The sequence below is a fragment of the Pleuronectes platessa genome, chromosome 1 (genome assembly GCF_947347685.1).
Source record: "Pleuronectes platessa chromosome 1, fPlePla1.1, whole genome shotgun sequence".
Taxonomy (NCBI): domain Eukaryota; kingdom Metazoa; phylum Chordata; class Actinopteri; order Pleuronectiformes; family Pleuronectidae; genus Pleuronectes; species Pleuronectes platessa.
Window position 1 is genome coordinate 6865751 of NC_070626.1, and position 144179 is coordinate 7009929.

Consider the following 144179-nt stretch of genomic DNA (forward strand, 5'->3'; position numbering starts at 1 on the left):
GCTGTCAGCAATGTTAGATTTGTAATATGAGTGAACCCTGGAAAGAGGTTGAATTCATACATACAGAGTATATTTTGTTCATATGTAACTTATGAAGACCACATTTGCTAAACCCAACTTAAAAACATCTTAAATTTTGTTTCTTCAATGATGCAGTTTGTATTTGTTCTATATCCCCCGCATATATGTTGTTGGCGTTATTCACATGCTTTGTTGTTTTCTATTTGTCCTTGCGTCTGGCACAATGTGAGGAGAACATAATGTTATTTGTACCCCGACGATATAACATTTTGCCGACAGTTCCACAGCTGCAGATGAAACAGTGCCTAAAATGATTCAAAGTACTTCAGGGACTCCTGCAAATGATCATGACATAGTGGAATAGTTAAATAATGAGCCTTAAGCAGTATTCAGGAAATTTGCAGCCTCTCTTCTTTGTGCATCTTAGCTGCCAGGTGTTTATGTGCAGCCCGCCCACAACAAATACAAAAGTCCAAAAAATAAAATGCCCTGAGAATGAAAACTTGTGGAGATTGAGGCCAATTTGTAGGACATTAGAAACAAGTGTTGTCATTTCAAATAGACTGACCAAATGTGTGCATGTGACAGCCTGACAAAGACTTGTTTTGAAAAGCCAACACATTGGTTTCAGAATTCAGTAAAGACCTTTGTTTTTATTCATGGTTTTGCAGTGTCCCTGATTCTTCTGTCTTTCACTTCTGATGATGTTTTTCACTGATCAGCCTCTAAACAGCCCTTCAGTTTTATAAGACTTTTATTACTACTGTGAAAACGTGCAGACCCGTTTACGCTAGTTCACTGATGCAGAGAGGGAGGAACAACCATGAGATCTGTAATATCAATTGTCTCATCAAAATATCACTAAAATAAAATCTGTTCATTTGTAAAAATGCATCTCACTAAATACTTAAATTGATTCCTTCCTAACTTTCTGTGCTTGTGCTGCAGGTTTCTGGAAATCTTGCATGAGCAGTTTTTTAATTGTAAGTGTAGAACTTCCGAAAAATCTTTACTGATTTGAATGAGGTCTGAAACGACAGCCACTTTGGTGTCAATCTTCTCATCCCTAATCATCGTCCTTTACACTTCATACAGAATATGAGGGTGGGAAAACAGTGTGTGATGGGATCATTAGGCTATGTGCACATGCGTTAGTGCTGTGGAATGTAAGCATCGCTGAGCTCCTGCTTCTTGTCTTCTGGTCCCAAACTCTGCATTTCTTGTTATGGCACCATCATCTGTTCAAGCAGTATATATTTTTACAAACTGAAATAGTTGGGGAAATTCTAGTACCTTTTTTTTTTTTTAAGTTTTACTTTAAGTCAAACTGAACATCTTTGTTGCATTTTTGAAGGAACCATTACAACTATATTCCTAAGCAAACAGCGTTAATATAAAATTCTACATTACAAATAAAATGCTTTAAGAAACAAAAAGTTTACCACATGTTTCTTTAGTTATACAATCTTAACTCAGACTTCTATTGAAACTGTCAAATTTAGTGGAGTGAAAAGTTTATAAAAACAAAAAATGGAAATTCTTGTGTAAAAATGCAGTAACTGTGATGTAAGTATATTTATCATCACTGCTCAACTTGTACATAAGCAAAGTGACAGAAAATGTAAATATTTTGTGTAAAAGATAGAAACTTTATTGATCCAAGGGGACGTTCAGGGCTCCAGGAGATTAAAACACACGTACAGGACAATAGATGCATTTAAGAATTATGGAGATAAAGTGAAAGTAAATAATGTTCAAATGGTTGGCAATAAACATCAGTGATATCTATAAGAAAATACTTAACTTAAGAGAGTTGTAAGTGCACATGTAAAATAATGTTTTAATTCTGTATTTGTATTATGTATTTTCCGTGCATATTTTATCCTATTACTATTTTAAGGCTAAAATATAGAAGTGTAGAGGTAACTTGCGTGATGTTTGCAATTTCTGTTCTTTTTCCCGTCACTTAAAACTCACAGAACCATTTTTACACGAGTGAAGTCACAGGTTTGCTGACGGAACTTTTTAAGAAAGAAATGTACGAGCGGCACGTGAAGGCAGCATCGGTCCCGCTGCTGCCAGAAGGAGAATCTCTTTTATCTGCGCGTGGTGAATGATGCTGCGCGCTGATTGGCTGCTGGACGCTGACTTGTGCTCCATCCTGCAAGCCGACCCTCACAGAGCCGGGGCCGGGTGCTCAGTCAGCTGCTCCCGGTCACCGACACCGCTGCCTGCCGCTGCTCCGCACACACACACACTCGCACACGCACACGTACACGCACACATACACACACACACTCATGAGTGCGCTCCGTGTCTGCGCGTACCACCGGCTGCTGCAACCTGCAGACTTCACCTGAACCAGCAGAGCAAGCAATGCGCGCACACGGCATCATGTGTTACCGCAGGTTGTTAGTACTGGTGCGCTCTTCCAGGAGGTAACGGGGGTGGAGGTGTCAGCGTGCATGTCATCATCATGGATTGCCTTTTTCTTCTGATGTGGACGTTACCCAGCCCGCTGGTCGGCTGCACCTCAGTCAGGCTCCTTTCCACCCTCCTGTCCTGGAATATCATCAAGGCATGTGGCATTTAATTATACATGCACACACTGTTACATCCAACACATGCAACTCTGGAGCGTTGGTTTGTGTAGCGCGTGATTTACAGCAAGCCGGTGCTTGTGGTGAAAAGTGAGACAGATGACTGTCATCCTAAATTAAACTCATGTTTCAACAGACGGGCTCCTTTTATCACTTTTATTTTGGCCTCCACTTCTCCCAGTGCTTGCAACCTGTTGCTACCTGTCCACTTATATGTTGTTTCCTCTTCCAGACGCTGCACGTTTACTGCTCACACACCTCCCACACCGTTACGGCCAGCTATTCTTCCAGCGACCGCCACGGATTAAATCATGGTGAGTGCTTGCCTTTTGACATGTGTGGATGTTTCTTCCAGCTGGCTCAGCTCCAGGGTTTGTAGAGAGAATGCGAACGACACCAGATAGAGGGCACTTGTTGATTCCGTTTAAAGGACCAGGGAGCGCAGACCGTCCTGAATATAGCAATTAGGAATAGTGCAGTGTCAAATGAGGTGACAGGTCTGAAGCTGGTGTGTTAAAAGTGTGATGGACCCTTGCAGAAGTTTTTTAAAACACGCTGACTCTGCTGCAGTGGCTATTGAGACAAGACCGGTGAGCGCAGGGATTCCCTCTTGGCTGCTTTGTCCTGCAGAAACCAAGGAAACAAGCTGAAGTGATTTACATACTTTGATTTGCTGAGGAAAATAGGGAGATGGACTTTTTCCTCTGGCTAAGCAGAAAGCATCTCGCCTCTCTCGCCAGCACACCAGAGAATGGTTATTGTACAGGAAGTCATATCTTTTGCCAAATTAACACAGAAAAGAGATGGGAAAGAAAACTCTAACGCTCACTGCTCTCCTGTACTGAAACATCGCAGTAATTGTAGCATTTTATTCGACTTGAACACCATGACAACTGCATGAAATCGGGACATTCTAACTTTACAACCTCAGGTTTTGAAGTGTTGACCCATATCTGCCATGCATGGAAGTATGATGTTGGCACAAACGCTTCTGTTAAAATCCATCTGTGATCCATATGACTGGCTGCACTCTGGATTACAATTGAGCAGAACATAGACAAAGGTTTTGTTCCCTACTGATAGTTCTTTAAGTAACAATTAAAGATGATGTATCCATCAGATTTTCTTCATCCATCTAAAATATCAACAGAAATATTCATGCAGCAAATGTTAGGAGTTTTTTTCATTTAAAAAGATAAGTCAGTAAATCAGTGCCAATTTTTTTTTATTAATATAAGAGTCTAAAGCACACAGGAGTGTTTAGAATTGAGGCTCCCACTAACTTTATTGTCAGACTGTATAGGGTTTAGTGGCATCTAGTGGTGAGGTTGCAGATGGCAACCAACTGATTCTAAGATGAAGAAAACCCAACAAATCTTACTTTCAGTTTATTATACACGAACAAAAACACATTTCGTCATACTATAAATCAATTATACAAATCTCACACTGGACCTTTAATATGGTGTGAATGTTACTCTCCACTTGCGATCTGTCCAGGGTGAACCCTTCCACTCGCTCGATGCTAGTTAGGATTAGTCCTATCAATTCCCATCACCATCATCTCGTATCAAGTATTTGTTCTTGGTCTTTCTTAATGTGATGTCCTTTCCATCCCTCTGCCTTTCAGACTACGTGTTTGTAACCCCTGTGGAGGTGGACTCTGAAGGGGGATACATGACGCATGATGTGACCAGGCAAGGGCATCGCAACAAGAGGTCACTCTCCTCTTCTCTGCATTACCGGCTCTCTGCCTTCGGGCACAATATGCACCTGGACCTGTATCCGTCCTCTGTGGTCGGCCCGGGCTTCACCGTGCAGACGCTCGGCTCAAACGGCATCGCCACGGTGATGGGGGATGAAGGCTTTCACAACTGCCTGTATCAGGGATTTATTCGTAACCTGACAGCCTCCTCGGCAGCCATATCAACGTGCAGTGGATTGGTGAGTGTCTGCCATTAACTTTGTGGATTTTTTGTCTGAAAATCTCGACAGTCATTGTATAATTGACTGTACGTGATTTGGTGGTTTCCAGATTGTTTGGAAAAGTGTTCCATCCCTAAGGTTGTTGAAACACCAGATCATTTTACCTCCAAACTACTTAGGACTCATTTAGTCTTAACGTTAGATATGTCCAAATATATACGAAGGGAGCCGTCGGTCCATATAATTGATACTGACTAAACAGAGCACTACCACAGGAACGTCAGGTGACAGTGTAGCCAATAATAGTGTATAAAGCTGTGGATGACTGTAGACGTTAGACACATAGAGGCTTTTGAGGCGTACATAGAGGCATGTATGTGAGCAGTGATGGTTACATCTTTTGCAATGGACATATCTATCTTTGTGCGTAATGACCCGTAACAGGAATGTTGTGTTTTCAGTTTCATAAAAGTTTATAGAATATTTTTTAACACTTGACACCTGCCTCAAGCTCCATGTCTTAATTTCCAAAAATGTTATGATCCATATGTTTTGATGTAACATGGTATGCCCAATTCATACCTAAATCCCGGGTAACATGACACCATTACCCATGAGAGTAATCATCAGTCCTGCACTTCTTTGAACATTGAGAGGAGTGAAAAGGGAGAATGTAATTACGAAAGGAGGAGGAGGAGAGAAATTCTTCAGAACAACTGTTTATTGACACACACAACTTATTGATCAGACAGGTCAATCACAGAAAGATCTGATTTACTGTGTACTTCCTTTACAGTCAACCTCGTGATGTAATATCTGTTTGAAATTACATTAGTTTCACTTTGGTTTTGGAAGCGCCATGGTTAACGCACTAGCAGGCTCACAAGACCATCTTTCACAACAGTACTAATTAAACAAGAGTCTACTAGTGCAGGACTGGTTGTGTTGCCTTGTGGAAACCTGCATTCATCACATTTTCCATGTCAATGCCTTTGTTAACACATCTATGCTAATTTTGCTCAGTGTTAACTCCGTTAACAGTTCACTGTTGAGTAGTTCAACAGTGAAAAATAGTGTGATAAAGAAACATTATCCGCAACCTCTTTGTGATTTGGGACAGAGCTGGTGTTAGGACCGGTTTAGCCTATTGGCCGAGTAGAACTTTACTTCATGATTTCCCTTACATAGCACTCCCTTCAAAAAACCCTAGCAGGAAAATTCGTAACATCTTTTTTACTGTTATCCTGAAGTGGGTTGCATCGTCAAGCTGTGATCTCAGAGATCTGCTTTCAGCCTGGAGCATTAAGCATTTCCCAGGAACAAAACTTAAGTTCCAATCCAATATTTCCGCAGACTGCGACAATAGCCAGTGCTGTCTGTAAATATTTCCTCAAGAAAACATTTAATCTTTCCAGGGAGACAGATAGACATCTGTGGATGCCTTGATACTGATATGGATTATAAAACCTGCTGCTGGAACAAGTAAAAAAAATATATTTAGACTTCTCCCCTAAGGTGTGCGTATAGGAAATGCTATGTAATGTAACACCAGCTTAGCTCAAAGGCAGAAAGCTGGGCCAATTGGATGGCTTTTTTTGTTGTTGCTAAAAAAGCTTAAAAAAAGGTTACCAGAACCTCTAAAGCAGACAAATGTATGCATGTATATGTATTATCATGTAAAATGGCAATTCAAAAATTAAAATTAAGCTGCTTTCAGACATGCACTGATGTCTTAAAACATTTTCCTGAAATTTTCTTCTGGGTTTGTATGTGACAACTCAAATGTCCAAGACAGTTTCCGGATCTTTTCCCGCCAGCTCCTAAATAAAATGTTGGGAAAGTACAGTGGACAGTTGAGTCCATGTGAAAATACAGTGGGAAAGTGCAGGGAAATTGAACTGAGGCTTCTTTTAAAGAAATTCTATCAGAGAGCTTTTGGCGATAAGAGCAAACAGGAAAAACGAATACACTGATCTCTCCACAACAGAATATATGTCATATCCTGCCTTCTGCATGCTCTACCCAGACCTGGCCCAATTATGGGAATGAAATCTCCTCCAACATTATTAAGTGAAAAGTCAGAGTTCATGTCTGAAAAAGGGCTTCAGCATTTTGCTTACAGGTTGGTGGTAAAAAGCTGTCCATACTAACCCTAGCTGGACATATTGAGTAGTTTATTTACTGTTTGTAATACATAGCATGTTATTTGTCTTACTTTTTCTATTAGCACAGGTCAGCTATTGTTTAACTCTGCCTTCAGTCTTTGCTCACCAAGCTACTGACTCTGTTAGCTTGATTAACTTCCTAATTCATGCTGACTTGACTTTACTCTGGAGCACATCACAGGATTCATGATGCTCACATCAGACCCAAGTCATGCTGTGATTGGGCTTTAAGTACAGTGGATATGTGTGAACTCTTCACATTCGAGATACAGTTATGTTTCCTTTTAGGACAAAGACTCTGTAATTACAAGATCATCTGTTTTCATGGCGGTTTATGAGCTGCCTGGTCCCATTCCCCATTCACACCAGCCTGGACCAGAAGGACACACTGCACTCCATAAAAGCCATACCTCCATTCATCATCCAGTCTTCATACGTCCTCTTACCTCCTCCTTCCCTTCTTGCCCTGCTCTTTTGTCCTCTGTTTGCCCTGTTTCTTCGTCTCCTCTTGTTCTCAGCAATTAACGCCAGGGTGAAGTTTGAGCTGCCTGGCTGGCACTGCTAATCTTCACATTGTCCCTTTCATTAGGCTAGCTCCCACCCACAATAAAACACCACTGACCCGTTCTCTTAAAAGCGCTGCGAGGACACAATGTGATTGGGTCGTGATCGCATTTGAATGGGCCTCGATGAGCGCTTTGATCTATTTTTTACTCCTCTCCTTTTGAGCTTTTGCTTAGTTTTTTATTCCTTCTTCCTTTCCCAAGTGGGACTCCAGGGCCATTGCTGGTTGGATGTTCACTCAGCCAGTTCAAATGGACTCATGTCTTTTTATATTTCTGGCAGATGAGCAACAGAAATGAAAGGTGAATGAAAAAAGTGCATCAAAAGTGAATTCTCTGACTTTCCCTCCTCTGCCTGTCTCTTTCTCTTAGTGCATCTCACTGTGTGTGCTGTTAGACTGCTGCAAGGCTTACAACAACGAAAGCAGTTAACCCCTGCTTTGCATCTGGCCCTCTGCCCAGAATATTTGAATTAAGTACAAATGAGAATGGAGCCATTCAAGACTGCTGGATGCAGTGATGAGCTCGAGGAAGAGATTAAGGTGGGATTATAAACAATGCTGAAGACGAAGAAGTCAGAACAAAAACACAAGGAAATCCAGGAAAACAAGAGAGGAAAGCAAAGGGGGTGAAATAATGAGCGAGAAGTGAGCGAGGCTGGGCTGGAAGGGCTTAGACAAACTGCTGCTCAAGATTAATGTGAATTCATTGTCTTGGGTGGAAGCTCCCAGGGAGGCTGAATGGTCTCTTTATGGAGAGTTGAAGAGATGGATTGAGTTTATGTCAAAGAGCTTTGGAGGAGAAATGGGGTGAGGTCAGGAAAGAAAGATTGCTCTGTCGTTCCTCACGTCATTGTCTCCTTTCAACAGAGACAAGGGAAGAAGAGAAAAGGGAAAAGCGAGTGTCTGAAATAGGGGTTTTGGTCTTGACCCTGCTTGTTAATAGCGCTGAGGTGTCAGCACCAGCTTCTGGGCCAAACCGAGACCTGCCTGTTTTAAACATTCACCCTGGCCTGGGCCAAGCAGATGGATGTGGGATTCAGCAGTTTAAATGAAGACAAGGCCAAGATGGTATTAAGAGCAGGGCCGGATGGATAGATGGCGATGAGGGATTTTCCACGGGAAATCCTCATTAATTGAACATGGTGTTATTTGCGGGCTTTTAATTACTCTCTCCGTGTCCTTGCAAAGCACTGCATTTCATGCTTTTGAGTGAAATGAAGTGGTCTGCTTGGCTTTTGCATGAGAGATGAAAGGATGTCGTTTCAGATGTAATGCTCTCTGATTTGTAAAAGGAGGGGAGGGCAGGGGGGCAGAGGAGGGGGCTGGTGCTCTTTACTTTCTTCTTTTGAGGGTTTCTCATCTGAGGTCGCCTCGCTGGTTGACCCCAATCCTCTCTGGGCTATGGGGGGTGGGTGCATGGGAAGGTGGTTGGAGGGGGTCTCAACCTGGACCCTCGCAGGCTCTTACCACTGCATATAGAGCAAGTTCAGAGCTGCTCTCCACTCTGGTGAATGCTGAGGAGAGGGGTGATTTACTGCTCCCCTCTGTCCTCCTAGCCCCTTCCCAGGATAGGATTCTTCCCCAGGGGTGATGAGGGCAGATTTGAGTCCTGCGCTGCCACTGTACTGGTTCCTTTGAGAAAAAAAGTTACACCCAAATAAGATTAATAATTTTCTTTGCTGATTCTCAATGAATGAAAACAAAGAAGTTATATAAATAATCAAACAATCAAATATATTATACGTAACATTGTCCAAAATGTTTTCAACAATGTTCAAACCTAGAGAAATCCTCATTAAGATAACAGGAGTTTTGAGTTTGGTCGCCTTTAAATAATATCTGCTTTACCCGTCTCCGCTATGTCCATATGTCTGATGACGTTTAGCGAATGAAAAACCCTGCTAGCCAGTTAGCACGTTAGCCAGTTAGTAATTTTTTCCGTCCACTGCTTTTATTGTCACACATAGTGGATCACTATTATTCAGTGCCGTTCGCTGAGTAACTTGAATAAACCTAAATACGTTGCCTCATCTGTGAAGGTGATTTGCACCTGAGTCTCATCTTGTGGATTTTCATCAGCAATGGTGGGGGAGACCACAACTCCCATGATCCCACACTGTTTCACATCGCCACCAAACTGAGGGTTTTGTCACTGCTTTAGTTGAGAGACCCTTAGCAACCAAAGTTACATATTTTATGTTTAATATTTAAATTGTGGAAATATCATTGGGTCCCAACAGTTTATTTTATTATTTTGTCTATGTAATGATAATCATTTGGCAACAAAATGTCAGACCAGAAGAAGAACATACATGCAATATAAAACAAAAAAACAAGTACAAAAAGACAAAAGAAGTAGGGGCGGAACTAGCAGGTATTTGATGAATCCCTCTTAATCAATTTTAAAATAAATCAAATAAATCTATCAGTTAACTTACAAATAATGTTAACCCATAAAACTACATAATTCTATATAGTTTAGAATGTGGGGAGTGCCTTATGATGCAATGCCTTTTGGGGAATCTAAAGAGTATAAATATTCTTGCTTTTATGTTCCTGCAGAAGTCAACATCTAAAGTTTGGATTGTTAATTTGTTGTCAGTTAACTTGGATTTATGGATAATGTTAGTGTTGATATATATCATATAGTTGATGACTTGGCAATCCTCATCATGACTTCTTTACTGACACATTTGAGAGGTGTATGCAACACACGTCAGGCTGGCTGTTTTAGGTTGTGGCAGAGCTGACCATGACCTCTGCTTTGACCTTTCCCAGGCCCCGTCAGGCCAGGTCAGAGACAGGTTGGGCTCTGTGGAAACTGAGCCCTCAGGTTCAGAGTAACCAATAGGTGCAAGTCAAAGGATCAGTTTTCCTCCACTGTAGCACTGTCCTTATGTTGCTCCACCGTGAGCTGTGTCATTTAATGACTTTTCAGTGTGTGGCGTCCAGTTGTGAGGAAAAGCTGAGGAGATAAGGTTTTTATATAAATTGAACTGAAAAGGAGCCAATGTCCTCAGTCAGAGCTGTGCGTGTCAGTGTCCGACAATTCCTGTAACTTTCCCGAAACCAACAATCCCACATTCAATGCACTCGGTTTGAACTTTTGTAGTTCTCCCTCTCCCTTTGTTACACAACCAAGTGCCTTTCTGAAGAGACTGTCTGAAAACTACACCATTATCTTTGAATCACATCTCGACCTTCTCTATGACAGCAGGCTTGTCAGATCAGATCATTGGGATTTTGGACTTCTTTGGATAACATGTTGTACAAATCCCTTGTTTGCTACTATAACTTAATTTGATGCATTTAAATCCACAACTCCTTTATAATGAATTAGCCGATTTTTCTTCCTCTAGTGACTAAAAGTGATGGCACAGGATCCTCATAATAGAGCTGAGCCGTATCTTTGGCTGTTTCTGCAGACAAACAGACAGAGAGACAACAAATAAAAGAGAAATCAATGTACAATTTTTCTTTAGCTTCTACAAATTTCCCAGACTTGCCATTTAGATTAAGACATTTTTTGCCCACAAACCACCGGTGCCTGTTTTTCTTCCCTACACTTTGTTTACATTTCTGAAGTAACATATCTTAAATCCTTATTAGTTTCTAATAATCTTAATGTTTTTAACCATGGTTTAGTTTTGGATAAGCCCAAGGCAAAACTTGGATGTGTGTTGGTAGTATTACAGTTTATAGCCTAAAGGGTGTTTGCACATCCACGTGTGAGAGAACGAACACTAAAGAAAGTGTCAATACACACCTCCTTTATTCTCTCCCCCAGCTCCCTTCATCTTGTCAGGCATCTCAGATCAAACCTGCCGTTTGATGGCTGTCGTTGACACGGTGCCGCATGTTGTGGCAGGCCCCAGTGACTGTCGTACGACAGGAGCTCAACCTACGACCTCTGTCTGTCTCCAGCCGGCACAAGGTTACATGTGGTGTGAAGAAAGCCTTTTCTCTTTTCCCGGACCCTTGTTATTGATGCTGGTTGTACTGGAGCCTCTGGAGGGCTTTATGGTTGAAGGACACATCTCAATGTGATTAGAATACAGGAGAGGTTGAGCCCCATTAATTCTTTAAGAAATGTGACATCCTCTAGCAAAATCCTTTCCGGTATCAAAGAACCGAAGTCTGTTTTGTTTTTTTACTTTTTGAAAGTTCAAATGTATTTCAGGAATAATAAAGTCAGTTCTATTCAAAAACTGCTGTAAAGGATATTGAACATGACGTTCAAATATCAGAAACATTTTCTGTACCTCTGTCAAATTAAACCATTTGGCTTAAAAGACATACATTTAAAAACTCACTAGCTCTGTTTCAATATTTAACATATGCAGATGTGATCCCATTAGACTCCTCATGAAGCTGAGACAGTATATTATTACTCATCCGTCGGGCTGGGAACAGAGACAGCACATGAGGTGTGAATGTTTGCCAGTGTGCTCCAAATCCCTTAGGTTTTTGCAGAGTAAAAAATGACACTTGAATGACCGATTACCAAGCACCACTCAGGCTATTTGTACCTGTCCGCTTTCTGTAAAGGCCAACAAATTGGACCGTCTTCCCACTACAATGTGCCTCTCTGGCTTGGCCATAATTCAGCGACTGGGCTGGGCCACAGAGGAGCTCAGAGCTTGGCACTACAAGAGGAGAGTGGCCCAGAGCAGTTCCCTGGTGGTCTAGACACTGACAGTGATGTAGTGCCCACCGTTAGATGCCAGCAGGAGAAGGGGGTCAGGTTCTCAGCATGGGTGTGAGATGTTGTGTGTGTGTGACAGAGAAAGGAAGAGAAAAAAATAGAAAGTACGTGCGTGTCTGTGTGTGTGTGTGTGTTTGCGTGCATCCTTTATAGTCTGTGCAAGGTCGTTCTCACACAAGACTAATGGATGGTGTTCAATTCTTCAAGTGGATGCTGCAACTTCTACAAACAGAGCCCATACATCAAATGTGCCCTACTATTGTCACCAGCACATTACATTCACTGATGCTGTGGGGAAACAGTCCAGGCTCACCAGTAAACTTGGCACGGTTGATAAAGAGTAATGAGCGGTCTAGTAGTTTTAGATTGTTTTGAGATTGTATGTATGTTTCAACATATCAGGCCCCATAGTAAGGGACACGTGATCTCAACTCCAGGTTCTGGGAAGGTACAATCTGTGATTAATGGTTTTGTCTGGTTTTGACCTGCTTTTTTTTAAGAGTGTCAGACTGTTGTCAAGGTGCGGATGTTTTTTCTCATGGTAGAGTGTAGAATTAGTTTTAGGGCTTTTCACTTTTACTGGATACTCTACCTTTAGTTCTGTAGTAAATAAGTCACCACCTGGACAATCTGCCAAGGGTATATCTAATTATTGTTTCAGTGGGACAAATCATTTTGTAATTGTACTTAAAGGGAGGATTGGGAAAAGTCAATCGCATGTATGGTCTCTCAGAAAAAAAGTCAGACAAAGTTGTGTGCTCTTCTGTCTCAAAAGGCAAGTTGTAGTGGAGAGCGGGGTAATGTGGGACACCCCCTGTATCTAGGCAACGGAACACATTTGTGGTCATGTGACTATTATGTTTAAAAGCCCCTCCCATTCCCCCCTTGCAATGAAGGATAAGTTGGTGCTGGTGCTGTGGAAAGTATGTTTTTTCACAAAAATATGTTTTTTGCATGTAAAAGTAATTTTTCTTGCTTTGAACTTAATCAACTGTTGTTTCAAAACAAATTGATTCAGGTAGAAAAACTTATATCAAACATGTTGGTGAACTTCCAACATATAAAACCATGTGATTGATGCTAGCTGATGATTAGCCTGAATTGCTAAAAGATGTTGTTTTTCTACAACGGTGGCTGTGGGGTAAAGTGGGACAAATGCTCCATGAAGCACAAGTTAAGTTTAGTCTTAAACATATTTTAATGTTATATTACATTATATATGTTTTATTTTTAATGTCATAAACATTTTTGAAAAGCCATCATGCCAAGAAACTACACCAGGAAGACAACCTGGGGCCAAACACCCCTCACAGAGATGGAGAGTGCAGCCGCTGAGGTCATGCAAGGAAAGAAGTCCTTAAGAAAAGCTGGAAGGGATAGAAACACTGATAAGACTACCCTCAAAAGATTCATAAAGAAAAAAGAGAAAGGGAAAGTAAAATCAGTAGCCTGGGGTGCAGTAGCTGAGGCAAAGAGAATATTCACAGATGAGATGGAGGAGGAGCTGGCCAAACACTTGAAACCAGTAGCTGACCAGTTCCATGGCCTTGCTCCAGTTAAGTGCCGTGAACTGGCATTTGAATCCGCAGAGAAAAACAATATCCCTGTCCCTGCCAATTGGACAGAGAAACAATCTGCAGGTAAGCTAGGGTGTGCAAGAGATCACATGAATCATAATAATCATAAATGTGCTTAATTGACCAATCCCCATGATTCTGTACTAGTCCGATATTAGTGGTTGTCAATCCAGCTGTCGGGATTTTAACTATTACAACATGTGTTGTTATGGTAGTTTTAAAGTGGAAAAAGTAAGTGGACCACTTTACCCCGGCACAAGACCACTTTTTTTAAAACAATCATATTTTCACTGCCCTTTCTCCTGAAGACATTCTGATCATTTTCATTTCTAGAAAACATCCTGAATTAATGGGAAATGTATTAATTTTACTGATATATCATTTTAGCTCACCTAGAGGGGAGCAAATGTAAAAAATGTCCCACATTACCCCGCTCTCCCCTACAAACAGTATAACTTATTTATAGCAGCTATCAGCGTCATCAAAGTGAGTCAATAACATATGTGGAAATATTTTCTGATCGGAAATGTATCTGCTAGATATGTATTAGACCTTCTATGGTTGAAGATTTGCCCTGTGCAACACTGAGCTAGAATGGTGCAATTCAGCAATGACTACAGACACTAACCGAATTAGGAGCCTGGTGAAATCTGGACAAATAGCATAATTTGTCAAGAGATTTGTAGCCCATCATCGGACTGGTATTCCTGTTGGTGTCCCAGTCCGATGATAGGCTACCGTAAAAACTGACCATTCTTTTTTTTAAACATGGGACTTTTGGCTTCCTTTACAACTCACAGTTCATTCATCTCCTCTGTGTGATAGGATGTGACCTCCCTTCTCTATCATCTCCACCTTTCCAGCCCCAGGTGGTATTACCGACCTGGTTGAACTTTGCTGGGAACACATACATCTCTAGCTCATTAATATGCATTTTTTCTTGCACACATTTAAAGTTGATTTAATTGCACTAATTTGCAACAGAGCAGCAGTGCATTTTAAAGTCAATAAAAGTGTTACAGCTGTGCTATAACCCAGTTAGAGTGCAGTTAACAACACTTGGAAGGAGGACATTTCCATGTATATGAACTGGTGTGGGAGTTGTCCTCCTGTTTCCTGCTGTGTCTCCACTGGTTAACGAGTGGGACCGTGCCCAGAGGCTCCAAATGACAAAAGACTCATCCAGTGCCATCCGTTTCTCTCTTTTTGTGCGTGGCCACCTCTGCTGTTTTCCCAAGACACATTCAGACGCTGTGAGTAGGTTGTTCAAAGACAATTAGCGTGGCCAAACGAGGACTACAGAGCCCTGGGCTATTGACACATCGTGATCCTAATCAGTCGTTCATGAGGAGGGTTATCTAGACATGCCATCAGCAACGGAGTGATTTAAATGGCTTTGCTGCAGTTCACCAATCCAGCCGTCTCTCTCTCTGAATGCTGCAGTGCTGTGATGTACAGTCATTAGACGCTAAAGGAGGAGAAAATCCGACCATAGTCGTGCCCTGTCATTGCTGTTTGACTCCTGTCTTCTTTTTATCCGAGATCCCAAATTACCATCCCTTCTCTAACCGGTTCTTACCTCGTTTTAAAGACACATCATTTCTCTTGAGCAAACTGTAATTACTCAGATTATGATTCCGTTGAATAAGTTTGATGCTTGAAGGGCCCGCTCTGCTCCTGAATGACTTTTTCCCCCCCAAACACCACACACTGTGTTCACATGAGTTTCTGCTGAGCTGGAGTGCAGATGTGCTTTAGAGCGCAGTAATCACCGGCTTGGGGCTTCTCACCACTTGGCCCTCGTCTTTAACAGCATGTAAGCACTTACTCATTTGCCTTATAATATCATGGTGGGAAACCTTAAAGGGAGCTGCAGTTTATACAGAGACATGCTAAAGATGCCGTCTCCCTTGACATGAATCAGTATGCTGCCAAAGAGACAGAACTTTTTGTTGGAGTTTCCTCTATTGACTTTATTCAAGGAAATCGGAAAAATCACGAGTTTTATTCTCATGTTGAAAATACCACAACTGCTGGACTGGAGGTGACCTGGTTCAGCCTGTTGTCTGTCTCTGGGGATTGTGAGGGAGAGTCAGAGAAATGTTAGAGTCTTGCTTGTAAATGTAGGTGGAAATTAAAGTGGTGTTTAGCAGAGAGCGTTCATCCCTTTAATCTAGTCAAGTCTTACAAGTGTTAATGTACAGACGTAACTTTAGGTCTGCTGTATCATCACTAACTGGCCCCCTGTAGTCTGCAGACGCCCTGAGAAACCCTGTGAAACTCTATACAGCTCATCTATCTTTAATACATCTTTAAATGTATAACCCCGTTTCTGATTCTCACCAAATGAGAAAAAAAATGTCGGCACAAGGAATAATGTTCTAAATCGATAATCTGCAAAAGACTATATATTTTGAAAAATTTATGGTAAAAATCTAAATCTTTGGGGTGATAAAATAATTGTTGGTTTTAGCAGTGAAACTAGTAGATTCGGACATCTTTAACTTGACCTGTCTGCATTGACTAATTGTCAAGTAGAAACACATTTTTGGAAGACTATTGAATTACTCATTTTACAATTGTTTCTCGAGGCTGAGTATTACATCCCATTGTGAATAAATGGACTTTTATGTGTAAAGTAGTTGGATTGAGCCTGGAACTAATGAAGTAATAAAATGCAGCATAAGTAAAGGATTATGTTGAGCTCCCATTCAGACAATTATTTTAATTACAAGCAGAGAGCAGTTCTTATTTTAGATATAAATAAAAGTGAATGGGGATCACTGAGGTTCAGCATTGCAACGAAAGACTACTGCCACTTGAACCTGGTAGCAGGGGCGGATCCAGGGGGGCACTTGCCCGAGAAAGAATCTCAGAGGCCCACTAGTTTTCTCTACACACGCACACACACACGCACACACACTCACACACACACCATCATTGCCATCCCTGCAGATGGAATTAATTTCATGTCATTTTCATCAGTCACCTCCATCTGCTAACTGCTGGATAACAAAGTGGAGAGCTGGCAGATGATAGAGGGATAGAGAGAGAGAAAGAAGTTCATGTAATGTTAGTAACTTCAGTCTGTTGGACCTTCAGTTTTAGTTTTATTGTTAGATTGTTTGGGCTGGGGGTTACATAACTCCATATTTCTCCAATGGCAAATTATTTTTTGCATAATCTCACCTTTAAAAAGCCGTTTTCATGATAAATTAATGGGGCCAGTGTGAGGGTTTCAAGGTGTTGGTAAGGGGAGGGAATTTGTGAAATTATCTCCCAGTGTTGCGAGTTGAATACACAGATCACTCGACTGAAGGAGCAGCCACAAAGAAAAGATTAAAAGGGTTTCATCTTTAAAGGAGGAATATTTGATGAGGTGTGTGTTTTTACAGGTCAGGGCTGTTGTGAGTGGCAGACAGAGAGACAGATGAAAAGATGAGTAAACGAGAGTCGACAGCAGTGTGTGCTGACGGGAGACACCTCCTTTGACCTCTTCCAGCTCTGTTTTGAATTCCAATCTATTTTTGCGAAGCTGCAGTCACTTTTTTGGCCAAGGACCTTTTCTCTCCCTTTTGATTTGATATATTTCATTCATGGCCTGGGGGAGAATTGTTCTTTCCACCCTGTGCGCACAGGTTCAGCCTTTCTGAGCGATGATGCTGTAGCTGGTAGCTGTAAAGTGTCTTGCTTAAGGTTGTTTTGGCAGTTTTCGATGTGCTGGAGTTCAAAACATTGACGCTGCAGAACAGAACTCCCAACTGCTGGCCCATGTGGATGTTGCATGTAGTCAAAATAATGAAGTCTGACGGTTGACTTCCTGCAAAACTTCAAACTGCGCCACGGAGCACTGATTGAAGGAGGATATGATTTATGGACAGATGAAAGATGTGCTGGCAGCTGGATGGATGGATGGATGGATGGATGGATGGATGGATGGATGGATGGATGGATGGATGGATGAATGGATGGACGGATGGATGGGGCTGATGATGGCAGCTTGCCATGTATCCAGGCACTGTTTTGACAACAAGAGCCTCGCCATGGCTTCCCTTTTGTCCTGCCTCTGTTTATTTTGCCACCTGCTAGTCTGGGGGGAATGGGGTCAGTGCAACAAGAGCAGGGCCTTGTAACTCTGGCTCTCTCTCACACACACACACGCATGCAGGCACACGTGCACACATGCATGGACACACACACTAAAGGCAGAGGTCACTGGGTCACAGGGTGTATGTTTTTGATCAAATATTTGTGTGTGTGTGTGATTGCACAGCTATTTTGTGTACGTTCAGTGGCTTGTGGAGTGAATTAGGTAGAACTCCTTGGTCAGACGGAATGTTTAAGGTTCAGTAACTCAGTCCCTCAGTTCAGAGGGCAGCTAAGGCCACTCCATTAAAACATAGAGCCAACGCACTGAGATGACCTGTGACCTTGACATTATAGTGGTAAGCTGGCCAAGCTGATTCTCTACGTAATGTGTCTGGGCACAAAAACAAAAAAACATAGGTTCAATATCCACAAATGTAGCCTTCCTCTGCAGAAGTCAAAATAGATTAGATCAGTATGATTACTGTAGTGAGGCCATGTTCTGTATGCATGTCCATATGTTTATATCGTTTTCCAGTAAGACATTAGACGAAACATTAGTTCACTGTGTCAACCCAGTAAATAGGATTAGAAAGGGTTAGGGAATAGAATAAAGAAGTGGATTAAAGGTTTCAAAACTGAATGAAATATTGAAAAAAGAACATTTACCCGTAAACTTTATTTAGAGAAACTGGACCATAAGCTGGGCAGATTTGTGTTTAAATGAATATGTCAACAACAAACACCACAGTATTTTGCAGCTTTGCGTAAATTTTGTTTTGAAGTAAAACCCCTAAACTGGATTGAGCTCATTCAGGTTGTGCTCATGATTTAGATTTTCGCTATAATCAGCTAAAAACATAACTTGGCTCTCCATGAAAACTGCAATTTTACACTTTTCTGTCTTCCAGCTAAATAAGACATCTCCTCCTCCCAACAGCTGTATGCACTTTGCACATCTGCCTAATATTAGGATGGAGTGGAGGTTCTGAGTTTAGGTGGGGCTCATGTGGGTGGAACTGGGGGTGAAGTGTGTTTTATACCTGTGGTTATAGAGCAGGAAGAGATTGCTGTCTTAGCCAGAGGCTGCTTCAGTCCTGTGAAGGCCAGGTAGTGGAGACTGTGCTGTTTAAAGATTTACTAAATATACTAAATATTTAACAGCAAGTGAAGCATGAAATATTTATCTGGAAGGTTTCTGTGAGAAACCTGTACTTTTTACTCATTGTCTATTCTCTGTGTGTGTGTTTTTCAGTCAGGTTTGATCCGCTTGTCTCAGGAGGAGTATTTGATCGCCCCGTTACCGCAACATTTGGCCACCCAGCACAACTACAGCGCCCCCAGTGGTCACCACCCACATGTCGTCTACAAACGCTCGGCGGAACACGAGGTCCACAGAAGTTCTGGCCGTTCCTCCAGCACCAGTTCACCCACACCTGACAATCCGTACCTTCACCATCATGAACATCACGAGCAGCAGTACCAACACCATGACTACGAGCATGGGAAGCTGCAGAGGCAACACTTCTGCGGACGCCGCAAGCAATGTATGTAAGGGAACCTTATATTCCTCTTCTTAACCTTCTGATAATTGTGTATTAATGATGAGGAAGTGAAGTCGCTTTATTGCAAGCACCTTCATACAGACTTTGTGATGTGTGATATAAATCAGGCCGACTGCTGTTTCTAGCCTTTACATGAATTTGCTATTTAATCTTGTGCTTCATGATTGATTCGGGGTTGTAGGGAAATGACACGTCTCTCCTCTGAAGTGCACAGCGTTAATCAACATTTTTGCACAGTGTTCTATGCATCACTGGCTTTCATCTGAAAACAGTAAATGTGGTTAACCTGCTGATTTGAATACATCAATTTGTCAGTATTAAGTTTAACAATGCAAATTCATTATTCAGTCATTGTTTTAATAATAAATTACATTTCAGGATGAATGAAAAATGTGAGAATACATTGTTAGTTTTCAGCCTCCGGTGTGACTGGCACAAAGCCGTGCAGCGATCTACTGGATCAACGGGTGATATTATTAGCGCTGCCCGGCGGTTCAGCGTCGCTTCAGTGTCCGTTGTGAACAGCCAAGCGCCGGGGCGATAGGGATTAGCGCGGTGCTCTGGCGTCGCCTCCACGTTCTGTGTTCCTCTTTCAAAATGAATGCGCTGTCGATGTCTTCTAAAACAGACTCAATGGCAGCATCTACACATCTCAGCTCGCCAGCGGCAGGCATGTTTGTTGAAAACGAATTCAACCCGAGGGCACTTTGATGACGTGGTTGATTACGTTACCGTTGATCATCTGTCAATCATCGTATAAAGCCCGCCCTGACAATCTGATTGGCCCGGTCGGGCCATAATTTTTTCCCAATGGAGCGACTCCAGACCGAACTGCCCGACCAAATTGTTGTGGGCGGGGCTAAGTTCGTCTGGCATCCAGGCTAGCATTGTGTTTTATTTGTCTGTGCATTTGAGTGCACAAATGTATCTGAGGCCTTTGTAAAAGGGCGCCATCAGCTGCTCAACCCTCTGCCATGCTTGCAGTCTTATCTTTCCTTTTAGTGATGAGTGCTAGGAAGCAGCGTGGGGAGTGAATTTCCTGTCTTTTCAACAGCCGAGCCTTTACTCTTATCACCCGGCACGAGCCAGGAAAAGTTCATTCATTTGACCCTCACTGCTGAGCTGTCTCTCTCTCCCTTTGTCTTTGTGCTTTATACTCTCTTTTTCTCTCCTCCCTTCCGTCCATCCCTTTTTGCCCATCATAGACGCTCCCAAGCCTCCCGCTGAGGACAGTTTCATCATGCCTGACGAGTTTGCGACACCCGAGGTGGAACGGCCAGGAAGGGCAAAGCGATCGCCTATAAATTCCAACAGGGTGGGTGGCCTGAATGTGGAGACCCTGGTGGTGGCAGACAGGAAGATGCTGGAGAAGCACGGCCGGGACAACGTCACCACCTACGTCCTCACCGTCATGAACATGGTGAGTCCGGGAGAGGAGAGGGGAGGAGGTGGAAACGAGAAGGTGGCGTGTAAAACACCTGATGAAAGGGGGGCCATTTCTCTGTTTATCCCACAGCGTGGTCTCATTATTCATGTAGTATCTACCAATTTGGTGGCCTGCTATCTGTTACGTGACAGATACATGATTGACATACATTGTCCAGCTAGCACAAACCAGAGTGTGCTAGATAGCATGTTGACTATTTTTCCCGGAAGAAATTCAAAAGGCATATTTTTCAGCTCTTTTTAGAAAGCCATTGATATTGAATGAATTATTATAGTTTGTTCATAATGTTACAAATGAAAGGAAAAAGAAACGTTGAAATCGACCCTTTCTATGTAGTAAGGCCAACAGCTTTTGGTGGCGTTCACAATAACAGGAAAATGTCTGGAACCTTCAGGAGAGGTGTTGCGTCTGGGTAGAGAACGCGGGAGGCAGCACATGAAAAATGTATCCTGCTGCGAAAAGGACTGTGTTTTTCACTGTGAATTCTCCCTTTTCCTGCTCTATTCTCATATCAGCTCCCATTTTTACTATAGGGGGCTGGCAGTTGTAGTACTGGACAATATTGGAAGCAACTGCTGGGGACATATGCATTCTCCCATACGGCCCCTCAGGAACATTTCAGTAGAATGTCCAGAGATCAGTGCACGTCTGAAAGCAGCATGAGTCCGTTTGCTCCCTGGAAGGTTCCGCTGCAAAGCTTTATGTGTGGTTTTCAAAATGTTTTGGCACAATATTAACTAAGACTGTTTCCTACGCTTCTTTAGGTTTCTAGCCTTTTCAAAGATGGCACCATTGGGAGCGACATCAACATTGTGGTAGTCAGCTTGTTGCTGCTGGAACAAGACCCAGTGAGTAGATTTTATTTTTTTTAACTGGACACTGGTGATTTTTTAATTCACTCAGTCCCTAATCCTCTTTATCTTTGTTTCCCTCCCTTCATTTCCAGCTGGGCCTGACCATAAATCACCATGCTGACCAGTCCCTCAACAGCTTCTGTCAGTGGCAGTCAGGTCTGGTGGGTAAAGGCGGTAAGCGGCATGATCATGCTGTTCTCCTCACCGGACTGGACATCTGTTCCTGGAAGAACGAGCCCTGTGACACCCTGGGTAAGACCGTGATCATCGTCGTATGACCTGCAACAGAAGTCCAAAGCTAGAAATCTCCTTGATCAGTTGTCACTCTCGGGGGAAAAGACCTCATTAAAAAGTATCCTGCCATGGTTGTCTGTCCAAGCAGCATGAGAAACAACAAATGTAAAACACACCTGGGTCTGGATGAAAAAAATATGTCATATCTGCAACAAAAGCTGTTTCCAGACATGCACTGAAGTCCTGAGATTTTCCGATGGGACTGTATATGAGAACGTAAATGTCAGAGTCAGTTTTCCAGGCATTTTCTGGAACTTTTCCTGCTGGCCCGCTATTATATTGTTACAAACAAGTCACAGTGAGTTAATTTGAGAATACACCAGAAATAGTACGAATATCTCTTGCCGATAGAATGTCCGCTTGGAAAACAACATTTGAGAGTTTTTGATGACAAGGCCTAAATAAACAAAAACATTGGATTTCTTCCTCCTTCGTGCTCTATCCTGGTGCCCCCCCTCACCTGAATGTTGCAGACATTGTCCTGTTGTTATGAATGCATCTGTCCTGCTTTGTTCTCCATATGTGAAAGGCAAACTCCGGAAAATGTCCGGACCCTAAGTGGATGTCTGAAAACAGCTGAAGTGATAGATTTTAAACAAGACCCGTGGTCCACCATGTGTGAAGTGACCGGTGTACTCATGCATTTACTTGTTCATGCTTTACATTAAAGTCAAAGTAGTGCTTTTACACGACTAAATGTTAGTGATCTTTGCAGAACACAATTTCAATAGCTGGTGTGGGTAAAAAAAAGATCCAACATTACTTTTAAGGACAGAGATTTATCATCTTTATGTAACTTCTCTACTGTAAGTCTGTTAGAAATAGGCCACTGACAAAGACAACATAACATTTTTGTGAAACAGAGGTCAGGAGGAATTGGCTTTGAGAGTAACAACAGTAATGTAGTGCCAGTGTTGTTTAAATTGAACATCTGGTTCTTTAAGTCACAGGCACATTCACCAACCACATATTGAAGTTCCAACTGTACATGTTCTCAGTTTTGGTTCCATCAGGAGAAACCTGCTGCCAGAAAATAGTTAAAAAACAAACAGAGGCCACAATTGAATACTTTCATCAGCTTGTCAGTTACAGTAACATCACGTCTGTTTCTCCTGGCGTTATCAGGTCCAACATCAGTCGTCTTAACCTGATCATCTATCAAAGTCTTTTAATCAGTCTTAAAAGAAATAAGGGTAATAGACCAGACTCGTGAGGTAGCACGTTCCAGCTGGTGTGAAATTCCCCTCCATGCATGTGAGTACGTGAGTGCGTTTGTGACAGACATCTGTCGCCTGCCAAGTCTTCAGGTTTCAGCAGAAAGAATTTGCTCAGTTACAGCAAAGAAAAGGAGACAAAAGGATTTTCAGATACAGATTTTCAGGTCTGGTTTTGTTAACCTTTCCATTTCATGCAGTCAGTGTGTTGTTAATACAATACATAATAACCAAGTATCCCAAGTACTCCTCATAGCTTTATCTCTCTCCTTTCTTCCTTTGTCTGTGCAGGGTTTGCCCCCATCAGCGGCATGTGCAGTAAGTACAGGAGTTGTACCATCAATGAGGACACGGGGCTGGGCTTGGCTTTCACCATCGCTCACGAGTCTGGACACAAGTATGTTTATTGAGTCAATCTTAATTATTCCATAAATGTTGGATACAAAATCACTCTCTGATGCCATAGTTGAGAAGCTGCTTTCACTAAGCTGATGAAAACACTGAGGGAAATCCTACCAGTCCCTTGAAACAGATGAAACTGTGTCAGATGTCTGTGACGTTTTCGAGCCGTGCACTGTACCAGCCTCTGCTCTGGCTCTGGTTGTAATGAACCTACATTAAATGAAATGAGCATGGTCTGATTTAAAGAAACAAATACTCTCTGAAATAAGAGCATTACGTTAGAGCACTACTTCATCCACTCTATGACACTCAGTGAGAGAATTATGGAAACTGCCCGAGGCACCACTGCTCTGTGTTTATGTTTTTACGTTTCCAATGAGATGGAAGTCAGTTTAATTTTGATATTTGCCGATTTCATGTCGCGGTAAAAGTCTTTTGTTTTCCTGGCATGCTGGCCACACAAGCTTGGCACATGTTTTTTCTATTTTATAATTCGGCTAGGTGATGATATGTCTGAGTGTCTATAAGCTGCAGGATCCAAATGGAATTAGCCAAATTAATCCAGCGCAGACCCAGAAACATGTCGACTCAAGATCCAAAACTGACAAATCAACAAAGAAGTAATTGTTAACCTTGTGACAGTGAAGTGATGATGCAATACAACTCGCTATATTTTCATTTAATTACATAGTGTAAAAGAAAAAAAGTGTGGGTAAACAATGACATCAGCTTGATCATCACCATCAATCAAAAGAATCAATCAATAAAAACTGTCACTTTTACTGGAGACCTCACACTGTGTTTATATGTTTTGCTTTGTGTGAGTCACCTGCTTCTCTCCATCTTTCTCCAGTTTTGGGATGATCCACGATGGCGAGGGCAACCCTTGTCGCAAGACAGAGGGCAACATCATGTCTCCCACTCTGGCTGGAAACAACGGGGTCTTCTCCTGGTCCACCTGCAGTCGACAGTACCTCAGCCGCTTCCTTGGGTATAGGCCTAACACACGCACAGGGTCGAATTTGCAACCGTTGTTTGTTCGCGCTTTCTGTCTGACTGACGCGGGTGGTGTGCTGTGTTCACCAGAACAGCCCAGGCATCCTGTCTGGTGGACGAGCCCAAGCAGATTGGTCAGTACAAGTACCCCGAACAGCTTCCTGGGCAGCTGTACGACGCAGACACACAGTGCAAGTGGCAGTTTGGCTCCAAGGCCAAATTGTGCAGCTTGGATTTCGTCAAGGTGAGATACGTCTTCACTTCATTTAAAGCTGTTCTATTTTAGCTGGTGCAGGGTACCTGGAGAGGCAAACAGTGATATTGGTGAGGGATATCTTTCACCTGAATCAGCAATAATCAAATTAAGACATATCGAGGATCTTAGTCACATTATGTAGACAAACACACCTCTTTATCACATTATAACATAACCTTTAACCTATAACATTTTACCCCTAGTGTGATGTCATTATTTTAAATTCTACACTGAAGAGAGAAGAGCAAAGGAAAGAGCAGGCTTTCAATAGATCATTAAATTATCCCTGGCTGGTGCATTTGCTCAACTATAGTAGTTGAGCAGATCTGGTTTTACATGGACGCCAACGAATGTTAATACGTTCTTATTCATGTGTCACACAGTGCACCAGATGAGGCTCCAGTAATGAGGCTGAGCACTTGGATGGTATAGGGGCTGGTATTGTGTGCTTTAAGGCTCTAACCATGCAGTACTAAACTGGCTCTTTATTAATTAGCATGATCTTTGTACAACAACAACGTCAACCCCCCTCACATTTGACCCCCCCATTAAAATGTATTGAATCATTTGAATGGCAACCCCCCCATGTAGCCCCCACTGAATCCTTATGGTCTTGGTATAAGCCTTTATGTTCAGTGCATTCAGTGACGCTGATTCACATGTAAATGCTGTTTAAAATACCACAGGCTTTCTTCTAGCAGGGCTGTAATTGCTGGGAAATCAACTTTGCCAAATCGTATATATATGAGGGATTAGCACCCATGACAGGCTACGTTTCGCGAACAGAAGATCAAGCACTACATCTGCATTTCTCTCATTTCTCTTTTTCAACCCGCGTGCTAGTCAGTGGGTGGTAAATTAATCTACACACTGATTAATAGTGGATTTGGGGCTGCCTTTCACACACGCCTCGTTTTTTTCCTCCCTGATGGGCTCATGTAGAAAGATTTGTATTTTATGGTGGTGTGGCTGTCAACCACCTGCTTGGTGTCAGAGAAGTGAAGACAAAGACTCAACACACATACACACACGCACACACCAGGGCCATCTCTCCTGCTCTTACCCTCCCTCCATCCTGGTTTCTCTCCCGTTGCCAGTTGCAGTCGGGCGCGCTGCCAGACTCTGCCGCCTGTCTCTCGACCTCGGCTCTCCCTCTGTGCTCACTCGCTCGCTCTGTCTCCATATTGTTGGGTCAGATGACACATGCAATTATAGCTTGTTTCATTAAAGAAGTACAGTGATTAGATTGGACATCGAGGCTTTGTGCAGAAGCTTATTCCTGGTTATCGCAGCAGTGGGGGTTTATCAACCAGTGCAATGGTGGTCCTTCCAAGAAGCAGGTGCTGTCAGGTCAGGAGGGAGGACAGAGGGGAGGAACACTGTGCCAAAAGGTGCCAAACTAATGATCACAGAAAACCCAAGTTTTGACGATTGTCTTATCGTGTATGTTTGTGCTTGTCTTGTTTGTCAGGACATCTGTAAGTCACTGTGGTGCCACCGCACAGGACACCGCTGTGAGACCAAGTTCATGCCGGCTGCAGAAGGAACCAGCTGTGGTCCGGACATGGTGAGGAAAGACCAGCTTGTTCACAGTGGCCAAAAATATTGACCGAATAGTCTCAGTATTCGGATACATAGTATCTACATGGCCCCGTTCAGACCTGGTACGAAGATCCATCATGAATAAGTTTGTCCAGTAACCACTTCTAATCTGATCTGACTTCCCTGAGAGAGAGAGAGAGAGAGAGAGAGAGAGAGAGAGAGAGAGAGAGAGAGAGAGAGAGAGAGAGAGAGAGAGAGAGAGAGAGAGAGAGAGAGCATGTGTAGTCAGGAGGGAAAGAAAACTATCATTATGTGTTGGTCAGTGTTCATATTGTGGTGGTGACATAGACAAATCAACATTGGACACTAAGAATCGTAAAAATACGTTTGATTCATTCGAAGGTGAGAAGAATCCAATGATTACACTTTGATTTTAATTACGGTACAGGGCTGCCAGCTTATCTAAGCTGAGTAAAGTTCCGTGCTGTAGTCTCTGCTGTCATCGCTTCCAGCCAAGAAGTCGTCTTAGCATCGTAAAACATCATAAAACCACAACTTAATGTCTGTATACTTTAGTTTTTGTACGACTTGTAAATTGCATCTTATATGTAACTCCAGCTTTTGTGCTAAACTGAGCTAACTAGCATCTACTGCAAGCATCATATTTACTGCACTGGAAAGAAAGTCGTATTGATCATTTCATCTAAGTTACTGTAAGAAAGAAAGTTAGGGCTTTTTTCAAAGCCAGTCCTTTAAACAAATCATCAGTCAGGCTGATGAAGGGCAAACCTTACCCAGATGGTCCATCAACATCTATCACAGTTTACAGAGCAAACCTGTCTAAACTGCTGCCATGTTTACAACTTGTCTGAACATCTGACTGCTCATTTCCTGTCACTTCCTCCTTTGTTATAGTGACGTCAGGAAGTTTATTGTCACTAAGCGGTTTCAATAACTGATAGGGACTATAAATCTGCAAGAATGAGCAATTATTCTTCAGTCTAATCTAAGTTGTCTGACTGTTACGTTGATTGTACCGGCTGTTGTGATCAGATCTTGAAATGGTTTACATCAGTGGAATCAGAAGAATCTTAGCTTTCTAACGATATGTTGCATTAGTACCTAGCTTTACGATGCAGTTCTGTAAATAAAAATGTTTGATGCTGATAGGTAAAAAAGCACACCTGGATGGCGCCGGCGGGGGGATGGTACTTTAACTGGTTAAGAAAGGAGCAAGGGCAAATCTTTGAAACCTGAAAAGGCAGAGACCGCTCATACTGAATCTATCATGCTTGTACAGTCTGCACTTGCAGAAGCATTTATGCACTGTAAGTTCTCTCAGCTGGACACGTATCAACTCCACTCCTTCACATATTGACATTTGATATTTAGAAAGAGGGAGAGGTGACATTGTGGTTGTGCAGAGTTTGGCTTGGCTCGGTACGGGTGTGGTTCACAGTTTGTGTGTGTTTGTGTGCGCGCGTGTTTGTGAGTTTTGGCTATAGAGTTTTGATGTCCAGGTGTGGTGTTGGGCATTTATCCAAACCAGGAAACTCAGGGAGATACCTGGGCCAATGCTCAAGTCCTGATAAGAAAGCTATCTATGTGGGTCTTGTTCTCATCTTTCATTATCTTGTCTCTCCTCTCTGCAGTGGTGTCGGCGGGGGCAGTGTGTTAAATACGGGGAGCATGGCCCCCGGGCGGTACATGGCCAGTGGTCTGCCTGGTCCCAGTGGTCCGACTGCTCCAGAACCTGTGGAGGAGGGGTCATGTACAGGGAGCGCTCCTGCACCAGCCCAAGGTATATACATTTGCACATACTCGCATAGTCTTATCGGATGTATCACCTCCCTTTTAATCCCTTTGGATGGATATACGAGCCACGCAGATGACAAAGTGATTCATGAGGTCATGTGGCTGCTTCCACTATGTAAATCTGAGTTGCCGGTCGGGCCAGAAAGTAATTCTTGAAGGCCGTGTGTCCCAAAGTCCTTCCCTTCTGAACACCTGAAAGTGCTGCCTGCCAGGTTGCTGTCAGCATAGACATGCACACACAAACTGTGTGCGAACACACACACATGTGGCTCTCATCAGTCAGGCTGACAGTCCAGACAGACAGACAGACTATCTCTGCCTATGCTCCAGACGAGGAAAGCCTCCTAATAGCTTGCTCTTTTCTCTGAAAGCTGCCAATACAGCCAGCGAACGTCCCCTATTGCTGCTCATTCACACAAACCTAATTCTACATAATTCCACAGACCCAGATCCCACAGTGCATAGCTCTTTGTTAGCAGGGGGCTCTGTGCTCGTCATTACGCAGACGTGAAAGATTCACTGTCTTATAGTTGTCTTTCATGACAGATGTACAGCCACTTGTTGGTATTCCCCAAACCACTTGGGAGGTGTATAAAATGCCTCTATGACTTTTACTGTCATACAATACAGGACAGATTTATTGTTGTTCTGTTGCTATGGTGAGATCCAATAATTGATAGCCGTAGCCTGCAGTTTGCTGGCCAGCCCCTACAACACTCATCCCTTTAAATCCAATACAGCGAGCTCTCTGCCATGTGATATCTAGAGATATGATTAATCTGCTGTTGTCCATTCATTCATTCAGTCATTTCCTATCCTTTACTGTGCAGTACGATGTGTGTAAGCCACAGGCCACAGTCACTCTGACAGAGATCTTGTTATAGACTCACATTAAGTTGCACTTATATGCAATGTTTGTTTTTTTGAGAGGGGCTTAAAATATTTTAAAACACAGACACATGATGGGGATGGTGGAGGCAATTAACTATGTTTTTGTTATCTCCCCCAGTGGGAGCAATCAAGAGGAAAATTTAGCTAACACAAGGCCTCAGCTTATACAGCCACTCTGATGTTTCTCCTTGTCGTGTTTGTTGCCTGCTGTCAAGTGAATCTTACTCATATTTATATCTAGAAATATCTGGCTGTGGAACATATATCTCAACATCCCTTCATCTTATCGGCTTCACACGTCACACACAAGGAAGTGTCGTGTCAGATTTGGGCAGTTTTGTAAAAAATAAACAAAAAAGAGGAAGAAGTAATTGATTGAATATTTTGTGAATCTCAAACAATTAAAGGAAACAGCATTGCCGAATAGGACTTATACTCCTGCATGAGCGCACACACCCACAGGCACAGGATAACAAGACACACATTTCACAGGAAGTTTCCAGTATGATCATGACTAATGGCTAACATCCAAGGATCCACCTTGATTTGTGGACAGATCTCAAACTTAATCACGAAGAATCTGCTGATTGGTTAGTGCAGTTAATGATTGCCATCATATAGGAATTAGTCATAGCGTGTTAGATCATGGGGGCATGTCACATCCAATCCTACATGCATGGCCACATGCTGTGTCTCTGTGTGTTAAAGTACAGGTGAGAGGATTTCGTCATGTTAAAGATAGAAGGGACACAGTCGCTCTCTTAATTTCTGTTGTCCCTACACACCGACTTTCAGCCAGGTCTGTGCATGTGACTTGAATATCAAAATGACTTTTGTCGCACACAGTCGTTCACAAAACTCGTGCACCTTGACAATATCATGCTGTTTATAAGACAGCCTCAAGAAATATTAGTACAAATGAAGTAACTGTTATTTCAACTGCTTATTGTTAATAATTCTTAATCACAGTTCTTCTGCTTTCTATGATAAATCTTTCTAATTAAACTAAAATGAACTTACAATAACCTCAAATTCTTACAAACCACACATCGTCACATTTGAATTATAAACCCTAACCCTAACCCCAGCTTCTTCAGTTCTGACAACTTCAAAAATTTACACAAAATACTCAAACTACTTTCAGTGTTTACACATCAGCACAGATTTCAGATCTCGATCTTTAATTAAATCTTTAACTTGTTTCAGCCCTTTAACCTCAAATATGAATCCATTCACTTTCATTCAGGGCTTGAATTTCATTAAATGACCTCCAAAAAGAAGGTGATGTTCTTGTCTGCATTTGTGTGTTTGTTTAGCGGGATAACTCAAAAACTAGTTGACCGATTTACATGAAATTTTGGGAGGGTTGGGTCGTGGAAGAACATATTACATTTGTGTTGATCTCTATCAAGGATTTTATTTCCCACTTTGTGTATTTTGCAAATTTTTTCAATATTTTCACTGATTTCTCAGACAATAAATCACGTTAATCTTGATGAGAAGAATAGGGCATGTTAAGGCAGGTCTAGTGAAGTTAAATATGGTTTCATAAGGGTACTGTTGTGCCCTGGTACAGGTATGAACTCTACTATTCAAGTTTATACCTCAGGTCAAATCAGTTCTTACATTTATGCTGACTTGTTTCAACTGTATTCCAACTGCGACTTCTGCTATGACTTCAACAGTTTCAGTGACTTCAAACTTATGGCTTCAAGTTAATAACATCTTTTTTAGAAAACCTGAATTTATTTCTTGATTAAAATGATATCCGCTTCATGTAGGAGTCCATTCCTATATTCACAAACTGCTCTGTCCTCTTTACTCCACCAGCTTCATCACTGCTTGCTTAGTCACTCGGCAGATACTGATGTGGCTGCTCTGTCCGTCACAGCCGACTTGTCTCTTAATCCCCTTGACGGATCAAAGGCGTTTTCAGAGGCAGACCGGCCCTCATATGATACACATTATACACCATGACTGGCAGACCAAAAAGGGCCACAGAGCCCTCTAAACCAGGTTAGCTGTCAGGTTCATTTATCATTCCTGTGGCACTCAAGAGCATTTTGTAGTAGCTACCGCTAAACACGTGAGTTTGGGGTTCAGTGGGGCAGAGGGGGGATGCAAAGATGGTAAGGGGGGAATATTAAATCCAATAATGCCATGTCATGATATCATGATCAAATGCATACAATGGGCCAACTAGTTGTCAGATCCCCCAAGAACTTTAATGTGAAAATTTAGGCTCTTTTTTTTCTAAATAGGTTATCACAACCCTGCCCCCCCAACACACACCCTCCACTGAAAGAACTCCGCAAACACACTCATTCTAACTGCACTGAGTCATTTTTTTGTCCCTGACTCATGACATCCAGAATTTGTTTGCCCCCATTAAATCTCTGCAATTATTTTGGAACAGCCCCTCGGCTCCTAATCTGTGCAGAGCAGGAAGGATTACCCTCAATCTGACAGCTTGTCTCTAATATCATCTTCACCCTAACATTGAACTGTCTGGAATGACTGGGGCATCCCTGGCATATCTCTGGAAAGATCGTTATCATTTGAACACATTTAGATTATTGTCAAACTTGCAGTATTTGTACTTAATGTATATGCATAAATTATATTTATATGTACCCATATAAAGTTTGAGTTGAGATGACAGACTCTTGTACATATTCCCCCTCCGCCCTACCACTAAATATTTGCTAGGCAGGAGCAATCTTCAAGCTAGATCATTGGATTCTGCATAAACCGTTTTATGGGGGAAGCGTTTATCTTTGCTCAGTCTTGTAAAGAAGTGCATGTTATCATCCAATTAAAGCCCTCCAGTTAGGGAGTTGCTCCAAGACGGAAAATGAATCCTCTCCACTCCTCTCACTCCCTCCAACTCTCCTCCATTACCCTGTAGACCACCTGCCAGATCAAACACAGTCACCCTAATCCTCACCAACAAGCCTGGGAGATTAGGTTCACGATCTTGACCTGGTTTTGTAGGGAGCATATTTTGTCACACACTCGATTTAAAGAGAGCGGGGGGTGCGGCGAGGGAGCCGAGGTGCTCAGATAGACCCCTGTTTGGCGGAGTCTCCCGGTCGTCTTGTAAAGGTGTTTTACAGGGGGTAGGCCTGCAGCACAGTAGCAGAATATGAATCTGTGTGTGAAGTTGAAAGAGGGGCCGGGATGGAGCAGGTGACTCAAGGAGACAAGACTGGACACGATGACCTCTGACCTACAGGAGTTCAGTCTCAGCTTCTGTCGCCAGGCTGATTTAACAGGCTCACGGAACATTAAATCATGCTCAAGGGTCCTGTATTGGAGCTGGGTGTTGAGACTGAAAGAAGAATAACAGATACACAACACGAAAACCTGTCGTATCTGGTTTCTGTCTTGTTGCTGGAAGTCGATTTACAGTTGCACAGAGAATGTATGATCTAGGGAGATGAGGCCAAAGGGTGCAGAGGACCGGGAGTATTGTGAAACTCAGGGCCAGATGTACATAATCCATGAATTGCATTCAACTCCTTTCTAAAGTAAACTCCATCTTCTATGCTCCTCTGATCAGAATGCCTTGACTGACGGAATATACAGGGTAGTCCCCCACTGGTCTGCCGTAAGCACATAACCATATGGACTACGTTTGTCTGCCGCTAAGTCTTAATAGGATCAGGGCTATGAAAACCTGGGCCAAATCTCTTCCTCACCAAGGGAAGCAAGAGCAGCGCAGAGCAGACGTACACACACACACACACACACACACACACACACACACACACACACACACACACACACACACACACACACACACACACCTTCAGTGGAGCTCCATCATTCTTGGCAGCTAAGTCACTCTGTGATTGAGTCCAGGTCCGAACGCAGGGGATGAACAGTTGGAGTCAAACGCAGGGAGGCAACAAAATGCATTTTTGCTTCTGATTGTTGCTCGCATTCGTTTCACACAGACATATTCAATAGTGTCACAGGACATTCAAAAGAACCACGTGTCTGCATGATTTGTCGTCCTTGTGTTTACAATTAGGCCCTTTTTTTTCTCCAATTCCTCCATTACACTGTAAAACTTTCTGAGTTGTTTTTATTAGACATGTTTGATCAGCATGGTTCCACAGTCTGCGTGTGTGTGTGTGTGTGTGTGTGTGTTGTGTGTGTGGGTGTGTGTGTGGGTGTGTCTTTGTCTGTGGCAGCCACATTGCTAAATAGCTAAACAAAATTGTCTCTGTTGGTGGCTGTGATGGAAGGCATGAGTCTAGAAAGCATCTGAAATCTGACATGGGATCCTAATGTTTACCTGTAAACTTAATGATAATTTCTTGGATACCACTGTCCAGTATGGTGAACCAACACAATTATTTTGGGGGTATTGTTTGGCAAAGTGTGTGATAAAGCTAAAAGGAAGATTGACATTTTTTAAATAGATGCTTTTTTTAAGATTAAAATGAGAGGATGGAAATCCATATAATGTCTGTCTGTTAATTATGAAGCAACAGCTGATTAGCTTATTTTATATTACTGACTGGAAACATAGAAACAAGCATTTTTCGGTCCAAAGGTAACAACAACATATTCAACAGTTTAAAGTTATTTGTGGAGGCTGACAAGACCTGAAAATTTGACTCTTTCTTTGCCGGGTGCAGGGAAATTGTAAGGTTACCAAAGCAATCAGTGAAGACACCAAGTGGAAACTGCACCTTCATTCGGTCCGAGCTAGGCCACAATTTAAAACAGTGGCTCAAATGTCCATCCCTCCGTTATCTATACCGCTTTAGCTGAGAGGGTCTAGGAGGGAGCTGGAGCCTATCCTCGCTGATATTTGGCAAGAGGTGGGATATATCCAAGACAGCTCCCCAACATATAGAGACAAACAACCACTCTCTCTTACATTTACACCTATGGTCAATTTACAGTTTCCAATGGATCAAATCCCAATCTGTAATCCCAATCTTTTGTTTCTTCTCTTCTTCCCTGTCGTTTCTTCTGATCAGGCCACAGAACAATGGTAAATTTTGTTCGGGCTCCAGTCGACTCAACCAGCTGTGTAACACTCGGCCATGCCCCCCCAACGCCGTGGACTTCAGGGCCCAACAGTGTGCCGAGTACAACAGCAAGCCCTTCAGGGGCTGGTACTACAAATGGAAGCCCTACACCAAAGTGGACGGTAAGATGATCGGTTGATCAGACCCAAAAAGAAGAAGAGAAAGAGCTTGTCTAGTCCTTTTGTGCATTTATATTAAATGTATGATTTGCTACAAGGATGTAGTGAATGTATTCTTCTTTAAGAGCTGCAGAATATTTACAGCATATATTATTTTGTGAATTAAATGTCATTACTTCTCAGGGATTATGAAGACATCCCTTGATCTACTGTATTCCTGGCACATAATGCAAAAGAAAATAAATCTCATTGTTTAAAGTACAAAGCCCCACTACATAAACACAGAATTGCAGTTCCTCGGGGCAAGCGTCTTCATGTCTAAGTTCTCTAGAACTTTTATATTCTGCATCCTGCTTTACTGTGCTCGTCCAAATCTCCCTTATAAAGTTGTAATGCCAACCTCTATTTACTGCTGCAGTGATTAGGGCCAAAAAGCTCGAGGAAACTATCATTCTGTGTAATGTGCATAGGAGACATGTAGCCACCTGCACCCTCTGACACAGTGGGGATAGATTTAAAAAGGAAGCCTGCGGGCCAGCTTTGTTATACAGAGCGAGGGAGAGAGGGAGTGAAATGAAGGAGAGCTGTGTGTTTGGCTGTCGTCCCAGGCCTGTTTAAGCTGTTGATGAATGGGAGGTGATGTAGAGAGGAACAGAGTCTGAACTGCCTTCTGGGACCTTGGGCCAAGTCACCTTCACCGTCATTTATTTTAATCAAAGATGGCTGCAGAGACTTGTCTGTGATAACTGATCTGAACTACAGAATAAACCTGTTGCCCCACGTGAGTACCCCTGGGTGCAGTCATAGTCAGTTCCTGTCTTTTCCAATTCAGCCTCAGCAGGAGCTGCATATACTCTATGTAATAGGTTGCAGACCAGTAGCCACTAGAACTACACAAGTAGCCGGCCATTGTAGAACTTGACTGAATTGTGACTTCTAATGATTCTAACTTCCTGTATGTACTGTTCTGTATATTTTGTGTGCAGATGAAGACATCTGTATGCTGTACTGCATCGCAGAGGACTTTGACTTCTTCTTTGCCATGTCCAGCAAGGTCAAAGATGGAACCACCTGCTCTGATTACAATGGAGATGTCTGCATTGATGGAGTCTGTGAGGTACATATACTGTGTGTGTGTGTGTGTGTGTGTGTGTGATATAGCTTTGCTGAAAGAAAATGTGTTCCTTGACCTTTTTTTCAGTGACTGAGATACAGTCAATTCAGAGTCATTATTTAGAGCCCTTTATTTTCTCCAAACGCCATTGTCCAAAAGAAATTATTTTAAATTGATGAAATTGCTATTTCTGTCCACCAATCTACTCTCAGCAGACCATAATGAAGATGTTGGCTTGAGGCCTGTGACGATAATTACTATATCTATTTATTGTACAATATATTAACTTCAGGTCATGACCTCGAAAAATTGCCCATTGTGTTTACATGCGTGTTTGTTTTTATGAGAATGTCACCAACAGCGAGTTGTGCCGCTTCTCTCCTCTGTGCCTGGGAGCGAGGCAGAGTTTACACACACACAGGCCCAGGGTCAAGCCCCGCCCCTACTCACTCACACAGAGCAAAACAGACAGTGAAGCAGAGATGAAGTGAAAACATTTTGGGTTTAAGCTGGATGACAAAGGAGAACCCATTAACGTGAACAAGGCAGTATGTCCTATTTGTTTAGGAACAGTGGCAACAATAAAGGGTTTCCACTACTTTCATTATTTCTGCTGCTGATTCAGGATTAGAGCTGTCGGGTTATCCTTCCACCTCACTCCCTCGCTAGCCTGCCTACCCTTACACCCACTCCAATAAACACCAACACAGAAGTTATTAGGACCTGAACAGGACTCAAGTTTACTTTCTGTTTGTTTGATTTGCTCGAGAGTTTATGGGGTACGCATTGAATCAGATTGAAAAAGTCCAACATTTAGTGGCTCTCAGTTCACCTGCTACACACAACTGCTGATGGTCAGTCTGTGAAAGACAGTTTAAAGGGGACGGCAGAATAGATGAGACCCAAGACTGGGGCGACGGTCCAACTTTCAGCACATTGGTGACCTGAAGCAAACAGCCAAGATAAAGCTGGAGTGGTTTTGGGACAAGTCTGTGACTGTCCTTGAGTGTCCCAGCCAAAGCCCAGACTTAAACCCCATAGAACATCTGTGTACAGGCGTGACAATGGCAGTTCACAGATGCTTCCAATCTAAGGGAGCTAGAGAGTATCTGCCAGGAAGAATGAGATAAACGGCTCAAATCCAGGTGTGCAAAGCTTGAGGAAAAGCTGTAATTGCTGCACAATGTGCTTCCACAAAGTACTGAATCCAGGGTCATTTTTTGTTATTGAGTCAACTTCGATTTTGCTGTTAATTTTGATTTGATTCATGACACTCGCATCTGTTATATCTCTAAACCTCATTTAAGCAGATAAACAAAGGCAAGTGTTAAGATGCAAGACCAAATCCCTTGTTCCTCTTTGACCTACTGTATTTATTTTACAGCAGTGCAAAATATGATTACAGTGGACATTTGGAGTATGTAATCCCAATTAACTACCATCTGGAAAAAGTAAATAATTGGGCTAAAGTGGGCATTTGTTGAAATCCTGTCAAGTTGTCAAAAGCAGTCATGTTGTTGGTCATACACTCTGTCCTTTAAGGAGTCATTCTTGCCAAGATGTCATCTAATTGCTTGTAGAATGCACAAGGGCCCAAGGAACAAGTCATTTTGTGAACAGAGACGTGAATTCACGTCAGCATTTTAACTGCTGCAGTGGATCGCATGTGACACACCAGATGTCAACAGAGAGGGAACACATTAGTTAATTCCACTGACTACTGGCTACATAATGTGTTCTTACCTGTATATTGGAGCACTGCTGGCATTGATGGTATTTGTCTGTTTTGTATGTGTTTTTGTGTGTGTAGGCAGTGGGCTGTGACCAGACTCTGGGCTCCAAGGCCTCTCTAGATGCCTGCGGAGTCTGTAAGGGAGACAACTCCACTTGCAAGTTCTTCAAGGGACAATACACCCTACAACACAGGGCTAACGGTAATCTTGGTCTTTATCTGTACTGAGTCTGTACATTTCTTCAAACCAAAGGGAGATTTTAAGCAGAAAACAGAATCAAACACTTCTTATGGTCTGATTCACTTCATGCATTTGGGGTAACATACATATACCAGGGGTAAAGCAAGGACAGCGTGTGTGTGTGTGTGATGATCTGTTCCATAAGGTTTGAAGAAATGTCAAGGACAACAGTGATGAGCAAATATCTAAGCAGGATTCAGCCTTGACTTTCCTCCCTTCTTTTTCCCCATCAGAGTATTACTCTATGGTAACCGTTCCAGCTGGAGCACGAAGCATTCACGTTCAGGAAATGGAGGTCTCCACCAGCTACTTGGCCGTGCGCTCCCTCAAAAGGAAGTACTACCTGACCGGGGACTGGACCGTGGACTGGCCAGGAAAGTTCCACTTGGGCGGAACTGTGTTCGACTACCAGCGCTCTTTTAACAAGCCGGAGAGCCTGTATGCTGCTGGACCTACTAATGAGACGCTAGTGTTTGAAGTAAGCCGCCGCTCTCTGGTGACGTCCGTTTGTGGCAATTGACAATGACAGGGTCCCTTTTTTTTTAATGTCTGAACATGACGAGGCTTAGATGAAAAAAGAGGCTTGGGTGGTAGGGCGAACAGGGGTGTTTGTAGCTGTCTGCAATGCTTCTGTGAGGGATTAATTGTGTTGGGTGCTTGGTTACGTCAGGCATGATGTGTGGATGAGTGGGTGGTGTGGGAGGGCATTAGAAACAAACTAAAGGTTTCAAAGATTCAAACAGCCTCTCCTGTGCAGGGCTGTCATCTTTGTTAGGGACCAGGTGAAAAGATTCACATCATATCACAGTCTTAACCGTTTACATTGTTGGTTCACACAGGGGAAACAGTCAGTAGTTTTCAGGGTGTAATATTTCAGAAGAGAGTGAAATCGGTGGATTATCGAGAATTAACTGTGACTATATTTCTAAATCCACAGTAAATATATATTTTTATAATTCAGCATTTATTTGCCAAACCTACTCTACAGACATTGGTTGGAGCTTGCTGTAAACCTTTGTATTGTAAGTCTGTGTTCACACCATCAATCACTTTTGATAGGGCACAATTCTTTTTTCCTAGAAAGTAGTTAATACTTGACCACAACAAAATCTGTAGAGTATTTGATTCTAACGTGATGGACGAAAAACTGAGAAAAAACTAAAAGGAGACAAATAGCCCAGGAGGAAGAAGCGATGCCACACATGTAGAATGCAGAGACCAGGATGTCAAGAGAGCTTTTGGTGATAAGGGCCAACGCCGGTGTCAATGTGCTTTAAAAAAAACAAGTGATTTCCGCAACAGACTTCATACATTATGTCCTGCCTCCGCCTGTGGTGTCAACCCTCACCTGACCCTCACCAGATTTCTGTGTTGTTGTGAATATGTTTCAGTGGAGAATCTCCTGCTGCGTTGTTCATATGTGAAAGGAAAACTCCGCAGAAGGTCCAGAGCCAATTGTGTGAAAATCCTCAGGGGGTCCTGTCTGAAAATGGTTTATGTGACGGCTCAAACTCAAACTGATCTAATAACTAAACAGGACCTCCCTTCGGTCTGTTCCCTCTCTCCTCCTTTATGAAAGAATTGATCATAAAGCTTAATGGCTGGAAAACAGAAACAATTTGTATTAATTCATTTTTTCAATGAAAACACAAGATCTTTGATTATTCAGCTTAATTGGCTCAGTGTTTCTGTAAAGTAAAAGGCAACATCAGCAGAAAACAGTCAGGGTAAGGTAAGTCAAGGCAAGTGGGGAAATACAGTATTTCCATTGTAGTTTGCTTGAACTGACCCTTTAAGAATAACTAGGATTTTGGTGAGAATACTCACACATTAGAGAGAGGGAGATGTGGCACAATTAGACCAAATCAGCCTTTGTGCCACTTTCACTATTCAGATCAGTCTCACATGGCAGAAGCTTGCCCTTTCTTGGTACTGCCAGCCCCAGTGTAAACACAGTCACGTGTTTGTCCATGTACACATATTCAAAGGCATGGCTGTGGCCCCCCTGGCCACTGACCTCAAAAGCGCTTTGTTCCAGCCATGTGATTTGAAGCTAAGAGAGCAAGTAAAATCTCTAAGTCAGCTGGCCTTGAGAGGCACGCATGGAAAGTATATAATCAGATGGCTGCTCAGAGAGAGATGTATTCATATTATAGGTGGAGATTGATGAGCTGATTGTAGTTAGTTTTTTTGCCCCATGTATGTAATCAGTTGCTTCTCAGAAACCAGAAAAGGTTGGAGGTTTGGACAAGTCTTAAAAACAGCAGAATTGGATCCTGGGCAGGTGTATCCTCCTGACAGCAGAACTACTAATCGACAAATAGCTGTGTCAGCGAAAGTATTTATTTTCTCCTGAACTCTGACCTGTAGCCATGGCAACAGAAGTGGAAACCAGGTGACATTTGTTTCATCTCCCTCCATGATGGAGCAAAGTGATAGTCATGTAAAAGCAAGTCCTCCCTCAGTCCCTCGTGCTGCTGAAGTCCTGCGGTCAGAGGAGGAATGATCGGCCCGTAGATCCAGGAGGACTGATATTTCCGACGTTCTTGGCTGGTCACTTTTTTGACCATCAGGAAGTGTTTTTGTAGCTATTTTAGTAAAGAGGCTTTTGTTTGTGGGCAGTTTAGCAACATGTCTTGACTGTAGTTGTCAATTGAACAGTCCATTCTTACGGTGTGTCCTTATGTGCGATGCAGAGATGGAGACTTAACTATCATTTAATATTGTCATGCCCTGAAGAGGTTGTGTGATGTCATTCTTATTCTTTTTAAGCCACTTTTCAAACATTCATCAGATCTTCCCTCAAGGATATGGGGTTGCCAGCCAGTGAAAATTTACACAATGTGTCCAGTGGCAACCTTTTATATCTATTGTAGAAAAATATACATACTTAATCTTATACTACATATTACAGAAGGAAATTCCATTACACCAGGTTTCTTTTTAAAACATGTTTTTAAACATCTGGTGTAGTTTCCATGATTAGTCAATGGCTGATAGTTGAAAAGCATTGATGGGCTGTTGAACTGTAAAATAACACTGAAGCCAGCTCAACCTGCAGGACACAATGTCACAGCCGAGCACATGCACATTATATCGAGCATGTGGCACCATTATTGAAAAGACAATTCCTGAGATATAGGACCATGGCCGTGTCACTGAAAAGAAGTCAGACAAGGAAAGAAACACAAGCTGTGGTTTTCAAGTGCAATGAGGGGATTATAAGTGACAATTTGGGAGCAGGCACTTTAAGTTTTACCTCCAAATGCGGTGGCTCAATCTGTTGATAATCTAAACTATTGGCTTGTATAAAACACGTCTATTTTTTATCCCACTCTTTTTTTTTACCCCATTCCTGTTGTAGCGATGCCACTGTGTTCCAAGATCCAATCACAGTGTTTTCATAACCAGTAGAAACATTGACCCAAACCACACACATCAATCCTAAATTCTAATAGGGATGAATTATCCTTTAAAGAGAGGATTGTGCTTAACCTCACAGGGTTCCTCGTGCTCGTCTGGGTGTCCAAGTCATACATCTGTCCGGCAGAGGACTCAGCTGTGGCATGCTGCTGATCTGCAGATGACACGGCCTATAATCTCTATAAGTATGTCCTGTAATTACAAAAAGGAGAACGAGGTTGATAGAAAGACGGGGAGAGAGAGACAGAGGGGGGGGGGGAGAGAGAGAGAGGGAGAGAGAGAGAGAGAGAAGGGGGAGGAGAGCAAGATTAAAAGATTAAGAATTCTGCAATTGAACTCTTTGGATGTGAGAAGTTAAGGCCAGGCCAGTGGGATTTCAACTAAATGAAAAGAGGCAAATGGAGCTTTTTTTCCCTTCCTTTACTTAACTGCTGATCTTCATCTGTTTCACACATTCTACTTAACTGGCGCTGTCACAGAGGGGAAGAGAGAGAGAGAGAGAGAGAGAGAGAGAGAGAGAGAGAGAGAGAGAGAGAGAGAGAGAGAGAGAGAGAGAGAGAGAGAGAGAGAGAGAGAGAGAGAGAGAGAGAGAGAGAGAGCACAGAAGGGGAGGGTACACGCACTGATCACTCCCAGACCCTTACTCAGCTTGAAACACTCAAACAAAAACAAATGTTGAGGAGTGTGAGCGTAAACTGTGACAAGGTGTTCACATCTGCACAGCTGCTCTGCTGGTTGGGGTGGGGGGGAGCAGTTCACAGGAGCAGGAGGTCAGAGCAGACACACTGCTGTCTCTGGAGGTCTCAGCCGACACCAAGGAGGATTATTCCCACTGGATTGGCCTCCTTGTGAGGCAGTGTCTTGCTAGTCAAGGGCAAAGCATTATGGGTCAACATGAGTAGTTGGTGTCTGCAACATTGTAAATCCATCATTATCTCAACTGACCCGATGAGTGGTGTGTCGACTGAGTTGTGAAAACTAAGATACTCTGTGGTCTGAAGTGTATTTTAGGCGATTGAGTGGTGCAGCTGTCTTTCTTACCACACTCCTGTTTTTTTTTTTTTTTTTCATAAATACACAAATATAAAAAATCTGACTAGTGCGACTTTTTGGTCAAAAGACAGCGTAAAAGTCTGTTTCATCTGCTCCTGAAGGTCGTCAGAAGCTAACCATTATTAAATATTCACAAAATATTCTAATCAGCAGCCTGACTTGAAATGTAATCTACTCAGTCACATTTCTATGGGGCTGGGCAATATAAACCAAAAGAATGTAAAATATGTAGATTTTCACAACAGTCGATATCGGTAAGTATCACAATAAATATAATATTATGATTTCTTTTGAAGTTTAAAGACTGATTTTAGCTCCGGATTGAAGGTTGTGGTTGTAAACTCGTCTTTATGAGCGGGGAAGGACAAACACTTGATAAACTCCATAACATTTTACAATCCTGAGGTCAATCAATTATGTGCATACTATTCACTGTGCATATGCATTATAATGACATATATACTGTGCGTTTATATATATTGAACTTTTACAAATATATCCATTGATTTCACAATGATGGATTATTCCCAGCTGCATAATATCTAATCACATTCAATCCGCTGTTCATTGCTTACATTATATTCTGATGCTCCAGCCTGTTGCTGTTGATTCATCGAGAGCAGAGCTTCGACTGCCAAATCTAAGTGTAACCATTTGCTATCAAAGGTCACTCCTTTGACGTTGAGTGTGTCTGACTGAACCTTTGGCCGACTACGATTGTAACTCTATCCAAAAGAGTTTCTACGTGACTAACATTGAGGAACTATTGAACTATTGCACAATGGACAAAAACACTTCAGCACCCTCGGCCCTCTGTCCTTTTGCCACTCAAGCTCTGGCCAAGTGATATGGATTCTCAGACCATGATCGAGCTATGAAAAAAATGCTTCAGCAATAAATCCTAACTTGCACAAGAAAAAAAAGCCAAATGTGTGTTTTCATGTCCAGATCAGATGTGAAGTATGATCTAATATTAAACTGCATTGACATTTACTTTCAGAGGTCACTGTTGCACTCATTCTCCACTAACTGTTTCCACTGACAGTAGTTTGTGTCGTCTTCTCAGATGAGGCTAATTTCTTTTCTAGCTGTGGAGCGTAGGTTGATTTTTATGTGGTGTGAGCCCGACTAATATCAAGGAAGTTTGTTGGTGCTGTTGCTGGTTTTATCTGACTACAGGGGAATGATAAGGCCAGTGCAAGCTCCATAAAGTCACTGTTGATATTTAAGTGATTGCAGGAGGATGTGGGATTTTGGTTTGCAACATGCATAGGTAGGTTATTCTTTCCCGCTCTTAATAGTTTTTGTGCGTCTGCTGCACTTGTACCAGACTATAGAAGTGGAGAGGGGACAGGGTTGTACACGTACAAAATTATTGTTTGAAAGTCTCTGTCTGTCCTGGCAGATGGTGTTCAGGCTGTGGTTGCTTGGGTTTAGGGTTCCATTGTGGATGGCTTAGGTAAGGGAGCTCAGTTATTTAAAAGCTTCAAGGCTTCAAGGTTGTGTGGGTCCTCTATTCAACAGAAAAAAGAGGCTGAATGTTGTTTTTAAAACTGCTGGTGTGCACACCACTGGATGTTTTTTGGCAAAGGAGAAGGAACTTTGAGAGTAAGAGTTGGTTTCCTTGGATAAACATAAAGTCCTGGGGTGGTTAGTGGTGGCAGTTGTTTCGTGGCAGTGGGATTGGGTTTGGCTGATGTGGGTGGGTGGGTGGCAGCAAAAAAAGGAAGCGTGGGTGTAAAAGTGTTGTTGGACCCTGCAGTTTGGTAGAGACCACAGTTTTGTCATTGTTGGCAAGACATATAGCTCGAAGGGGACATTGTCTGAGACACTGAAGACAAAACCATGATTTTACTTTTGGCTTAGTGCCAAGAGCACGTTGGCAATGTGGCGGAGATGGAGAGAAGTGGCCTGGTGCCGCTAAAATGGACAGCATGGATGTTTGAGTTGGATGTTTTATGAGTGAGCCCTTGTTTTGTTAGCATCATCGACATGGACGCACACACGAGCAAAATTGTGTTCCACCGACACAATTGGTGGCAGTAATGTGACAAGAAATGTTGCACTATCTTAACAAAAGCACTTAAGAAGAGTGCGAGCTAGCACTCATGGATATAAACATTTGGAATCTCAAGCATTTGCTGGATTTTGTATGTCAATCCTGCAGGTTAGAGAATAAACAAGCATTTCTACCACACTGGCATGCACCTGTCCTTCTTTACCTCTATAATCCTCCCTCATACCTCTCACTCAGGGGAGTCATGTCTTGCACTTTGAAGCCCCCATTTTACCCTCTCCTGCTAAGCATCTCTCACTTCACCTCGACTGACCATACACATGAAACAGTTAACAAGCAGTGCAAAGTGACTGGTCCAGTCATTAGAGGTACCCCGGGCCTGTTGTATGTGGATTGAGCCCAGAGGTTGCTTGGCTTCCCAAAGACGGAGGGTTGATGGCAGAATCCTTGGTACTGAAGGATAAACCCAAAGAAAATACACTTGTCAAAGCTCATTAGTTCAGATGCTGATAGACTGGTATGCTTGTCAGGTGTTGGAATGGATGTTGACTGTTGGACTAAATATAATTTACCTAATGGATTGAGGATTTATAACCACCTAAACTGAATTAAATTTAGGTAGGATGTGAAAGAGACAGTTACTGAAGACAACATCAGTGCAAGGTTTTGAAATGTTTTATACTGACACACCATGAGCCGACTATGTAAATGAGCCTTCCTCCCCGAATTCTCACAGGGTTGTTTTAATGAAAGCCTGATGCTTCTCTTGTAATGGGCATGTCTGCTGTCATTCATCCATTTGTCTGTGCTTGACTTGGATATCCAAATAAATCTCCTGCACTGAAAACGTTACTCAGAATCACCAGCCAGTATAAAGGATGTGGTGTCAAGGAGCCAGTTTGGAAGATAAATTGGAACAAAGCGCTGCTGAAAGTCTTCTGGTTAGTAGGCTCAATGGCTCAGTGGGAGCCTGATGGTTGAATGAGGCCGCCACACTGTGAATGGTCTTACCTTTCTTCTGCTCTTTTTACTCACTTCTGCCTTGTACATTTTTGTTGATACATTGTGGACCTACTGTGTAGATTCATGGAGTCCATCCAATGACTGAATGGCTCAGAGAGGGTATACATCCAACTGTATGTGGTCCCGACAGTGTGGCAGACTTTTTACTATCCAGGATTAGGGACACACGAGACTAGAGCTGAAAAGGTTCCTCAGACTGCCCTCTAGAATATTGCACAAGGAATGTGTCATTGTTTCCTGTAAATAATGACAACACTAGTAAGAGTAAATTGTCAAACAAATGCAGATTTATCAATGCTGATATCTTTTGCAGATAGCTGGGACAATAAGAGAGAATAAGTTCACGGACAACCACCAGTTAGTTGCTCTCTAGCAAAAGCCTTGTTAAGTGTTATTGTTGACCATTGATAAGTCCTAGAGAATCTATTGATTGATGTTTGAACATGCAATTCTCTTGTATCTTTCTTCTGGGGACTTTGGGGGAGGAATATGTGACTCATGTGACTTGCTTGGGCAGCCAAGTAAAAAGTGATGACTGGACTCCCAGTTTATGGTGAACATTTGAATATGTGATGCTTTACATTACATTACATGTCATTTAGCTGACGCTTTTGTCCAAAGCGACTTACATTTTTAGTACACTCAACATTTATGAGGGGCCATTTAGGGGTTCAGTATCTTGCCAAGGGCACTTAGGCATGCAGATGGGAAAGAGTGGGATTCAAACCGGCAACCTTCTTGTTGCAGAACACCCACTCTATCACCTAGGCCACGCTCTCCCCTGCATTAATTAAGCTTAAAATAAGAAATACGAATGTGACACCTTTCTGACTGACTGTGTCCTTGCCTGACAGATCCTCCTGCAGGGGAAGAACCCAGGTGTGGTGTGGGAGTACACTCTGCCTCGCACCGAGAGGAAACCTGACTACAGCTGGGGTGTGGTGCGCTCGGACTGCTCTGCTCCGTGCGCTGGAGGTGAGACTTTGTTTGAATGTCGGCCAATACAAGTTTGTTCGATTGTCTGTACGTTTTTCGTATATCAACTGAACTTTTGCTTGAAATTAAGTGGAGATTGCTAATTTCAATATAGTATTTACAGTAGATATAAATTTAAGGTATGAGGCAAACTAGCGACATTAGGCATAATGGGGCATAACCTTAATTTAAAAAAATGTCCAGTCTATGGTATGTGGATTGATGCTGCTTTTGATTGAATTGAATAACAACAAATGTTTCTGTACAGTAATTGCTGTTCCATCATCACAGTATTTAAAATACAGCTTAATACCTCAAAATAACTTTGCTGCACAAAAGTGTAAGGAACAGAAACGGTGTGGTTATCTCTTTCAACTTAAGCAAGTGTGGCTAATTCAAATATCAGACAACTCAACTGTAGAAGTCATAAGATCACAGTGCAGTTCAAACTGCTTAACTTGCCATTGTGTGATCAGTAGTCTTGCAGTCGTCCATACTACACGACTGACTAGTAACCCCCCGACCAGTGTGGCTGGGCTCCAAACTACTATTTGATCCCAAAAGCATCACAATTAACTTCTTACACTCATCGGCCACTAAAAATCGTGTAGTGTAAACAGTCTTAACAAGTTTACTACCTACAGCATAAATATAAGTTGATCTGTTGGGCTTTAATTGGAATTTTATAATCAAGCAACTCCAGTCGGTGTTGCTAATAAGAAATAAGATAGTAAATATAGTCCGATTTACCATCACAACACATCTGGTCTTCAAACAGGTTGACATTGGAATATCATCAGTGCATGTGTACAAGCCTGAATGTCTTCCTGGAGAGACAGTCTTAGAATGTACTGTTCATCACAACACCCAAATGTAATTTGGTTAACTATTCTCTTTGACAGCAGGGTTTTCACTCCAGCTTCATTTAGACATTTAGATCAGGTATAAACACTAGATGACCAACATGGCCTTCTACCATTTCATCAAGTTAAATTCACAGTCTTTCAATCTGTCTCCGTCCGAAAAATAGAACCCATTGTTTCAAAAACTACAAAGTGGTTGATCCACCACAGTAGTAAACTGTGTGCGTGACAGACAGTAGAACAGTAACAGTGAGTGGTCAGATAAACTATAAGACCGATAGAAGCGTGCATGTTCATGTCAGTGGATGTGATTCAATCTGTTTCTTTGTGTGTGTGTGTGTGTTTTGTATTGTATTGTACATGTCCCTCTGCTACTGTGTGTTCAGGAAGTGTGTGTTGAGGCTAATGAAAAGCACCTTTGTCACCTGAGAACTTCAGACTGTGTTCATCCCAAAAGACTCTCAGCAGCCCCGTCTGTGTGTCTGTTCCTTTTCAACAATGTCTTCATTGAGTTTTCATTATACAGACGTCAGCATTATCATGTTGCAAGTTTACACACTCTCATACTCATTCTCTCTTTAAATCTCCCTTATGTTTAGAGCCAAATTTTAACATAAAACACATGACAAGATCAATCAATGGTACCTCTAACAAAGTAAAGATAAACATAAACAAAAGCTGACATCATTGCAACGACTTTACAAATCATGCCTCCACCCCCTCTGGGCTTTACCACCACTTTGGTTCTTTAAGTGGGTTTGTCCTCAGTTGTCCTCCTGGTGAAGATCTCCCTGCACAATTTATTCAATTATTAAATGTTTTCCAGATTCACTTGTAAACATCCCATTTGTTTGTGTTGTTAGTTTCTCTATTGACATGCCCTACACCATATTTCTGATCCAAGCACAGTTATGTTTGGTTACAGTTTAAAGCTGTCATTTGTTATGTCTGTTATTTACCAAAATGAAAACATTTGTGATTCATTGTTTCTTTGCAATATCATCTTGGAGTTTGGTTAAACAACTGAATGTCCTCATTTTGTGTCACCCCTTTATATAATGCATTAAAGTTCCTTGGGGTTCACAACATTGAAAACATAATAACAGAAATAGTAGTTATATTAATTCAGTTTAACAGATTACATACTCTCAGGCCACATCGACCAATTATATTGAAGTAGTTTTAAATTAGTGCTGGCTGTTTGTGTCTGAGCCTCCTCACAGGCTATGTTCCAATTCTTATTTAATATGTCCCCTTTAAATATACCCTCCATGTTTCCAGTGTAGATACTGAGGATTCATTTAAACCTAATGTTAGCCAATGGCATTATAAATTATACAATCATCCCCTTAGTACTGCAATCCTTGATAATAATTTCTTCCACAGGTTTAATTGCAGGAATTAGCAGAGACTAGTTATGCAAAGAATAAATAAAACTCCTCCATTGAAGACATTATAAGACATTTACATTTTGGGATGTTATACAGTATATGTACAGAGAGAGAGAGATGTCCTCAAAAGTCATTTGAACCTCTTCTTTATAAAGACATACTTTAGTGAGACCATTATTTGTTCATAGCTGGAATTCAGCATCCATTTTCCTGCTTTAAATGAAATTAATATAAATTAAATAAATTTGACCAAATTGCTAAAATGAGTTAGAACTAGACACTTCTTATTCCATTTATGTGTTTGTGTTCTGACAAGTCACCAAATTCCACCCAAGCTTGTTTCATGACAGACAAACGGACTGAGCACAGCGATTTTGAGCCCTGACATTTACTAAATGTAACTGAATATTAAAATAGACTGAATCAACTAAATCAACTCTGTCTCTCTCTGTCTCTTTGTCATCCATTCTTCAATCAGGTCGTATCTCCACTAAGGCGATCTGTCTGCAGGACCAGAAAGTTCAGGTCAACTCCACCATGTGTAATCCACTCTCCAGACCAACACTGGGCTCCCACCTCTGCAACACACAGCCCTGCCCTTCATAGTAAGTGCTGCTGGAGTGTGTGTGTGTGTGTGTGTTTGTATGTGTGTGTGTGTGTGTGTGGGTCAGGACATCTGTGGCGTGTATGTTTATGTTGCCAAATTTCCAGGCACTGTTTATATTATAGGCATTCGCACGTGCGAACACAGACACACGCACACACACACACACACACACACACACACACACACACACACACACACACACACACACACACACACACACACACACACACACACACAACGTGGTTTAGCAGTCTGGAGACTGCCTGTGGTCCATTTGCTGTGGCCAGCCACCACTCAGCTCTGCCTGTGTTCTACTTGCTCCTCTCTTCTTTGCTCGCTCTCTAATTTCTCATCTTTCTTTCCTTTTTCCTTTTTGAGAAAACACAAGAAAATGACCCATGTTAATAACAGTGCATAGAACGACATTTTTTATTATTTGTAACTTTAGTTAGGTACACCTATTTTAAACACCATTCACTTTTTCAAAGGACTATCAGCCTTATGCTCTCAGCTCTAGATTAAGCGGAGGTCAGAAAGCAATGCTCACTGCCGTTATTAGCATAAGTAGTATTTAATTTAGAATGACATGTAAATGGCATTATAAGTTTACAGTGCACATGTGAGGGATGTGTGTTGGCAACCCTACACCCTTTAGACAGGGGTGTAGGAAGCAAAGCAGCAAAAATGTGTATAGTTGTGATTAATTCTTTAATGCAATGAAAATGGGGTGAAACGTCTTCATCGACAGCTGAGTGGTAGGGAGTGACAAAAGGAGAGTGTGTAACGGTAAGACCTCGATATTGCACTTTAATCCCCAAAACACTATTCTCAATCTTTATATGGACGTCTGTTATTGTCACAGTGAGCGTGTAAGCATGCTGATGTTAGCATTTGGCAAAAAATGTAGTTCTCTACTTTGGTTGGAGGTTATGGTCAAAACATTTCTTAGATGGGTGGAGTTCTGTTTTTGGAATATGGACTTTCGACCTCTATTTCTAAAATCTGTGTCTCTGTGTCTCATGTCTGAGCCAAGATGATCTCTAAAGGCCTACGCCCATTACTGTACATCACATTTTTGACTTTTGCATGATGGACCAAATCGTTTTTTTTACATTATAGGTAGGGAAAGTGAAATTGTATTCGACAACTATGTCATGGACAATTATGGAAGATAGAAATGTAATTTGATGTGCCTCACAAATACATTATACATTTTTTTTCATAACTACATATTTTGACAAATTTATTTGAAGTAGATATAGGCCCTCTCTTGACCCAGGGCCCAGGAAAGGTTGCCCTCGCCTGGAATCCCAGACGTAAAGTTCGACAAACTGGTTGACTGTTTTGTCCTGAAGTAAATACAGGAGGATGTTTCCAGGTCTGCAGTGGATCTTTCACTCAAGCGAACACTTGAGAATAAGCAAGGAGAGAGAAAAACAAAGAAAGACAAGGCCGAAGGGAATGAGGGAGACATCAGAGCCAACTCAGCGTGATTGTTGCTTTCTGTGAATATCATCCCTCTCGTATATTTTCAGCCAAACGCTGCAGGACTTGCAGCAAAAAACGTGTTTTAACTCGGTTGTCTAGAAATGCCATTAAGTACAACGTCTAAAGGAGACTTGAGCATTCAGGCCATTGCAGAAAGCGAAGGAGGAAACCAGGCTGAAGTGCAGCAGAGTCACAAGTTGCAATGACACTGAATAAATGGCCCCTCTCCTATATAGGCCTTTGGCTGAGGGAACTGGAGCCAACTGGATTTACAGCGCTGCTCCAAAGAACAGGCAGGGAACTGTGTGGGGTTCAGTCAGAGTGTACACACACACACATACATGGCAGCATGCACATTTACAGCTCATATCCACACAAGTTTTTTTTATGTATGATGGTGTTATACTCAAACCTTGAGGTAAAAATATAAACACAAGAAGCTTATATCTGATGTTAATGAATTTGTCATTCTCGTCCAGCATCAGCCAAGCTGCAACAAGTCCAGACCAAACTTTGTCCGGTGTTGGACAAGCCAGACAACTATCGGTTACGCCTCCAACGTAAAGCCTCTGTTTCTCACCAAGTTTCCCACCACCCGAGAGGGCATTTCCTGCCCCTACTCTCGGGCATACCATTTCTCTTATCTCGCCGAAAGGTATTAAACAGCCTCGTTGCATGTCCTGAAATCCCCCCTCCTTTTCTGAGTGAAGGAAGTGGTATAGTCCAGATAAATAGCATCAGGTTGTTCATCCAGGGAAATAAAGCTGTGTGTTTATTACTCAATAGCTGACACCGTTTCTCAGCTTCTTATGTGTACAAGCCAATTCATGGGCTCTGCACAGGAAGACAGTTGAGTCGGTTGAGCGGCATTGAAAGCTTTAATGACAGCATTAAGACCTCCGGGATGTATGGGCACGCATTCATTCAAGAGCCCAGCAGAGAAGAGAAAAATCGACAATGAGGCGGGAGTGTGTGCGTGCGTGTGTGTGTGTGTGTGCGTGTGTGTGTGCGTGCGTGTGTGTGTGTGTGTGTGTGAGGGGGGAATGTGAAAATGCCTGCTTATCTCTGCAGCGTGTATCTCGGGTGCTGACAGGCCTGTCCATGTTTTATTGCGCAGAGACGGCGAGATTCCCACAGGGCCCGGCCAGTCTAGCCATGCAGAGGCAGTCAAACCCCCCCTCCTTCACTCCCATCTACCCCCTCATGCTTTAGACCCGTTTTAAACTGTCACTCAACACATTGGTGTCTGTCTGTAGCGTTGAAGCACTTCCTGAGCATAAAACAGGGATGCAAGGAGAATTTGAAGGCGTCAGCTCAATCCTCCAGCTCAGCTTGCAGTCAGAAGTCATATTTCATAGAAGTTTGTGTCCTGTCTTGCTTTGTCCACTTCCCAGCCCCCATCACCAGTTTCTACAACCTCTCTATCTACCTCCTCTGGAGATCCATCTCTGCTGTTTGAAGTTACTTAGCTGTTTCTCGTGGCAGCGGCCATCTGTAGACTCGCTTACCACAGGCTGGTGATTTCTCTGTGTGTCAACACGCAGCAGCATAGACGGACACTAGCGAGGCACATTGTACCTCTGCCAGAGAAGATGAGCAGAAAAAGAGAGTCAAAGGAAGTGTGCAGACGATGCTGACCAGAGCCTGTATTTATTAGAGAGTCAAACTGAAGAATGCTCTAAAGAGCCAACTTGCAAGTCAAATATTTCTTTGCTAAAAGTGAAGAATGAGATGTATTTATAATGTGACTTCTACTCACAGCAAAGTTAAACAGCAGCTCTTGAATGACCACATGAAGAAAACGATGTGGTAACGACATGGTAAATACATATGTAACTTTTGTCACATTCATTTTATATTTATATTAAATATGTATATTCCCAACATAACAATTTATACTTGTGGTAAAATATACTCAGGTGGAAACAAAGCAAAGGAAAGTGATTCTGCTGCTGGTAGATGGGATCAGAGAAATGCTTGAGTACCACATTGGCAACAGCACAGCAGGAACTAAAGTTTGCAAATCAAACCATCGTTTGCACTGTTGGCACAAAGTCAAACGAAATCAATATTTTTTTTAAAAGAGAGCTAATGGCATTGTAGACAGCAACAGCTTCAACACTTTAACGACACAATTCTGAATTACACATATTTGGAGGACACATTGCTGAGTAGCATGTTTCAGACAGTGTTTGCTCGCCTCTGTTTCTGTTCTGCAAACTACTGGAACCGACTGAGCAGAGCCGACGAGGCCTCTCATGTATGTTAAAAAGAAGATCTTAAGTTTGGTTTTACAAGTATCTGTCTCAGAAATCTAACATTTCACTTGCAGCAGTTTAATAAATACCGGCCCAGGTTTACATTTGAACTATTAACAGGCCTTTTCAGAGCAGATGTCTTGAATTGTCACAGTAAGACATCATGGAATACCAACAATGTAAAGAAGGAAGGAATATAACTTTATTGGAAAAGAAAAAAGAGAGAAGGGCTGAGTACAGATGGTAAAGTTCACCAAACTCCACCAATTTTAAAAAGGATTTGTAAAAATAATCATTTTGGGTTCTGTAAAATTACTCCAGAAAAACCTACAATCACTAAGGAATATTAGTTTAAGATTAGATGGAGCTTTCCAGAGCCTCTCCTGCAGAATTGCAACCTTCCACCTCAAAATATTTCAGTTATTGAAACCTTTAAGAGATACAAATTACAGCTGGGTCAGTGGTGGTTTGCAGCAAAGCAGAGTGGCACTTCAGCCACTTTCCCCTAATGATATATTGTTATTTATAAGCCTGGGCAAAAAAAAAGAAGCAAACAGTCCCAGAGCCAAAAATCCCAAACCGAGGCTTTCAGGTCCCGATGGTTCACATCTTTCCCTCTTCCCAAATTGCAGTTTTGTCTGCGGCATTTGAAGGAGAATGAAAGCATTTTTCTTCCCCTGCAGCAGGTCGGGCAGGCGTGGAGGAATGGTCTTTGCGGTGGCATGTCGTCCCAGAATTGGACTGAGCCATCTGCCCATCTCTCCACGTCCCTCTTCTAAGCCTGTGGTTGTCAAACCACTCATTTGCTGTAATCTCCCCCCAGTCAGAGACGATGCCAAGACAGAAGCTATTTTCGAAAGCAGCAGTAGGCTTTCATCAGTGGCAAAGCAGGATTTCAGAGACACGTAGGGAGAGGAGAGGTAAAAGTACGATGAACTAAAAGGATCCACAGGAGAAATAAAAGCATGAACAGGTGAAAAACGTAAAAAAAGAGGAATGAAGTGGACAGAAGAGAAAACTGAAAGATTGTGTACCACATCTGTCTGTGGCCTTATTTCATGTTGTATATTGCGGTTGGCTCTGTAGCCCTGGGACCACTGTAATGGAGAGCTGTTTATACAACATGGTTTCCGTGTTTACTTTCAGATACGAATAGTACTGAGAGAGATGGATGGATATGGGTATATATATTTCAGCGTGTGTATTTTCTTTGTATGGCGTTAAATACCACTTTGACCAATGACTAAGATCAATATGTGAAAATATTGTGCGTATTTTAAAAGTTACAGGTCCAGGTTTTAATAAAGCAGAAAGGGCAGAGCCCAGAGCGCTCACTATTTGGAGCTTTAAATGACACTCAAGTGATGTTGATGGCACTCACTGGTAATTTAGGGTGAAATTGTGTTTTTGTGTGCGTGAGATTGTTTGGACCTAAAAGAAGTGCAGCAGATTAGAGTTGGGACCCGGGGTTGGCTCGTCTGATCAGGAGCTCCGTCATGAGGCTGGTTTCCCGATGACAGAGCTCCACATGGTGCATGAATAATACCAATTCAGCATTTTATTCAACCACTCACCCCTACCATTTTTTATATTGATACTATCTGATGCAAGCACTCCAGGTTTCTTTTAGTCTCCTCACTCAACATCTCTCTCTCTTTCTCTCTCTTTCTCTGCACAGCTGGGCGACCGGCGACTGGGGCTCCTGCAGTCGCTCGTGCGGAGGAGGCCAGCAGACCAGGACCCTGCGCTGCCTGAGGAAGGTCACCTACCAGAGGGAGGAGGTGGTGGCTCACTCCCTCTGCCCCGTCATTTCCCCGGCCCAAGTCCAGCCCTGCCACACCCAGGCCTGTCCGCCCGAGTGGAGCACGGGATCTTGGTCACAGGTGGGTTTGCAGAAGAGTTTGAAATACGGAAAATGTGAGCATGGTAAAAAACATTATCTAAAAACACCAGCATTTTGACATTGTTATTCAGAGCATGATACCGGGCTGATGTAGAGCCTCACAGTGCCTGTACAGCACTGAGGCTGCGAATCCCAGTCTTGCTATATTTTTCAAACTTTCAGCTTTAACTTTCAGAGATAAATCTGTCTGCAGGCTGGCAGAGTTTAGAAGAGTGTGAGAACACAGTGTAAATCCACAGGAGGGATAAAATGTAAATGTGCAGACTCTGAACAGAAAATACTTTCAGGCTTAAGTCAGTCATGACAATTCAGCTACATACACTATCAAAGTGTGATACTGCACTGATGCAATGTGATTGACCTGTTGTTATTAATAGTCATTTTAAGATCTCACCTGACTTAATAAATAAAATATTATGTGACTCAGAATTGTAGGAAAAACATAAGAAAATCGGTTTTAATCAGTCTGTGTCAACACACACACACACACACACACACACACACACACACACACACACACACACACACACACACACACACACACACACACACACACGCTGAGTTTCTTTTGCACGCTATGCAAAACGTTTCACTCAAGCTAAAATAAACGCTCTGCTGCCCTCTGTTGGACACATGGGGAAAATAATGACTTGCCATCAAGTACTCTGTGCCTTCTGCTGGTTGCTGAAAAACTCTTTGTCGCCATTCCAATAACATCCCTTGTCTTTTCCCTTAACTTTCTATTTTAAAGTTATTGCATTTTAATTTGTGCAGTTAAATCAGAATTGATTAAAACTAATCACAAAACAGCCACACAAAAGTGGTCTTGGCTTGGTTCAACTCAACTCTTAATTTGTCAAATGTTAATTTGCAGTTTTTAAAGTGTGTCCTGCATGAAAACATGAAACATAATCATTTTAAGTGTCATGTTTATTTTTAATTGAGTCTGTCTTGAAGTTTCGGACCTTTCCCTATGTGTCCCACAGTGCGCTAGGCTTTTATTTCCTCACTCTCCTGGACACCATATTAACAGCTTGGCAGCAGATTACATCTTTTGTCAAAGTTTGATTAGCTGGTGTGACCTGCCCAGTCCGGACACTCAGCCATCATTTGTTAGGGCGCTCGTGTTGCACCGCCACTCCGAGTTCAGCCGGCGGTCACTCAGAGACGAGGCCAGTCTGCGTGAAAAAGGTCAATCGGACCTTTCAATGACAAAAGGACAATAGGGGATTTGTGTATCTAAATGGATATGCACAGATGTGTATGTGTCGGGTGCCTAATAAATTACTGTAATGTTGTTGCATAAACTGCAGTGGTGGCCGTGGTCGTCAGTCCCAGCGGAGCAGTGGGACTCGGCCGTCCGCCTCTGAACGGTTCACGTGGAGTTTACAGCAGCCATGTCTCCGTTGGTGGAGACTGTGATGGGCCAGGGTCACATTCATCGCCCAGTTATTGGTTTATTGTATTTGATGTTAGACCATAATGGACCGTCGTCAAACCACTGACCTTCTGTTTGCTTGTCCACCATGTGGTGAATTGCAAATGCATTGACAGTGCCAAGGATTTAACCTCTGTTTATATGGCCTGCTGCTTAAACGTGGTGAGAGCTGAAGGTTAAAACAATCATAAGTTTCAGAGTGTGTGTGTGGGAAATTGATGATCATTAAACAGTTGCTTATTGAATCACTAAACTCCTGATGATGCAATCATCTTTGCCTCTGCCCTTTACTCCACGCTGACTTCTTTTACTTCCTCTTCCTCCACTCACAGTGCTCCAAGACCTGTGGCCGTGGACTGAGGAAGCGCAGTGTGTTCTGCAGCAGCACCGACCCCGGGGCCAAAGCGGTGGTGGTGCCCGACAGCATGTGCAGACAGCACCACAGACCCAAATCCCAAGAGACCTGCGTCCTGCGGCGCTGCCCCAAAAACGAAAGGCTGCAGTGGATACCCACTCCCTGGGGAGAGGTAAGGAACAAAGAGACACGAGGCTCAGGGAGAAGCAGCATCACAAGTGAAATGTCTGCTTTCCAGTTGAACAATTTCAAGGCAAGCTCCGCACTAAAGCACTCGCTGTGTGGGGAAAGTAAAAGGTGATGCACTTTATGTTGCATGGAGAGGAAGACATGACATAAAAACTGTCTGGGAAGTGGAGGAGGTCGGTCAGGGGAAAAGGAATAACTGAAAGTGGATGCTTAATAAAGAACAGTATATTTTTCATATAATAATTTGTGGAATAGTGATAATTTAAAATGTTTCATGCTGCATTAGTCAAATCAATTCATGACAATTTTTGTAATTAATTATTAGGCAAACTAATCAAAACTGGATTAGTAGACATACAAGGACTGAGACGGACACGTGGAGACACATACAGCTGAGCTGCAAAGCCAGGGGCCAGCTGGCACTTTAAGTTTAGAGTTTGAGTTTTGTTTTGTATTTATAAAATCAAGCTGAAACCTGATGTTTGTCTCTGGCTAATGTGGTAAGAGCCCCGTGGCATGGTGAACTGACACAAATGTATTGCCTGTTAAATTTCTGTTTATTTCCCTGTTATATATGACAAACTATATGCTCAGTTTTTTCCGTCTAACATTGAAGGTTACTTATGTTAACAAAATAATTTACATTATTATTTAAATATGTAAATTTGTTGTTAATACTAGACATTTCTAGTTTAGTGACAAAACAAACTAAAACTGTTTTAACAACAAGAAAGGTTTATTGTTAAATGGACTAATTTGGAAAATAATAATAATTGAAATATTTCACCTTATATTTAAGCTGCAGGTCAATCTGCTCTCCATTATATTTAATTTAGTTTTGCTTTGTTTGTTTTCTGCTGTGATTCCGAAACATTGTCAGTCATCCCCTTATGCATGGTTGGTCTCAGTACTCAGTTTCCAAGACAATGTTAGAAAGATACAACACAGTCAAGATGGTTCCCAGAATGCTGATGTGATTTGGATGGAGAGAAGACCCCAGACACGATGACACATCAAATATAATTACTGAGAAAATACTCAGTTGAGCACTTTGTGTTTTGGCTCTTTTTCTACAGTGACCTTGTGGTGTCTGCTGCTATGAGCATCCCTCTGCATCTCACACACACACACGCACACACATACACACACACACACACACACACACACACACACACACACACACAAATTCTCAGAGAGTTCATTTTCTAAAACTGTTCCCCCCTGCCTGTGCTGTTTTTCAGTGCTCCAGGTCTTGTGGCTCAGGCATCCAGAAGAGAGAGCTTCGCTGCGGGGAGAGAGACTCCCAGGGAGGGTATGTGCCTTCAGCTGCACACCGAGACATCCCTCACACTTTAATAGATCTGTGCACAAGCTCAGGACCCCACTGGGTCACCTGTGTAGTATATCCCCCCCGAGTCAGAACTTCAGTGTCTTCAAAATTAGCTCTGTCGGCAAAGTCATGTTGAACAGGCACCCTGCTCTCTCCTGCACAGGTATGCAGAGTTCCCCGTACGCAGGTGCAGGAGCATGGCCAAGCCTTTGGTGGATCTCCAGCAGGGCTGCAACCGAGGTCCATGCCCAGAGCTCCCTCGGGTCGTCCCTGGCAGAACAACCTCCAACGCTGTGGTGTTAGGCTGGTACCCTTCTCCCTGGCAGCAGGTACACTTGCTCATGCTTTGATGCAAAAAACAAACTACATGACAGACTTGTGACACACTTATGGATGTAATGGTAGCGTGTGTATATTTTCTTTCTTTTAAATAATCCTTAATCCATTATAACTTTACTAATCCTCTTGCACTCACATACATTTTTCAATCATAGCTTAATAAATTAGTTACGGCAGACGTGAGAGGTGAAGCAACTACAACTAAGGGGGAGGAGCCTTGAGGTTATCCAGGTTTCTGAAATCAGGATGAGCTCTTGCTGGTTACCAGTTTCCTCCAATGATTCATCTGTTGCTAATACAGTATTGTAGATGTAAACCTTGACTGGCGTCGCTGTAGTGAATGAGCCTCAGTTGCCATTGAAAGCTGCGTTCTGTGACGAAGCCTCTTGGGGCCGGTTGTGGTGTAGTTTGTGTGTTACTTCATCTATGGCGTAAAAAGTCTTAGGGGCCACCTCATGTAGCACAGTGTCTCATTCTGCTTGATGTGGAGCCTGTGATCGCTGTATGTTTCCACCAGAGAGAGATATGTCATGACAGCTCACTGGAGGGCAAGAACATGCTGGATGGGATGTTTGTTTTATTCATTTCTTCTTTATCTCTGTATGGACTTTTCCCTCCACCGATTCCGCTCTCTCCTCTGCTCCTTTTATAACTCTTTTCCCTCCCTGCGCTTCAACATTTTGATCTCCTCCTCCTATTTATATCCCCGCGCTCCTTCTCATTTCTCTCTCCGTCTCATCCTGCCTTCCCTTCACATTTCTGACTCTCTGCTGTTTCCTCCTGCCTCTGCCTCAGTGCTCCGTGTCCTGTGGCGGAGGGGTTCAGACTCGATCCATCCAGTGTCTCCGGCAAGGTCGTCCCGCAGCTGGCTGCCTGCCCCACCAGAGGCCTGTCACTTCTAGGGCGTGCAACACACACTTCTGCCCAGCCGCCCCCCCGGCTCCGGCACAGCGCCCCGGCTGGATGACAGCTGCCGAACCGACACTGAAAGGTAAATTCCTCAGAGCGAAGAAACAAATTCATTAAGTTTAATTTACTTGTGACCGAAGAAGAGTAACAAGGAAAACCTTTTCTGGTTCCAGCTTCTCAAATGTTATTTTTAGCTTCTTTTCTTTACTTGCTTTATATCCTAATAAAGTGAACTCCGAGTGGCAACGCTCAGTCATTGGAAAAAACAATCTAGATGTCACTCGGTTGTGGGAAATTGACCCTTTCTCACTACTTCCTGACATTTTTGGCTAAACAATGAACAGCTCTCCGTACTTTAAAGTGCTTTGAGTGGTCATCAAGGTTAGAAACATGCTTTATAAATACAGACATCTACCATTTAACAATCAAATAACAAATCCAAAAATGTAATTAAAGGTCCACAAAATGTAGTTGTTATTAAATTCTTTTCCTGTTTTCTTTCTCTGCAGAGGAACACTGTGTGGATCATTTCAGCTGGTGCCACTTGGTTCCGCAGCACGGCGTCTGTAACCACAGGTTCTACGGACAGCAGTGCTGCAGGTCCTGCTCCAGCAAGAGGCCGTAGAGCTCCGGTGCATCTGAGTCTGTGGCCAACGAGCCTCTGAAGGACACTGTACTCCAGAGGTGGTTCGGGGTGCGAAGACACAGAACTGTGGGTTTTCTTCCTGGAGTACTTGACTAATGGATTTTGGGGGGAAAATAGCAAATAAAACCGAGTCAGTGGACTTTTCTTGAAAGAAGGCAATGTGTCTGCTGATGCTCATCTGCCAAAGCAGTGTCATTGAGTGATTGATCACGTTGAGACTGGAAAGACAAATCACCGAGCATCTGAAGACTTGCTGATGTTGTTGTTATGGAAACCTCTGAATTTACAAGCCATCCAGAGAAGAGGAAAGGACAATAGCGTTCTCAGCTTGCTTGTATACTTTATGTTGTATGTTTTAAAGGCGGTCTCGCGCGCCCTTATTTAAATTATTATGGTTCCTAATATATGATTTACAATTTGTCTGATGTACAGTGGATCTGTGACATGTTATTTCTATGTTTGGATTTACTCTAGGATTGTGTCAGTCACCCTTGAATCCACGTCATGAGGTTTGATGTGAGGTGTCAGTAATCCACGGTCAGAATTTGTCCTCCTCCTTCACGTTGGCTCCCCGCTCGTCTGTTCGCTGCTGCTGAATCAAAGACAGATTCTCTCCTGTGCATTCCATTCATGTAAACACCATGAAAACATGCCTGTGTGTGTGTGTGTGTGTGTACGTTAAACATTATACTCAGTCTCTCTGTAACTGGTCGTTTTTATTTCTCCTGTATCGTTATGTTAATACAACTTGAAGATTCTATTTGTCTTCTCCCTTTATTCCCCGCGCTCTCTCTATCGATTACAGCCGCATTAAGGAGGTGAACAGAAGCTGCCTGCAGGCCTGGGGGAGAGGAGAGGAGGGCTGAGGGGACAGAATATATATTTGAATCACGCTGGATGATAATGAGAAGGGCTCCACCACAGAGAATTGTCGCACATCCTGCAACTCCCTTCACTTTTGAGTGTTTTAGTGTCTCTGAGCAAATTCGTTTGGATTTACTGCCCATGGCCTTACTGTTTTGATTCATTACCACTGTCCTGATCTGGGTTGTCAGTTGAGAAAATACAATTGTCACTGATTTCTAACTGAATGAAAAAAATCGGCATATTAGGGGACTAATATTTATGATCCAAATAAAGGATCTGGATCTTGTGAATTTGAATGTGGTATGATAAGGGGACTGTTGGGCCTTGGCAGAGGATGCACTGTCCTGAGGGACATTCTAGTTGATACTTGAGTTCAAATCAGCACTGACTTCTTTCAACTTCTTTGAGTAAATGTATTCCAACTGCGACTTAAGCTATGACTTCATCTGTTCCAGTATTTCAACTAATTTAAATGTCTCAAATTCAAACTGTGTGCTGCGAACTCATGTTAATCTTTCACTTTTTTTTCCATCTGGATTATATCCACTAATGTTTTTCTGGAGGAAATGCTTTTCCCTTTTCAGTGGTTGGGAATGAAAACTTTTCCTGCCGAAAAACCAAAACGGGGAACTGCAGATTGATGTGGATTATACTCATTGAATAAATTTTGGTAATAATCTTTTTTTTACAGAGCACTTTTGATGTTTTTACGACAGTGTTTTCCTTTATGCTCAACTGTTTCCCCCTCCCCATGAACAAAGGGGACGTTTCAATGTTTGATGGCCTCTGTCTGTCTCACCGCTCAGTGGAGATCGGCATCACCATCGCCCTCTTCGGCAACTTCAGACACTCGATAACTTTTTTGCCCCCTCAAAACTTCCATAACTTGAAGCGTGCTGAGACTTACGCTGCTTAACAGTGTTTTTCTTACGGTGATTATCCCACCCTCTCTCGCACTGCGGGGGCTGCGATTGCTCTTTAATCAAACCGTCTGCATGAATCACGGAGCCTGGAGTCCCCACATCGGCTCGGCTGCATGCTGTTTACTGGCAAGCTGTGAGCCAGACACCACAAGCCGGGGCCCACGCACATTCGCAGGCAAATATGTCGACTCAGCTAACAAACCCATATAACATGTCCATGGGGCACCGGGCTAGGTGTGAAGGTGTGCGTCTGCGGTGTTGGGATCTGTGTAGGCGAGAGGATGCATGTGTAAATTGTGCGCGCATGCATGTTTATCGTGATTTGCGGATGCGTGTCTGTGTTTCCAGGTTGTTTGTCTTAAATGGAGAGGATGCGTGTTCCATACATATGCATGTCCTTAAAGACCTGCTTATGATGTCTTCCTCTCAGTGGGGCAGCAATTTTTACTGTACATTATCTATTTGATCCAAATAGATAATGTACACACAAATACAGTAATATAGTCTATATATTGGTAGAGAGGTAAGATTAATTATTCGCACTGATATGAAAATATTGGCAATGCTGCAGATTTTTGGTCCTCTCTAAATTCCTGATTCATCCCATGTCTTTTCAAGGACCACTGTAACAACCTTTCTCTTGAGACCCCTTGTCCAAAGCGAGCTTACTGCACCCCCCCCCCCCCCCCCTCCAATGAGTCTGCAAAACACGCACACTGAGTCGAAGTAGATGCCCCTCTCTGTCAACTCCAAAATAGGCCCGTCTCTCTTAATACCTCCCCTACCCAGGCTGATCGATGCCGGTATCTCTTTTGTGGTTTCAGTATGCTCTCCAGGTCCATCTTCTCTTTTTTTTTTTTCAGTTGGCAAAGCAACACTCATTGTCGGTCCGGCTGTAAGTCAGGGCTCGCTGTTATTTCCAGCTTCGACATTCCTCCACTAGCCAACTGTCAGGCAGCCCGGCTAAGACGGTCGTTTGTGTGCGCTTGGCGTGCAGTGAACCTTGATAGGACCTCTCACAACTGACAGTCAGCCTAATCACATCTTAACAGAGTTCCATCTCAGTGTGTGTGTGTGTGTGTGTGTGTGTGTGTCGACTGGGCGAACGTGAGAGTGATCTCTCCATTTCTTGCAGGGCTTACTGCGAGGGCAGGCCTCAGAACAAGTGAGAGCTGTCATATTTCAAACGCCACCTCTCTCATCAGTACCTGTGTATCAGGCAGAGTTCACTGAGCGCGTGCCCACACATACAAAAAGATAACACACACACTCTTGCCCCTTCCTATATTTATTTTATTTCCACTCATCTTTCTCTCTCTCACACACACAGACCCACAGACACACATAGGCAAGGAGGCTGCCTGCAGAGGGGAGCACCAGGTATTTGCTGCAGGGCGATCGCAGGTGGCTGCAGGGCTCAAGAGGTGCGCGGCTGTGTGGAAGCCGCAGTGTGGGGCTCGTTTGTTGCTGTCAGGCGTCTCCTCCGACGTTAAGAGATCTACCTCTCGCAGATCTCTGTGATTAACAGCTCCAGAGACGAGTGACAGCTCTGCGTCAAGCCAAGCTTTTGTGCCTCTCTCACGCTGGATGATTTAAGAGTCGGGTAAAAGACCCGTGGATATCTCGCCCGCGCCCCTGCTAAGCCTCCTTGGCTCCCCTGAACCCTCGCCCTGGTCCTTAACCACCACACACTCCCAGTCTGCCTGTCATCAGCCTGCTCCTCCATCCATCTCCATCTGAGTTGTTTTTTTTACACCATCCCAACCACTCCAACCTGATTTCCATTGCTCCTTCATCACATCTCTCTCTCTCTCTCTCTCTCTCTCTCTCTCTCTCTCTCTCTCTCTCTCTCTCTCTCTCTCTCTCTCTCTCTCTCTCTCTCTCATCTCTTTCAGGTTGTACTGTTGGAGCACCCACATCCCTTCACAACCCCACCTGCTGTGTGCTTCATCTGCAGTGGCTGTCACCTGGGAACCAGCTGCCGTGTCTATAAATGTGTCTGTACATGCTTTACAGGAGAAGCCTCTCTCTGTTGGGAGCATGGACCGTATGGTTGGGAGTCATCGGGATGATGAGTTTCTATGTGAAGTAAAGTAAAGAAGAAAATCGACCCTTTGCCCCTGTTTGATAGAGATTCTGTTTTCTTGATGACTGGAACATTTTGCTCCCTGACGTTGGACCCTCTCTCTCTGTGATGCTGCACCACGGCTCTCTGTGGTTACCCGAGCACCACTCTAACACAATCCTCCTTCTCCCTTTTTGAGAACACAAGTACAGAAACATACTAAACATCATTACATTACATTACCGTCCCACCTTGCATGTGTGTTTCAGAACCATGACAGCCAATCATTTCTCTTCTCTTGCTCCTAATCTGATTCTGCCCCTCTCTCTGACTCAAGCAAGGTGGACACAACAGCTTTGTTTCCGAGCATCCCCGCTCAGATCCATCGGGTAAAAAGCTTTTACTTAACGTATTTTCTCCTGGAGGCTATGAATATTATTGATCTGTGTGTTTGCTGCAAGTCTCTCTCCTCTATCTTCCTTTGAGTGGTTGGTTTCTCATCATTTTCCCCCCACTGAGAGCTGATAAGGGTCCCTGGGGCCATGTGGGCACCAGCTGCAGCAGTGCCCACCTGCCTGTTAACCCTTCGACCTTGAGGAAGCAGTGTCCAAGTAGCTCTAGAGAGCTCTTGCTTTATATGTGTGTGTGTGTCTGTCTGTGTGTAACTTGTCTTTTCCCCTTAATGTTGTATTTGTTCAGTGTCAGTATGTATGTGAATTAATCAATGTACAGCAGAAAGCTCATCCATTTCACCTTGCATCCTCTTCCTCCTCCTCCTCCCCTGGGGATCCATTGCTTGGATTGACATCAATGTATTCATATGGAGTCATATACACTACATGTATACACACATGTATAAATACACATGTGCACACAGGCAGTCTTTGAAATGTTGTATTTGACAGTGGAGCAGGCTTCAAGCTGCCGCAGGCACTGGACGAGAACGTGGCAACACTGATCAGTACCTTGTCTGACCACCAGAGGGCAATGTTTACCCAATAATTCCAAAGATGTGTCGCCCTCCTCCATCCACATTTTAAAGCTCATTTTAAATGCAAATTACAAAGAAAATAAACAAAGACTAACAGCAAAAAAGAAGCATAAATCATACTCTCTTACACCTATCAGATACAAGCAAATATATTACCCCCTGATTCCTTATTTCCCCAAACAGAAGCATTGACTCATCTGACCTCTGCTGCCGAGTTAAACTAGAAAACTTCAGTATTCACATTCCCAAACTTGATTTTGACAGGCGTCAGTTCAGTGTTTGTAACAGTCATATTTTATTAATGAACCGTGTACTCACACTGGCCGAAGGGGAATACAATCGCACAACAGATATGCTAATTCAAGACCTATCAATTTTTCAGACTCTTTGGTCCGCCATGCCAGACGAATCTCTGAGGTGATCCTTCACGCTCGCCCCTTGCGGATAAAAAGACGAATAGGCACGACAACAAGCCAGGCTTGATTTTTTAGACCACCGGTGATTTCCTAAGTAAATGAAGTACGCTCCAGGCATGTCGAGGGCAAAGCCGAATTACAAATAATCAGGGGGAAACATCATCAGACAGAAGGAAACGAGGTCAGAACTATTACTGATTAAGTATTACTTTTTTTGTGCAAGGCAAGCAACAAAAGTGTTAGGGCGGAAAGTGAAGTGTTCTCCTTCAATGTGGAAAAACAGCAAGGGAGCGTGTTTGTAGGTAAGTGGCCAAGGTTAGAAACCTCAATAAATCAAAGCCACGCGAGTGTTTCAAACAAGGACACAGCAGTGGTCACACTACGGCAGATGCATTATTTTCAGATACACACTTTAGTCGCCGACATCCTCGTACCTAACGACTGTACTGCCCACATCTGGCTCACAGCGCTCCCTGTGACTTGACCTCCTGCTGCACGTTGACTTGTATCGAGTGGCCCACATGGTGGATGAGGAGCCTGAACATCAGGCCCACCTTCAACCGCACTTTTATCTTATCTAGCCCTTTATGGGGGTGAAGATATTGCGTTTTGAAAGTGAAAGGCCTCATGCTTGAACAAAACGCCTCTGAAGTTACATCCGACAGATATCCGCTGAAACTTATTTCAACTCAATGGGGGGAATTTGGGGATGTTTCGTATCTCCTCCATCTCTGGCAGCTCAGATCAGTTTAATGGATCAGAATGGCTCGATGAAATGTTCATGTCGAGCTAAAGCGGTGTTCCGCAAACCGAGGCGAGCTCCAGTTAAATCGCTGCTGCTGCGTGTCATCCCACCTCAGCCTCACGTTGCTTTAAATACCCCAGTGCTCTGTGGGGGCTGGTGTGACGTTCATATCAAGCAAACCTACAGCATTTACAGGAAGCTTTAGAAAATTGGTGTAAAAAGGCACCGATAGCGTCCATCTGTGTGATGATAATCTTAGATCTTAAAATTCTCCCAAAAAGTCAGTGATGGAGGTGTTTTGTGACGTCTCAGACAGCACGAGCAGAAGCTATTTAGTGCCGTTAACAATGTGTGTGTGTGTGTGTGTGTGTGTGTGTTGCTGCTGTGTGTTCTTGACATGCATGACATTTATGTGTGTGCACACGACAAAGTTGCGCAGGAATAAATCACAACTTTTCTTAAGACAATAGTGACAGTCGCGATTCGATCTCATCCCGCTGAATCGTCTGTGGCTGTCAGCAACTGCTCTGAAATGGAAAGATTTATATATAAATATATGCAGACGGAGGTAGAGAGAGGGGGAGAGAATGAGAGAGACAGACAGAGACGGAGTGAGAGAGAGGAGTCTGACAGATTTCAGTGACAATGTGCCTTACAGCCACTTCCTCTGTGCTTTTTTACCCGGTGCCTCTGGTGAAGTACACACATGAAAGTGAAGGAGGCATCACATGCAGCCAAATCGTCGAACGGCACCATTACAGATACAAAACATCTGTCACCTGAAGCTAGAGTCAGTCGATTTGACGGCTTGGCTCACCTCACTTTCTGCAGCGTGTTTACTGGGAACTTAAACGGTGGGAATACGACAAACACAAAACCAAAAAGGGCTCTCAACACACACACGCACACACACACAGACACACACACAATAAATCGAATTTTTTATAAATGATTCCCTTTATTAGACAGAGCACTTGTAGCAGCCAGGACTACTCTCTAAATATACCCCTTTTGTTCTCTCTGAATTTGTATCAACCTCTGTCGACAGCATTCACAACAGCTATGGATGCAAATCCAAATGAAGCTAATCAATCAAACCGCCTGCTCCTTCGCCTTCCCCCCCCTGTCCTCATCCACCCACTTCCCACCAGCAGAGAAAACAGCTGCCGATAAAGTGGAGCTGAAATGGGGAAGTTTGCCTCCGCTCGGGCCGGGTTTCCTTCGGAGAGCAGCAGGGAGTGAGTAGGGAGAGCGGGGAGAGGTGGGCCGGTGTGTCTGGCTGTGCTGGCGAGGTTCAAGTTTCCCTGTTACCTTTGCTACACCTCGGCTAATCATCTAGCTCAGTGGTCGGTCCACGCAGCGGGAGAAGCCAATATACCCCGTCCCTCCCTCCACCCCTCCCCATGTCGGCCTCAATTAGTGGGGAATTAAAGTCCTGCTCCACGGATGGGATTCATGGGGGACGCTGCTCCTTAATTACAGCAGCTCTCCATGTGCTGCTGGGGACTGATTGCAAGGCAAGACATCCCCCAACCCAGCACCACCCCAGCCCTACTCGGGGGTGTATGGAATAGAGCGTTGTTCAAATCAGCAGGCAGATGCAGATTAGTTATTCAGCTGATACAATGGTGCAGAACTACAAGTGTCACTGTGACTCTCTTCATTTTATTATCCTGCTGCCTACAACACGTCCAGGGAGAGAAGAAGCTCTTGTTTCAATGCAGGAATAGTCAACAGCACTGCTGTGAAAACCTCTCTGTTTTTCAGGCATTTTTCTCAGTTTGAAAGTAAAAATCTGACAAACTTTTGGAAAGCAAAACTTTCCTTCCACCCTCATTCGGGCTAATTGTCTGTGGGTTTTTGCAGTGTGTGTAATGTATTCAATGTTTCAGACCATATGCTACACAATATTTCCTCTTTGAATTAAAGTTATGTGCCTGGTACAGTTTTTATTTTCCTTACAATTATTGTAATTTTTCACAGTTCTTCTCATGACAAAAATCTGCAGAGCTAACGTAAGAGAAATGGATGCCGGGCTCAGTCAGTGTAGTGAGTTGAAGTCAGAATCCTCCTCATGTTCCAAATGTAGAATAGAGACTGAGAAAATGCAAACAGCAGCATGAAGTGTCACAGGATCTCAGTAGGATTTTTAATAAGACTGAAGCTCTTAACCTTTTCTTGGAAAGGTTTTCATAACCTGAGCTATTAGAAATGATGATTATTAGGGCCATGTAAAGGGGATCATCTTAATATTACAAGAATTAAGTGTTAATATGTTAGAATAAAGTAATAATTTTTCTCTATGTTGATAATATCTGAAGATCACCGTGTTCCTGCGTCATGTGGAGCAACTTGTTTTACTTTAAACTAAATTTAAAGACCTTGAGAAAATTGCCTCTTCAAGACTTTATTCTATTTATTCTTAGATTATGATGCTGAAAAACTCCAATTAGTTTTCTTCAGTAATGGTCCTACAACTAAAAACAGTTTAGCCTATAGGCTACTACAAGCACCACCATGCTCCTGAAGAGTCTGAAAGCACAACATGTCGATGCTGGTGGTTATTTGAACTCACTGGGTCCGAAGTTATGGTTGTGCTGCAGCCTTCAGTTGAAAGTTTCCTCTCATCTGTCAAATCTTACTCTACACAAGTAGAGGAGGTCTGGGTGCAAACTGAGCCACGGGTCTAAATTTACAATCACCTTTAGGTAGCAGCCACTTTCTCCAAAGCAAAACTCCTTGTAGTGGCGGATCAGGTGACGGCTCCTTCAGCCGCAGCTGATTTAGCAGTTGAATGTGTCAACCAAGCAGTCCGACCTTTCATGCTAAGTTACTCACTGTGCATCTCTCCTGCTTCTGTCCTTCTGTATGTGCTGAATGTGCTGAATATTAAGAGGAGATCAGAAAATGTGTCATTCTAAAGGGCACAGACATAAAATGTGTTTTGCTTTTTATTCCTGAGGACTTGTTGAAAGGTTGTGTCAACCTGCAGTCTTTAAAGGGGCTGTGAGGTCCAAGGGAAATGTGACATAATAAAAGAAATGTAGATTTAAACAAATTTTCATGTTTTTCTTGTTCAGCTTATCCTCAATTTGTAGCATGTTAATGTGTTGTGACGCCACTGGGAGGTTGCAAAGGTTCAGGCTGAAGACGAAATGTTTTAAATGACAGTACTTTGTGCATAATTGCTTTTTCTCTTTAAATGGATGTAATGGATAAAATAAATATTTGGATAAGTATGTTTGTGTATATTTATGCATGTATGCTGTACTTATAAATATTCTGTTTTACACTTTTCTGTCGCTTTACTTTAAACATTTTACCCCAAAAAAAGGAAACCAGCAAGCAGAAAGACAAAAAAAAGCCGTGCACCATCTTGCCTCTCACAGCTTGGGATGTTCCATGTGCCTAAATAATTTCATACGTCTAAATGATACGTACCATGTGGGCTACATTATAGGGGGTGCTATTGATTAATTATGCCATACCCATGAAAAAGACCCATATAATACATATGGCCTTGCCTTGCACATGCAACATATGTTGCATGTGCAAGGCTTCCTTTGCAAGGCTTCCTTTCTCCTTCAGACTCACAAAATGATCAGTTTCAATAGCAAAGTAAAACTAAAACAATAAGGAGAAGTGAATACTCACAACTATGTCTTTCATCTCATAAATGCAATGGGAAATCAATGCACATAAAAGCGTATAAATGTATATAATCCACTGACTGCTGCCACAAATGCACACTCGATTGTATTGTATCCAGAAATAGGGCTATGAAGGGAGCTACACTTGTGCCCTCAAAGGGCCCGAGCTTGTGATGGTTTGATATGCATTCTTTATTTTGGAGGGCAGGAAATTACACAGCCTGTTTCCACAACCCACATCTCAGAGTGGCTTTCTGTGAAAAGGTTGGAATAATAGCCCTTTGTTTCTGCACCTGTGCGATACCAAAAAAATCCCAGAAAGCCCTCCTTGAATTTCTATGAAAAAGGCCACGATAGCCACTTGTGACTGGGGAGCAGCGGCGGGCTGAAGTGGCTGCAATATTCTGGAATTAGCAATGATAGCCGAATACTCAGGGGAGGCAAGTGGGTACACATCTCCTTATTTTATTTTTACATTTCATTTTGAAAAGTCAGAGGGAGAAGAGAGGCATCCATTAAATGTATCATTTGAATTCTGCTGCCGTTGTGAGCGTCCACCTCACATCTAGTCTGGCGCTACGAAATAAGAAGCCAAGTATGAGTTGACTTTGTTTGTTTTGTCTTTTAAAAGCACATGGCAACGTCCAGATTCACAGTTTTGTATTCAGAGGTAGTATTGTCCTGTCGAAGCCTGTATCCCCTTTGAAAAAACTCTTCTTTGGTGAATTAACTAAACTTTTTTTAAAGAAAGGCTCAGCCATCGCCCGACAAACTACAAACATGGCCTATTTCTCATTTCCTGAGAAACCACATGCAGACTGTATCCACCGCGTGGCTCTGACAAATGTCACCGGGCCACCTTTCACATTGGATTCTGGTATCAATAGTCAGGGAGGTTTCATAAATCAGCCGAGACAAGTTTTTCCCAATCTTCTCAGGGCTTAGTTTTACAGTGGTGTCGATGGCATGACAAATGAGAACCATTGTCACTTTTGAAGAAAAAGGAGAGAGGGAAATCGAAAAATAGATGGATATAGGTTGAAAAGAGAGGAGGAAGAAGGAGGATGAAAAGAGTGCTGTGTCGTGACAATACCAGATCAATCAAGCATTTTTTTTAGCTTCCCTGAACCCACTGACCCCAGTTAAAAACACTTATATTCTTTTTTTGATTCATGTGAGAGAAAAAAGTACAGTTCTCATTTGCGTGTGCATGTAAGGGTGCATAAAATCTTTGAATAACTATCATGGAGGAGTGATGGACAGGAAGGGGGGGGGGGGGGACACCTACAGCAATGCCTCAACAGCAGAAATGAAAGTAATGGTTAAGTCTGTGTGTGTGTGTATCGTTGCAGCATATTCTTAAATCAGGAAGGCATGCAAGAGCAAAAGTGAATGAAACTTAAAATGTGGACTTAAATGAAGATGAGAAAGTTAAATTAAAGTGTGAGGAGATGGAGCCAAAGGTTTTACTCAAAACTAACAACACCATCATTATCAATGGAAACATTACTGCATTATTGTAAGATTTCTTCCATTTACAACAGAGTGAAAACGTTTAACACGAGCATCAGAGATTATGCAAACAAGGACCAATTCATTGAAGCTTATCGGACTGAACAAATGATTGATCCGAAATGTGAAGTGTTCTCATCCTACAGGGAGTGTTTCCACCCAACAGCTGAACTGAGCACCAATCAACAGAAACCCATATTTCATCAATGGAGAGTCCAACAACTTTGAGAGGTCATGGGTCAAGTGATGTCAGGCTAGAGTACTAGTGACACCACAGTGAGGTGTGCTACAGATGGTGATAAATAAACAGTGTAGAGATTGCATTCACACAACATGCTGAAACAAAGCAAGGTCCTGTGTTTTGTAATGCTGGTGGAACAATGAACAATGAAATACAGCCCAGGAAATTCTGTTTCAGCAGCAGATCTGTAAACTTCACAGCATCACACAGCTGTTAGGATGTAAAGGAAGGAAACACAGGACTTTTCTTTTACTGAAACAACTGCTTGCTCTGGCTTGAGAGTCGGTGAATGGTGACAGTGAGCCGTAGACTGTGTGTGACGATGTGTCTTCACTTTCTGCTGTTGTTGAGCTGAGATATTCCAGGTACGGGTGCAGCCATCATTCCCTTGACAACGTCTGCTCAGTAGTCATCATGGTTTTGAGCTGTGGCATCAAAGTCCCGCCGCTACACGTCCTCAGCCGTCAATCATGTTTCGCACCGTTTAGCATCAAATAACCAATTCAAACTAAACCGCAAAAATGAGTACTTGAATACTGCCTACACCAGTGTGGCAAGAGGTACCTCAAATTACAGGAAACAACAATGAAAAAAACTTATTTGATATGTGCTGTCACTCCATAGTTCAGTCCATGTCCCATCCACTAACATGGGGGAGTTTCTGTCCTATACTGCAGCCAGCCACCAGACGGCAATCAAGATGATTTGGCTTCAAGAGAGAGCTTTTGGTGCCAACGGGGGTGTCGATGTGCTGTAAGCAAACTCATGTGATCTCCGCAGCAGAATTTATACGTCACATCTGAGCAGAGACCACCCCCCCCCCCCCCCCCTCAATGGGTTGTGTGAAAGGAAACTCCTGGAGAAAGTCCAGGGCCAGGTCATGTCTGAAAACAGCTTCTGATTTACCCTGATCTTATTAAATGTCTTGACGTCATCCATGATTAATATAAACATTTGGCTTAATGATCCAGCTCTTCTACATTACCAAACGTTATAATATAGTAAAATACACCTTCACTTGAACCTTATATATATGAGGTTTCTGCTGTTATGTACCAAGAGTTTTCACATATTCACTCCTGAAACTTCTTCTGACTGAGGTGAATGAGACTATTTGTGCTTCTCTAGGCTTTGAAAAAAACCAAACCCATTTGATTCAATTTCACCCCTATTTTATAGTGGTGGTGGCAGAGAGCTCGGAGCCTGATATCTCAAAACTTCAGCAGATATAAGCAAACTATCTGCATCGCTATAGGGCTTTGGGTGAAGTGAACCATTACTTCAAATGTCAAAGATAATCCTCAGAGGATAATTGAAGCTGACGCCTTCCTCTTCTATAGAAACTTACCCCAAGAAGCAGGCAAATAAACCACTGTTGCCCCACCATAATTAAATGCATGAGTCATGTTGGAGCGTCAGAAACAACCTGAAGGTGGCCCGTGTCGCCACAGTGTCAAGAGAGCGATGCCACTCTCGAGGGTGCCTGTTTGACACCCTCTGTTTAAATGTGAAAGCAGTGATTTCGAGGGTTTGGCAGTTCACACAAAACGGGGGGGAAGCGAAGCAGCGGGTGTGTTAGCAGCACAAAATTAAAATGTCATTATGTGTCTCTATTCTTAGCCGAGACAGCTGCGGGGATCTCCCACATCTCCGACTTTGCTCCAAGAAGTGACATGTGGTTTCACAAAAGTTCACAATTTCATATGAAATCCAAAATGGGAACCGAGTGACATCGTAACCTAACATCACTTCCAACAGGATTCAAATATTGTGTTCACAGACTGTGGCACACATGAATGCAGAGGCACCTCCCTCTAATAATAGTTAGAGCTGTGAAAAGGATTATCCAGACGAGATAACATCGAGGTTTCGAGGTGTCACTGTCAGGTTTAATAACATAAAAGTCTCCTTTTTTTCTTGAACTCTTGCAATGTTGAGCTGACTGGAGATGGAGAGATTTTAACAGAAAAGTTTTATGATTTTAGTACTTTCAGGTCCATTCATGCATTAATCAGCTATCGAGCACTAGGTTTTGCCCTATGCAGTGCAAATGATTGAGTATGGGTGGTTTGAACACAACAACATGTCTTGAATGGGAACAAGAGGGAAATCATTACAGGGTGTAGAAGCAAACAAACAAATTCTACTGAATATAAAGCCGGTATGTGTTGTTTTCATAACGATATGTGCATTTCTCAGAATCAGTGCTTAGCATAATTACTGATGGCTTTGTAGGTCGAACACTAATGATAGCCTTTCTTTTAAATGTCATACAATCACACTTTGTTTCACTGGTTTGTTCAGGGCAGAAAAAAAACCCTCTCAGGTTCTACTCCATGACAGATTGGGTATGTATCAACACAGAAAAATCGTATTGGGAGTATTTTGTTCATCTTATGAATGCACAAGTTAAGGATTATTTTTTTAAAGAAGTGGAACCTGGGTGATATTTTTTATTATTATTTTATTATGAAGATTTTTCAACCATGCATAATGTTTTTTTTTACAACCACAGCTTATTAAATATTAATTTTGATGCGAACTGTTGCATTTGTATGTGCTAAGCAGGATATTGTTTATCATCCTTATATAGATCAAGTTCTGAATCGAAACTTTCTTTTACCTTTTGATGAAATTAAGTTAAAACAAAGGCCTTTTCCAGAGCTTGTATCTCACACTCTTCCTCAAAGTCATGTGGAGCTCTATGATACCTTCTGACGAAGACTGTGACATGTAATGTTCATTCTGGAAAAGGCCAACGGGTAGAGCTTGTGATCAGATAATTTTGTCCAAGGTCAAGAATGAAGATTTGACCCATGCTAGATGTCTAATGTTTAGTGGGTATAATGTTTGACATGTTCCCCCTGCATTGGATTGCTTACATTTGCTAATTAGCCCTAATCACAAAGTACAGATGAGGCTGAGGCACAACTCACTAATTTTGGAAGAATTGCTCAAAAGTTAAGGAAGTAAAAAAATGACCAGGTTATATCCTCTGGGCACCATGGATACCATATTGAATGACAATCAACCCCTAATAGTTATTGATGTATTTTCCTAAAAAACACGTTAGGAAAGGTTCAGTTGAATCCAACCTCTGGGAGCTTCGGGATGAAGACAGGGTAACGTGTTGCTCTTTTTTTCTTTGCTTAGACGCATCATCATATATCCTGTAATTTTTTCCTTGTCTTAAAGATTCACTCTCCGTGTGGAGCAACAGTTGCCAGCTCTCTACCGGCACTGGTGCTACTGGAAGCGGCTGTGACACTATAAGCCAGCCAATCACATGTCATGCTCTGCTCAGACTGCAGAGAGCTCACACAACCTGCGAGATTTTGTTTTATTTTCTCTCCATTACCATTGAATCAGGCTGTCAGTTTAGGCCTTGTATTTTCAGCTCGACTCAAATCCTCCTCCTCCTCCTCCTCCTCCTCCTCCCTCCATCCCCTAGGCAGTGTCGTGGGCATAAAAGCAGCCTGTTGAGCAGCCATCAGTCTGCTGGCATTTGATCAATGCCCAGGTCCCTTTGTGCTTCTAAGCGACAGATAAAAGAGGCTGTTATCAGCTCCACAACATCAGCCGCGGATAGCTCCGTGGCAGCGGCTGAGGAAGGAGGGGAGAGGGGGCTCACACTTCAGCAAAGTATCGAGGGGGGAGAATTGGAGGGGGAGGAGAAGCGGGTGAGGACGGGGCAGCGCACCGTAGGTCAACGCCTTGATACAAGGTTTTACAGCTGTCACCAGCCCTCTGGAGAGAAACAAGGGGTGGAGGAGATGTGGAGATGAGGGCTTGGACATAAAATAAAAGGCAGTGAAAGATTACGGGGGGGGGGGGGGGGGAAATGTTGTAAGAGCTGACCTGAACCTGCAGGAGAGGGAATTGGACTCTGTTGTCTGGTTGAACTATGCGCTGTTGACTGTGACTGCAAAGAGCACCCTGCCAAAACACAAGGCGGCAAGCAAGCACCTCCACAATCCAACAGAGACACACACTCCATTTGAAACCACACACACATATATGCTCCCGCATTACAGAGTATTCATCTATCTGAATTGTGTCTATCTTACCTCCAGATGAACACAAATCTCCAGTTCTGCCAACGCTCACTGTCTCACGCCCCATAGAAACCCTGCCCTCTCCGCTTTGAAGAGTCAATAAGCCGCAGTGGTTGGTACGTTTGTAACATCCCTTCTCACAAAGACTCTGTTGACAATTTTGTCAACACCTTCCTCTGTTTGAAGGGGACAAATATATTCAATTTATGGCAGCGCTTTGACTAAAGCAAACGGAAAAGTTTATACTTGTAAACAGCCTAATGGATTGAAGTGTCCAATTCTGCAAAGCGACGGATGGTACAAATGAGCGTCGCTGCAGAACAAAACGGATTCTGAAGCAGTGCGTGACAAGCAGAGTAATGACACGATGCTCACAGGGCTTTCTTTTCTGATGTGGATTACTGGGAGCGACAAAGAAAACAATGGAATGACAAAAGGCTGACAAGGCTGCGGATATCAGCTGCTGTTAAAGACCCGGGAGCGCAGACAGAAATAGTCTGTCTCTACCCTAATTTACTCAGGATGGGAGGTGAGGAGAAAGTTTCGAAAATTCTTTCACAGGATGTCGTCTTATTTAAAGCGAACAGGCTCAGGATCGTACCAGAAAATATCCATAGAGAAAATCAGAGTTGAAGGAAGATAGTCTCAAATTAGGGAGAGACAAAGGTGGGACACCGTCTGCAGCCCAGACACATTTTAGAGGCAGTTCCAGATCAGTGGTACACTCAGTGAAAAAGACATTACAGCTGCTTTCAGACATGCACTGAAGTCTGGACATTTTCCTTAAAATACAAGGGGCTGTGTCTGAGAACGCAAAAGCTCAAGACATCTCCTGAAACATTTCCTGCTGGCTGGTTGGTTAAATATCCAGAAAATGTCCTGGTGAGCCCCCGAGAGAAAACAGCAGCCAGACCCTAAACTGAAAAAAGGGGTAAACACTGAAGTATCCCATATACAATAAATTATGTTCCAAATAATTATCCATTAATCATTTCATTTTAAACTACCATGTACTTCCTCTCCCCTTCACTTTACTCAGAAATATTGTACTTTTATATTTTATTGAAAAAGCATTATACAAAGAACTCACTTATGTAGAGTTGAGACATACATGATATAAACATATATATATAGAATAATACATGATATAGAATAACTATAATAATATAATTCGAAAAAAAATGAATGAAACAAAAGTAGGCAGGTGATATAAAAAGCAGGAGAACTTTCCATAAGGAAGATGCCGATCACGAAACAGTGTGGTCCCCTGTGGAATAATCATCAGTACAGAGCAACAGTACTGTGTGTGTGTGTGTGTGTGTGTGTGTGTGTGTGTGTGTGTGTGTGTTTGTGTGTGTCCATCCCGCTGCTCCACCCACTGATCTCAGAGGTGGGTGATCTGCAGACTCTCTGTCATGCTGAACCTCTTCATAAACACTCCATGTGTAAAACGGAGGATGTTCACGTGCATGCCTCCACGTGTAAACACCTGCTGCTGTCGCGCAACACGTGTAGATCTCACCTGTAGAGATGTGAGCGTCAGTGTTTTATTATGAACAACTACTCACATTGATCTCCAGCAGGAAGCAAAGTGTGTGTGATACAGGTGGAATGTGTGTTGGTGTGTGTGTTTGTGTGTGTGTCTGTGTGTGTGGGTGGGCGGGCTGCTTGTTTTTGTTACATATTTCTGACTTTTCCACCATAAACACTGAGCTAAGCCTCATTGGGACTGAAGCTTTGTCCCGATAAGGATCGCTGCACAAACCTGTGTGTGTGTGTGTTTCCTCTACCTTTATTAGTTTTTACTAACTGCAGTTCAGATTTGTCTTTTCAGTCTTTTATTATTATTATGTCGTAGTTTCCTTTAATGCAAAGCTTGAAACGTACTTTCATCCTACTGCATTCCGTGATTTAACCTCATTCTTCTGTTTAACAATTGTATCGTGCTTGAATCTTGTCACACCTATAGTGTTTTAATTTTAATTTATTCTGTTACACTAGTTTTTATTTGTTCGTATATTCCTTTTTATGTATTGTTACTTGTAATTTAGTTTTGAGAAGTACTAGATAACATAGAACTACAATTATTATTATTATAGCATTGTTTCCTTACTGAGGGGTTGTCACCTGGTATTATCCACTCACTGGTTCATTGATAGAGGCAGAGGGGAAATTATTGTATCCATGGCAACCATCAATACAATTAGCCTAATAACTCGTCATGGAGACTTACAAAGTAAGTTAACTTGCTCGATTACTTTTAATCTAACAGTATACCTCTCTTCTATATGAGGGATTCATCTGTGGCCTCCAATGTGAAAGGAAACAGGGTTTTCCTCTGTTTACATTTATTTGTCAATGATGCAGCTGACATCATCAGCTCAACTCAGATTTTTTTAAATACAAAAACAATATGACAAATCTTTGTATTAGCAGTATATTAGGTACTTGGAGTAGATACACAATGTACTGTAAATGTACTGCAGCTTAAGTAAGGAATGCAGGACTTACAATTTAAAGTATTTCCCCCCAACAATATCCCCCAGAAATAATCACATTCCCCCCCATTTGATACCATTATATTCACAGTTGTAATTTTAATCTTGTTTCAGCAGCATCTCCCACCTGATAGTGGGTGTCCAATATGACACTTTGAGAGAATATTTACTCCTTTTTCTAAGACCTGCTGTGATTGACTCTGCACGAGTGGGAGAAGGCCTGAGGGGAGTCGGGGGGGGGGGGGGGGGGGGGGGGGGGGGGGTGAAGAGGTAGGGGGTACGGACAGGAGGGTTTGTGTGTGTGTTGACGGTACGAAGGAGGGTCTCTAAGTAGTGGAGGTCTGTTCGCTCGCCGGAGGGGAGAGGGCTCGGTGTCAGAAGGTGCCCACACAGCCAAATAAGCTTTTCACTCCTTAAAGTCTTCTCAAGCCGCTAGTCGGTGAGAGAAGCAAGAAAACCCACCGTGACGCGTCTACCCTCCCAGAGCTTGTGTTTCTGCTTTTGCCTCCCGCTGGTCTCTGTCTGCCACTTTCATTCTCTTTGTCCCTTACCTCTTATTGTCCTTGTCTGTTTTTCTTTCTCCCTGAATATTAAATGGCCTCGTTTTTGTGTGTCCATGCTTGCGTGGTTCGCGATTCAAGATTGCCTTATTTGTCCCAATTACACAGACAATTAAAGTGCAGTGACCGACATTCACAGTGCGTTCACAGACTTAATGAATTAAGACTAAGTGTAGACATAAACCGCGCTCGCACTTCCCTCCCTCCTTATTCCTGCAGTTGTAAAGACTGGCTGGATGGAGGCAGTTTGTACCTGATGGAGGCAGTTTAAACGCAGGACAGGAGGGGGCTGCAGATAATTTTTACAAGCCTGCTTAGGAAGAACTTTGTGTGTGTGTGTGTGTTTGTGTTCATCTCTTACAGTTGGGTTGCAGATCAGCTGCTAAATCATACACCCATGAAACAAGCAATGAAATGTAGAAAGACGCCGTGAACTGTGTACAGGGAAATGTTTCTGTCTGTACTGCTCCCTGTGAGCACAGACGGAGGAAGGTGTGATAGGGCACGAGCAGAGAGGGGTCAAACACAGGGAAGGAGAAAAGTGAAGGCTCACAGTTTGTTGTCTTTTATTTATGCAGAGAAGGCGGACTGAGAGAACCTGGTCAGTGTTACCGCCCTTTGACTTTACACTCGCACACATCCTGACCCTGGAACCTGCCCACGAGTCGGCTTCTGCTGGCAGCCCCCACTGCCTCATGGCATTTCACTGGAAGATACCATTTCACTTCCCCCATAATCTGAAAACGTTCCCCTTGAAAGGAGATTTCAAACTGAATTTAAGGTCACAGGCTACTACTTTAGTTATTTTAATTACTTTACTACCTTGGTAGAAGAAGTGTTCAACTATTTCACTTAAGCTAAAGTACAAATATACAGGCAAAAGGTTCTCAAGTAAAAGTACCACATTAAGTAATTAGTAACTTTTTGATATACTTTGACCAAGTGTAATGTATTCCCTAATGCGAGTTTCAATAGTAGGGTTGGGTATCGTTTTTTTCAGATACTAGTGCCAAACGAAGGTCAGATGTAAGAGCAGCTTTTTTTCAGAAAGTTGAAATTTAACATATAAACTGTTAACAGCATAAATCACTTAAATACAGAAATATAAATGCAAAACTTCTAACAAACTTACATTAAAAACACAAAATGTATAAAATGTACCATAACTAATGAAACACTACAGAAAATGATAATCACCTGAAGAATAATGGTCTCTAATGAAAAATATAGAGGATACACAAAAGGAAAAGAATATATACTGTATAACTTCAGGCTGTTTCTTTGGATAAATCAGATCCTCATATTTGACACAATAGGGATCAGCAGTGATCATGAATAAATAAATACAGTATACCGTATAGCAATTTTCAGAAATCAGCTCTGGAGAAATGTCCACACAATGGGGTCCGAGCTTTCTCAGGAGTTTCACACATGAACAGCACAGCAGGAGATTCTCTGGGCAGAACCGGTCATAGTAACACAGAGATCTCTGGAGCGTTCAGATGGTGGTGCAGCATGCGGGAGGTAGCACATAATGTATAAATCCGCTGCAGAGATCATGTGTTTGTGTTTCCATCAACACAGTGGTCAATAAGTGCCATACAAATGGAGATAAATGACCAGATTTGTTTGCACGTAAGAAACCTCCATGCTCCAAAATTCCCTGACAAATGCTGCCTCACACAATCACAGCGTATGCAGCATTTTGTTATTCTGCTTTATTTCCTCATTCTGTTTCCTCTCGCCGATACTGTGGGGCTCCCACACTGTAGACTTTGCTGTCCAGAGGGCTTGTTTGTAGCTGGTTGTCAGGTTAGAATGATCATTTAAGTGAAGGAAAAGAGGGTGAGGAAGTACATGCTGCACAGAAAGTGTCAGCTGTGTGTCTTTGGGGAGACAACTCTCTCAGACCTCCGAGTCTTGCACGAGGAGGCCTGCAGGCTAAGAAAAACAAGTTGGGGTGATGCTGGGTTAACGCAGGTTTTGGTGTGTGTGTGTGTGTGTGTGTATGTGTGTGTGTGTGTGTGTGTGTGTGTATGTGTGTGTGTGTGTGTGTCTGCTGCCTTGTTTGCAGGCCACACATCAGGCGGCAGATGGCTAGAAACACTGCAAACCAAGGAGATTGACAGGCTCTATCTTGTGTCTGCGAGCTCCCATCCACCACTTGTCCACCATGTGACACCGCCTGTCACACCACTTTGTCACGGCGGGGGGGGGGGGGGGGGGATGTAACACACGTCCATGCACAAACACACATACACACACCCTCCATTTCAACTTTTCAGATCAGAGTGCGAGAGTGGAAGGTTCAGGGGGAGACGCAGAAAGACAGATAAAGTCAGAAGGGGAGAGAAATGGATTTGGTATTCACTGGGGAGAGAAATGAAGTGTTGTTCAAGGATCTAAGGGGCCATTTAGAAGAAAGAGCCACCTCAAAAATGAGCTGATTTCTATTCATGAACTGAACTACAAACTCCCAATGTGAAGGGCAGAATGGAAAGTGCACAGCTGCTTACTGACTTAAAGGGATTCTTAATTTGGAGGCCTGCTATTATAGGGTCTCTCACACACTCGAGCATCAAAACACACCAGTGCCGCTCCATCTCTGCTTGCTTTTCTGTATTCTTGCCAAAAGTAATGTGTACATCTTAATGTTTCTGACAGCATTGCGTTCTTATCCCAAAACGCAGCCCACCGAAAGGCGAATGTTAACAGCACGGTTGTGCTTGGAAAATATCTCGGTTTTAATGTCAGACAAATGCAGCGCCGCTCGAACCAAAGGCTTATTTCAAAAGACTTGCTTCATAAATTGTGTTGTATGCTACAGGGCAACAAAGTTTTTAAGTCGTCATTTCAGATGGGCAGGGTCGTTTTTTTCTGGCAGCACCGGGAGCTTAGAGTGAAAGCTGCACAGTTCATAAGTAAACAAATGTCAAGCCTAATGATTTTAAATGAGGGGGAAATAGCTTTCTATGGGACAACAGATTGGATGCTTGAGGTCGAATGGTTGCAATAAAGTAAAGCTCAGCCGAAGTTGGAGGGTTTGATGTTAGTAAAAGTTGACTTTCTTCACGAAAAGGCTTCTGATGGGTTTTAAAACGAACTTCACTTGTGGGTTGATGTCATAGTGTTGAATGCAAGTCAAATATTCTTTGTTAAAGTATTGACTTAAATGTTTGACCTTGTTCTCAGTGGAGGTTCTGATCTATCACTAAGTCCAAAAATGTCTGTCTATATGTGGGACACATATCTTGAGAACCATTCATCTTATCAGTTTAACACCTGGCCTGCATATTGTTAATGGTCCAGGAAAGTGTCAAATTTGGTGCAATTTGGACACAAGATGCTTTCAATATTAATAAATCTGTTGAAGTTGGTGGTTGCCTTCAGTGATCGACAACAGTGTAAAGTCCTTGGTCAAAATCAAAGCTGTATCATTTCATATCCGACTAACACACCCATTCGTGTGATTCACAGGTGCTGATCTCTGCCATGGCAACTCCATTCAAAGAATCACTTGCTTTATCAAGATGTATCAGCAAGCTAACATTTAAAAAAGTTGTTTCTTGGGTCTGACGACTGTATTGACCTGCAATGTATGAAAGCCCCCAAAATAAAAGCACATTCAGTATCACTACATGAAAAACATTGACTTTGCAATCTGTATTACAGATAAACCAGGTAGGATGAACACAACGATTTCTAAGCTCACTATGCACCTTAGACCGTTTATAAAGAAAACTCTGCACACAACGTCCAGCACATAAAGAATGAAAAGGGAACTGTTTGAGGAGGACTCACTAATGACAAGGAATAATTTTGAAGTAGCTCTTCAGCATTAACACAGGAGGAGAAAACAGCCCGTTGCAAACCTGCAGGTTTAGAACACTGCACTTGTCTGATTAGAAGTAAACCTTACATTACAGAAGGATATTGCGAACACATTTCAATATAATTTATACAACATTTTGTTTGACAGCTCAGACATTTTTCACTTAAAGGAGAAAGCACAGGTTATTCCTTCAGTCAAGTAGCTTTTTATTGTAGTTGGCACCTTTTTAGTGGTGTAATGATTCACTGATTTAAATCAATATTGTCAGTTTCACTTCCCTGATGCAGTGGCATCGATTTTTAAACTGCTCGAGTCTGGCCAGAGCCAGGAGAGGAGCTGTGTGCGGCCTTGTCTTTAAAAACCCCCACAAAAAACAGGTGGCTCATATCTGCCTGTTACCCAGTGAGTGATGTCATATAGAATAGGCCTCCTGTCTTTCACCTTTTATGAAATCTCAGAGATGATGTGTGAATTCAAAAGATGTTCTGGTTTTGTTCCTTTGCATATTTATGGTAAAACTAGGGATGCATGATATAGATTTCTCTACTGTTCCTGATAACAGCAAATGACCTGCTTCTCATGATGATACCTGCAAATGATAATCTCACATTTTTGTGTTTAAAAAGGAACTTCACATAACCTGATAGCTGTCGATGTATCTGAACTGGAGCACTCCTGTTCGTGCAGTAATGCCTTTCTTATGTTGAAGTCTTCATCCAGCTACTAAGCCATTAAACTAAGCATATACTCACTAATGTCAAGGGTCCGGGGTAATGTCACTGAGGTTGGTATTGATCAGACTGTGTGGCGACCACATCATACAGAGCAGGTAGGGAAGGGAGTGAAAAGTAGACGCGGCTATAATGCGGTTCAAAATGCATAGTCATACGCACTACATGAATCGTTCAAGACCAAAATAATCAAAATAGTCACCCTAACCCTTTTAACACATAGTAGGCAAAACAAAAGATATTCCATTATTTGTAATTCTTTCAAAATTCATGACATACTTTCCATTCACTAAGTTAAGTAATAATTCTTAAAATTTATAATCTGTGTTCTAAGTTTGGTTTTTACCAATGCTGCACAATTCCCACATTAAATTAAACTCCAAGGAAACAAGTTTATTTTATTTTTACTTGCACCCTAATCCATATATGATCTTTTTCCAGTTTACACAAAGACACCAGTCAATTACTGCTCCAAAGTTATTTGGAGTTGCTGGTTAACGGACATTCTAACTGCTCTTTAATACTGTTCTGAACAATATGCAAACAGCAGCAGTCACCTTTTATTTAATATGTTTGGTGATCGTGTCTCAAATACATTTCTAATTAGATTTTACAAGGCATACAGGTCTATCTCTATCTAACAGCCAACTCAGAATGTCATGTGTATTCATTAAATTAGTCATCTAAGAGCACCTTCTTTCATGCTACTTGTAATTAGGGCTGAAACAACTAATTGATTGAATCACTTGTAAACGATTTAAAAAATAAGACTAATTTAGTCAGGCCTGTAACACTGCACGGCACACACTGTGGCAACATCTCCTGGAGTCGGGGCAGTAAACCAGCCAATCCTGGGCCTCGTGTTGCTCAAGTGACGACGCCGTCTCCTCTCAGGAGTAAATGTCTGAAAAATGGTGGAGACGAACGATGCTAATGATGCAGAGGAGACGAGTCGTTAAAAGTGTGAGATCGAGTCTTCAAAGCAGACTGTCAGCTGCTAACTGTGTAAAGCTGCATTCACAATGAAAAGCACCACAACATCACTGGTGGCATGAAACAAAGGAGGCAACATGTTGGAGGCTTCTGCTTCTTCCTCATCTTCTTCTCTCAGTTCACTGGAGGATCGTTAACAACTTAAAGTTCATACCGCAGTGATGTTGTGCTGCTGTTTCATGTGAAATCAGCTTTACACAGGTTTTCTTTCAGGCTTAATGTCAAATGATGACACACTTTTAACGACTGTCGACATTCCAATTCGACTGGAAACGGCGTCATGTACACCATGTTTCAGCCTAAATGGCCGCTCTGATCCTGCTCTTGAGTCTTATTTGACTGTCGGGGCTTCAGTACACTTGGATTGCACAACAGGAGCAGGGTGGAGGCATCTTCAGTTTTTTACATTCGAAGAAGAATTTACCATTTGCTTCAATTATTGGATTCGGCTGCAGCTCTGTTTACCCCTGAAACTCCAGAAGAGTTTTGTGGACTCAAGCACTTCACCCACCGCATATTGGTGGGTAGTCAATGAGTGCATTTTCATGTAGGGAGAACTATCCTTTTAAAAATGTAATTTCCTCTTACACAGAAAACACTTCACTGTTTTGAGGTCAGAATTACTGTATTGTCAAAAAAATGATTGTGTCACAAGGAAACAGAACTGAATCAGGTAACACTCTGACAGTGACTGGTTATCTCAATTACATACATAAATAGACTTCTTATCAATATGTTTATTAAACAAGTGCCAGGAAGACAAATATGCACCACTCACCCTTGAATGAATTCAGTCTGTATTTTTTTCTGAAGCTATTCTGAATATTCACAAATGCTCATTACATTTCATTAAGTCGTATAATGGAGAATTAAACCCTGAATAAACACATTCATCTACAATTTAAGCTATAATGTATTTATTCTGTTAAAACCGTGTGCACATGAAAGTGCTGTTGCTGCATGTGGATGATCAATTATTATGTAAAATTGAATTTACATGTATGGTTAAATTTCAGCAACTTCATAACTACTTTTGTTAATATTCCTCTAAGTGCAAGTGAGTACCAGAGAAAACATGTTGATGTTGTACAACAAATCTTTAAAAGGAGCCACCACAGTCATGGTCCCGCATAAAAATCTTATGATGTGATCATCAGTCATCACAGCGGGCTGTTCATTTTTGACAGGCCATGACAGCTTAACTGTCTCTGGAGCTGGCCAGCATCTTCTGCTGCAGTGTCCAGTCCAGAGCCACAGGGCCTGGAGCGGTGTTATCCTCTAATATGAGCAGCAGTCACACACTTACCATCTCCAGGAGGGGAAACAAGTTGCCAACTGAATTTGAACAAGGAGAACAAGTTGTGTGGAGCACCCATCACAGAGCTTAACAGCTTCCCAAACACTTGCATTACAACAATAAACCTCAGCAGGGAACAATTCAGTCAGTAAAAAAATCGACAGGTCAGAACTCCAGTTTTTAAAATGGGTTGCCTGTGGGCTGACAGTGGACACTCTTAACATTTATATTCCTTATTAAATTATGGTTGTTCAATTGCAATGAACATAAAATATGACGTGCAGATACAGGATAATGACAGATGCAGTGTGAACCTGCCTGTTTGTAATTGGCTGTTTGCTTTGCCTGTGGTGACGCTGCGCAGTTTTCTTTCTAAAAATGTGAAAGTGAACTGAGATTAACTGGATTCAGTTTTTTTGCACAGATTTTAAGGTCAATGTTTTTCATTAGATAAAACTGAATTCACCTTATTACTGTTCACTTGTGTGGCTTATATATACGCTTGAAAATGTACTGTTAATTTTTTTATACATTGTATGTCAGTTATTTCAGAGATCTGTTGGGTAATCAGACTTTTCAAAATAAATCAATCTTTAATTTAGTTAAGTATAAAGCATCGAAGGAGAAAACAACTGGCTTTTACTTTGTAAAGAAATCGCTACAGAATAAATTACACTCTCAATGTTGCTGCTACGACGGAGATCAGCAGCCGTAAATGTCTTTATCAGTCCACTATGGTGGAGTGAAAATAATCAGATTATCAAAAAATCATCTTGCAACAGTTTTCATCCAGTTGCCGACAACTGCTGAAGAAGAAGACACGTTTAACTTCGTCCACAGACGGACTGTTAGGACTGACTGCACTATGCTTTTTGCCTGTTTCAGAAAGACGTTTTGGAATTAGTTGGCAGATGAAACGAGACAGAAGAATTATTCATGTACAGTAGCTCGCTAGGATGCATACGTTGAGAATTTAGGGTTTGCCCCAGGAAAGTTGTTAGGCCCGCTGGCTAGTAACCTTCGATGGGGGCCCATGGCCAAATGTCTTTTTTGACGGGAGCCCAGCGCAGGACAGTGACTTGATAACCCAATTTAAAAAAGCTATAATGCAGATTCCATAGGGCCCTACACAAAATGTCACAACCTCTTCCTTTGATTTCACTTCTACCTAGTGTGCAGTCTTTCTCTCTCCCTCCTTAAGAGTGTTTGTGTGTGTGTAATTGCACGAATGACAAACAGAGCATGAGTCAGGTTGCCAGCTGCCACTCAATGATTAGGCCTGCCATTAAAACCCTGTTCAGACTCGCCACATTCAGCTTGACTCCGGCCTCTGTCTCTGGACCACATGCCAGCTATACCACACTTCCCTCCTCCACCTCTAAAGCCAGGCACCCTGCTCATTCACATCCACTCCAACCATCTCTCCCTCTTTCCTTGTTCTCCCTCGCTCCGCTTGTCACTGGACTTTCCTGGTCCAGGTCACTGTTACCTGCCTAACCAAGAAGTCTGGGGTTGACTAGTGTAGAATAAACAAAAGGTAAACTGGGCCTTTGGAAATATAACTACAATGTGTTGCTTTACTAAAGTCACTTATTCAAGACAAACCGAATACTCCAGAATCTTAAAAAATATGATTTGGCATTGTCTTGAAATGGTGTGTTTTCAACATTAACAAAAACAAAAAAGCTGAATCCTACCAGCCATGTAAGGGGATGCAGACTAACTCCACATTTTAAAGTCATACTAATAATTAATTATTTTCGGACCTAAATATTCGGATGTGGTCTGGTCTGCCACTCGAACACAAAGCCTTGCAGAGCCCTTGATATTGCACTGCAGTAGAAGTTAATATTAGCCAGTAGCTACTGCGATAACCTACAGTATGTCTCACTGTTACATTCAGAAGCTAGACTGTAATCAACATGATGTATGGATGAGATATATATATATATAGATATATATATATATATCTATATATATATAAAAATAAAGAAATTGTTGTGTTGTGAACTTGTCACAGAATCTCCCGCTTTCATGTGTTAAAGACAAACTACTGAGAAAGTCAACGGAGCCAATTGTGCAGATATTCTTTGGAGGTCTTGTCTGAAAATGAATGAATGGACAATGGCTATGTCCGAAATCACTCACCTATCACTATATAGGAAATGTTCCCAGTCTTTTCACCTAAAAGTTTTAGTACTAAGTGTTGAATAAACATTTATTTTCCATCGACTGACGTTGTTGTTCGTCACAATTCTACGAGAATGAAGTCCATTACAGGTGCTGACAAAATGCAGTAGTGTCCGGGATTTTTTTATTTATTTAAGTCCTCTTACAGAATACTGGACTTACTTACACCTCTGATTACTGATCAGCAATGTACATGTATTGTATGATCCCATGTTGGGGTATCTAATGAGGGACTGAAAAAAGCAGAACTCTAAAGTAATCTTTGACAAGGATGTGAGCAGCTGGGGGCAATTTTAATTTCCCCAAAAAGCTTATTTTAACTTAATTTCATGTCAGGCAGTGGAGGTAAAACTTAATATCCCCATTCCATAACTTCTTTTGGATCTCCATGCTCATCCTTTAAGTCTCTTTCACTTTGTGTTTAAGTTTCCCATAAATAAAGAGTAAAGACTAACCTCTTTAAAACTGATAGTGTTTGCAAAACTAAATCCCAGATCCTCTGCATTAAAAGTAAAAGGCCTTCTAGCGACTTTTCCTCCATCTCCAAAGGATGGGAGAGATGAAATCAAATCTCTCGGCTGTGATGTATCAAAGACTAATACCTACAATTGAACGTGTTAGACGGCGCTAATCCTCAAAGTGAAGTGAATCTCCAGGTACTGAATTATTTCTGTGGTTTGGGGTTTTTGATATTTTCTGACAGTTTTCTCTTGCGCACACACACACACACACACACACACTGGGCAATGACACACAAAGTAAAGTCCTCCTCTTTCTCTTCCCTCACACTTAAAAGACCTCTGTGGTTCGTTGCTGCAGAATGACCTTTCCCCTGATGTCCACATGTCTGCAGCCGTCACACCTGAGACGAGAGGTAATCCATGTCCCCTCTTCCCTCCCTTTGATAGCACACAGACACTCCTACAAACGGCCTGTGTCTATATACAGGTAGTGGTTAAATACACAGTCTGCTCTTTCCTTATGGGTGAGTCTTTGTGAGACCAAATTTATTTTCATGAAAGCTATTACGTTGTAGCAGATTGGAGAAAAACTAAAAGGACAGAATGGCCCTTTAGGCCTCAACAGGAAAAGGAGGGGCGAGGAAGATAATAAAGGTGACACGCCTGTGAGGAAAAAAGAGAGGGAAACTCAAACAAAGGAGTATGGAGTGTAAACAGGTGAAGGAGAGTGACTGTAGGAAGGAGAAAAAAAACAGCTAAACAAGTTAAAGAAAGTTGACCAAGAACTGGATGGAGTGATGGCACCAACGTCCTGGACCCTGAGGAACAGAAGCTAATCCCTGGAGCCGGAAGTGGATTTTAAACCCATTTAACCTGCTCGGATCAGAACGTGATTCCCTCAGTCCTGGATGGAACAAACCAGATAAGTCCACTCTTGACACTCTCCTGGCTTCACCGAGCTCTATTGGCTCTGGAAAATTCCCCCCCTCATCTTCCCTCTACCTGGAGATAAAGGCCCTCCAAAACAAAGAACAAACATTTCCCTTACTGCACCTTTTAATTGGACCCTAGCTCCCCTCTCCAACAAACCCCCCCCCCCCCCAGACACACCAACTAATCCTTGAACATGAACTCTTAATGAAAGTTTCTTCCACGTTTTTACTGAAGGGACGGTTAATTGTTCTTATTGTGAAAAGAATTTGATTTCATGGAGTACTGAATATTTTGGTTTAAAAGGGTTCTTTTTCTGTTTATCTATCGTACGTATTTGATTTGATGTTACCTTGAGTAAATAATATAATTGAAGATATACTGATTAACCTAATTTATGGTTTGTGATTTATTTTCCTTGGATGTTTTGTGTAGTTAGGTAAATAAGCTATCCGGTTATCCGGTGTTGTTCCGGGATATATTATAAATGTTGGCAGGTGAATAATCCCTGTCTGGAGCCCAACTCTTATATTGTTTCAATTTAGAAAACCTACGCTACAACGTCTTAAGGCATTTTGGGAGGCAGTCGAGTCTTACTAAAATAATAATCTTCCTGAAATAATAATCTTCCTGAAATAATAATCTTACTGAAATAATAATCATACTGAAATAATAATCATACTGAAGTGTAAGACAAATATTTTAACAGTGATGATTATTTTTCTGTTTTAATCACTTCAGAAAATGTTATTTATGTAGTTTTACAAGTCAGGGCTCATTTAACTGCCATTTGTATTTCATCTTCCAACAACATCACCCAAGACTTTATTCTGTGATTTCTGTTATCATTTCATCATTATTGTAACAGCTTTTGAGTTTGCCTAATTACACTGATAACTCAAAAGACCAAAGGCGATGGGACCAATCAATTTTTTTCTTCTTCTCTGATATCCTTCTAGACATATATTACTTCATTTAAATTCCCTCATGATAACTGGGCAGGTTCTGGGCTCTGATTGGGCTCCTTTTTGTCAGTGCAATTTGGCAACACTGTGTCTCGCAGTTATCACAAGACATTCTGAAAAATGGAAGAAATCCCTTCCAGACAGGCCCAGGGAAAGTCGGTACATCATTAAATTGAATTACGTTTCACATCACCACAGCTAAATAAGCTCTACTGATGATTCAGTGATGATGAGTCTCCCCTGAAGGTGTTTCAGAAATATCTGCCCTGGAAAAAGACTAACTATAACCTCTCAGTTGAGTGTAAGAGAAGTAAGTTTCAGTTCAAAACAATGTATTACAGTATGTGGCAGTTTTGTGGATTTATTATTTAAAGGGGGTTAAAATTGTTTTCATACATTAATCTATTACATATTACTAGCACAGCGAGAGGTTGTGCAGGTCCGAAACAACAGGAAAACGCGTCCAGGCCAGCTGGGTCGCCTGGGTTTGATCATGAGGGAAGCAGGACATGATGTACGAATTATATGTTTTTTGTATACAGCAATTTTACACAAAAGCTCAAATTTCATTGACTTTCAAGGTTCACATTAACGTTGTCTATGTGTTTGGCTACCCTTTTTTATCCTGATATATTTTACACTCTCACTGGCTTGCTGTGAATATTCTGATCACATGGGCAGGCTCGTACATTGCCCAGCCATTTTACATGGGGGCTGGCAGGAGGTGTGTGTCACATACAGCCCCTCCATAAGATTTTATGAAGATGTCCACATTGCAGTGCATGTCTGAATGCAGCTTGTTTCTACTTTTGTTATTTCTTATATGGTCATCTGCTCCCAGCACAGCTCGTTCTTCCTAAACAGGCTACATAACTTTTATTATGGGTGTTTAATGTATTTAATGTACTCTAGCAAATTAACCAAAGGTGCAGGTTTACTTGAGGACTGCCGAAGAACATTTGAAGAGGAACATTAGCTCTTTTATTTTCTGACAGAAGACATTATTCACTTAATGTGTCTTGTTATCACATTTCCCCTACATACATTATCACGGCCATATGGAATTTTTATCTACAGTTTGTGATTGACAAACTAATCACCCATATGTCACGCTTTAAGCAGGTAATGGGTGTTTTTTTACTGAACTGAGACATCCTGTTTTAATCTTTGCTGCTATTGAGGTTCGTGCTGTCTCCAACAGGTTTACATTTCAAATCACTTATGAGCTGGTGTTCACAGGCGCTGGGCACGCGGCCCCTTGGCAGGTTAATTCTGACAGAACATTGGATTATGTGGCAAATGTCACACTGTGCTAGGTTGAGTTTATGCGCAGCCATTAATTGTATTATAGTGACATATCATGGTTATCAATATTATTGTAGTTAAAATGTACTGAAAAAGTACTGATACACAAACTGGAAGTAATTTAAATCATAACTTATCTAAATAATATATGTATTATCATGGAAAATGATATTCCACCAACACCATATCAAATTTGAAACATGAACATTGAAGAAACCAGACATGAACTTGTTGAGTTAACTTTTAGTTTTATGATGAAAACCCTTAACGCAGTGGTTCTCAAACTTTTTTTGTCATGCCCCACTTTGGGTCTAGAATATTTTTCATTCCCCACCCTCTCCCCAGCCACAACAAAATGGGCCAAGTTTAACATGTGTATTTACATAACATACACATGAACATTAAATCCACATTACTTTCAGGAATTTTGATGTGCAAATAAAAACAACAACTTTTTGTGACCTTTGTCGCTTTTTTCAAAGAATAGTGCAAAAACTTTACTTAAATTTAACTTAATTGAAGTTCTTTTGGGGACATTTATCACTACATTCCTCCATCAGTCTGTACTTTTTCAATAATAGAGAAAACATTTATTCAATTATAATCACTTTGTCACAAAGATGATAAAGCTCAACCAGAAAGAACACATGCATGTGATTGTGGTGTAATGTTTCTAAGTGTCATCTTAATTTGTTGGGTCTAATAGAGTTTTCAGACATAAAATCCCCACTGGTCTCTCCTCATGTCCTACCCCAGGGGTAGGCAACCTTTACTATCCAAAGAGCCATTTTGCCCCCTCTTCCCCCATATTAAATCTGTCTGGAGTCGCCCTGATAACACAGGTTATGAAGTTATATAGTTATATAATATATATAAAAACTATAGTTTGTTGCATTCATTAAATTATAGAACGACAATAAAAAAAAATGCTATTTTTACCCATTACAAAAAAGGAAAACATCAAACTCTTATGAAGAGGAGAATACAATACATGTGTAGGCCTACTTTGAAATAAATGAAGCACAGAACTATGCTTTTTTTGCTCATATCCAGCTTGGTACTTTTCAGCAGATGTTTTTTGCTTGCTCTGGAAATGTCTTTAAGCATCACATTTTTTTTTGTTTGCTAATTCCTCGCCACATATCAAGCATACAGGTAAACCTGCATAGTTGGCAGTGATAGCAAATTAATCTGTCCACGCAGAATTAAACTTTCTATTTTCCTCCCTGTGTGTGTGTCCGCTATCTGGACACACACACACACACACACACACACACACACACACACACACACACACACACACACACACACACACACACACACACCCGCTCCTGTTAGTTCATGACGGCCTAATACGATGATGACTTAAAAAAATGAACGTGAACGGCACTCACGTTCATCATATGAAAACTGATTCGTTAAGTTCACGTTTCGCGAAAAATGTGCGCAACATCCACAGCACTGTACAGGGAGCCATTGCAGAGGGGCTGAAGAGCTGCAGGTTGCCAACCCCTGTCCTACCCCATTGACTGTGAACCCAAGAGCAAGACAGGCTTCTTCGTACTTTCTTTTCAACTTGGTTTTTGACCACCGTCTCTTGTTTGTCCCTGACGGGCTGCTTCACGTGAACGAGCTCTGATCTCCTGTGTGTGTCTCTGAGAGAGTGAGAGGGGTGGGGGGCGGAGCCCCGGGGCCTGAGAGTGTGCGCTGTACAGGGAGCCACTCCAGAGGGGCTTCAGAGCCGCCCGCGGCTTCAGAGCCCTGGCTACGGCGAAAGAACAATTTGTTTACTGCTCCGGCGGTAAAGTGATGCGGACGTTTAAACATTGGTTCGGCTATAATATAAGTTCCGCCTCACATTTCCCCCTCCCGGTCGCGCGCCCCACCTGTTATGCCTCCACGCCCCACCAGTGGGGCGCGCCACACAGTTTGAGAATCACTGCCTTAACGCATGTTTAAAATACACCACAAAACTACGACATGGACCTTTTCATTTTTGTTGATTTTGGCACAAAAGTGGTAGTTTTCCACCATGTCCTGTCATGAACCTCGGCATGTGCATTAGAGCTTTTTTTTTTTCTGTGTGTATTTGTTGTTTATGTCGAACCACATCTCGCAAATCAAAAATATAATCAACATAAGGCATGTCTGTTTAGGAGGGAGAAAGGCAATTCAGGATTGGTTTTGAATCCTTTCTGATCACGTAATTCTCTCCATCTGCTGAATGCCCCGACCAAGGTTGACTCGCCGTTTACCTTGTGCTTTATCACCAGCCCTTTAGGCTTTTCTTTGTTCTTCAGTCCTTTCTCTTCTTTTTTCCTTTGCTGATCCTGCCCGAGCAACAGCCATGACTTCAAAATCCAACTTGACAAATAATAATCTCAATAACCAGACTGCTCCAGTTTCCCTTTAACCAGCCAGCGTGCTACTTATTGTGAAAGTTTGGCTTTAAATCCATCAGTAAATGGTTTCTTTTGACCTTGCTGGGGATCTGACCCAAGAATAGTTTATAGAAAAAGCCAAAAAAAATTCTCCCTTTCATTTTACCATTGTTGATCATAAAGAGACTGCAACATTAATATGAGACCGTTTCATAACCTGTTAAAAAATCCTTGTAGTACATTTAAATAAGTAAAACAAGTGTGCATATATGTACAACAACACAACCATTATGAACAAAGTATGTGCGATTAAGAACAATTTGTATTTACATTAAATGTAAATGTTGACCCATAATGTCTGTTATGACAAAATATCAACGGTTGTTAAACACTCAATTTAACAGATCTGTCAGGAATATTACCACAGCATACCGTGAAACCAGTAGGTGTTTCATCCCTTACGTGCACAGAGTGGAGAGGTTGAGAGGAGGGGGGGGGGGGGGGGGGGTAATGATATGGGGATATCATGGATAATGATAAAAATAGTGTGACAACCTGGATTTCGCAAATTCCATTTACAGCATATATTTTAGTTTGCTCAATTAAATAATTATTTGCTTGCATATAACTTCTCTTCAAAACAAAATTCATGTTTTTGCAAAAACATATTTGTCTGTGCTCCAATTCTCAAAATTGCTTGCTCAGGATTGAGGCACAAACATACCACCATCGTTTTACACAGGGCCCAGCAAGCTGAACAAAGGTGAATCACAGCCAGTGCTGAAAAGAGCTACCTTGGTGATATTGCTCACGTGTACTAACTCAATCCAACCTGTTAATAATGAATAATGATCAGGCAGAGGAAATCACCGGCGGGGAGATGCAAGTAATTCAGCTGAGTAAATTCTTAAATCAATATTCTTTCATTAGATGTTCACGCCCTCTAAGAGCAGTGCACAAAAGAACCTGGTTCTGTATGTGTACAGGCATGTGTTCCATGTGCATGTGTTCCACGTGCATGTGTTCCAAGTGCATGTGTTTGGACCAATGACAACATGTATCTTAAACATGCCCACGGCCGTCACATCTCGCCGTTATCTTCATTTCTGTCCCTGCACCTCATCAGCAGCATGTCTATCTGTCACGCTGAAGGGAGGGCCCGACAACGACCATTTTCATAATTATGTCCCACCCCCCGCTGCACCACACTCCATACATTCCTCCGGGGAACGAAAAAGGCGCCACACCTTCCTGCCTCCCACACGGGGACACACGCATGTCAGCGGTCCCATTCCACCTGCAACAGAGAGCATCAATTTGCATGGCGCTTACACGGTCAGACTATAAAGGGCCAGCCTGTGACTATAGCAGTGCCCCGTCCTTCAACAATTACAGATAACAAGATGAACACTGGAATTGAAAGCCATCAGGGTTCCTCTTTCAGCTGAGCGTGACTGACCATATCGCCCCCCTCCATCTGTGTTAACCTTGGGTTTTTGTGTGCTCAAACTCAAGCCTGCCGTGTTTTCATTGGCACTGAAGTCAAGGTGGTGGCGGGTGGGCAATGGGCAACACTACCCATTTCACCCCCCTACCCACCGACCCACACACACAAACACACACACACACCCTGCCATTGCTAACCCGTGTTTGCCCTTTTCCCAGCAACACCCCACATTGTCTCACCGCCCCCAGCTCCATCTGCTGGGGTTGAAAGGGTTTTAATTTTCAATCCAAACGCCACTCTTTGGCTCCTAATGTGGCAGCATAGAGTAGCCATAACGCGCAGGGATGTTTGTGTGGCCCGGGTGTTAAATGCTACCTGTCCCTGTTAAGCCTGTCTGGCCATGCAGATAGCCTCCACTCACAAGCATTAGGCACAACTGGAATAGTTCTCATCTGCTACGGGGAGCATGGTCGGGTCTGATAATAAGGTCTTGATAGAGGGCATTAACTTGATGGCTTCTGCAGCCTGATATACCAACAGACCGTGGGCAAGGGCAGAGACTCAGGGAGAGACAGAGAGCCAGAGACAGCAGACAGTAGTGGTGCGTCAATTCCCATATCAGTCATCCATTTGCGAAAATGAACACGTTGAATTGATTTACTTGCAAATCTGGATCGAATTTCTAAAGGAGCTTTGTCAGGTTGGACTATGTCTGGCAAGCTGTGATTGAAGTTGAAATGCATGCAAAATCAAAATTATGTTTGTTGATGCCAGTTACAAAAAAGAAAAGCACAAGGCAAAGCAGTTGATCAGTAGCAAGACAAATATCTCGACAAGTCCAAGACAGTTAAAAGGCTACTTTTGCATTTATGTATTGAATCAAATCTCCCTTGCTTCATGCTCTTTGATGAGTCATGCAGAATGTTAAAGTGATCATGATGTGATCTGAACATTGTGTATTTTATGTAAGTCAACTATTTGCTTCTAATAGTTCCAGACTCCAGCTCAAATTCAACTTGTGATGTTGACAATTAAATATGAACACTGCTGCTATAAGTACTATACATGTCTATTTATAGTACTTACAGTCCTATAAATGGTATGACTCAAAGTCCCATGCACTATAAAACTTTAATAAATAACAATTAAAGATTATTAGGGTGTAGAAAGTTAAATTATTGGCATTCGGTGCAATTTTTTTTTGCCAAATAGTGAAGCTAAAATCTTAATCCATGACTTATTACAAATAATGAAAGTTTTGCTATATTGCCGAATTGCATATACGTCCCAGTTTATAACATCCTTCCTTGTTTCTATTATGAGAAAAGTTCCCTGATGGTCATTACCTCAGCCAAGGATAACCATGTTTTTGTTTGTTGGTTTGTATGTTTTAAACAAAGTTGCATTAAAACTGCTTAACAGATTTCCATGAATCTTGCTGGAAGGTTATGGTATGGATCATGGAATAACCCTTTCAATGTTGGTGCAGATCCAGATCCAGCGTTTTGTTCCCTTTTAGATTGTCTGTTCAAGGAGGAAATGTTATGCCTTTTTTCTACCCTGCCATCTTCCTTGCAAAAAAGATACAAACACTGTATGGGGCCTAGTTTTTCAGACAATAAGGCTAGTCTAAGAGGTCCAGACATAGCTGGTAAAGGGAGAGCTGTCATGGCAGGACAGCTGTCTGACACTATTGAGTGACATGTCACTGACCCTGGAACTTTGGTATGTAATTTACAATCACACCTTGGGTCAGCACTAAACCGGCTGTTCATTGTAAGCAAGCAAATTTTGCATGAGGAATCTTAAGATAGATTTTTTTAAGATATATTGAAAAATGTCAGGTGCAAAAGATACCAATACCTCTACTACTGCAACTTTCTGAATATTAGATGTGGTTGAAAATACATTGAAAGTGTGCATATAAAAAAGTTTTGTTAGGAACATAGAGCTGTTGGCACTAGTGTCTCCCATGCATGTACTTGCATTTCAAACTCAAAAGCACCACTGCACACCTTGTTTTCAAGGAGCTCTCTGGAGCTCTTGCCAGGGGTTCACAGTAGCTGCCTATCTCTCTTTCTTTCTGCAGGTAATTGCGTAGACACAGGGTACAATCACTGACGGTGAGAGTTTTCTCGCCCTGAGTTGCATCTAAGAACGGATCAAGAACTTCGATCAGCCCTCTAAGCTGAGTATATGCTGAAAGAGATAAGATAAGGCTTTTGTGCCCATCCCATTCCAACACAGTGGACAATTTGTGCATGTATAAAGGCACAAAAGCCTTAACCTGATTCAGAGTGAGGTTCCATCATATGCCATTCACTGTTGAAATTGTTGTAACACAAAACCATGCCTCAAAGTGATCTTTAACTGAGGTGGTGTTGTCGAGGAGGTGGGCTGCTTGGAACACCTGTACCAGGGTGCTTGACAGCTCACTGGTGTCTTTCAGCAGATCTGCAATGACCATATGCAGTGATTGTGTAAGCAAGACCTTTGGATATAGTTTGGATATAGTTCTCATCCAAAGTGGCATTGACTGCTTGTTGATCAACTGGCTCAAGGTCTTCGGCGTCACTGGGATATCTTTGGAAACATTTCAGTCCTGTTTGTTTAATTTAAATGTGTTTTATTGTTATTTCCGGTGAGTATATCCTTTGTATAAAATGAAATCATATATTCTGAGGACTTGTCATTTTGTTTTTAACAGGAGACCTTATTATAACTGTCAGCGCACAGCCTACAGCACAAAGTACCGTGTTTTTTGTCTGTACCTTCAGTTTTTTTTTAAACTTAGAGTGTAAGTGGAGTCGGATCGTCTCTGCACAGTTCTCATTTCCTAACTCCTTAAGTCTTCTGTTTCTCATCTTTCCTTCACCCCATGACGTATTCCATCGGAGTCCAAGAATAGTGATTAGAAAGGAGATTATTTGGACTTTCCAAAAGCAGCCTCGATGTGTTCTGCCATGAGCGGGCTATAGTCAGAGACGACTGATGGCATATTGAGAAGACAGAATGTTAACGCAGACAGAGCAGAGCCCCTCCTCAAAGGGCAAATAAGTTCAGACCTACAGATAGTCATATGTTCAGCAATGATAACAGACATATTGATCTTCTCCTACCGATTGTGTTAGTTTTAGTCTTTGGATGGAACTATTTCATTTTATTCTATCTGCTCCATTTTAATTTTCTCCATCTTAAATCTTTGTCGTGATCATGAGCCTACTTGTATAGTCTGAGTAAAAACCCAGTGATCCTGTGTACAAAGATAAGAAATCTCTAGGAGAAATCCAGCTGAGGAAAACAGGTTTCTTTAATCCCCACCTCTATTAAAAGCAAACAAAGCAAAGGATTTGTTTTGAAAACGAAGGATGATCCAGACTTGATTTAAATACAAAAGTTTAAACTTGTCTTTTAGTGTGGCATCTAGAACATGCGACATTGCATTTCACTGTATTGTGTGTGACAAAAAAAACTTTTGAATTGTCTATTAGAATTTTGTGAAAGATAACATGACATGGTCTAATCACCTGACACAAAGAAACAGACGAATGAGACAAAAATGAGGATGGAGAGGAATTCAGGAGATGATGAAACAAATCCCATAAAGCACTTAAGAAAAATAAAGACAAATTAACGGGAGAAAAAGAAGTCCACAAAAGACTATAATGAAAAAATGCTGCTCTGTTTTCAGTGTCTGCAGCAGTCAGAAATCTGATAAGCACAGATCCTCTGTAGCACTGCTGCCGCCCCTCAGCCATCTCTGCAGACTGAAGGGAGAACACGGTGCAGTGTTTATCACCCCATTGCCATCATTAGGAATTACACAGATTAGCCTTGACATTCTCGCAGATGAGAGGGGTAACAAAGGGAGCAGGCTATTAGCATGCTAATGCTCGTCAAAAGAGTTCAGAGTGGTCCTTTCATCTAGGATTAAGCACTCTATTCTGCTGAAAAGCGCACTGATAATACATTTCTGACTCACCTGCGAGCATGTCTGTGTGCATATTAAGTGCATGCAACAAAAAAAATATGTGTGTGTGTATCTGTGTGGGGATTTCACAGTGCCAAAAAGTGGGGCTACATTTGAGTTGCTTAGCAGTGACAATGCTATAAGAGACAGAACTGTTCAACTGTTCCCCACCAGTGATTTGCAATGGTCATTAGGCAGGCAAATCTTGCTTGATTTGCCTGCTACTGCAACGTGTTTGCCTGTCTTTCTCTCACAAGGTGGCAGTGTACCGCCTTGACTTCTCTGCTCCAGTGGGAGAGAACCCTTCTCCTGGACACGATCAAGTCTATCAGTTTGGACTAAGTGAGGAAGGTATCGGCTGAAGAATACAAATGCTGATAGTAGCGTCTCTCAATCCTAATAATGTGCTGCAAAGTGTTGTGCGTGGTCTTATTGAGTCGACAACTTGTGTTGAATGTGAAACAATGGCTTTGGTGTGTGTGTGTGTGTGTGTTTCTTATCCAATGTTTAAGCGTGCATGCGCAGACATGGACTTTGCATTGATGTGGATACACATGTGGTTCAATTGTGTTTCGAGTGATATGCAAGCGCCATTGTCTCATGTTACTTTGCATTGATAATTTCTGCTTCATCCTTTGTTCATGCAGCTGCATCGTTTGTTGAAAATGAGGACAACATGCCTCAAATCCCTTGCTACAGTTATATGGCTGTAAAAAAAAAGAGAAGGTTTGGCATATTAAAAAAGGCTCAACTTGCACTTCTTTAAATATGAGTCTAATCCTCAGTCTGTTTTTCATTTTCTCGGGTAAAGGGGGTTTAAAAGCCTTTAGTAAAAAAATACCATTATATAGGCCTCTTAATGACAATCTGGGCCTTTGAACATGTCTACGGCGGCTCTTCTGTGAACCATATTGTTGCTGAATGAAGCTGATGTATAGAATGAGATGGCGAGTGTCCAGATACACATCAAGGCAGCGAGATAAGGCGCTCTCTTGGGGAAAATCAAATAGAGCCTGGCAAAGACAGCGGCTTCACACAGTAGCTAAATGGTTGTTGGTCGAAACAAGATGCGCACAAGAACTGTCGCCGAGGATGAAGCCTCTGTGGTGTTTGCCAATTCTGAAATAGAGCTCTAACATATAAGGGGGTATTTTTTTTCCTACTCTGAGTATTACACCAAGTTGGAAGTTAATTTGAAATACATTGAATATATAGGAATAATGCTAGCTCATGATGGCAGCTAACCATGATCCATGGATGAGACCACAAAGATGTCCAAATAAGGTTTTATCCTCTTAGAAATAAAAAATGACAAACAATTGGTAAAGCGTCATAATAGTTATAGATATTTATTGAACACAAGGTAAAAGGGGATTTTAAGCACAAATCAAGAGATGTGAAGAGCTGTAACTTCCCCTTAAATATTCTCTGCTGTGGATAGGCAGGTGACCCCCATTAAGGAAACTGAATCCCTATACAGATAAATATAGGAAGGTGAGAGATAAGGAGGATAAACCTTCAGTATTACAGAAAAAAAAAATGAGACGATGGAAGCAGAACAGAGGGGCACTTTGTTTTTCATGATACGATCTATCTGCCGCATATCACACTCCAGATGTTGAGACTCTGCTGTCTTTCTAAAACGAGCTTCATCTCTTCGTTTTTTATGGCTTTCCCTTCCCTGTCTCTCTCTGTTTCGCCCAAAAGGTCCACCACCTCACTGCCGGTCATCTGCCATCAATCTGGAAGCCAAGTACAAAAGTATTGACTTTTCCTTCTCAGCCTGTGCAGGCAGATGCAAGCTTATTATTTTGGTCCAGCTCCCAAATATCTCCACACATAGTCCAGGGACTCTTGGCTCTATTGATTAACCATTAAAAGTCCTACTAGCCTTTGGCTCTGTGTCCTGTGCAGTGCAGAGAGACAAAACACACACAGAGGTATTGATGGTGAAAACAGTTTCCGCCCCCTGCTTTCTCTGTGGTACTTGACCTTTCAACGGCACAGGGTTTAGCTCTCCACACCTAGAAGGAGCTCTTGTAGAGCATCTTATGCTTCTGGGAGCACCTGGAGTGTCCTCAGTGTCTACATAGCATCTCTTTCATCGACGCTCAAGTGCCTGTGATAAGAAGCCACTATAATAATGTAGCAAGAGTCACCTAGTCAGTATCATATTAACATAGCATTTGAAAGCATTGCTGCCCTAGATGCACTGCAACATGAATTCAAACTATTATGAAGGGCATCCTGTATGGCGGATCCTGTATCGTGCTGGTTGATCGTGACAATAATGGCGGATCCTGTATCGTGTTGTCATGTGCTAATGGTGGTGGACCATGATTGACGTGGCAGCTGATTGGGGATCCTGATAGCAAGTGGACAATGACTGTGGACTATAGTGGCAACCGATCTTGATGGTTGATCATGATCGTGGTGGTTGCTGACCATGGACTATGGACTATGATTACAACAAGAGTGCTTGATATATAATATTTTTCCTCAGATACTCAACCATTACCAAAAAAAAATCCATCAATTAATTTACATTCCCTTATGCTACAAAGTGTATGTTTTGATCAATAGTGCAAAAAACCTTATCTTGCTGATGTTCTCCTTTACTCTTGACATCTATTGCACTTCTGTCCGTCCTGGGAGAGGAAATTTTTTCTTTTTGTAGTATTTCCTTAATCTTGTTGAGGAAAGAAGGATGTCACACCTTGTTAAAGCCCTATGAGACATATTGTGATTTGTGACTATGGACTATACAAATAAAATTTGATTGATTGATTGATGAATGGATTTGCTAACAATGGCTAGCTGGCTAACATAAACATTGTAAGCAAATTTTCGTCTGGAATGCTATCAACTCGGATTATTCGGGTGTGATGTCATTCTTAGGGCCGAGCTCCGAGGGGTACTGGAATGCGGCATAAGTCAGAGTCACTTTCATTGTACATCAAGCTAAAAATCAGTGCACACATACTAGACAAGATGAGGGAGAGGTTAAGTGAATTTTAGTCTAACAACCTGCAGTGTGAGTGATTTACCTTGCTTTAAAGATGAAATGAAAAACACATGGATTGACAGATGTTTTACCTTAACAAACCTCATCCTGATCCTTTCAATGATACCGTGGACATGCATTGGGGTGTTGGAGCTATAACATTAACAGTTTCCTTTTTTTCTTATAGCACAGCATAAAAGTGTAGGTGAAATTGTGCAAGAGGTTAACAAACAAAAGAGCAACACAGCACAGGCCTACCAATACAATATAGATCTGCTGTTAACGTATTATAGGAAAGACAGCCATGGATTTGATACAACTCTGAGTATCAACAAAGGAGACAGATGTAATATAAATTTATGTATAGTCACACTTATCTGACCAAAGTCATACAAGCGATAAACCAAACTGCAGTTTCCAATTTATGACAAAACCTTTATGTCACCAATAAAAACTCAATTTCTTCTGTCTGGCAACACAACACTCTCCCCTCGCCAAATAAAAACAAATAATGCATGCTACATACAGGCTTTGTTATTTTCTAATAACAAACACTGGGAGCGAAAAGCCGAGACCAGGAAATAAAGTTTAAAATGTAACGTGTTGATATTGTCTTGATCAAGGAAGCATGCCAGTTCTCCACAATAGCGAATAAGTTAACACAGGAGTAAAAAGTAGCACTTCCTCGATTGACAGAGGCATCTCAACAGAGCTCATCCAGTCGTCACTCGCTCTCTGTCCATCCACAGCCAGCGGATGATCGCCTCCGACTGATCGGGCCTGGGGGGATTATACAAGCCATCACATTCCATCTATTCCCTTGAAGCTCCCCCTCAGCCGCTCTCCTGCCTGCAACTTGGCAGACATGCAAATGATCCTGTCAATATCGCCCTCGCCCCGCAGCCCCGCAGCCCCCAACCCTGCAAATAAGCCAAGGCCATTTGCTGAAATGGTGGCACTGTGACCCAGGGTGGCTGTCACACCTCGTACTGCTTCTCCTCAGTCACTTTGGAGGTAGCTCTGACATCTCAACTAAGGAATAGTGGAAAAATTGAGATTTTTTTTTTTCTTTTTCTCTAGCATTTATTCATGGCACAATAAGAACCAGTTTAACACCATTTAGAGGTGAACAATATAAATGTCCATGCAAATGCATTTTTTGAGGAAATCCTCGTCCACATAACTAAGCCTGAATGAAATGGTTGTAGTTTTTCTAATTGTACGAAAAACGTATGCTTTTTAAATCTGTTGGTATTAAGAACTTGTAATGTTACTAGTTGGTTTAGATTATTCTCTCAAGATTTTTTGAAAAATTTTTCATAACACAAAAAGTAAACACATACTTAATGTCCTCATTTGTCTTTAGTTTTTTCAATCTATAGTAAATAAACAAATTACACAAAGATCTAGTTTGAATAATAATTTAAAAACATTTTTAAATGGATTTCCAGGCGCTACTCCCAGGCGTTGTCAATACGTGTACCAGCTCTGCACATGAGAACATTTCCTTTCTCCTCTTAAGATGCAGATGTGCTCAAGTATACTCACATTGTGACAGTCTGTCTTTAAGTTATTCCAGAGATTTTCACTGGGATTTAACTCTGGCTGGGTGACTCAAAAAAATTGTCATATTCATTGTCAGAAGCCATTGGAGTGTGGCTGCAGCAGCGTGATTGTGATTACTGACTTGAACATGAATTTTCTGTTAATACAGATTTTTTGGGCGGATTTATTTTGTGATCCATCCCTTCATTGTTCCCTCTTTTCCTGAGGTTCTTCTGATTCCTGATGAAACTCCCTGCCACAGTATGATGCATCTTAAGTGCTCGACTGTATAGAGGAGCTAAACAATCGGACACAGTAATTCTGACATATTGATCCTTGGCTGCTTTGTCCAAGCCCTTTTTTGACCTTATGTGGTCGAGGCTGCTGAGTTTGGTAAGTAACATATTTGAATAATCCATATGTCCATATGTTTAGCTTCTGTAAGAGCGTGACAATATCAGCTGAAGCAGAACAAGCTATCATGACAAGCTATTTTAATAGAATGAAATCATTCTATTAAAATTGGTTCTGTCAAAGAAACCTTGTAGAAAAATCCCACTGTTGTTCAGAAGAATTCAGAAGCACTACGTCCGTGTTCAGTGCCTTTGCAGAACTATCAGGCTCAGCATTGCTTTGTGGGGATCCTGATGAAAAGTAGTGTACACGCTATGATAGTATATTTCTCATTTCATTGTGGGAATTCATAAGAACCCCATATAGACCATACATTTTGTACTTCAGGCAATGTTGTAAAATGGTGAAGAAAAAGATAATTTAATGTAGGTATCTTGTAAAGTGAGTGATTTTGGACACAGTGAAGGTGGCAGATTACATTCTCTAGGTATTGTATGGTTTAATTGGTTTAGCCACCATGGGGCAAATTAAAGGAAGCAGCTATCTCACCCAATTAGTTGGAAAAACCATTCCAGCTCCAGCGCACCGCACTGTAAATGTGACATGGGCTTCACCCAGGACAGTAAAGGGGCTGGTCAGTGACTGCTTAGCTTTAGGAGCCGCAGTGTTGGCTTTGGACGTGTTAAACAGAGAAGGGGTCTGGGTTGTGAACGTGCGATTGTGTGCGTGTGTGTGGGCGGCGGTACCTTAGTTAAGTGGGCACTCTGCCTTCAGAAACAGCCTTGTCTTCACCTCGGCACAACAAGAGACATGACAGCCATACGGTCCCTCTGCAGCTGGCTAATTGTGCGCAACATGTCAGTGGAGTGGCTGCTTCAAGCCCCCACCCCTGCCCTGCTCTTCATGACTATGGTGACAACAAAAGGGAGAGACGTGCTCTTGTGCGTGTAAAAGGGTTGATGGTCAGAAATATCGAGGATTCGGTTGTGGTTATGTTGAGTCATAAGCTGTTATTCATCTGCTGTGATTCCACATAATATATAACACAGAGCTACAGACGATTATGGTCTTCATGAATGATGAATGCTTTGAATGATACTGTTCTATAGGCAGTGATAAAGCTCACCATTGAATTGTTATGTTACTGTGAATGTGGCTTTGAATTTTTATTGTTACGAGATCAGTCATTCAGTCCAGCACAGCCGAGGCTGAAATATCTAATTGAACTCTGGATGAAATCTATTAAGTCTTATGTTCCCAAGAGGATTAATCCCTTGACCTTTGGAGTGGTGCTGCCAGGACATTGACATATTTGGGTTTGTACGAAGAATGTCCAGCTTTTGATGGAGTGCCATTATCAGATCAATGTTTGGTTTCTCATAGCAGTGGATAAAGTGCAAGGATATAGAACTGCATACATTTGCATTAGTCACACCTGTGCTAGCTACTGCAAACATATTATCTTGGTATGCTAAAATGCTAAACTAAGAGGGTCACATTTCACACATAATTTGCATACATCCGCCTCGTGTGCTCTCCATTCATTATATTGTGCAATCCTTTCACCAGTTGCATCAGTGTTACAGAGCTAATGAGGTATATATATATATTGAGGTGCTATATCAAAACGGTGAGAGTCACAAACACCGGATCCACAGAGAAACGCACACTCTTTATTCCTTGCTTTATTAGGTGGGTGGGAATTTTGGGATGTCGCAAAGAAAACAGTTAACGGCCTCAGGCCCAGCACCCCCCATTCAGATCCACTGTCCAACCTAGCATCATATGGTTTACCTGAGAAGAACCGAGGGTGTTTACCTTTTGTCTGGCCATTTCAAGGTCTTGTCAGCTTATGTAATGGTTTTGTTCAACCTGTTGCTGGACTACTAACTTGCTATCTTCATGTTTCACGTTATTTTCATTAACTCATAAGTTACACATGGACCATAAACCAGTCATTATGGATGTATGTGAGTGGACTACACATCATGGTTGAGCAGAGAGCATAAGCTGTTTGGTTGCTTTCACTCTGTAGCTGCTTCCCAGGGAAACCATATTTCTGCCATGACTTCCACATAAACATTTTTTGTGGACTTAGGATTCATACCTTTTCCCTTTTAACTTTATTTGGAAACTTAATTCCTTTTGTATTTCTCTTACTTTACTTACAGTTTTTTTCCTTGTTGATTACTTGCCCTTTATAATTTGTATCTGTGCCATGTGAACTTTGTGGAATTTGTCTCTGTGTTTCACTTTGTTCTATATTAGTTCCTTTTGTCTGTTTCTCGATCTCGTACCAGCAGTTTACCCAGAGTTTCTTCCTCCTGAGTTTATTTCCCTTTGAGTTTCTGAACTTTGCCTCAGTTTTTTTGAACAACACTGCCTTCCCAAATCCCTACCTGGTCATCTAACTTGTAACTCATAATAAATACTTTTTCAGTGGATCTGTCCTTGTTTACATTTGGTTCCTCACCCATTCCTAAATATTACACACGCGCCTTAACTTCATCTGTGGTCTCTTGTCTAAAAGCAGTCCCATTAAAATCGTCAAATCTGATGGTGATAATGGGACATCCCTTCCCGATTGTCATTTCACCATATTCCCTTTCTGCCTGATCACCAACCTCTATCGATCCAGTTGATCCTGGATTCTGTGTCCATGTATGCTCCTCTGGCTGACCTCGACACATGACACTGTACCATTCTGTCTAAAGGCTCTAACCACTCTTGCAGACACTGCCAGTTGTGTTGTGTTTGGCTCATTTCAGCGCTCACTCACTTTCATCATGTGCATTCACTGGTGAGTACTATTAAGCTACAGTAGTTTTGCTTCGGGCAATCGGCTCGTTGCTCCTTCACTGCGAGCTAAACACTCATCAAAATCACGACTGTTTGCTGTCCTGTCTCCTAAATGGTGGAAGGAGCTCCCCATCGACATCCGGCAGCAGGAAGTTTATACATCTTCTGCCGCAAACTAAAAACATCTATACCTTGAATAAAATAAAAAATACTTAAAATTGTTTAAACTAACAATTTAGTAGCATTTAAATGGCACTTACTTATAGCACTTTGTAGTTTTGCTTTATTTTGGAAGAAACGTTACTTTCTTGATTCTTGTTGTTCTGGGTTTGTACCCTCGGGGTTTAATGGATTTATTGTTAGTTGCCTTGGATAAAAGCGTCAGCTAAATTAAATGTAATGTAATCTAATGTAGTAACTCATGTAACCTTAGGTGGGCCTGGCTGTGTGTCACTCCAAAAACTGATTGATTGATTGAGATTTCATTTTGAATAGAGATAAAAGTTCATTGCAATTCTGTATTTATAAGACAACAACTCTTAATCAAGTTTAAAATACTTGCCTAAAAATGCAGGATATTGTAAATTATCATCCACAATGGCTCGGAATGCAATTTTGTTTTATTTTCTGAATACTTGTGCTTTAATATTAAAAAAATCATTTGTATATGAGGGGGAAAAATCAAGATATAACACAAACAAAATAAAACTAGACAGAATAATCGAGATGATATGATAAGAAAATGGAAAAGTGGAAGGCAGCAAAGGAAATAAAGAAACCAGCTTCAGGAGGAAAGTATGTAGCGCACCAACAATATGTGTTTAACTCTCTGCCAGTGTGTGTGTGTGCAAGAGTATAAAATACATAGCAAAGTAAGGAGGAGGAAATAAACAGGAAGAGGAGGAAGAGTGAAAGTGTCTGGCTAGCTGAGGCTCAAGGTGGGTATATACCAGTGTCAGGTTAAGCCTTCCCACTAACAATGCACTGATCAAAGCCAGTGACCTACTTTCCCTTGCCTAATTCAATCTAGCCCAAATTTACCTTGAGGGAAAGAAAGAGGTAGTCCCGGAAAAGGAGGGAGTCCCTGAGGAGGAAGCGTGCTGTTGGAGAAGACGCTATAAACATCAGTAGAGGATGAAATCAAAAACAAGTGTGGCACAGGTAGAAACCCCCCTCAAGGCCTTTATTGTGCTGTTCATCAAACATTAACCGTGAGGACAAATACCATGGAGGGAAAGCGTTGCGCTTAGAGAGCAGTGATGATGAAAAGCCCCCAAATGCATCTGACAAGGAGTAAATATTGAATTGAAAGATAAACAAGGTGAATATTCTTCATTATTCATGCCAATGGGGAGAGACAAGGAAACGTGATAGCATGGAAAACAACATCCTTTGTGTGTCTGGTCGGCTCATAAAAACACCCTCACAGTCACACGGGAGGAGCGGGGAGGGGATTGGGGGGGGGGGTCAAGGCTAATTTTATATTGTGTTGTATTTGCTTTATTTCGCTGCTTAATAGTGTCTGGAACTGTCAGAAAGTAGTTCTGTGTTTCAACATTATCTCACATTATTGTTGTTTTTTCCCCCCACATCCCGCTGAAATGACAGCTGCGTGCACACAGAGGCCTCTTTATGATAGTGCCGCGGAGCACTCTCCATTTCTATTCATGTGGTGCAGCTCCTTATTGCTCGCTGCTCTGCATTCAGTGGGTCTATTATCCCCACACATCCGTGCTTGGGATGCAAGGCTGGTCCACTTTGACTTCAGTGCTTCTCTCCTTTTCTGCACCTTTGTAATAGAGCTCACTAGACACATGTGTCGACGCGTTCGTGCCTTTTCCATTTGGGCTGCCTGCGTTTGTGCTCTCCAATGCCCAAATGGAAAACAAACAGGCAGCGATCCCAGAGCATAAATATAAAATATGTACTTAATTATGTTTGTGCATTAAGTGATTTATGCAGACGGTACACCCACTCGGGCAAAGAAAACAACAAGTCAACTTAAAGTCAGCAGTCTCAGATCATTGCCATAGAGAGCCACACTGTGGCCTGGGAGAGGGAGTAAAAGCCACACTGCTGCGTGAAGGAAGCTTAATACACCTGCTAACAGGCTCAGTGGACAGTAAAGTGGGATAAAGGAGTCTACCTCACACCTGGGTCCTTGTTATTTCCTGCTAGTCTGTCGGGAAGGAGTCGGAAACTTTTCTAAGCAACTGCACTTTCTAAAGATGAGGGCTAGGGGATAAATTACCCGTCTGATTGACTTACAATGCGACAAATTTCCACTCGCCTCTTTAAACTCTACCTCGTGGCCATGTTCAGATCTGGTATTAACATCCGTCTCAGGTGATCTTATCACAACTGGTCAGCTCAGAGTACAGGTGTGAATGCAGCCAGATGTGAACTCATGTGATATCCGCTGCCCTCCTCTAGTTTCATAATGAACAGACAATATGTTTACACCCCTCAATGTTTCAGATACATTGATTTATTTGAGATCTACTATTTCAAATTAGATAAATGTTATGTCATTATACAGGTAAGGGCAGTGAACTGATTTGTTCAGCCCCTCATACACATTTGTTGTTTGCAGAATGCAAGGACGCACCACATGTTTATTTGCATACAGAGCGGGAAAGTGACTCACTAAGTCCAAATGGTCACTCAAGCCACATGGAGATGCAGGTGTGAATTTACTTTCATAGAACTGTCTACTTGTTTATCTGATCACCCAAGACACACAATGATTTCAGGTATGAAAAGGGCCACAGTCAAGTATTCAATAATAATAATGTCAAGCGATTTCACCAATAAGATCGTGTTACAGGAGCTCACTTTGAAGATATAGCTATAATTGTTTGGCTCCTGTTTTGCAGTCAGACTTGAAGAGCAGCAGACGATGATGCCCTTATATAAACCAGGATGAACAGGAAGGTCGACTCAACTCGAAGCTGCAGGCTTCCCCTTTCCCCTATTGTTGTTGATGTAGGATTGAGCTCTTAGAACAACAGAAAAGTTGTATCACAGCTGGAAGCTGATGAACAAAGTGAGGAGCGTCATGCAAGCTAAACTTCTCAGGGGGTCACATTTAGAGTAGGCAGCATGGGGGTCCATCTGCAGAAAAACTGAGGAAAATTATGATGCAATTTTATGAAATTTGACACACACACACACGGATACACACACATAGATTTAAAGACAGGTTTGCATTATTTCAAAACGTAACTCATCCCTTTTTGCAGTTTAGTAATCACAGGGTTGTCAGGATAAATGCTTTAATGTTAATTTGTATATTCATTTAGTTTTAGTCAATTTAAGCAGAATTATGGGCTATAACTTCACAACAAAGACCGCACACACAATACAAATATACTGGGGGAATATATACAGAAATCTGCAGGTAAAAAGGACACTACCAATGTGGTAAAAAGCGATATTTTCGAGCACACTGCATTTAAAAAAACACTGATTGATTCATTCAACAGAAATGCATGAGTGCTTTTATTTTGAAAAGCGTAACCTACAGGAAATGTTGCAAACACGTGTGTCTGTGACGCATCTTCGGATAAACATTGAATCTGTCCTGAAAGATAATTTTCTCAGTATATTCTGCTGTGAACCGCGTGCGGAATGCGGAACGAATTGGTGAGACCATGAATCTCTAGAAAAGCAGCGCGGCTGAACTGCAGCCGGTGTGGCAGATCTCATCTGATGACATAGGCAGGGAAAGCCATTCCACAGCCGATGTAGCCCGGGTGTGAGAGTACAGCTGAGACTGTGCTGACATCACAAGCAGTGTTTTGCTGACTACCTGTAAAAACTGAACTCTAGTCACCTATTTTAAACTGCTCAACCTCCTTCAAAGATCCATCATCTCCATGAGCCTCATATCATTCAAATCCAGATATCTAAAATCTGGTGGGGTATGTGACCTCACAGCTTCAATGGGCAAGACACCTCTGATTAAACCTTTGTTTAAGCTTATGTAGATCTGTTTTACCTTTGTTGGTAAAGCCTTCTGGTCTCACACGATTTTATGAAAAGATAACAAATGTAAAAATGGAAATATAATATCAAAGTGTTGTTTTAATAGAAAACATATGAATATGGAGAACCCAGATGTATAGGGTCAGTGGTGGATGGCTTCAATTTCAGGTGAGAAACGTTTAGCCATGCTAAATCTTTGTGTCTGTGCATTGCTTTTGCTTTGCTTTACTTTCAACTGTTGGCTTGTTTGCCATGAAATTTGGTCACTTGTAGTCCAGGCAAAGTGACCTATTTTGGAGCAAAAAATCGAATTAATTGAAAAACAATTTTTTTCAGCATAGATCATTTCTATGAGGTGTCCAGAACAACATACTAAAAGTCATAAGAAATCCTAGTTGAGGAAATATCACCAAAATAGTTTGAAATGCTGACAGTCACCATCATCGACGTCCCTTTAGCCATATCTATATTTCGTGTTTTGTTACCTATAATGCTAAATTACTGTTAGAATGCTAAAGCTAAACTAAAATAGTGAACACATAAAGCCGTATACCCTCTAAACATCATGTTCACAACATCATTTGCATGCTAACATTATTAGCATTTAGCTTAAAGTACTGACGTGCCTAAGCAGAGCCTCGGCGAGCTGCTAGCACGGCTTCAGATTCTATTCTTTTAACTTTAACCACGACAAATCATTAAAACTGACCTTACCCACAGCTGCTTATAACTGTTTGACACAACTAATGAATGAAAAATGTGAAAACGGTTTCCAATTTGTTACCCAATCCTTTTGTGGAGAAACACGATTTTCACACGATTTCTGTCTCCACATTATCTCTAATTCTGAGTTTGTTCTCATTTCGCACATTTTCTGCCAGTAAGTCACCTTCAGGTACTGATGAGCAGAATCCAAGAGGTTTCAGGTTCACTGATCGTCTTTTTAACGTTTGGCAGATTGTTAGCGATAAATTAATGGGAACAAATCTCTGCATCTAAATGTATGTCTAAGTCTTGTTTGAAATACATAAATATTAATATCAGTTGTATAGATAAAATGTACTTAGGACGTGGTGGTGTATATAGTGTTTGCACTTTTGTCCATTTGGCATTGTGTGAATATGTGGGAGTGCTGGGATTGGATGGACATTTCTGCCAATGTGTCTTTGTGATCTGGGGCCAGATACCAAAGCATATAACACACTCCTTTCTTACACACACACACACACACCCGTATTCAACTTCAACTTGGCACCCATTTACACAGAGGCAGTCTTCCTCATCATTAGACTGGCCACCTTCTGCGAGAATACCAGGGGCAGGGTGACCCCGGCCAGCATCACCTTCCCCCTCTCATCATTACCACTGAAGCAACACAGTCCAATGGCCATTGTGTTATTGCTGGTATGCTACAGTCTGCTCCTGTGTGCCCAGCAGGTATTTCACTGATTTACCGGAAGGGACTAAGTTCAACTCGAATCTGAATTAGGACACATTTTATAAATATGATGTTATGGCAGGGCAGAGATTCAGACAACAACAACTTCAGAAACCTGTGCTGGTAACATTCATACAAAAACTAACAAGGTTTTATTATTATATTCCATCTAATGCAGACCAATCAACATCATTGAACATAAACATCATGACTTATCTAGGTTGAATGGGTCTGGTGACATTTTCCTGTTTCTCGCCTCCATCCATTCATCTAAATATCACACTGCTTCTGGGTTGTTATGAATGAAAAGGGCTTTTTTATACATTTGCTGACTGGGAGGCTGTAACCTTCTGCTTTTGATTGATTTACTCTAAACCTGCCACAACTTTATAATCACAGTCAAATCAGGAAGTTGAAATAGAAAGAGTTGGGTCTGATGAAGTGGTTGCATGCAGGATTCATTTTGATATCTGTTTTTAGATTTAATATCCTCCTTAGGAACTCGGTGGTAATCACACTGTATTTAGTAGCAGTAATTTAGTATTGTGGGAAGACAGTGGAACATTTTTATCCTCAGATTTTCTCTTGGAAAAAAATAACTTTTCTCCCTGAGACTCAATAAATAAAATGAAAATATCGCTCATGGTATTCTGCAAGGAAGGCGCTACGAGAGAGTCCACATGGAGTGAATATTAGTCAATTTACAGCTAATAGTTTAGCAGTCGTTAGCGTATTGAGCTGTTACAACATGCATTGTATATAGGACTAGCATAATTTGATACCAGTTCTATTATCATCCAATGGGCTCACATGCTTGTCCAGATGTCTCCGATATGCTCCCTAAGAATCTGGGCATTTCCCCAACATTCCCCCCACAGTCCCGCCCAAGTTCGCTGTCTAATCCCAAGGCGGACGCAACATTAAAGGATGGCCTTGCTATATATAAATATAAAAAGATATATAATTCTTTCCATTTTCCATTTGATCTTCATCCCAACTCCCTTTCTTACTCTCTGTCTCTTCTTTCTCCGCAGAGTGCTCTGTATGTCCCTATGCCCATCTGAGTGATCCTCCTGATCAAAACAAATTCACCACTGTTACTTTTTCATCATATTCCGAGATCTCCCTTGGTGTTTCATTTGTCGCCAAGCAAAGAGTTTTGCGCCACTGCTTGTGTGTAGCGTAGAGCTTCTCAGTGGCCTAACTAGCACCGAGCTCACAATGCGTTTTGTTTTGTCCCTTTTCCTCGAGGCTGTGTGCATTCATCTCCATGTGCTGCCAGCGCCGCTACACTCACGCGCTGTCTCCTGCTTATAGCCGAGTGAAAACGTACTCCTGCTCTCTCTCAGGCCAACTAATTATGGACTTTGATTATTCCCATTTTGTTTTACTGAGTGTGGCAGTGCCGCCAACAGGCGGGACTGGCAGAAAGGCCAGCACCATTGATTGTCTCAGTTTCGGGTCTAATTGAGCCAAATGGGAATGGCTGTTGCCAGAGTTCACTCTCCTCCAGTGTTTACATGCTGATCCACCAGAGAGACATTCATTAATGCATCGCTGAAAACTTCTCCAGACATGCTCACACACACACACACACACACACACACACACATTTTGAAGTCATATTGATAAAGAGTTGAAGATCTCAGTGGTCTGTGCGTACAGCTGGGCCTGCAGATGCTACTGGGAATTACTGCAGTTTTCTAATGGTGCTGGGGTCTACATCACAGAGCCATTATTTCTATCTGTGTTTCTTTCTCGACATTGCAGCCTGAATGTTTGCTGCTGTTCAACCCACACTGGCTCATAATTGCATACAAGGGAGCATGGTGTAATATTTGCTGTCTGATTGAAAGATTAAAATTCATGTGTGTGAAGTTGCTGTCACCATTGTGTTAATTGTGGTCAAGCTATTTGACATAACAGACAGTGAGCTTCTATGCAGACATTTGTTTATGGTTGCTAACCTTTTACACAACCTTCATTAATCTGCAGTCCTTCTGCTAAAAATGCAAATATTCCCCTTTAATTAAAGAGAAAGCAATGATATTTGTAAAATGTTTTAAATGGAAGTACTTCATTAATTTTGCTAAATACTAATCGCTGTGGTGTTCATGCTTAAACTCTGTCTCCTAAAACTTTATACAAAACCAAACATATTTGATATCACAGCTTATCAACTTTTATATATAGTTATACTCAGTGTTGTGTCAGATCACTCATACAGTGAAATAGTTCAAAGTTCAGTTGTTCCATTTTTTATTAGAGTGATTTAGGTGACAAACTTACGATCATGTGTTTAGTTATTATTGGATGGTGTCGGATCATGTCTGAGTGTCGCTCTGGTCACTTTAACACTGAGTCCTAACTGTGAGCGTCTCGTGTTGTACCGAGTCATTTTTCATAATGTTGAAATGCAGCCTCATAAACTCTTGAGCGAATCAAACAAACACTTCATGCACTGATCAGGTCCTGATAACTAGTGAGAAGTGTTTATTAGTTGAAGTGAGAGCAGGTCAGAGAGGAGGAGGACACAGAAACTGCAGCTCGGTACAAACCAACTGCAGCTTCGCCTCCGATCACTGAGCAGCTGTGACCAGAGAAACTCACTGTTTTCACTGTTCTTCAACAAGTCACTGACCGGCTGCTTCACGTTCAGCCTCGCTGGAGTGAACGTCACTCATGTTCAAATTCATCATATGAAAACTGATTATCCTTCACCAAGAATATGAACGCGTTCATGCACAACACAGGGAGCCACTGCAGAGGGGATGAAGAGACTCATGCCTCTCCAGAGCCGCGGGTTGTCGACCCCTGACTTAGACGTACAGATTAGCTGACTAGATTTGGGTGGTCAAAGATCAAGGTCATGGTGGCCTCACACATGTTTCTAGACTCTCGAACATGATATCTGAAATCTGCCTTCAGGGAATTTCGTTAAATATTGACCAGTTGTCACTTAGACTTTCACATTAACTGATACGATTTCAGTGGTCAAAAATAAATGTAAGAGTGACCTCATATTATCGTGAATATAACATGTTATCCAGAGGAATCCTGGTGACAATGTGTGTTGCCGCCAGCGCATTGATGTCACTGGTGATAAAGCCATGCCTTTTGGCTGCTAAAGTGTCTTTTGATTCAGCTCATATCAAGGTCATCCATCCATCCTTATCTATGCAGCTTATCTTTTGAGGAGCAGGGTGTCTGAAGCCAATCCCAGCTGACATTGGGCGAGAGGCATGGACAGGTGCCAGCATATAGAAGAGCCGACATACAGAGACAAACCACCATTCACTGTCACATTTACACCTATGGTCAATTTAAAGTTGGAACAATTGACATAACACGCAAACTCCACACAGAGAGAACGGGGAAGTTTCTTGCTGCGACCCGCTTTATCACAGTGCCAAGTATCAAAGTCAGCAATTTACATACAGTGGATTTGAAATTAGCCATTCCACACTGGAATTTCAGCATACCCCCTAAATAGAGTTGAGGTGCCTCCTGATTTTGCTGCTGATTGGAGAAACGTTTCTCCAAACAAAGTGTGTAGGAGGGATCCGACTCAACATGTTATATAGCTAGTCTTTAATAAAGGGGAGCTATCCTCAATCAATAATGAAATGGTCCGATGAATTGAAGAAATCGTCCACGTGCACATATGCTACTGTAGCTTATATGTCAACAGAAAATCGTTTGATCAGTTATCAGAGCGCTTTAAAGCTGCACTCATAAGTAACTGCAAGAAATATGAAAAGGGTTATTCATAGAGGTGATGAGAGAGTTATCACCCTCCTCCAAGGAGTGAGGTGTCATAGGGTCTGGTTTCGGCAAAGATCACTCCAGCTGTTCTTTTAAACCTTGTTTCAAGAAGCAGCAACAACACACGGACCAATAAAGCAACTCACTCATGAAAAATTACATCTGCTAATGGATAGGATGTTTACTCGAGGCATTGGGAAAGACCAAACCAGAACAGGAAGGTTATTGAAATGCTTATATCTGTGGTAACATCTCATTGGATTTATTTATCTCTGGTGTGTATATATATATATATAAAAATAAATCAACTTTTGTTGCGCTTATATGACACTTACATGTATTGTAGTTTGGCTTTTTTGATTTGTTTAAAAGAGGCAGTGTTTGGTTTAGGACAGGAGGTTGAGGATGTGAATTAGATGAGTTGACACTGGATTTGGAGACTGGAGGTGACTGGGCAGAAGGAGGGTTGCAGCAAATCACAAAAAATATCAGAGGTCAACAGATTTCAAGTTTGACTACAATTACATGATTGGAGAGCCTAGCAAAATCCGATTGGGTTACAGTAAACGCTCAACAGTCAGATGAGAAGAAGAGGCAGGGAGACTGAAAGAGAATTGTCAATGAACGTGACCTAAAGACATTCCTGCTGATTGAATTTATGCTCATCTTAATTTATTTTAATGCTAGTTTGAGCAAGCAATTAAGCTAAGGATCCACAGGAGAATCTAAAACGTCCTTCCCTGACCTATACCACATCCTTCGACCAAGTCTAGTCTTGATTGGTAAAGAAGGTTTTGCAAACAGACTAACAGACTAAAACATGTCCTACTTTGCAGAGGTAACAATGAAAGTCTCACTTGCTACAACACCAACACCGAAGGAAACTTTTTGATACTTCTGTTTTTAGAGAGCTGTTTGGTCAGAGTTTTAAGAGATCAGGATTCTCCAGCACAACAAGCTGCACAACAACATTTTGCTTGTAGTATCATGTAAGGCTAACACACTGCCGGCACACGGCAACCATCTCAAAGCCTTCAGGGAGCGCAGGGAGGGAAATATAAATCCTGTGTGATAAATCCATGCCACCAGCGAGCCCGAGACGACGACATAAAGCTGTATTTCATTCCTCATACTGGGCTCCTTCATTGAGGTCGGATTATCAGGCAGAGTAAGTGATGCAAAGGGAATACAATGCCACCACTGCTTACATATGGATGATATGATTAAGGTGCCATAAGCCAGGCTTTGACACTGACACACCATCCAGGTGGCAAGTGCATGTTTATGGCCTCCGTATCTATGTGAGCACAGCGTGAATGTGAATGTCACACTCTGGCTGTGGCGTGCACTTGCCATCTGATTTGATTGTCTAAAATTCATGGAGGGGGGAATGGATGGTAGACTCGGTGATACGTGGGCTGATGCGGCAAGATAATTCACTTCACATCTTTTTGATGGAGCTCTTCTCAACACAGTCGTCGTTTAAATGAAAAAAACCTTTCACAAGACAAGCACAATGTTCATTATATGACTACGTAGGAGTGCAACATTTCTTTTTTTCTTTTTTAAGTGAACTTTCGTCTTTGACTGACTTGGCAGCCACTAATAGAGTTGAGTGAGGACATCGCAGCCATCCAACTTTGGAATAGACCATTATCCTGTTGCGCCGGCCTCATAGAAATGTGTGAACAATTGACTCTGATAACCTGAGCAGCAAAGGCAGGGATTACCAATTATCATACCACATGTCTACTCTGCCATTGATAAAGAGGACCTTTTTTAATGAGGGTGATTACTGTAACCATGTGCAATTTAACCTGATTGACTCAATAGGGGATGGGACACTGATGCTAGGAAAACTGTGTCCACCTGAAAGGCTCAGACCGATATTGATTGTGGCAGCATTAAACATTTAAGTAATCGCTGCACTTAGTTAAATGATTGTGTAATGAATAATAGATGAGATGAGAGGCGGACAGGGTAATAAATGGTGTAGGGAATAATAATATAATAAAATGATATTCAGCCATGCCTCCAAATCCACAAGGACGCTCACTTTTTGAACTGCACCAACTGTCTCACTCTGTCTAATGACTGAGAGCATTTTACTATAGGGATACTACACACACGTACACATACACACGGACATAAACCGTCTTGTCTGTTCTGACAAACATTACATTGACTTACTTCATTTCCTGGGGACTCACTCTTTAATTAACCATTACTACAACTTGCCTCTTTCCCTTAATAAACCAAACCTCAACTAAACCTGAAAACACGCCTGCACCATAATGTTTAATGATTTGCTTTTTGTTTCGATGTGGAAATCAAGTGCTGATAATGTGACGGTGAACAGATTGCGGTCCCCACAACATGTCTGCTACTTGGACCACACACAACCTCACACACATGTTGAGGAATCATTGGGGATTTAATCAATTCACATTACTCTTGTGGAATGTGAGCGCAGCACTTATCCCCAAAGAGTTAGACCGCCATTGGGCTGTTTGGTTAAGTACTGCAAAGAACATGGATTTTTCTAATGAAAGCAGCTTCTTTTCTATTCTACATGCTGCAACTATATAAAAATGCAAATTGACTCAACTAAATCAAATAAAGACATCATTCATTTGACAACAGATTTGCAGTATAACAAAACTTGAAAAAGAGAAAGCCCGTCTTTTAAATTTTTTTGTTATTATAAAATCTAAATGGCATCAGCAAATATGTGATATTTTGTTTTTGGAGGATCATTTCTGTAAACAAAATGAGTGTGTGATGTTCATTTGTATATTTGGCTAGTAGCACATACATTGACTCAAGATATAAGACTAGATATTCACATAAGATATAAGACAGTCAACATTTGTTTTTTAATAATGATCGTTACAATAATTTGTAACAGTCAATCTTTACATACTTGTAAAGAATGTAGAATAGTCTATGTTTATACACTTGCAGCACTTGATTTGGAGTTTGGGAGACATTGCGGTTTGGTTTAATAGACAAAAGTTCACTTTTACTTATTTACAGTAAAACCACAATCCCTCTCAAACCTAAACCAACATGGTTCTGTTGCCTAAACCGTAACCACAGAGAGAAAACGGCACAGTCTGGTACAATTTGTTTTGCCACTGCAAAGATTAGATTAGATTATATTTCTTGCAGAAAAATGTATGCATTTCAAATATGCACTGTAAATATATTAAAATAAACTAATTGTGTTGTATATATTATTATTATTGTTAGTCTACAGGTTAGAAATAAAAATATTGTTTAAAAAAAACTGTTCAATACTTATATACAATATGTTCTGCTTTTAAGCCCTTTGAGATGCATTTTAAGTGCTTTATAGTTATGGTTAACTTTTTATTTTTTTATTATTATTATTAATAAGTTTCTGATCCTGACTGGGCAACACATGTCTTGTCAGACTGGTTATTCTGTTTCTCCTCTTGCTTGTGTTTTATAGCTTTGCAGCCTGCAGACCATGTGTCATCCTTTATCCTATACTTTCACTCGATACGTTCCCTTTTTTATCATGCTTGGTTTATTCACATTTCCTTAAGTAGCAGCGCATTGAGTTTTCAAGTGTCACTGTGGCTCTGCTCTATTCTTGGCTGTGATGGTGTAGATTTGAAATATCTGTTGTCTGAGAGAGAGTGAGGTCAATAAGCTCTGTCCAAATGCACACACACACACACTACTCTTACTGCAGTTTGTGTGTGGGAAGGACACCTTCTTCAATCACTTGATGTAAATGGGCAGAGGCCCGGTGCAGCAACACGATCCTGTCTCGTCTGATGAATTCGGCTCCGTCTCTGTGTTTATCATGTCAAGACGACTTCACTCTTGTCCCTCTTTAGCCCGGCTGTCTCTCCAAACCACACACATTTTGCTCAAAGACCCTCATTTCCGAGGCAAGTTGTGGAGTTAAGGGGGGTGGGTGGCGGTTGCACGAGCAAGACAGCTTGGTAATTAGTCCTCGAGCATGCTCTTGCTAAATATTCCTGCTTAACGACAAGGCTAAGCGGGTGCACTACTCCTAATGGCCTGGGGTTCAGTTTGGTTCTACAAGCTCTGATCATAATCCAAAGTTGTAGTAAAAACTACAGAAAAATAAATAATGAATAACGATGTGAATAAATAAAAGAATGTTGATGTTAGGGCACACTTTGAAATGTACATCAAAAGCAGTGATTTGTTAGCCATCAATAGTCTTTCCAGAGGGAAGCCTGTCTCTCTCCCCCTCTCTTTCTCCCACTCTCTCTGTCTCTGGGTGTCTGTGTCCTTCTGTCTCAGTGTCTCGCTCTCATTTAGTCAGATGATTGCCTCATGCAGCCCCAGGGAGCGATAGCAACCACCAAGTCTATTACTTCCTACAGCAGTTTACTCCTACCAATATGAAACACTCGATAACAACAGGACCTACCCTATGTTAACTCCTGTACTCTATTAGCTAGACACCAATTCTATCCAACGGCACGCGTCAATATGAGGGAACCCCAGAGTCACATTACCCACGCAGAAATGATTCTGAGGAGGATCGTGCATGTCGGCTGCATAGAAACAGGAGCAATGAAAAAAAATTCTGGGCGACGCATGAAAGGAAGCTAATAAAGAAAAGCAAACTAACGAGCAGATAGAAAAACACTGATGTTCAGATGGGAACGTGTCGTGTGCAGTTTTCATATACAGGTACACACACACAGACACACGTAAACACTGCTGTGCGTTTCCAGTGGGCTAATGGCCAGGCGCTGAGCATCCAGATGCTAACCCCCAATTTTTTTTCTATCCCCCTTCTGATGCAGCCGGGTACAGCGCACTCCAGCCTCTAAGGGCTCAAGTGTTAATTTATGCCACGGCAACAGATTCGCGCCTGCACCCTTCGACTAAACAGCCTGACCCCAAGCCCAGCATGTCCCTCGGTGGAGCTGCACCTCTGTCGGGGCTGGCTCCATTTCATTCTTCAAAAAACTCCTCCCTGCGCAGCCACACTCAGCAGGAACAAAGGAGAAGAAAACAGAAGAGAACCAAAGAAAAAACATAATGAAACAGATCTTGATATAAATTTGCAGCGGTTTTACACAGTTTACAAAGGAGGGGAAATGAAAAAAGGCAACACACACACACACAGGTATTTTAGGTATTTGTATGTGACTAATACAAATACCTAATATATTTTGCATCAAAGAATTCAGCATGAGTTTAGAGGCAATGATTCGTTTTATTCTCTTTGTTTGGTTGCAGAGTGGGTAAGCTTAATTGATGATAGCACCTTATTGCACATGTACTTGTGCAGATAAGTCAGTGTGTAGAAGAGAGTGGAAGCAGATGTTTGTAGGGGTGGTTCAGGTCAGGGTGAGGAAACAGCAGTTGATGGCCAGTTAGGTCGATATGTTTGTGGTTGAGGGAGTTTCTAGGGCAAATCCTTCTCAATTGAAGACTGGACGTCTGCTCGACATGTGGGAGCCCTAACTTCAATTCATTATTAATGATCTTTGGTGTCACTGCAGTCCATTCACTTCATTGTTGAGACATCAGCGCAGACACAAAGTGGCATTCACACTCATGCACACAGTAAACAAAGATAAAAGCTCCTGCCTCTTAAGCTCTTTTTGCTCTCCTTGGACAGAGGGCACCTTTGGAGATGCCCTCAAGCTGTAGATGGCGAGCGGAGGAAGCCGAGGAGAAGAGCGTTGTGGGTGGCTCGTCCGTCAGAAGGGGGCCCAAACGAAAGGCGGCTCCTCGCTTCATTTCCTTCACAAAGCCCCTGCCCTGCCAACAGGCTGACAGACAGGAAGGCTTTTCACATAGACAAGCAGCACGGTCTACCATACCCAAAGGTATTAAAGACCAGCAAAGAGAGAGACTCGAGGGAAAGTAAAGAGGTGCCTAAAAAAAGGAGGGGGGATGGGGACTGGCGGGGGAGAGACAGCCTTCATAATTCATGTCTGGAGTGGAGGAGTGGAGGATGATTTGCTTTGTTGTGCATCCCGACGGTCAGTGAGGGAACAGAGGACTGCTGGTTCAAAGGCAGCCAGCCATTGCACCTCTCTTACGAACCTCCTGGGACTGTGACATTAAATTCAGAGCTGTTTGGAAACAGATTTCATCACATTATCCCTGTTTAGGACTTTTGTACTTGGTGCCAGAATTAGAATAGTGGCCGGTGTGTCTGCCATTTAAGCACTGAGCCTAGGGTATGAAATACATTAAGAGGGGGAGACAAATTCAATAACGCATCAACACTAAGCCGGTGTATTTTTTCTCTTCGGTTCAACTGGAGCCAGGCTCTTCTGAACCAGGATGAGCCGAGGCATTAATGTGGCTCCATATTAGTCTGTGAGTAGGAGCTATCATTAGCACTGGCGTGGGTGAGGTGGTGGGGGCCTAATGCCCAAAGCCTTCTTTTTTATTGAAATATTTATACAGGTAAACTCACTGTATCTGTGAAGCTCCATTTACAGGAGATATCTAGGCGTCAGACCAAAGCCAGAATCGATAAAACACAATTATAGCAGGACAAGCCGCTGCTGGATCTTGAGCAATAGGAAGGTGGTGGATTAAAGCATCAGGGGCAACATGCATAGAATGGCCACAGGGGCAGGAATGTGACTGGACTGTCACTGATGCACGGCCCTGCTGGTGGTATTTGCAGCTTGTAGTCGTCCTCACAAGGCCTCATTATTTACCACGGCCTTGCCTTTCTTTTCATTTACTCATTGATTACTGATACCCCTGAGCGTTGGGCAATAGTTAATGTGCTTATGTGCTGTATTACTCTGGCTGGAATGACATAGCTATTATGCTCCTATAACGGGCTTAAATCTGGGAGGAAAATAAAAAGGCTCAAAGACAAACAATAACCTTGAAAAACACCGCCAGCGTTTCAGTCCACATTCGCATTCAAGGCAAATGCCCCCAACAAATCAAATGACCAGCAAGTCAACAGTACTTGTTTTGAAAAGGAGCCTCTGGAAAAGCATATAGCCAAGGTCACAGGCCCGGGAGCTGCGGCGATCAGATGTAATATGTTTGAATTGTATTACAGATGACTGATCCGCTACAAATCACAGGCGTTTCTGCAACATGCCAACAATGAATCCTCCCTATATGCAAGTAATCAGCTATTACACTCAACCTTGAGGAAATGTCAACTTGACTCTACATGTGTGGCTTGTTACTTGTGTGTTTACACCGTATGTGGAGATGTGAGGTGTGCGATGGTGTGTGTATCAAGATAAGAAAAAAAAAAGAAAGGAAAGGAAGCAAGCAGGGGGTGTAAGTGGTTGGGGTCTGTCAGTGTCACCGTAAACCTCCTGAACCACCTTCCGCCCTCTAATAAGATTGAGCACCAAGCCAAGCTGAACAACTGCCAGACATGGAGACACCATCTGAATAGAGAGGAGATCTCTGGCAAAGAGGAGAGAGACTGTTTTTTAAGGGAGGGCAGGATGAAACATTTCAATGTTGCGTGTCACCGCGGAGGCAGCTCTGCTACCGCGTTCGGTCAAGGAGAGCTCAAAGATTTGCCTGTCAGGTAAATCAAGTTTGACTTTTATATCTTAGGGTGACGGAGGCGTGTGGGGGCTACTAAGACTTCCTGGCAACAGGGATCATATTCACAGGATGCAGGGTGGGAAGCGACTGGTGCGCGCACACACACACACACACACACACACACATACACACACACACACACACAAGTGGCTTTCGTAGATTTGAATTTTCCAGTCCACAATCAGTGTTTAGCCAGAGTACTGCAAGTCCTGATGAACTCACAGACTGCTATTTCAACTATAGAGTATATTTCACGCTGTCAAACGTTATGTTGTGATACAGCTGCTGTTTACTCTTAGTATTTTTCACAGTAAAAAGGGATCTCAGAGCACAACTCAGGAGGGTAAATATAAGAGTCTTTACTCAGGAAAAAAAACAAGGACAAAGAGCAAGCAGGCAAACAAAGTACAAAGGTTCAGGTTGGGGCAGAATCCAATGAAAACACGGGCAAGGTCAAAACCACAATCAGGATCAAAAAGAGAGCCGGGTAGACAGCAATTGGAAAGATGAATACATGTGAAACCCGTAATGAGGGAGGACGCAGGTGAGGAGGAGGAGGAGGAGGAGCAGGTGATCACTCGCGGGAGATGCAGGCATTTGGGAGTGACTCGCTCTGAAATGAGACACAAAAGATTGGACTGAATAAACAGGCAGACTGACGCTCACAACCCCGACAAGTATCGATTCGAAACGGACTTTCACAGTTTTTACTATCTCTCTTTAAAAACTCAAATAGCGATCCTGAATAATAAGTTATCTATTTCACACAGCGCTTAAATATTCCGAATAGCGTTACACATTCCTTTCAGTCCATCCTCCTGGTGGAAGGTGTCGTGGTGTAACCTGGTGCTTGTAGCAGGTCCGCTCCTCTGCCTCGGTCTCTGCACTGCTGTGTCATTGCAGTGGGAGTGCTCGAGCGGCTCTGCCCTGCAGGAGCCTCCTCTTCACCCTAAGTCATTTACGTTAAATGTTTTTTAAACACTGTCTGCCTGCCTCAGGTAGATATTACTTAGCTTAAGCAAGCAATTGGCAATTTGCAGGACATCAGAGTGGACCCCTGCATAATGACTGCCGAATTACTTCGGAGAACTCTATTAATGTAGCACAGCCTCCTCAGCAGCCATGGATGCAAATTGCATATCTGCAGGTATGTGGTTTTCAGCAGAATGGCTAATGATGCTAGCAGAGTCTTCTTACAGATGTTGGCACTGCAAATATATGGCATTAAATTACTTGACAGTGTGTGTGTTTCTTACTTTTATTAAAGCTTTTTCCACCACTGTCATCATAGCAGTATTACTCATATTGGTTTGCTTTTCTTACTGCAAATCTGTGGGTCAATACAAAGTGATCACTGCAATGAATTATTTAGTTTACCACCCACAAATTATAGAATCATTTATTTTGGGATCAATAAAATGCTCAGTAGGAACAAAACCAGTATACACATGCATATATACACAAGGGAAAAAGATAAGAGATTTAGGAATTTTATGTCTTGAACTAACATTAGTCCGTAATAATATCTAATAATTTGAGAACTCAACAAAAATGTTGAAATATGCACCAAGGTTTACTGTTTCTTCCTTGACCCAATCCACATCCTTTCACTGAGTTTTTTGGTTGAGTTATTACGTTTTCAAAGATTACAATACATGTGCAAACAAATACTATTTAAAAACAGATGTCAGAGCTGAAATATGTAAGTGAGTCTTCATATTTTCTGATAAAATGAAGAGCTGGAGCAGGTCACTGAGTGCTACTGCCAACTGGCCTGGCAGTGATTCACAGTGTGTTACTTCCCTGTTTAAAGTGTACTAAAATGATTCAATCATAATCTGACAACTCTCTCATAAATAAGAGGCTGTTTACCTATTGTATGCTTTGTGTGTATAGTCATTTTTGGAATCTACTGTTAGTAGCATCTCTGACTGTCGGGCTGTATGAACAGAGGTTCATTTCATAATGTTGCATGTATTGAGTTGCATTTGACCAATGATGTAGACACTGGGTAGCATTGAGCGATTCACTTTGCCTACTGTTAGAGGCTTGATAGTGAAGCCAAATTTGCAGTTTTGATTTTGGTTGCATACAGTTACATTCAGGGAGCCCAAACGAGCAGCAAGACCAAGAACTTTCTCCTCCAACAGGGGGAACCAGAGTGACAAACTGTGGACTTTAGAGAAAGAGCTGCTGGAGACATCATGGAGGAGGATCTATGAAAGGAAAATCACTGCATGAGGCGTAGGACCAATGCAAGTCTGATGTGGTGTGATGAAGTCCAGTGGGTTAGTAGAATTTAGAATCCAACCTATATCAAACAAATGCAGTTGGGATGGATGAATTAGCAAGTTTTCGTGTGTGTGTGTGTGTGTGTACTGAAATATTTAGCAGTGTGACTGATTAAAAACAATCAGAAACAAATGTCAATAGAATGAGACTATGATGATAACTCCATTATGCACCTGCTCCCATATTGTGATTAGCTTTAACAGGCGAAGGGCAACAGTCCTGACCCAGAGACTGGCTTTCTTCAATCCTTATAAGATGCGCTGCCAGAAAGTGCTTTTGGTCTGAGGGCTATAGACATTGAAAGATTTCAGAGCGCTGTCTTGGAGAGTTACCTCTCAGCCTGTGGGATGGATGAACAAGTTTAAGAGCAGAAGTCACGGATACCCAATCTACTGAATGTAAAAGGCTGTTTTCAGAGCAGACTGGTGGCGAAAGAGCACTCTACAGACCAACATGTGTATGTTGTGGCAGGACTGACACCACTTCTTGGCCTCCCAGCCATAGAGGCCATGGGACTGGTTTACAGGGCCGATGAAGTGACACTGACACAGTCTGAGCCAAACTTCATGGCAGCATATCCAACTGTACATGAGTTCTGCTACCTCCGATGTCTTATGCAAAATATTTTAATGTAGACTTGATGCATCAAGGAGACCAGAAGGTGAAACAATACAAACGCTAACAGAGTAACATGAGCAATTGTCACCCCCAAGTCAGAAGATGTCTCCCACAGCATCCCGGTATATCTCCCTCTGCTTGTGTCACCCATTCCAACAGTACATCCATGAATGGCTAGAATTGCTGTCACTCTGTTCCCTGTAGGTGTTCACATCGTATTGGATAGTTAAGTCTAAAGTATGCATTCCTAAATAACATTGTGTCCTTACGTCTTGCCACTGGTGAGATACAAAAAATAGTTGGAGTTGATGCCTCTCTGTCTGGGGCATCTGAGTTAGATATGAAAGTCCATGAGAGTAGACACCACAATGTACTGTTGGTCAGTCCTTCTATCTATAACCTGAAATGTTGTTACTGCTATGAAAGAGAGTGTGTGTGGAAATAGACGGACACTATTCTCCTGTACAGATATTATATACATAAAGTAATGTGTGAGGATAGTCAAAAGTTCCTCAATGATGCTTGGCTAAATGGAGGAGGTATAGCGATGTGTAGAAATAGAGCTTACAGTATCCACAATGTAATATAGAGAACTTCCAGGTTGACTCATTAAAATGTTGTACTCAACTAAAGGCCGGCGCATGGTTCTACGGCTTTTCACGCAGTTGTGTCGTTGGACTTGTATTATTTATGGTTTTCCAAGGGTTGCACGTGTTGCAAAGCAATTCACCGCCAGAACACTAGGTGGACTAACTTTTTTTTGACAAAGACGACCTTAGAGATCGCTTCTTTGTGTGTGGCAGTCGTCGTCGACTGATTATTTACATCGCCACTGCTGCTCCTCATAGCCTTTTTCTAGCAGACAAATTTGTCCCGGATCTTCCTCAACAGCTTCGTACACTCGTCGACCTGCAAACCAACGTTATCCGAGAACTCCTTCCAGGAATTGCAGGCCATCTGCATGTCCTTGTATTCCGTCAACGACGTGTTATACAAGTGGTCATACTTTCGGATCTCTTCTGCCAAACGCTTTTCTATTTGGTCCATATTCGTTCTTCTAATTCTTCCTTGGTTTCTGCCCATATTATGGGGCATGAAACCGGAAATGTGACTCTGGAAAGGATGTAGTTAGCGACCAATCACAGCCTTGCGGGCTGCGTGAGGCTTGCATAGCTTTGTCATATATAGTTTACTCCATGGCGTCCCCTATCCTTAATTACACATACACTGCCCCTCATGACTCCCTGTGTTATTGCTCCTTTAAGTCTGTTTTGTGTTTATTTGTAAGCTTTCAGAGACCCCAGAGGCTCCGCCTGTTTCTGTATATGTAACTAATTTGGGGGGGGTTTCAATATTTTGGCCCTTTTGCTTGTTCCTGTAGTAATATACTTATTTATACACTAAACCCCATTATTTAGAATGTGCTTTAAAAAGTATTATAGATCGTTATTGTTATTACAAGTGTACTGTAAATTACAAAATAAGGTTTTCAATTCATAAATCAGACTACAACAGTAAGTCTATGACAGGGGTAGGTGCTCTCCACAATGATTTGACATTCATTCAGTTCAGATTTGTGTGCTGCATCTAAAACTTAAAAGGACAATCTCTGATTATATCCTTTACTGTATCAATGTGGCCCCTCCTGACCCACTACTCCACTGGTCAACAAGTTACTCTGCTCCTCTGATGTTTTCTAATCACTCAGACTTAGAACCGATCTTTATAAAAATCTGGTAAATCCATTTTTTTGTTCCTGGATGAACGGGACATCGCAGTGCATCTAAGAATTGAGAAATTTCAACACTTCTATTTGATGTTCAGTTGCAAAAAGATGTACCAGTAAAAGTGATGACTGGGAAATGAATTGGGGCTAAGGAAAAGATTGCCAGGGCTACAGCCCCAGATGCCCAAGCCAGGCGACACCCCTGCCCCAAACCTCTTCCCTTTAACTTACCATTAAACATACTGGTGGTTATCCAGTAACTAAATTGATAATTCGACACACTTTAATCAAGTGTCACTAGGAAATGTTACTTTTGTATGTGCATATTTGTACTCTTTGCGTTCTCATGTGTAACCTTGTAAAGTAGTGAAAGTATTTTATTAACTGTCACCTCAGTAATTGTCAGACTTCAACTAAGAACCACCTGCAGTAGTTTGTTGAAGTATTTCATTGAAATATGATGTAATAATAGCTTTTTTGAAATGATCCTGTTTAACTGAGTGCTTCTCAATCATGTTTGGCCTTGGAAGTCATAAAAAGAATATTTATGTGAAAACACTTTACATTTCAGAGGAACTCAATGCAGCACGAAAAAATGGGAATATGCATACAAGTCCAATTCAGCTGTTCTGCTTTTCATGTTTTCTAGCTTTCAGGCGGTGAATGAAAATGACAGGAAGTCTACTGGCAGGCTGTCAAAAATCGATTTGGCACCATCCGAGCATCAGTAGAATAGAGGCTCAGGATCCTTTCAGATCAGACCCTCACATGCTTACTGCATGTGAGGGTCCGTTAGAAGTTTCAGCGGCTGGATGCAACCACGTTGAACCAAAGCACACAGCATGACTCCAACACTGGAAGTATACAGTATTGATAACATAAAAATAAATGTATATACATTGATATTCCATCTTGCATTCTCTCAAACACCTTTGACCTCAGTCTTTCATCAAAATGTGAAATTCCCTATGTTGTGCTTGTTAAACTGAACTGATAAATTGTGTTTGCATCAAACCTGAACCAAAGAGTGTCTCTCCAGCTAAAGCCTGGGCACACCCACCCAACCAGATCCCACTTTGTTTTAGCACTGCCACGACATGAGCTCTTCGAAGCAGTAACAATCATTACAGTTTCACTCCCCGTTGGTGGAGGGGAGAAATATTTAAAAAAGGGGGCAAAATGAAACAGCGAGAGGCTCGGGTCTCAGCGGGATTGTCTGCCCAGCACCAGAGCTGGAACACCCAAAGAGCTTAAAGTGATATAAATGTCCCTGAATGACAGCATAAATCTGTATGATGACAAATAACCTCTTTGAAGCCCGCACCGCGGCAAATAGGATACCACTTCTGTATTTTAAAAAGGCAGAGGGACTTAAAAAACAAGCCCTCAACAATGTCACAGCGGCAGTTTTAGTGGTGTAGAAACTGCGAGAGAGGGGGTGAGGTGGTTAAATAAGAGTGTCACGCCCGCCTTACTTTTATATTACTTTGCAACAATACCCCCCTTGACGAGCCATGCATGAGAAACACGCAAACAATAAAGTAAAATAAATTAATATATATATTTTTCTACTTTGTCAAATGCAGGCTGTAATTCATCACAATTTTGCGTCCAGGTGCCACCCTAATGATTGAACTTAGCACATTGCAGTGTAGCAAAAATTGAAATGGACTTGTGAAGAAATGAGCAATTTCCCTGTGGAAGAATTGGAAATTTTTCGAGGCCATTGGCGTCTGACCTGTCATCAATCACTTCACAGCCGCGAAGGCTTAAAGGCTTGTGGGAGGCTGAGAGATCCAGGAAAACACCCAGCGGTTGTTGACAGGTGATACCCACCCAGCCGACAAGCTAATAGCACACAGCTGAACTAACAGGGACAGTGGATGGTGTTGTTGGTTCAGACATCAAAGAAATTGTATGTGATAATTGCCACAAACCTTTAAAGATGGAGAACTCCTTCATGCTCCGGAGTGTTAATTGGAGATAAACTCTGAAGCCTGCAGCTAGTTTGTTTAAGAGTCCTTATGTTTAGAAAACTGAATTCTCTTAGTGCGAGTAATATTAACTAGCAGATTTGTTTTATTCATGATAAATGGAGGTTTTATTTTTATTTCAAATGCCGCTTCATAATTGTGTGTGTGTAAAGGGAAGTGAATGAACTTATTCTGTTTTAGCATTTAGCAACTAGACAATCGGAGAACATATACCTATGTCAAGGCCCAACAGTCTCCCTGATGAAACAACATTCAAATTCACTAGATTCAGATTTTTTATTGAGATCGGCACCAAATAGAGTACACTCGTAAATACTTAGTCCCCTTTTTTTAAATAAAATCCATAAAGTATTATTATTATACACTATATAAATATAAACATTATATATATATATATATATATATATATATATGTGGTGGTGGACATTGTCTAAGGCCACTTTTTCAAGGTGTTTTCAAGGTGTTCCCATGGAACTTGCTGTTCTGATTCATAGAGTAAAGTTAAGTTCTCTCTTGCTTCCACTGTTGTGCTATTTAGTACGTCCAGCGTTCTTTGTTTCCCAAATACACGTTATAAACGCACTGTGCAACAATTACAGAAAATTGGAAACGGAGAGAGGAGATAGTTTTCTCGCCAAGTCATCTCAGATTCTTATCAACATAGCCCAAAATTGCAACTCACAAATGGTTATATGAGTGGTTCCTGTTAAAAACAACAGTCAATTACACCGCTGTTGTAATCTTAATGAAGATAAAACTCCTCATGTGTATTTAAAGGTATTGCTGATTAAAGTTGAGCCCATTGGGTCACAGTGTGATTCACTGTATTGCTTTTCCCTTTGTTGAATATAACCATCTTATATCCTAATACCTAGTGATCTGTAAAGTTTTGATGGCGCATTTAATTAATCTCTAAGTGCGCATTTCTATGTCTACAGCACTGTGCTGGCAGCATATTCCAGGTATTTGTGTGTGTGTGTGTGTGTGTGTGAGTGGGTGGTAATGGGGCTTGTGTTGTCGGGAGTGGGCTTTCCCTATTGTGTAGAGACCTCTCCACCATCTGTCAGCCTGCTCCCGACCACTGTGCCTGATCGTGTCTGATGAAGACCAGATGTTTTCCCTGGCTGATGCTCCCCAGCAGGACCTCTCTCCTGCATCATCACAGCTCACTAACACACATAAACACACAAGCTGCACACTTAATTAAAACTCTCACTTTCACGGTACATACATGTGTCCAAACACACATACACGTCAATAAGCACATTGAAAGGGTGTTTCCTTTCCTTTCTTTTTTTGGAAATTTGCAGTGACAACCACACATTACATTATATACCATCATACCACGACTAGAATATTGTATTATATTCTTTAAAAATATTCATCAAAATGATCCACATAATGACCTTCCAACCATGTAGAACATCCTGTTATTTGATAGAGATATAAAGGTTTGTCTTACTTGTCTGTATTCACTTCATCATATGAAGGGAATTAAATCTAAACTTTTCTTTTTATGCCTCTTTCATCCCATTTTAACTAGGGTGGTAAACACACGTTTGTTGCTTGGAAGCAGGTTTACTGATGTATTGATCATTTTCTAGGTTTGAAGCTACTTTTATTTGAACTCTAGGTTTTCTCTGCCTTATTTACTGGGCTTTGCTAACTAGTCCTGGCATGTCTTGTTATTTCCCCCCGTGGGCGTAGCAGGCAAGATACACTGGTTCAAGATGAATACCATTTACCACAAACATGTTTGGACTAAGTGCTAGAAGGTGGAGGCTTGGGTGGCAGCAGGGATCAGTGAGGAGGAGGTCGTATTTAAAGAATCCACTTTGTTGAGAGACTGGGCTGTGATTGGTGAGTGACTGTAGAACACCCAATACACCAATCAGTAGCTGACAGCTGAGCACAGGACTCCATGTCCTGCCTGAACCAACGCAATGCGTCATTCGTTATATATATCCCGGGAAACCGGAAGTAGATTAGAAATTGATTAATCCTGGGATTAACACTGGACTGTCCATGTTGTTATATATGATTTGTATTTTGGAATTGGTGCAGACCAAAACGGAGCTAAACCAGAAGTATTACCAACATGTTGATCTAACAACTTTACATGGATGTGAGATGTTGGGATGTGCATATGTGTTGGAGTTCTTCTGTGCCTTAGTGGTCTTGAATTGATGAATGCAGCTTTTAAACAGGCCTTTCTTTTACTGCCAGTAGGAGCTGCCAGTATGATGGTTCCTAGAATAGGTCTAACTGTGCGGTAATATCTAATCATTTTCCTTTGGGTCTTGACTCAGTTTAAATCTTTCAACTCAAACTGGCAGGAAACAAAGACCAGGCGTACTGGATGGAACAGTAAAGTGCATTTCTTGGCACAGTCCTTTCTCAGCCGGTCTAAAGTCATAACGGCTGCCCAACAGTTAAGTGCGTAATTAAAATCTTCTCTGCTTTTGTTCCTGCGCAAACGGCTACACAGTGCACAGGTCAACAGCCAAGGCAGAGCATCTTAACTGTGTAATGAAATACACTGAGGACGAGGAGGAGGAGGGGAATATTAAAAGATGGCCATATATACACAGGTGGCCTGAAGCAGTGTCAAAGCCCATGGGGCCGTTCGATAATGAAAATGAAGACATGAGAGAACACAATAAAATTGTAAAACTTCCCTGATACGTGTTGTTTGCCGTCTTTGCAAATGTTTACTTTTCTTGCTTGCATTTGAAATTTTGTTCATTAAGAAGTCTTGGTCTAGATTAGCTGTCTCCCCAGGCTCTACAATCAGGGTTTTTTCCGAGACAGTATAAGCAACAAAGATGGACCCTCTGGATTGTAATCTGGATTATATGTTTTTGCCCCAGCTACAGCTTCTAATATCACAGGAAATATGAAGAAGTGATGTTGGTCCTTAAAGATGTAGTTCGACATTTTTGGGTAATTTTTTTTCAATTAATGTATTGCCAATTTCAACAACATGATTAAAACCACTTTCATATCTGTATGGTAAATATAAGGCTCCATCCGAGCTTGTGCATTTCAGTTTTTAATACACATCACTATTGCTTTGCTATGTTTACATCTGCCATCCACACTAATTCTAACTAACAGCATCTAAAACAGAGATGTTGGAAACGCTGCTGAACCCATTTGAGTTTAAATACTCTGGGGCTGCATTTTAGTACATACAAGCTGAAATTACGATATTTGGAAGTGATGACACTGCCACCCACATTTTTGTCCTGATTGGGTCTTCTCACTGCTGAATCGACTTACTGCGGTGAATATAAAACACTGCACCTCGTCACCAGTCCAAGAAAGTACATCTCTGCTCTCACTTTTCACTATTGCTGTTTCTCGTTCATAGTATTTTCTGCAACTAAGCAACCAATTGTAGATAATTGTATTCCTGGTAACAAAGGTAAGAATGTTCAGGTGATATGCATTTTAGGGTGTGATGCTGTGGAGGGAGGTTATTGCAGATGTGGAGCTAAAACACGTCTGGATGAAAGATAATTAAACATATTGGTGTGTATGAAGCTATAGCACCAGCAGCAACCAGTTAGCTTAGCTGAGCATGGACTGGAATCTGCTAAACATCTAGCCTGGCTTCATCAACGATGAGGATGGACATTTGCGTAGCAGCACATCTAACCTATTTCCATCCTCTGTCTTTTTCTATTAGCAGTCTGTTGTCCCTGATGATGATAACCAATTTCTTCTATTTCTCCACCCAAGTCACATCACAACTGTTCCAGTCAGATTCAACACCATCTGCTTGGCACCATCACTCTTGGCCCTAAAGTGATGTTTTTCATTATACAGTGTATGTGATGTAGCAGCTGACATTAGTATGATCTGTAATGGCTGCTGTGACATATGGCCAATGGGTTTCTGCAGCAAAGGTTAACTCTTAAGCATAATAACCATGTTGCTGACATTAGACTACAGAATAGCTTGATGCATGACAACAAGGTCACTTACTGTCATGGAGGAGCTACACAATCAGTCTTATGGTGACACTGTGCAGTCTTTGCTTGAACTATAGAGTGAAGGAACTCTGGTAGACAAATAAATAACATTCTTTAAGCATCATACTGTATTTGAAGCTCAGTCCATATTTCACCACAGTACATGTTCATAGCACAGGGCTATTTACCATATATGCGGATGATTCTTTGATTCCACTCACTTTGTCTCAGATCTGAGCACATGCTTCAGACACATGTGTTGCATGTAGACTGGTGTATAAAGCTACACAGTGAGGATGCTGCTCTCTGCCTAAAACATTTGTTGTTGCCAGTTGAGGGTCCAATTACAAGAGTGTTCAGTACAACTCAGGAAGCCATCCATTGTTTTGTGAGTCCTTTATTTAACAGAGAGCACGGTGGCCCTGAGAGATGGACACACATGCAAATACGCAAGAACCATCGTGAATTCTGGAAAAGAAAATTCATCAGATTGACATGTGTGCTGCAAGTACACACAAAGCAACCAAACAGCCAAATACACACATCCAAAAAGACAAATGCACTGCAAGAACACACAACAAAAGACAAATACACACAACCAAATAGACACATGCTTTGTAAGTACACACACAACAACTAAATACAAATGCACTGCAAATACACACAACAAAAATATAAAAAAATACAGATCCTCTACAAATTAACACAATACAACAAAACAACCTTCAAAGGACTTATAATTATAGTGCACTAAAATTTCAGGGAAATTATACTGCAGTAATGTTGGACTGAAAGTAACAAGTGGAATCTCATGGACATCACTTCCAAAGCATAAGAGTAATATAAGAGTAATAACTCAAGATAACAGCCCCAGTTGTGGTGTTACTAACAGCATATGATTTATAGGAATGAAGAGTTCAACTACAGTTTTATGAATTGCACAGTTGGAGGAATTATGTTATTTTTTGTTTGAGCATTAAAAATTATTTCCTTTGACGAGTTTAACCTCAGAGAGGACCTTATTGACAGGACAGAAGAATAACCAGGGCTTCCATTTAATATTCCTAGTTTGTAACATTGACATCTGTTTACAACTTTGACTGCAAAAGTCTGCCATACCTGTGAGCTATTGGTAAGTGTTTTTTTGTGAATTAACACAATACAGTTACGTGAATGATCGCTGGAGGAGATAACATACTGCAACTGACTGATGAGGAATATACTTCAGTGGTTTACTAGAGTACATTTTGATTCATAATATATGTAGTCCACAACCACACATCCACACCCACAACTCTTGTCAGTGCTGTCTGTATCGCTGCTGCCAGATGGTGCCAGCTGCTGCCACCACCAACTGTTTTCATGGCAGAAGAGCTACTTGGAGAATGAGACTGAGATAAGTTTAGCCTCTCCTTCACCGCCTAGAGGCAGCACTGCTCACTGTGCTATCACAGTGGAGACCTTCACTTTCTACAGCCAAACAACCCAACATCTTGAACAGCGAACAGCACGGATTATATTATGATTTTGTCATGTAACATTTTGTCCCAGTCGAAGCAGATCCCTGGGATTCAGAGTTCATTGCTGGGGAATCCCAACACAAGAAGGCAACAGAAGCTCAGACTAATGGTGTTTGCTGCCAGCCTTGCCGTTGTCTACCTTTAGTAGCCGAAGCTACAGACCACTGCGATATAGTTAGAGTTGACTGGTAGCACTGATGCTCAAGTGCCAGACAAAACAACTCATTGTGCAATGTTAGCCAACACGTGCCCAGATGATGGTGCTCGACTTAGCTACAGGAATATTGTCTTATTTTAAACTGGAAAAAAACAACAACATGCCAAAAGAAAGGACATAGCAGTTGACTGTTGTTTGATGCCAAACGGCCAGCAGCTACAGTGGTTTTAGTGTTTGTGGAATGGACAGCACAGCTTGGACATCCATGGTGAAGGAAAGGGAAACAAACAAAAAAGAGTTGTAAAATTAATTCTGGAGGCAGATTAGCTCATTCTTGTGCAGTACTTAGTATTTCTTTGTTAACTTGTTTAATGATGTATGTTGCATTTTTTAATTTGTTGATTTGCTCAAAATAATATTAAAAAAGAAATGCGTTAATGATAATGATGGTGTTGATGACGATGCTGCCAGCGACGGCTCTGAGCAAGACATCTGTGGAATCGGTTCTGTCGTTATCATGGTATTTCCTCATTAACAGCTCCACTTTTATCTTAGTAAGCTTATTTCTTATTCCAAGTCAAAAATAACCAATGCAACAACGACAATCAAACAAGTTCATAGTGTTTTGGTGTGCACATGCAGCAACAATGTATCTAGAGAGTTCAGAAGAGTGCAATATCACTAAGCACAACGGAGGTGCCTTTTGAAATGCCACATATTTTAGTGCTGTCAAAGGAGATAGAGCAATGGCCATATTACAGCAGACAGCATTCTGTACTTGAGTGTTTGAAATGTTATCCCATTCTACTGGAGGAAAAAAAAAAGCGCAGCCAAGATGATCCCATTTTAGGCTTTTACAATCCCCCACTTCATCTCCCCAGGGGCTTTGGTTCATTCCTCTCAGCCCACGATGATGCATTGGTTCGGAAATAAAATCTTTTTTTTTATGCAATTAAGTGTAGCCATTTCTTTCATCCCCCATTTTAGCACACCTAGAGACAAAGACCTAGTGAAAGTGGCCATTGAGAAAATAATACAAAAAGAAATGCTGTTTTCATTTGAAATGATCTGCCAACATGTGATGTATGTAATTACACAAAGTTGTAGGGAAATATTCTTTTTATTAGCAAGTAACTATTATAACAGCATGTTCAGAACAACATAACTGGGAGAATATGTTTGCATACAATAATACCGGTGAAACATTTTCGACCATTTGTTCACATTGATTCATATCTCAGACTGATCCAGGTATGAGACACAGGTTCATGGATTTTCTATGGTTCAGTCGGTGTCTCTGCCACCCACACCGAGCATTGGTTGGTGTAAATAGCAAAAACAATAAGCTGCCATTTGCCTGGGTGCTCGCTGTCATGTGCACCTCGAGTCACAGATTTAGAATCTATTCTTCTACCTCGACTGGAGCTGACTGGGTGTCCACGGGGATTCAACCGACCTCCCCAGCAAAGCAAAGGTCACACAGTAGAGGTATGGCTTTCTAATGCAATGCCCTTTTGTGGCATCTGAACTGCCTGCATTGTATTCCCCTCACATAGACTTCTCGCGGGGAGAGGGGCTTTTAGAAGGAGAAAAGCATTGACAGCAGTTCTAAAGGGCAATCATACAGATAATTCAGTCCAATGGCCCTCTTTATTGAGATTAAGGCGCCGGCACCTCTGATATTGTTTAAACAAAACAATGGGCACCTCACCTTGTGATGGCACATGGACTGGTTGAGAGATGCAGGGAAAGGCGGTTTCTACTCTGACAACAGCTCAAAGCTGTTTTCTGATAAAGCCGGCCAAAAAGAGCTTTGCTCCTGCCAAGCTGGCATCATCGTTAACTGAGCTAAAGGACAAAGTACGTTTGTTGTGATGTCATGATATTACATTTGGCAAGATTTGGTTGTATCACTGTTGGCTAGCAAAAAAACAAACTCAGATGATTATCTATGATGTTTAGTTTGCAGGAACTCTGCAAACTAATCTTGTTTGCTTCATTTTCAGCCATGCTAATGACATGGCTCTCTGGATGGCAATGTCAGTCTGTCAATTTGCTGGCCAAGCCCATCACTTTGTTTCAGACTTAAATATCTTATTCTTAACTACTATTAGAGGGGATTGCTGTGAATTATTTGTGCAGCGGTCGTGGGACCCGCAGCAGGATGACTCCTACTGTCTCTGGTGAATATCTGACCTTTTCCGCTAGCCCTGTCATGAAGTCCAGAGCTTGGGCGTTGTGTGCAATATCTTGACAACAACTGAAATTGTTACCACGGAATTTGATACAAACATTTATCTTACCTTCAGTAACTCCGTTCTAGACGTCAACTCCAGAAATGTTGTCTCTTTACACATGAAGAACACAGCAACATTGACACCAGTGTCAGTCTTTATCAGCCAAATCTCTTGTATCTTGTTGTCTGTCTAATTTTCATATTTGTTAGCATCTTCCATGTGTTTGGCCCCTCATTTTCATCCTGAAATATTTTTTGTTTTTTTTCAGATTGCGTCCATCATGTGTGGGAACATCTCCAACACGCCTACTGGCCTGCTGAGAATTTCCCTGGTGTATTCTCACAAGAGCATACTTTCTGGACATTAAAATGAGGGTCTTGTTGGCTGTTGGTAATTGTCGGGCGCAACTGACTTGGACAGTTGCGCTCTATCATACAGCCCATGTACTGTACATTTAGGAAAATGTCCAGAGATCAGTGCGGGAGTTCGAATAAGTTTTCTGAGTGCTATTAGACAACATCGGCATGCTAAAGCTCCAGTTGACATGGTAATCATTATACCTGAAAAGCATCAGCAAGATAGCATTGTCATTTGCAGCCTCACTGAGCTGCTTACGTGGCTGTAGACTCTGTAGTCTTGATTTGAGTTTAACTGGCTTTGAAATGGTTTCAGTGGTGTAAGGGAAGAAGAGTTTCCAGACCCTGTCAATGATTTCAACTGCTGTTACATGGATTTCACTCAACAGCGCAAACCTGTACAAGCCTCCCTCTCTACAAATACTTTATCATCTGATGTACTGTAAGTGAGCAAACAAAAAAAGGCTCAAGGCCATATGTTGTGATGGCAGCTAAATCATATAAATGATGAACACAGTTTATGTGGATTAACCCATGGACAGGATACAGGATACACTTTAAAAAGAAAATACCTTTGACAACATCGCTGGCACTGTGTTAGACCAACATCTTGTTTGTATGTTCAAATATTCCTTTAATGTCTGATGCAACGCATTGCAAGTGCAGACAATGAGGGCAGGAGAAGGCTGCTAGCAGATATGGGATTAGGGGAAAAAAGTAATTTATCCTCTCCTTGCAATTAGGGCATATTATCTTTGTAATTACTATTATTATCTCAGTTAAAAAGGAGAGCATTTGTAAAAAGTGGTGTTCACGACACTGCACATTACTTCCTTATTATGTAAAAATTCTTATTAAAAATCTGAAAGTGCAATTATGTCAGCAGGCGAAGAGTCATTAAATCTAGCATGAAAGGCTCCCTGATATCAAATGGTGAGATTCAGCTTCTCTGCTAGCCAACCGCCGCTCTTCACAATACAGCAGAGCTCTGTCACGCTCCGCAAAGACTCGACAAAGGACACTACAGTCCCATTAGCCAAGTAAACAAATCAGAGAGTGAAATGAGATGCTTTTTATACTGAAACAATGGATTTCCCATTGGAGAAAATATGGCAGGAGATGAAACCCAATAACGAGGCACGTTCTCTTATGGAAACCCTGAGATGGGAGGCTTGAGTGAAACAGGCCCTATCCATGCTGAAGAGATGAAAAACCCTGCCACTGGTTTATAGATTGGAATGAGAATGGTCGGTGTGTGGGATTTACTCGCATTTCTGGAGTACCCAAGATGACAGAGCCTCAATTTAGCATTCACAGCAAGACATAAGCATTCTGATGCCATAAGAGGGAAATCTGATTTGGAAATGGTTCTGACCATATACTATATTGCATTACACTACTTTTCCCAATTTGAGTGGCAAATTACTGGATTTGCAGGAGAAGAGATGGATGCAAATTCACATTGTCAAAAAATAAATTGTCACATCCTATACTCATCTTCCCTCAAATGTGTGAAAACATGTGCTCCATACTAAGTGAAAATCAATTTGCCATTTCAGATTGTCATATTCCTCTTCACCTGCCCAAAATATTGCGCAGCCGACACTTCTGCAAATGTGAAGCTCTCCTGAGTCTAAATGCAATTTTATTTCTTTTTGAGCACACAACTCTGAAGCCAGAGAAGATTAGAACTGGATAGTGGTGACCCTTGTCTTTATAAGGGGGCTCTTGGGGATGTGAGGTTGGTGGCTTCATCTCTGTCCAAGACAGTGGAGACCCTCCCTGCAGCTGCTTTAACACGGAGGTGCTCTAAGTATGTCTGACAGAGTATTGATTATCTCAGGTCTCATGTGCAGCAGGACTGCATTAGCCCATGACAGCCAAACAGACATCTCACACACATGTGGATCCCCAGTGACCCAGTATTGACACTGTGAAGAAGCAGAGAAGAAGGTTCACCTGTGAGAGACCGACTTGTCTTCAGGTTAATCTGGCCACAGCTGTTTAGAATGATTGAAATACATATCACATAGGAATGCTCCAAAGTAGATTTGCTTAGTTTTTAAGAGACATACTAATTTCTTCATATTGTACCGACTATCTGGACTTCAAATGTAAATGTTGACCACATTCTGTACAACAACAACTGAGACAGTGGCAAATTCACAAACGTGCACAAATACACAATTTGGTAGGACAGCTGGTCAAAGCAACAAAACATGACCTATCAAAGATTGCACAGTATTTTGTGTCCTAATTTAGAGAAAATATACCGTCTAGTTCATTTAATACTCTCAATCTCACAATTTGGGATTGTCATTGACCTCTCCGCATCCATGACAACCATCTTGTCTGATCTTAAGCAAAAAATGCTTGAGTGGTGCTCCAGTTGGACTCGTCCTATTTCAGATACACATTTGTGATTGGGGAGATCTGTCTCGGGACTGATGAAAATTGGGAGGAGGGTCAGACTCATCTGTTAGAGTGATTTAACATGAGCTCACTGATTGGTCTGGTTTCCAGGGTTTCTGAAACAGAAGAAATACGAAGATGTGGAAAACGGATCCCAAAAAGTAGTTGATTCAGAAGTTTCCAATACAATTTAAGAAAAAAAGAACATGGTGTCATTGACTGCAAATAAAGGTCCAATCATCAGAGGAGTGCAAGAGATATGAACTAAAGTATTTTCGAACATGATTTGACGCTGCTTGACTTTGGTTGAAGCAGGATTTACATTGTTATGAAAGCTGATGATGAAGACTGGGGAAGAATAAACCAGCAGCGAGCTAGAAAAAGCCTGAAAAAAAAGCTGCATCATGAAATCATTGCACGTACATTGCTGACCTTGGATCACCTCCCTTTTACTGGACACTGCAGGGATAGCATATTTGTGTATATTGATTATAACACCTATAAATATTTGATTTGAATGTTCAAACTTATATAGTTGGATCTTAGGTGGTCAAACCTGCCTTTGTCTTCATATCCTGGTCCTTAAGAAGCAGAGCCGAGGTACTAAAGATGAAAATCCTCCCAAGATGAGCCGTTTTTCTCTTATTTCTTTATATATTCCAAAATCTTGCTTAGACAAAACGAATAAAAGTGTTTGTCTATTTTTGTGGAGGAACAAAAGACCTTGAATCCACCACTAAAACAAATCACTACTGAGAGACAAACTGGGAGTCCCAGTGTATCAGTATTATCTTGCATTTAATGCCAGATATTCTCTGATGTGTGGTTAGGAGGAGGCTATCAAAGTGAAGTTCGGATTGGTTTGAGGAGTCCCTTGTAAACAACATGAACAAATCAATTTCATACGGCGGTCTCATTCCATCCCACCCACCACGCTTAGATAATGTGATTATTAAGTTTAATAAAATGGAACTTGCCAGAACTTTCGTGTCCTGAAACGGCACAAAACAGCCTTCAAAGCTGCTGCAAGTCCTGTCAACCAGCACAAAAATAATTTCACAAATAGAGAACCAGGAGATTTTAGCATTTGATGGGCTTAGAGGGAGGTATAAATTGAACATTAGAGCTTTGTTACAGGGTGATCAATCAAGCTTAATTTGTTTTTAGGTCTTTCACCACAGAATAATGAACTATTTTGGTTACTGATCTATTCCTCATGCAATTTCAACATTTGTGTAATAATATTACCACAAACCTAGATTATCATATTTCAGAAATAGATTTATCGTTATCGACTGAAACATGAATATTTAACGTTTTAGGAGCTGCTGTTTAAAGTATCATTACGTCTCTTAAAGCTCCTTATTCAGAGTATTGATGTTGATGTTTTGAAACGTCTTACAGTGAAAATAAACTTTAACAGTGTTAAATAAGTGAACATGCAGAATAATGTATTTGTTAGTCACATGAAATATAACTAGAATAGACAGTCACATAGATAACCTGAGGCAGATGTCCACCACCTCCTTTCTAAGCTGAAGTGAAATGATTATTATCTGATGAACTTTGAAGTTATAAACTTGTATTTTGATCAGGTAAGCCTGTGAAAGTGCTTGTGTAAAGTCTTCCTCTAGGTGACTCAGACAGCCTGCACCTGTGGATGTCCAACATGACGAGGCAGAACTGGACTTGGACAAGACTAAACAGTGACTCTAAGGTACAGACCTGTTTTCATATCTGACAAACAACGTGTACATAATATATACTGCATTACAATTATATGCAATACTTTTAATGTAGAAGAACTCCATACTGCACATCGACTGTCTTGTGTCATACACCGTTTAATCCCAAACTATATTCAAATACATACTTGAAATCCACAGAATATAACAACACAAACTTTGTTCATAAGTAACACTTCCTCTGCAATAATGCCGTACATTTACGTTTCCTGTCATTTTATCAATTTGATGGATGAGCCTGAAGGAGACAGCTGTGCTGACCGTGTTCTTTCTCTGATGGAAAAGAAGAAAAATAAACACTGGGAAAGTAAAAGATGAACATTGTTGTGACAGCAGTGTTAATTTTTCTACCAACCATAATGAATATAGAAATTGACTTAATATTATCAATGACACTTAGCAATGCCTGCAAACTGTAAGCAGTTGCCGGTCGTCTTCAGTTGAGGGAGGAAAACATGAAGTGTTGTGCAGATGAAGCTGTTGCAGGTCGTCCTCACGTTGACCAGCCTGAAGCTGCCAATCTCCACCATGTTGCTGCTGCCACAGTGGATGCTGAGGACATCAGGTGCTACAGTGCTTCACCTAATGAGAAATCATGATGTCAGATCTGGATTATAACATGGAACAAAGGAGCCACACCTGAGATTACAGACAGTCTGTGAACACTTTTTTGGCCTTTGACACATGTAATATCAGTTGTGTTAAGCAGTCAAGACTGGTACTAGTTTATTTTGTGTTCAGCAGGTGGAAGCAGCACAGATCATCTCAGCAAAGAGAAAGAATTAAACGTATTGTACAAATATATAAAATGTCTTTCTACCTCATCTGTAATATTCAAGGTGAGAAACTCTCACAGTGCTGTTTATAATCTGACATCTGAACTGAGTCAAATTCACTAACCTTCAAGTTTCGTGGAAAACCATTCAACAGTTTTTGTGAAACCAAAAAAACTAACAGACAGGGGCATCCATTACTTCCTGGTTGAAGGTAATTATCAATGTTCACATCTTCTCCTTGTCCTGTGCATTTGCTGAGGTGTCCGACTTGATTTCATTGAAAATTCATGAGTAAAACAACACTGTAAAAAGTTGCATGCTGCAGCTGGAGACCAGGCTGATGAGAACAGAGCTGTGGACTGAAAACCAAGGGGTTAGCTCTGCAAATTTGGGGTAATAACTCCGAGCGTGTCAGACAGTACAAGCTGTCCTCTTTCATATGACATTGTAGTTTCACTTACTAATAATAAAGAAAGTCGGCTGAAGATTTATTGAAGTTCATTTTCCTTTGCGTTTGTCACATTCAACCCAGTGGCGTTAAAACCCTGTATAAAGTTTAAGGTTAATAAAGCTTTCATGGTGAGGAGATGTATGCTCACTGTAACTGAGACTACACACACACACATAAAGTGTAATAGAATTCATGAGCTCTGTTCTTGACTTTAACAGTTAACACAGATGACAGTTCCACGTTCTATTTGTCGTTCACCATATATCAACCGGGATTTGATTGTAAAGTAGGATTCCTGTACTTATTCTGCAAATCTGTCTGCATTGTTTCAGCTTGTCATAGCGCTCTGGTGTGGTTATGCTTCTCCCCATTGTACCAGCATACACCTGCTCCCTCCCACTATCTTTATTACACAAAATATTAATGTATTGCAGGGCGGTGGCTGGCATTTTTATTGAATTATTTACAAGGGAAAATAATGACAGTGGGATCTCCGCACTAAACAAATAAATAAATCAGATCTCTAATCAAATCCGGGGATGATGTATGTGGAGCAGGATGTTATTAGGTTAGGTGATAGGTGTCAGTGCTCACAATGCCAGCAGAGGAAGAGTGCATGGGTTTGTACAAAGGAAACAATTGGAGTTTACCTCCGTTATTTATTATTATTATGATTATTTTCTGTTTTGACGTCTAATTCTGTCTCTCAGGCAATCAGATGACATGAAGATTGGGAAGTTGGGAAATTTTATTTGATTGAAACTGAGCACAGTGCAGGGACCCAGAGAAGGAAAACAAAGTTCATTTTTTGTCAGTGATCATCTTTTATTTTGACATTGAACGATGTAACAAAAAGTCAGATTTGAATTTCTAATTGTTTAAAGACATAATTTTTCATTTTTAGCAATTCTAAACACCCTACGGACAAAATGTGACAGCCACAACCTTTATTGATGGGTTTGATAAGTGAGCTATCACAGGTTTATGTCCTGGAATACATGCAATGTGGATGTTTTAAACGTTGTAGAGTAAGTAGGAGAAATCGCACAG

General features: G+C 41.8%; 1 protein-coding gene across 1 annotated transcript; it reads left to right on the forward strand.

Annotated features, from left to right (window-relative positions):
* The first annotated feature begins 2497 nt into the window (after nt 1-2497).
* Nucleotides 2498-59361, forward strand: adamts18 (ADAM metallopeptidase with thrombospondin type 1 motif, 18). Its single transcript, XM_053422736.1, has 24 exons — nt 2498-2599; nt 2854-2935; nt 4252-4565; nt 18901-19192; nt 20416-20630; nt 21422-21505; nt 21604-21763; nt 23311-23416; nt 24275-24412; nt 24508-24661; nt 26145-26240; nt 27868-28016; nt 33919-34091; nt 35075-35205; nt 37013-37136; nt 37409-37653; nt 45546-45666; nt 48399-48525; nt 53952-54156; nt 55947-56141; nt 57400-57470; nt 57652-57817; nt 58623-58818; nt 59246-59361. The coding sequence occupies exons 1-24, from the start codon at nt 2498-2500 to the stop codon at nt 59359-59361; spliced, it is 3762 nt and encodes a 1253-aa protein (XP_053278711.1).
* The last annotated feature ends 84818 nt before the right edge of the window (nt 59362-144179 follow it).

Excerpts from the sequence above, each read along its gene's own strand:
- adamts18 (XM_053422736.1), top strand. The coding sequence starts at position 2,498 with ATGGATTGCCTTTTTCTTCTGATGTGGACGTTACCCAGCCCGCTGGTC. Across the intron at positions 2,936-4,251 it reads CCGCCACGGATTAAATCATG|ACTACGTGTTTGTAACCCCT; the intron begins GTGAGTGCTTGC and ends TCTGCCTTTCAG. Across the intron at positions 37,137-37,408 it reads CCTACAACACAGGGCTAACG|AGTATTACTCTATGGTAACC; the intron begins GTAATCTTGGTC and ends TTTCCCCATCAG.